General features: G+C 35.2%; 1 protein-coding gene, 1 long non-coding RNA gene and 1 pseudogene across 9 annotated transcripts; 2 read left to right on the top strand and 1 right to left on the bottom strand.

The window, feature by feature from the left end:
- The first annotated feature begins 953 nt into the window (after positions 1–953).
- On the top strand, positions 954–1,352 carry LOC118523025 (non-histone chromosomal protein HMG-14 pseudogene; annotated as a pseudogene).
- A 7,552-nt stretch (positions 1,353–8,904) lies between these two features.
- TMEM161B (transmembrane protein 161B) lies at positions 8,905–76,216 on the bottom strand. Of its 8 annotated transcripts, none has more exons than XM_078067079.1 (13): positions 76,067–76,212; positions 54,329–54,432; positions 45,180–45,244; positions 42,489–42,572; positions 40,202–40,299; positions 35,957–36,113; positions 18,976–19,127; positions 18,401–18,461; positions 17,752–17,892; positions 14,969–15,082; positions 12,693–12,867; positions 11,300–11,396; positions 8,905–10,181 (listed from the first exon to the last, which is right to left on the bottom strand). In XM_078067079.1, exons 6-13 carry the CDS (start codon positions 36,019–36,021, stop codon positions 9,907–9,909), a joined length of 1,080 nt encoding a protein of 359 aa, XP_077923205.1. In that variant the 5' UTR covers positions 36,022–36,113; positions 40,202–40,299; positions 42,489–42,572; positions 45,180–45,244; positions 54,329–54,432; positions 76,067–76,212; the 3' UTR covers positions 8,905–9,906. The 8 variants fall into 8 exon arrangements, with proteins under 8 accessions (XP_077923205.1, XP_077923206.1, XP_035928070.1 ...); XM_078067080.1 differs by lacking the exon at positions 76,067–76,212 and adding an exon at positions 49,693–49,720; XM_036072177.2 differs by lacking the exon at positions 45,180–45,244 and having other exon boundaries at positions 76,067–76,216.
- A 47-nt stretch (positions 76,217–76,263) lies between these two features.
- On the top strand, positions 76,264–78,620 carry LOC118523060 (uncharacterized). Its single transcript, XR_013445722.1, has 2 exons — positions 76,264–76,373; positions 76,623–78,620. It is a non-coding gene; the product is annotated as an uncharacterized LOC118523060 (long non-coding RNA).
- Positions 78,621–121,896: the final 43,276 nt, after the last annotated feature.

Here is a 121,896-nt window from a genome sequence, read left to right as displayed (position 1 = left end):
CTCTTTCTGATGTTTTTCTCATGATTATACATACTGGTGTTATTGGTTCTGGGGAGGAACCAGTGGAAAAGTGCCATTCTCATTACATCATATTAAAGGTACATCATATCATTAACATAATTTACTGACGTTAACCTTGATCACTTTGTTAGGATGAGGTTTATCAGGTTTCTTCACTGTAAAATTAGCTTTCCCCCCTCCTTTCCATCCGTACTGTACCCTTTGTAATGAAGTCACTATGCATGTATTACTATGATTACTATGTTGAGTCTTCCATTGAACATATACACTGATGTGTTTATTTATTCTACTATTGATGGACACCTGGGCTGTTTCCAGTCTAGGGCTATTATGAATAAAGCTGCTATGAATATTCTTAAGTCTTTCTGTGAATATATTTTTATTTCTCTTGGGTGAACATTTAAGGGTAGAATTGTTGGGTTGTCAGGCAGGTGTATTCTTAGTTTTATAAAAAAAAAAACTAGTAGAACTTTTAACAAAGTGACTGTATAATTTCCAGTGTGCCTGTAGCACAAAGTATGGGAGTTCCAGTTGCTTCATATCCTTGTCACCATTTAGTGGTGTCAGAAGCTTTTTTGTTTTTTGTTTTTTTAAGTAGGCTCCACGTCCAGTGTGGAGCCCAACGCGGGGCTTGAGCTCATGACCCTGAGATCAAGAACTGAGCTGAGATCAAGAGTTGGACGCTTAGCCAACTGAGCCACCCAGAGTTTTTAATTTTAGCCATTCCAGTAGGTATACAGCAGTATCTCATTGTGGTTTAAATTTGCATTCCCCTGATGACAAACGATATTGAGTGATACATATTTTAAAATACTATGTGGAGCAGCTTGCGCGGCGGGAGGAGCGGCAGCGGCCAGGCAGCCCAGCTTCGCAAAGGCTCTCAGCGCCCCGGGGCCCGTAGGCACACGGCATGCGCCCGCCCCGCCGCCACGATGCCCAGGAGGAAGGTCAGCTCCGCCGAGGGGGTGGCGAAGGAGGAGCCCGAGGAGGTCGGCGAGGTTGTCAGCTAAACCTGCTCCTGCAAAAGTGGAAACGAAGCCAAAAAAGGCAGCAGGAAAGGATAAATCTTCAGACAAAAAAGTGCAAACAAAGGGGAAAAGGGGAACAAAGGGAAAACAGGCTTTAGTGGCTAACCAAGAAACGAAAGAAGACTTACCTGCAGAAAACGGAGAAACTAAAAATGAGGAGAGTCCAGCCTCTGATGAAGCAGGAGAGAAAGAAGCCAAGTCTGATTAATACCATAAACCATGTCTTATCAGTGGTCCCTGTCGCCCTTCTTGTACAATACAGAGAAATATTTTTATCAACTATTTTGTAAACACAAGTTTTTTAGTAGCTCTAGAAACATTAAGAAGGGGGGAATCCCACCTCATCCCATTTTTTAAGTGTAAATGCTTTTTTTTTAAGAGGTGAAATCATTTGCTGGTTGTTTATTTTTTGGTACAACCAGGAAACAGTGGGATATTGAATGTGGGAGGCTTTGCTTGTCTTGGGTGTCAGCTCAACATTCCATAGATGGGGTAGTTTTTATATCCTATAATACCAAGCATACTAAATGGCAATTTGGAGTCAGTCGTGCATTTACTATGTCTTGAATATTTTAAATTACTTCTATTCCCATGTTGTTTTTGGTAGAATTGTTTCCTAAAGAAAACCACTCCTAGATCTTGGCTCTCCCGGTCAGAATTCTTGTGCACTCTGTAACATCTTGGTCGTGGTAGTCCAGTTTTCCTAATAACTCTGTGAATGTGCTGTGCAAGATTGAGAATTTGAATATGTAGTGTATATGATATTAAATTGTGAATTAATGGGACTTAACAATGTAACAGTGTATCAGCATTTGAAGATCTTGGTACTTGATATGCTGTTAAGGAAAATTTGCCTCCAAATTTTAAGCTGGAAGGTCACTGGAGTAACTTTTAGAAAAGAATCACAACTACATGGTTTTTTTAGATTTTCGGTATGTATGTTAAGAATTGTGTACAAATTGAAATGTCTGTACTGATCCTCAAAACAACCAATAAAAACTCAATTAAGAAAGAAAGAAAAAAATAATAAAAATACTATGTGAATGGAAGGCTGTCTCTGAACAGACTCTTCGTGGGGAACAGAAAGTCTCTAATAAAAAATTAAAACCCAGAATTTGGGGCCTGCTACTTCCAGCCACAGTGAAATTAATAGGGATCAGATGCACTCTATCTTACAGAACTATTCAAAGGGCAGCACAGGACCATAATCCCTGAAAGAAAAAAATTATGAGTGAACTCTGCTCCAGCTTACTGACTGAAGCACTCAAGCCACAGCACAGGGAAGAAGAACCAAACCCGAACCCACTGATCTCCCTGAGTTGAGAATCTAGTGAGGAAAAGGCAACTAAAAATCAGGGAAGAGTATCAGAAAGGAGAGTTGCAGAGGGGGAACTCTAGAGATTGGCAGAGAGTTCTTTCATGTCTTCAGCTGAGTTCTGATGAATGGATGCATTTGAGGAAATTACCCAATGTTGGGGGAAAGAACCACCAGAAAGGAACAGGCAGACAATCCTTGGGACTCAAATGGGTGGGGATAGTTCCTGTTCCCAGGAGTCAAAGTGGGTATTGGTAGAGTATTCAGAAGGGTGTTTCCCCAGTAGTGGGTAAAAATTAGCACCAACTTAAAGGCTGCTCTTATCTTAACAGCAAGCCTCAAAAGAAAACTGTCTCCTAGGTGTCCTAGGAACTTAGCTACATTCCAGAACAAAGCCCAGGAATATTTAAAGAAATACAAAAATATCCAATACCCAACAAGGCAAAATTCAGTGTTTGCCATCCAAAGATTTTCAGGAAGGCAAACAAATTAGAAAATATGAACCAAAATAAGAAAACTCTATCAACAGACACAAGTTCCAAAGTGAGATAGAAGATAAAATTAATTGGGGCACCTGGGTGGCTCACTCTGTTAAGCATCCAACTCTTAATCTCAGCTCAGGTCTTGATCTCAGGGTCATGAGTTCAAGCCCTGTACCGGGATCCACGCTGGGCGTGGGAACCTACGTGAAAAAAAATTACTAGACCAACACATTGAATCAATTATTATAAACTTATATTCTTTATGTTCAAGACAGTAAAGTGTAAACCTGTTAAGAAGAGACATGTAGGAAATATAAAAGACCCAAATTGAACTTCCAGAGATTAAAAAAAGGTCCGAGGTTAAAAATACACTGGATCAGTATAGATTAGAAACTACAAAAAAAATTAGATTAGAAACTACAAAAAAAAGTTAGTGAACTTCAAGACATAGCCATAAAAGCTATACAAAATAAACACAGAGAGGAAAAATCACCTAAACAAAACCAAACTGTGTCAATGAGTTGTGAAAAGAATTAAAAAAAAAAAAAGACAAACATGTTTATTGCTTTACAATCAGCAACAAATATAGCTTAATAATTATAAACATGGTACTTCTAAGTGGTACTCAAATGAAGTGACAAGACCAGAAAGTGCTCTTCCACTTAAAATGTGAAAACTAAACTCCACTCCTTCTGCCAAGAATTTAACACTCTCAAGTAAAATCAATACTTAAGAGGCAAAGGAAACTATTCTCAAATTTATTACATATGTCTGATCACATAATTGAAAAACCTTTTATGCATGATCTAGATAGTGCTAGTACTTAACATTTTATTGAACAGTCCTAACTTTTAAGAACTTAGCACTCTTTTCTTTCAACATATTCTTCTGCAAAAGAGCTGTCTAAAAAATTATAAAATCCAACAACGCATTGCAACTGCATTTCTACTTTTCTCAAGATGGAAAAATTAGTCTTTAACTTGACCTGAGATAAAAACCTAGTGATCTAAGAACCTCAACAAATTCAGTATAGGAAATTTAAGAAAATTATAAGAAGGATCATCATATTAAAACTGCTAGAGGTTGAGTACTTTATCATCTGCTTTGTGGTCAACTGTTAAGTGTCTATTTAAATTTCTTGCCCACTTCTTTATTTATTTATTTTTTTTTTTGTAGTTGTTTATATATCCTGAACACCAAATATTTTATCTCAACCTATGACATGTCTATTTTCTTAACAGGTTTTTTGATGAGAAATTTTTAATCTCTATGAAATCTATTTTATCATTAAAACAAATTTTATGATTATTGCTTACATACTAAGAAACTTTTGCCCACCCCTAAAATTACCAAACTGTTATGATTTTCTCTAAAAACTATATGGTTTTAGCTTTTACAAAGAGGTGTATGGTATCTCTCGAATTAAATTTTGTGTGTAGTTTGAGGTACTACATACTACAAATGGAAGGACTGAGGTTCATTTTCTAAAATGTGGATATCTCATTGTTCTAGTGCCAAGAGTTGAAATGACTCTGCTTTCTCCATTACTGTAAAATTTCACTACTAAATTAAAAAAGCTTTTAATGATTAAAGTTTGTTAAATAAAATTTTGGTTTATTCCTATAATTCAGTTTTTTTCTCTGATGTTGATATTCAGTTTCAACAGACTGTTCAGTTGCCAGACTATTAACTTTAGACATAAGCCACTTAACCAAAACTGGTACGTGGACTAGAAATTTAAACATGTGGAAAAAAGTTACATTTCATGCTCTGAGGAAATGTTAAAAATAGAAAAAGTAAATATACACATAAACACACAATCATAGTAATTCCTGTAACTTATCATTGCTCCTTATTTAAAGTAATTCTACTAACATAGTTTCATTTGTTTTAGTCTTTTGGAATTTTCTACTCATAAATATAAACTGTTTCACTAGAATTACAGAAAGAAAAATGCATTCCAAATAAAATAGATGTTAAAGCAAATTTTCATACAGCACTATTTAAAAAAATACATTCTTTCATTTTTAATACTTCAGCAGTGGGTACACTTGATTTACTCAAACTGTGTTAGAATATTTAAAATTTTGATAAGATGCTATTAATCAAATTTGTCCTCAGCCATGTTACCCTCTGCATAATTACCTTTGTGTAACAGATTATCTGACAGATTAAAGAACTGGTGGGTAAAATCTGTCTGCCAAATGGACACATCATATTGCTCTAGGGTCCTGCAATTCATTTGAAATCCTTTGAGTTTTTAAAAGTTCTACTGAAATAAAATGTAAACATGTTTGAATTAAGTTAAAAAGCACTTGACAGAAAAACTATAACCAGCGGACTCAGGAGATTATGTTTCTTACATGCTTTACTGTTCATTAGCAAACAAGCAGCATTTAAATTCAATGCCTATAATCCTTTATGTACAATACACCAATCTGAAAAGGGGAATATATAATACTGTCCATCTTTTCAAAAATTTCATTAGTGAGCTCACAAATAGCAAAGTCCAAACAATCTGGGTGTTTTGTCAACCAATGAACTACTAAGAAAACTGCTAATAAGAAAAAAGAAAAACAAACACTATGATAGGTCTTACTTCCTGCAAGTCATTACTCAGAAATTACTTTTTCAGTGAGCCTTTTTCTCTCCATGCTCTCCTTAAAATTTTAACTTTATCCCTACCCTGCAACTTCATATTCTTTCTCCCTTCCCTGATTCCTCCTCACCCTCCCCACTCATTAGATCTTATCACTATCTAACATATCCTACATGTGACTCATTCATTTTGCTTCATTCCCGCACAGAACTCTAAGCTCCTTGAGGGAAGGGATTTTGATGTTTTGTTCACTGCTGTATGTAGAGCAGTTTCTGGAATATTGTAGGTACTCAATAAAGATTTACTGAATAATTAAAGGAGTACAAAGCAAAATATTCCTGGAGAAAACACTCTTTGTGAGTGTTTTCAAGGAACGGTAAGTGAATGCCCTCTAACGTGATCTGTGACCATTCCTAAAGCCAAAAATTGCTATTCATTTTTCTCATGCTAACAAAAAGAGAAATCGATACCAGCTGTAGAAATATATAGCTATACATTTAATGTAAATTCCTTATTTTATTTTATTTTATGATAAAACTGAGGTCAATAGTGATAATTCAGTTCTATTTCATTCGTATAGGTTGAACGCCTAGTTAAGTGCAAAAAAATAGCTACCTGAAGGCAGTAATGGGATGTTTCCTGATTGTTAAATTAACATTCTTTCCACAAAATGACGCTGCTTCTTCATTTAAGACAATGAATAGTCTTTTGCCAAGTGGAAGAAAGGAGGGGAGTAACCACATATAAGGAGTTATAAGGGGGAAAAAAAGGAAAGAACAACAACGAACTAGAAAAATACACATTCTCTGAATCATTGAAGGTAAGCCCATCCAACATAATAGTTTGTAGCTAAATAAAGGAGTTCAATTTTAACAGAAGACAAACGTATGGACAGGCTGTATTTGGTTTTTCTTTTTTCTTAGGAAGAAAAAAAAGTAAAATGTTTACCATTTTATTTTATTTTATTTTTTTTAAGATTTTATTTATTTATTTGACAGAGAGAGACACAGCGAGAGAGGGAACACAAGCAGGGGGAGTGGGAGAGGGAGAAGCAGGCTTCCCGCTGAGCAGGGAGACCAATGCGGGGCTCAATTCCAAGACTCTGGGATCATGACCTGAGCTGAAGGCAGACGCTTAACGACTGAGCCACCCAGGCGCCCCAAAATGTTTACCATTTTAAAGGAGAGAAAGGTTGACATTAGCTTTGTGATCATCCTTAGCGTCCATGTCAGAGTTTTCATGGCATATAACCAGCTCAGCTATGAACCCAGGGTACAGACATAATGAGACAAGTAGGAGTTAAAAGATATTGTAGAAATATCTGAGATACTGGGTTCATGGTCTAGGATCATAAATGTGTTCAAATCTGATTCTTTAAGTCACCTAAAGGTCTGTGAAAATGCAGGATGATCCACATTCAAAAATCACTTAGTTTTGTTTTGGTGAATAGAGCCATATACCATGATAGACCATTTTCAATTATGAGATGGCTCAGAAAGTGTGTTTGAATTCAGAGAATGTTGAGACCCTATGCTTTTCAGTACTGAGAATTTAATCTTTCATTTGAAAGAATAAAATTTATCCAGTGAAGTTCCAAGTATAGATTTCATAATGAATTCTACTTATTGCTTCCTGGACCTATCAATTCCATTAATGGATGAATATCTGTTCTGAATCATAACTCAAGAAGAAATGTCACTATTTTACCAATGATATTTATATCAGAAACAATAAGACAATGAGCCCATTCTGCTTGGATGTGTTGGTCATTTATGCATAGCAATTGAAATTCTGGGGAAAATGCCAAAGATAATCAAAATGCATACGGATATTAAGATAAAATTATATGCTTTTCATTTCAGACATATCAATGGGGGTAGAAGGGAGAATACAGCTCTGATTTTTATAGTGCAATGGGCAGGGGGTGGGCGGGGAGGAATCAACAAATTGTCAAATGCAATTCCACAAATCATAAGGAAGCAAGATTATAAGGATTCCTAGTTAATTTAATAGAAATATAAAATAACTGACCTATGAAGCATTTCTATTGACTAGAGCCCAATATTAAAAAATATAAGAATTCTACTGGCCTAATTAAGAATATTAAAATATTATTAGGAATCATTTTGGATATATGTGTGTATACACACACACACACACACATATATATATACACATATTTATAAATTATGTTGTACACCTAAAACAAATACTTCAATTATATCTCTATTAAAAAAATGTTATTTGGTTTACATAAAGTATAAACCCTTTACACTCAGGAACAGAATTTGTGTACAGAGACAAGATGCTTAAATAAACCAGTAGTTATAACCATCACTCTCTTCAAATTTGTTTAGAAAGGCTAAAAGAACCTAAATCAAACCCATTACTTAAGTTAATGTGCAGTTTGCACAAGTTCACAGTATACTTAGGGAGAATTCAAGTCTAAAAAGAGTGAATCAAGAGTATTTTAGAAATGCATGTTACTTCATCCAATAATAAATTCTAAGCCTTCTCTCCACCCCACCCCACCCACCAGATTACTCCACAGTACAATCTTTGAAACTCAAAATAATAAATTATAGTTTTTAAAATGTTGCTCTTTAATAAAAATGGTTTTAAGTATCAGGTGAGGTTCTTTTCAAGTCCAACATGTGAGAACGTTCACATACAAAATAAATGTCATACTTTCCTATAATCTTGTTAAAAGATACTTATTTTAGTGGATGCTGCTATCTCAAGATGTATTTGGAATGTTTCTTTTGGAAATACACATGAACTATCATTAGGCTATATTAACAATTCATATCAGCCGAAGAGTTTTATCCAACTTAAGCACTTATTACTCATATTTAAACATGTCAGCTAATTCCAAAATATTTAATCTATACCAAAAGACAGGAACTTGTCTGTATTGCGATTATTCAAATGAATGTGAACCACAAGCCTCAAAAGTAAGTCCAAAAGACCTTCAAAATTGCTTTCAATAGTGACAATAGCACTGAAACAATAGCACTAATATACAGCCTCTCAAGAACATTCTATGGAAGAACGTTTATCTATAAATTCTACTACTTGTTTAGAAAAGAAAACAAACCTTATTTATCTCTTATATTCATTCACCTTAAAAACTGAAAACTCTTAATTTTGGGTTTTACATAAACAAAGCATCAAAAAAATTTTTACTTTTTTTCATTTCCTATGAATTTATCATTCAAATTACCTCAATTTCATTCTGTAAAAGAAAATATTAACATTTCTTATTCTAAACACTAATACTTAAAACAAATCCTATTTAACATGTGTTTAAATTATTCCTGTAGATTTGGTTAGTGGGAAAGGTTCTGATGTTTGAAAATGACAGAAAAAGAATTTTAATTTGGGAGAAATCACCCAAGTATTTTTAAAATTTTAACAGTCTCACACATAGGCAATGCAAATAAATTGCTTGATCTGATGAACTTTCAAAATGTATTTTAATCTCATTCCAAAAAGAAAGAAAATTTCTAGATACAAACACATCTCAATCACATTTAATATACATTCAGCAACTTAAAATATTATAAGGATCCAATATTTTCACCTTTTATAATCTCAATATATTATATATTTAATATATAATATATATACAATACATACAGGTAGTCAGCAGGATTAAAGTAATTTTTTTAAAGTCTGATCAATATTGATAAATATCTTTAGACTATTAAAAGAACTGTATTTAGGATCACAGAATAAAATAAAATATGGGAGTTCCAAGCCTATTAGCAAGATTGCAAATGTTCATATAGCCAATCATTTTAAAAGATCCCTCAAGTTGGATAGAATACATTTTAAAACAATACTCTTGCTACTCTCAAGCAGCAGTACTTGTAGATATTAAGCATGTACATCTCCATTAAATTTAAAATTACTATGCAGCTTTCTTTACTGTAATATACAGTAGCTATTTCTTCCTTTCTGTTGGATTTTGCTATTGTTGTTTGAAGAGTGACTAATATATTACCAACAGAAGTGACTCTAGCTCCTTTCCCTCCCCGAAAGCATGGCTCAGTCTGAAGATTGTTCTACAGGCAGCCACTAGGAATATTGACAGTACCTTTATACCATTAAGAGCAATCAATCAGTAACTGGAGTCATCTGAGAAGTTTCAAAGACTGCTAGAGGTTTCTGTAAACCAAGGTAATCAAAAGTATTACCCCTGTAGATAGCCCTCTCACATCAGTTAAAACAAGGAGTTAAAATTCCAATGCCACAGTATAGCAGTTAATAATCTACTCTGTAATTTTAAATATTATACCATTGATTCACCCTGAGAACACAGAGGAAGCATTTAAAACAAGATATTCTGATATTTTCTTTCCTTTGTATTTGCTTTCTTCTGGTTTCCAACAGCCCTTCAAGGGCACAAATATTTCAATTCAAAGTGTGACTTGGATATCCTTTTTTGTTAACTGAGATTCATGCCACAGTCAGATACTGGTGATAGAAAAGCCCAAAAAGGCTTGTAGAAAAGAGACAAGCAGCAATCCACCAGGTCAGAAAAGACAGAAGTCCTCGAAAAAGGAGAGGAGTGAAAATATTTTTTAAGCTGCTCAGTGCCACTGTTATTTGTGTAACAGTTACCTTCATCTTCCCATCAGATGGTAATTCAGAGTAAACAGAGTTGGAGGGTAGACTATTATCCACTGGTAAGGTAGAGATAGATTCTGGATAAATCCCCCAGGAATGATTACCTAGAAAATTCAAGACAAAAGTAAAGCTTGAAGACTAACTAATTCCAAGACCTCTAATTAAAAAAAAAAAAAAAAATCTTTAACTTATACTTGAAATTAAGAAAAAGAAGTTTAGTGGCATAACAGATTATTTCACGTTGAAAATAAAGTAAAATAACCTTTTGATTAGACTACAAGCTGGTCTTACCAGTAAAAGTACACTTAAAAGTCTAATTTACTTTTAATTAACTGCACTAAAATCTGGTAAAATAATAAAAATTTTTTTCCTTGTATAATACATTAATCAACTACCTCTACTGGAGTGACAGGGACAAACTCAGTAACTTCTTAGAAATCTTTTCTACCTCTAGAATATCAGAATAAATTTCTTTCTCAGAAACTATCTATGATTTCAATGTGAGAGACTATTAATAGCTTCCAGAAAGTTTTTCATCGTATATTTTCCTATGTTGGATAGGATATGAGTCACATAATTTATAATTGAGCTACTTCTTTATGTTCCATAGATTCCTAAAGGCCATTTACATCTATCATCAGCTCTATAGTATCTACGAAGCCCACCCAAATAATACTTTTAGTTCCTTTGGGCTTCTTAAACCCCCACACTGGCTGACCGCCTGATCTAAGCAAAGGGAAATAATCAATACAATAATGGATAGTTCTCGAATAATACCACACAGGAACTTGATAGTTTAGTGAACAGACTTATAGGAGAACTTTGTTCTTCCGCTGAGAAATCTTTATCCTATCAATATCTAAAGCAGAACTCACTAAAGGATCCTGGATTCATGTAAGTATACAACTACCTTATAAAAACTGAAATGTTAGGCACTAACAAAATCTTCCATCATCTCCTTACAACACAAAATAACTAAGTGCTCATTCAAGTTTCTCAGTAAATCTGGGAATTAATCTTTAGCAAACAATTCTTGTAAGTAAAGCACATTATAAAACTATACGAATCTGAAGATGATGAATCAACTTTTAAAAGTTTCCCGTGTCAAAATTTTAAAGAAAACAATTTTAAGAAGCATATTTCTTTGTAGGTAACAAAAAGCATTATTAATAATAGGCAGAAAGTAAAACAACACATTTCCCAGTTGCCAGGGCAAGCCTACCTAGTGTTTTCAAAAGCAGAGTTGTGTGAAGCAGCATTACCAGAGGTGCCACATACTGCAGGGCAATGACACAAAGGTAATAAAAGACTCGAGCCACCTGCAACCAACAACATTCTTAAGTGTCTAATACGGCTGACATATTATGAGTGAATTAAACTTTCATATAATTGTCAAAATGAATTGCTTAAGAGATAAGTAATCCCATCATGGGAAGGAAGCTAAACGCTATTAAGTTTGCACTTCATTATAAATGCCCCCAAACTGACTTCAGAAAGGCTCAGTTTAAAGATAAGTTTTTTTTGTTTGTTTTTTAAAGATTTTATTTATTTATTTGACAGAGAGAGACACAACGAGAGAGAGAACACAAGCAAGGGCAGTGGGAGAGGGAGAAGCAGGCTTCCCGTGGAGCAGGGAGCCCGATGCGGGGCTCGGTCCCAGGACCCTGGGATCATGACCTGAGTCGAAGGCAGACGCTTAATGACTGAGCCACCCAGGCACCCCTGAAGATAAGTTTTAAATGTGGAAATATTAAACTCCTTGAAAATAGTTCTTAAGTGGTTAATATAAATTGGAGAAAATAATCCCTTAAATTTAAATGGTATATTCACTTACATTTCAAATATAAAACAAAATGCTAGGATCTCTAGACAGACACCAAAAACATCAAGCTAAATAAAAATAACAGACTGAGTCATAAAACCCTCATAAATAAAAACATCAAGTCCCCATTCTATATAAACACATACCACTAAAATTTGAGGTAAAATTATCATAGAGAGAACGAAAATATGTAAAAAAAAAAAAAAAAAAACCAACTGTCTGAATCTTGATGAATACCCTGACTATGAAAGAAAGTGAAAAACAGAGCACTCAACACCAAATTTCTATAAAAAAAACCATGATCCGGTTATACAGATCCAGTTAACTATAATGGTGGATGGATTCCTAGCCCTTTCCTTCTCTGGAATTCCCATTAAGTTAAATATTTACATTTCATCTTTAAATACTTGGAATAATGTTACACGGAATTAATTTAGCCACTAGAACTAGTATTTCCTACCCCATAAGTCTTAAAGGCTAGACAGTAACATATTGTAATGTCTTCCAAATCAAATGGGGGTCCCATTTAGCAACAGTAGATATACCACAGCATTGCAACCCAAACTGTATGATACTTCAAGTACTAAGGCAGGAAGAGGACTTGAGACTCTTTCTTCCCTTAGCACCAAAATCAGATTGAGGTCTCTTCAGTATCTGTCAATTTAAGATTATGCCATATATTTAATGGCAAGAGTACTGTGGGATAAAATTACTATTAAGGTAAATTAAATGCTTTGTTTTCTTACAATACAGTGCTTGCTAGTCTTCGTTGTGACTACAGTACGAAACTTACCATTTTCTGTAGCTCAACTGTACTTATTCGCCCTGCTTCTTTCTTCATCTGATCCACACATTTCTGGGCTAAGTTTAAGTAAGCTTGCAGGTGACTGCGCATCATGGCCAACCGCAAAGCACACAGCAGGATTATTAACCAAAGTCGCAGAGTATCGAATGTAGCTTCTGTCATTCTACAGATCAAGAAGTTGACATGGTGCTCTCAAAGACCAAAATTAGCATGCTAGTTATGTGTGTCAGTGTTCACCACATAAAATATAGGATATCTACACTTAATTACAGTTGGAGATATAAAACAAAAGTATCCCACTTATACTACAGGCTTACCTATATATAATAATTTGACTTGCATAACAGACCTAGACAGATAAACATATCATGAAAGTATAGTAGTAACAGATATGTATCTACAAGAAAAATGCAGGAAGTACCTGGGATCCTCTTCGCTATCTACCCTCCTCCATGGAAAAAAAACTGGTTGTGAAATGAAGAGAAAAGATGGGTGCTCTTAAACTGGAGAATAAGAGAAAGAAGGAAACTACAGGAGACTGCCTGGGGAACTATCAAGTCAACAACCCATGCCTAAAGTTTTGTCTGATTATATAGATATTTGAACAGGATCTCTCACTCTGCTGACTTCCTGATTGGGATCATAGGAAAACCAGAAATTCTGATATATTATGGAGAAATCAGATGTCTCAGATTCCTCTCCAACAAGTCATTTAACCTATGTGCTCGAGCTGGCTCAGTTGTGAGCAATTCCTCAAGACTAAGATGAGGATTCCAGGTAGAAGGTATACTCTTATGATGTTTTTTTCAGTTGACTGGAGAGGGCTCCTTAAAGGACTTTAGAAAGAAGAGGTAATTTCTGATGTCCGGTGATTACCGTAACATAATAAAATTAAAAAAAAAAAAAAAAAGACCATGGTTTCTCCTTCGATAAAAGGTAACACTGTGAGTAATTTGAAAGTAACACCTATACCATGTTCCTTGTCTATTCTAAACTCTAGCACATATCAGGCGCTTAATATAGGATGGCTATAATGTGTGAAATTACTTTTAAAAACATTGTGAATCTGTCAAGTTAAAATTACCATTAAGACTTACTTGTGTGGGGGGAAAAAACATTACAACCTCAATGACTACTTCCCTAGTTCAATAAGATTAACTCAAAAAAAAAAAGTCATGGTCATCACTGATTACATACTCTAAGACAAATGTGTACCAGGATCTAAAAGAAATACATAATATAAAATGTATACTGTGGAGTCAATGACTTGTCAAGGTTTTCTACTTTAATTTTGATGAGGCAGAGCAGTGAAAGAAACATTGATTAAGCATTTACTTCCAGCTGGTTGCATTACATGCATTCTTTCATTTAATTCCAATGATAACTTTGTGAGGTAGATACTATTATCTTCATTTTCCAGATGGGGAAACAGAGGCTCAGTGAAGTTAAATAATCTCCTTCAAGTGACAGTTTCAGTGAAGATCAGAACTGGGGTTTGAACCAGCTTTGTCTGAATCTTTCTATTACTCTAACATAGTTCCACAAGGCTAATGAGTTAATATATCATAAGTACAGTTATCAGTACCTTTTAATAAATTGTTTCTGTGTTTCCTTACCATCTTCTTCTGTTAAAAGGGGAAATATGACCTAATATTAGATAACAATGTTAAGGCATTATTTTTAATGTGATAGGTATGATGATAATATTATGCTGGAAAATGTCATTTCTTAGAGGTACATACTCATGTACTTAAGGGTAAAAATGTTAGATCTCTACTTCACTTGAAAAACTACTTCATTAAAAAAACAAAACAAAAAAGGGTGAAGCAAATATGGAAAATATTAACAACTCTTATAGGGGCTAAATATGAGTTTCCATTTCTACTACTTATTTTATCCTCTGTAATTTTCACAGTTAAGGAAAAAAGAACTGAAGAAACTATCTTAAAAATAGGCCCAAAAAACAAAAATGTCAGATAACAACTGGACATTAAGTGAGAAGGCAGAAAAACTTACAAGTACACAAGATAACTGTTAATGTGGATTAATAATCATTCACATTCATTAATGAAGATCATAAAAAAGTTACATGATGATTTGTAGCTTCAGTTTTAGAACACATCTTTTAGCATTTCTATTAATGTTTTAAAAATACAGTATCCTAATATTATCATTAAAAAACTTAAAATACAGTATATACCATTTCGGAAAACAGTTTTGATTCTATAAGGAAACAAAATTAGCCCTCAAATACCCATACTTACAAAGGGACACTTTCTTTACCCAATGGTGGGTTCATAATGTAGTCTTTGGTGATTGGTTTTACCCAGAGCAGAACCATAAATAAAGGAGCCAAGAAGTTGATATGAAGTAATGTTCTGAAAGTATGTAAGAAATAAATATAAAAACCCAGGAACAAAATACACTAATAAACTACAGAAACTTGGAACTTACAAAATGAAGGTAGAAACTTATTTTCAGTATTCTGTATTAAGGTACCACTGTCATCGTTATTTTCTATTTATCATTATCACTTGACACTGATTTGAGCCCCTGCAAAACTACCTCATTATCTGAATTTCTCAAATGAGAACATTTAGATTCAGGAAAGTTAAATGACTTGCTCATGGCAATATTACAGGTTAAAGGCAGATGTAGCACTAAAATCTAAATCTGTTTGGTTCTATCCTAGTGTTCTTTAACTATCCCCTACTATATCCCTGATTTAATACACAGGTTAAAATATGTAAAAAAAATACTTGGAATAATGACTAACTTTATACAGTCAATGAATCCAATGGATTTTCAGTATAGAGGCATCATCTTTTGACACTTTTTCAATGCAAGCCAAAACAAAGTGCCTCCTTATTATTTACAAGTAAGAGTCAGTGATTAGCAAGGTCCATAATACTAGAAGGCATAATATAACACTGTTAGAATCATAAATGATTCATATATTTTTATTTCTTCACGCAGTATTATGAATTTCCCTATCCTATACATACCAAGAAAATTTACATCACTCCACAAAGGCAATATACCTAATACACCAAAAGGTTTTAGGTCTGAGTTATAATTTCATTGTTAATTATTGTCCCAAGTTTGTATCCTACAAAGACAGATGACTGTAAAGACTGTTCTTATTTCAGAAAAAAGACAAACTCTTCTATTTTATTACCATGTCCTGTTTTCAGGATCAACCACAGTGAAGGGCTAAACTGGAGGGTTTTAAATACACACACATGCATACACACACATTTCAAAATCTTCACTACAGTGAAAATGACAGTGATCTATGTGAGGAAAACAGGGCTGCGTCAGAACACTTGACAGGGTAAGGTGGAACTTTGGTTCTAAGCTCTGGCATTAAAACAAGTACTAGTGCCTGGCCATGGGGCTGAGGAGAATGCTGCTCTTTGTGCCAGTCATGCTATTCTCACACCAGAACAAGGTTGCCCACACTCCTGTATCATGGCAAGAGTGCTACAATACATCCAGGGGCTGCAATGAACTGAAAATAAAGCTCCAAACCCCAAAGGGGAAAAAATCTTAAAAAGAAGCTACATTTTACTGAAAAGGAAACTAAGATGTGCTCCCTCCCAATCCTAAACCACCACTAAATGCTTTAAATGTTTTTATAAAGTGATTCTTTCATCCCCCAGCCTGGGTAAACCACCGGTGTGGGGGAAGAAAGCAGCAGTATTAGGTATGCAGTGTTGCTAGGGAACACTCTAGTATCAAGGAGCAGCCCACAGCGGTTTCAGTAGCTGGTGAAGGGCTCCCCTCCACCCACCCTTTCAGCTTATTTAAATCCTAACACTGGGTTTAGTGGACTCTGAAGTGTGTGTGTAGAGAGGAGGGGGAGAACGAGGTTTTGTTTTAAAAGAAGCCATTAGAAAGATGGATGGATGTTGGGAGAAAGGCAGGATGTAGCCAAGAGCATGCTGAGTAAAAGGAGGGGAAAAAAGAGGGATGAAGAAGTGGGTACTGGGAGGTGAGAATAGGTAAACGCGTGCGCACATGGGCATGTACACATACATGCGCGCACACACACACACACACACACATAAAATATGCAGAAAAATGGAGGTTAAGGAAAAAACAAAAAAGATTCAAAATTAAAATAAAGGAAAATGACATAGGTAAGAGATAAGAATGTGAAAAGACTACAGAATCAGCATCATTAAATACAGGGTTTTAAGAGCAGAAATGTTAAGAAAAATTATCAGAGAAACTCAAAGATTATATATACATATATCAATGGAATATTCTCAACTTGGGCTTCTACTGTAAAACATAAAGACAAGATGGAAATTTGGGTCTGGATATGAATTGAAAGATATAAACCTGTCATTCTGCCAAGGTGTCTAACATCAACAAAAAACATCTATAACAACCATAAAGAATATAGTAAATGGGCTTTGAACTATATGTAGAGATTCAAATATGATTTCTCCATTTGAGAACTAAAATAGAAACTGGCAGTTAAAAGTAATCTATGATATTTAATACTGTACAGTATCAGCACTCCCCAAATAAAATAACGTATTATTTTAACAAGAGTCTCATAAACCGATCAGTAATTTAGGAAAAACATACATTTCTTATGTATACAGAGTTAACTTTCAAAACACTTTTAAATAAAAAATTAAATTATTTAATTAATATTTACATAAAATTTAAATATTTTAATGAAAATGTTCTAATTTAAGAGAATTACCATAGATCCTTAGTTCAGCTGTAGATGATACTACAGTATTATAAACACTGACTTCTGAGTTAAAAAGAATTAACATAAATACTGATATTTCCTTTTTTTAACAAGTAAAAAAGAAATTTAGTAATTGATGTATGTTTTTAATCACAGGACTCAAACTTTAGAAGTGAATAAAAGAAACCTGCTTATAGAAGAAGAAGTAGTGTGACATCAAATGGTTATTTATTAATTTTCAATACAATAATTTATTATTTCATTACAATAATATACCTTCATTAAGATGGAAAACATATATTTATCTGCATGTGCTTATGTACATTTTCCGCTTACTGTGTAATTTTTTCTGTTGCCAAATTCAGGGCATCCAGATGCATTTGAGCCAGTCGTAATCCAGGAAATGTCAAAAAAGCCCCAATGAGTGAACAGAAAATAGCCAGGAAAAATTTGAAAGTAAGTTTTGAAACAGGACCCCTAAATAAAATTTAAAAAAAAAAAAAAAAAAAAAGGTAGTAAGTTCTTTAACTTTCTAGGAATTTCCTTTCCTCTAATCAATTACTGTACAAACCACAATAATAGTAGTAACAAAAACTAAGTAAACTTTTACAAAAAGACTGCTCTTACTCAATTATCTATAATGGATTTTGGTGAACTGTAAACTAAATCAGGCATCTCTAGCCACACTGGTAACAACCCAACTGCATATTCAACATAGAATTTGATATACGACTCAGATATAAAGTTATTTAATCTCTCGTGGCAGAGGAATTAAATCAAATAAGAGCAAATCCAAATAAGAATTCCATCAAACATACTAACTTTATACATATGTAAAAATTATGAGTGAGGATATTTCTAAAAGTCCTACTTAAAGAACTCTTTTCAAGGATTAAAAACACAAAGCCACTTACAGTAAATGCTTTTTTACAAAAAAATGAAAAAATTTAAACTTAAGTGATACTTAGTATTTTTAAAAACTTACTGAGATTCTAAACCTTGCTTTTCAAGAAACTGCATCGCACTATCTGAAAAATTTGTAAACCCTGCAGGGAAAAAAAAATTATTCTTAATACAGAATCTTTCTTTGGAAATAAAATGTTAGGAAACAGAACATCTTAAATCTTGAAGTGACTAGCTTAGGCTCTTTCATGTGCTAATTAGTATGCCATAATGCAATAAAATTTGGTTATTAGCAGGAACAGTCTTTGAAAACATCCCTTTGATATCTGTACATTCCATAAGTGTGCATAAAATTTGCATCAAAATTTGCATCTTTATCTATGTGAGTAAACTTCAGCATTGCAGAAACTTAAACTTAACTAAGGAAAAAATGAGGGGGCAGCATTTTTAGAAGCAGCTAACAAAAAGTTTAGCTAAAACAAAAAAAAAAGGAAGATTAAGAATAATAAAGGTTAATTATTTAGAACATTACAGAATATACATCTCAAACCTAATTTTAAAAACATATCAAATATAAAACATAATTAAATAATGAAGTAAAAAATATTAACACTTGATAAAGCAAAACTGATTTTTAAACTTATATAAAATGATTACCTGTTTCAAGTCCAAATTCCAGATAGTTTTCTGTTACAATCAAGACTGCCATTGCTTTCACAAAGAAAAAAAATCCAAAGGTAACACAGACTGATCTTTCACCACCATCTTCTACTTTAAAATAGTGTGTAGTTAATGAAAATAGAACTTTGCTGCAGAAGAAAAAGTTCAGGAAAAACCACAAGTAACTGTGGGAGTTAAATAGAACCATCTTTATAGGACTTAAACTCCAATAAAATCTGACTACAACGTTTATTTTGAGTCTACAACATGCTTATCTACAAGGTGCCCTTTGGAAGGAAGTGAAAAACTAACGAAAATCTGATTAGTCTTCCAGGAAATAGGACATAAAAACAAAGCAAATTTTAGCGAAGTTTATAACATTTTTAAATTAATGAAAAGTGCACATATACATGTTAAGCTGTAACTAGGGAAAGAATGTATTTCTATTTTATCTGATTCAAATTTTACTAGGAGGTTGTTATAGTAATTTTATGAAACAGGTTCTCAGTGACATGAAAAGCCAAGGTAGAGGTTATTTTAGGGAACTACCTTTTCTTTGGCATGTTCTTCAAATAAATTATATTTAGAATTAAACACACACACGTCACAGAAATCATCTGTAAATCATCCAATAATTCAAAATTTGAGAATCACTAATAGCCACTGGTAAGCTGGTATCATTTCACAGATTACCATTAAACAAAAAAACCTAGAGAAAATAAGTTCCAGCTGAGTACTCAAAAACAACCAAAGGTTCAACATGCTCAATTATTTAAAAAAATAAATAAAATACTTTTATGTAAAAATATTAGATTATTTTATTTGAACTCCCCCACTCCTCCAAACAAGTGATCAAATAAATATCAAACCAGTGGATGATGCAAAGCTAGAACCCAGATTTCCATTATATCAAATCGTCTTGAAAGCATAAACCTGCCAAACAAAATAAGGTGCTTGGCAAAAAAAAAATCTAGAAAAGCAACTTTCACATCAACTATATGTCAAGCATGGAAAATAATAACAGCTGTCACTTAGTACTTGCAAGTGCTAGGCACTACCAATTAACTCATTTCATCCTCACATTAGCTAACTATCATCATTACTTTACAGATTTTAAAAAACTGTGGCACAGAAAAGAAACTTGCCCAAGAGCACATAGCTTAATTAGAGGAAGTAAGGATTTAAATCTAGGCAGTCTGGATCCAGAATGTTCACTTAACTTATTATACTGCCTCTTCTAAACTGTATACAGCACCTAAATTATGTGGTAGTTTAGCAGTAACACAAGAAACCTAAAAATAGAGTCGCCATGAAAGATGTGAATAGTTCAAACATTCTCATGATCAGAAGACTCCTTCTTGAACAGTTGGGAAAGGGTAAGAACTCTCTCATCCTTTCTGCTTAAAAAGCTGTCCTTTTTTGCCCTACTTAAAAATGGTTAATAAACTTATTACCCATTCTTTTATTTTTTTGGATACTACCTAGAATATTGGATATAAATGCTTCCCAGCTGCTTCCCAGCTGCTCTTAGTTAAGGTCCCCTAGCCTAAAGTAAGACAACTTAAAGGTAATAAAGACAGATGACTTTTTGGCCTTTTTTCAAATGGAACTTGAAATAAATCTCTACTGGAATGTAAAGTCCATTATATCAAGGATTCTTGTCTCTTGTTCAGTGCCAAGAAAAATGCCTGGCACATAGTAGGTACTCAAACAATCAGTGAATGAATTCTGCCATAGAAATGTTTTTACATGGCAGTTTAGGTAAGCTGAAATAGTATTAATTCTATGCTTCAAGGGTAAATAGATCTTTGAAAAAGGATATAAAAAACAACACTGTTTGCCTGGGACAATATATTCAAAGTAAAAAAAAAAAAAAAACCTCAATGTAGAAAAAGTTTTAGTCTACAGATCTGTCTTTATTATTGGTAATAACAAAAATATAAATTATTTACCACCCATGGTTATAAATGTAAAGGACTGCCTGGGTTTTATAAAGGCTATGGTTTTGTTTTCTTAAGGCTTATTTAGCGGATAGTTTCCCCTTTAAAATGTAAAAAAAAAAAAAAAAAGTACAGGAATAGCTCATCTTTACCCACTTATTCCAGAGCAACCAGGCCCCCAGAACAGTATGTGATGGAAAGTATTTTATTAACACCCTTTACTCAGCTCATTTTTCAGTGAGTATCATCCCCTTCCTGCCTTTCACTGTTCTCATCTCTTCTCATCTCATGTTATTTCCACTCCAGCTAATCTCCTTTTCATATAAATCTCTTCTTTTTCTTAAATACCATGATGCAAGATAAATACTTTCTCTAATCTGTTTTCCTAATTACTTATTAGTAATAGTGCTATTTTCTTTGGAGAACTATGGTCTTGTATGCTATGTTACCGACAAAATGAACTTTCATGGGCTAATATTGCCAGGGGAAATGCCATTTATAGCATTATTTCTCTAAAAAAGTATTACTTTACTTCTAAGCATTTTAGAACAATCTACAAATTAGTTTGGAGATACTACCTACAAATCGCTGTACTAGAAACTGATTTCAACTTTTTAATGTATTTCTTCATAGACTGTAATATTTTTATGCTAGTCTATAAATAAAATACCCAATTTGCTTCTAAGGTAAGACAAAACCAGATAATGAAAAGCTAGATGATAACCCCTGAACTTTTTTAATAAAAGACTTCTGCATGTTTTCATATTTACTATAGTGAATACCTGCTTTAGAATATATATAACCAGAATACACATATAGAACTTCAGCATACAACTTCTGAAGTCATTTACCAGGTATTTTAAATGTCTTCTTATATCCACCATAACTCAGGTTAAATATATTACTGGTTAAGTATTTGAACAAATTACTTCTTTAATGTAAAAAAATAAGACTAATAAACAAGCAAACACCATTAGTTTGCAATTATTACCTCCAGCAAATATACAGCACTCTATCACAAAGTTATCTTGCTCAATTTAAGTCTGTAGTACTCTGGTTATAGAACAATAGAGAAATCTGAAACTCTACTGAAGTAAAAAAGCTAACCCACACAATAATAGATGTCAGTTTCTATGATACTGAGCACTAAGGGGGAAAGGGGAAGCTAAATTATTTTCATAAATCCTCAAGTCTTATAAATCTGCAAAACTGACAATCTCTGCAATTTACAGTAAGAATTTCAAGAGTGATATTTACACTGCAGTTCTTATTTCGCAGTGTGGTATTTTGTGATATTCCATGTGTTATCCCTTCACAATTCTAAAATCAGACAACATTATTGTACAAGTTTTCCCTAAACATGTTTGTCAATCTTTTTCCTACCTTGGCTAACAGCTACTAAATATTTATAAGCAATAAGAGTGTATCGCATCATTGCAGAAGTTGGCATGATTTTGTAATATTCAGCTTAAGTAAGACTGTCAAATTGATAGGATGTCAATTTCAATTAAAATGATTAATGAGGGTTTAGCACTATTTTTCTCCATTTCTCTAAGAATATCTTCATTTTAGAGTTTTTGCATTTATGTTCTCACATCAAAGACAAACACTAGTGGTCTACAGTTGCTTAAAGTATAAAGACTTTCTAAGGGAAAAAAAAAATAGTAAGACTATATACCCAACATAGGGCCCTGACAGAAATCAAGAGTCTCCAGCGAGGGGAAATAAAGGCAGGATCTGCCCCACCATCAACGCAGACCTGTTCCATTAACCTGGGTGAAAATATATTGTTTGTAATGAAAGATGCTTCTGAGAGGAGCTATGTGTGCATACAGAAAAAAGCTACAAAGCATTAACCTAAACCACCTTGCATAATCAAAGCTTGTCGGACAGTTTTCTAATTAACAAAAGTAACAAACACATTGTAGCTTAAATTTACATTATGATTTAGTTTTTAGTAGTTCAATTACTGAAAACTATAAAATTAAGACTTCTCTGCTTAAAACTTCCTAACTTCTCAGAGAAGTACTACACATGTAAGATCCTATTATACAATTATTTTTAAAATAATGCAATTATAAAAGCATAACCTCATTATATCTATGATTAAGTGATATTAATCACTTTATTAAGAGCCGAACCCAGGTTAAAGTGTGATTATGAAAGCAAATAACAACAACCAAAAAATCTGACTTTTTCAATAAATAGGACTACTGAAGCTTTTCCCCATGCAAATCATTGTTTTTTTTATAATGAAGTAGAGAATCTCTCTCTGAGTACCAAGTTTTCTAAGCAAGCAAGTTAGGAACAATTTTACAAGTCTTTTAAACTTCATCTTAACTTTCAGCATTCAAGGAGTGATACACAAAAACAGTTTAAGAGTGATGATGAAATTCTAGAATACAGATGCTCCAATTTTTCCCTCTAAGATATTCTGAATCCTGTGTTCCTTACTCATTTAACTCTTCTCCAAAACTTGAAAATAAAAGAAACAACATTGGTGGTTCATTTTACTAGTATCAAACACTATAGGTCCATCTCTTTCTTGGCATTATAACGAAGAGTTTACACACTGGGAAAAAATAAGGAAAATGGAGTAAGATTAAAAAACAAATACAACCTTCCCCTCCCCGCCAAATCACAACGTAACTGCTTTTGAGATCTAGCTATGATCTCTCTCACTGCCTGAGGGCCCTAAGCCCAGGCTGGAAAAACACTGCTTCATTTTTACTGAAAACGGATACGAGAATCTAGAGACAATTTCCAACTCCTTCACTTACAATGAAAAGCAAAACAACATCTTAGCCAAAAGTGATATCAAACGACCAAAATGAAATTTCTCAAATATTACACCCACCGCAATACTTTGTTACCACAGAATAATTAAATTACAAAATATGTCAACACTAAAGGAAAGAAAATAACAAAATTAGATGTAATCTAATCCAGGCAGGAAGCATAATCTTCCTTATATCACTACTACCTTAATATATTAACCACCAATACCTAAAATGTTATAACCTCTACATCCTCAATTCATATTGAATACTGGATGAATCTTAAAACCAAGTATCTATTGAATCCCATATTAGAACAAAACCTTCCCATAACCCACAGTGTAAAATACACATACAATATTCTGAAATGTAACATTATGATCTGGCTACACCCATATCTTCAAGCTTTCATTCATCAGTCCCCAAGCCTCTACTTAAATCAGAATGGTGTGTTAACATTTCCTAAAGGTAACAGCTATACTGTCTTAGAGACCACAACCTGATATCTGAACTACCTTATTCCCCTCCCTCTACCTACTCAAAGACTCAAGCTCCACATCCTTTATAAAGCTTACCATTAACTCTCCGGCCCAGACATTCTCTCCCTCTTCTGAACTCACAGCAATCACTACTCTAATTCACCTGGTATGTATATCATATGCTATCTTTTTAATTTCTTTTTTTGAAGTAGGCGCCATACCCACCGTGGAGCCCAACGCAGGGCTTGAACTCATGACTCTGAGCTCAAGATCTCAGCTAAGAGTTGGATGCTTAAGCGACTGAGCCAGCCAGGCGTGCCTATCATATGCTATCTTGAACTATAGTGTAACATAGATGGAAAGAAAGCATTCTCTAGATCTAGGCTGCCTGCCTGAATCTTGGTTCTACTCTTATTAGGTGATCCTCCATGTAAAAGTTAATTAACCTGTCTCCAATTTCTTCCTTTGTAAAAAGCAACTAATACATCTACCACCTCAGAGGGCTGTTTTGAACATTAAAGATTTCTTTGTAGTTTTTAGCAATAACGATGTTTTATACATAATGGAATAAAATAATGGACTTCCAATACCAAAAATTAGTATGAGAATGTCTACAAGGACAAAGAGATTATACAATGTTAAAAAAAATTAAGTTAATTTTCTTTCATATACAATTCCCAGTTATACTTAAATCTTCTAACCTTTTCCATGAAAATCTAATCTAGGAGGTACAATATTCTACAAAACACAGCAGTGTCATGTTAGGCTGAAAACAGAGATATAAGCTGACCTCTCTAAATAGAAATTGGATGCCCAACTCTCCACTCCCTGTGCAGCCAGGTTACAAAGTTCACTGTGACTCCAGCAGAAGATGAAGATTTAGGCTCTGAAGAAACTGATTCTGAAGTACAGAATTTAGATTAAGGCAACTGTATTGAAATCAGAACAAATGAAAGCCTACATACTCAAAGGTGTTCTCACCTTCAAAACCTGTGCAGCAGGCTCACACCCTCAGGCAAGGAGATTAGACTCTCTTCTAGAGAAACCAACAGGCCCCAAAGAAAAGTCCAATAGATAATGACATTACGGTCTACCCAGAACAAAACTAGCTTCAGCATTACCGAGTTTTAATCTCCAGGAAGGCTAACCAAGCCCTATGTTCATACAGTTTCCAACTCACTTGTAGCGTCTGATGCTTAAACATGAAAGAAAAGCCAGGAATCTACAGACATTAAAGCAGGGATCAGAAAACTTTGTTAAGGTACAGATAGTAAATATTTTAGGCTTTGTGGACCATCAACAGTCTGTAGCATATTCTTCTGTCGGCTCTTTAATCTTTTTAAACTACCCTTTAAAAATGCTAAAAACCATTCTCAGCTCAAGAGCTATACAAAAACAGGATGCAACTCAGATGCAGCAGGCCAGTTTATCAATCTCTGTATTAGAGCACAGCATCTTATGTAAAAGAGAAAAAAATAGCATTGGGGAAAAAGTAACTTGGAGAAACGAAAGATGATACAGGCAGGATAAACATTTTTTACATATATTCTTATACATAGATATCTACATATACCTATATTTCATAAAGCTATTTCATTAGGCTAAACAAAAATCAATAGAACAGGCAAAATAATTTTTTTAAGATTTTATTTATTTGAGAGAGAGAGAGAGTGAGCGAGAGAGAGAGCGAGCACGAGCCAGGGGAAGGGCAGAGAAGCAACTCCCCACTGAGCAGGGAGCTGGACGTGAGACTCGATCCGAGGACTCCGGGATCATGACCTGAGCCGAAGGCAGATGCTTAACTGACTGAGCCACCCAGGCACCCTAGGCAAAAGAGATTTTTAAAAAATAGGTTTGAAAGATAAAGTTGAGGCAAAGTTCCATCAAGCATAAAGGGTGACAAAATGAGAGGATCAATCTAGGAGGTACAGTATCTGACTAACAAAAGTAGGGGACAGAAAGAGAACAGGGGGTGGGGAGATTACAAAAGAGAAGAAGTTATCAAAGACAACATAAAAGATATTTCCAAATTCAGTTTCCAAAGTAAAATAGCCTACCAGAAGCCCAGCACAAAGAATGAAAAAAAGATTTCCAACAGGGTACGTGATCATGAATCTTCAGAAACCAGACAAAGAAAGAGAATATTGTAAAAACTTCCTGAGAAGAAAAATAAAACAAATTATATGCAAAAGATTACATATCATGGCACTGTACTTCTAACAGTAAAGTCTGTTGAGAACAATGAAGCAACATCTTCAGAATTATGAAGAAAAATATTGATGACCTGGAATTCTGTATCCAGGTTAATGAGAGTACAGAATTAAGACACTTTCCAGACTGTAGTCTAAAACTGGTGACCATGAATGTACACTTCAGCAGAAAGCTCCACCAAAACATTTGAACAAACCAAGAAAGAGAAAAACACTGAATTCTGGAAATGGTAAATTAAACTTGGGAGAAAGGCAAAGAGAATTCCAAGATGACAACAAAAATAAGTCCCAGAATGATGGCTGTCTAGCAGGCCTGAGGGCAATCCCTCCAGCTAAAAGCTAGAGAAGGGAAGTCTCCAGGAAGGGTAAAAAGGTGGGGGAACTAATACAAGTTATAAGCAACCTTGTGGAAAACAATACGGAGAAGCTAGTGGAATTAATAATAAATACAAAGAAAAAAGAAGTAAATTTTTAAAAAGTAATGAAAAAAATTACAAAAGAAGCTATAATACCTTATAATGCTTACATATGAGTAGTATTTACATACGTGTAATAATCACTGAATATTGACACTTTTCAGTAAAAACGTAAAGTAATTAAGAACCTAAAGGAGAGGAAGCAGAGGTTGGCATAATTTAAGAAAGGAAAATCCTCACCTATCAGAACTGTTGAATTAACAGAAGTATAAGCATTATATTTAGAAACACAAAGATTTTTACAAGCCAAAATAACCAGCTAAAACATGAACAGAAGTGGCAAAGGGGATCAGGAAGCAGACTTGGTTTTCAAGACAACATGTTAAGTACTTTTGTCTATATAACCTATGTGTATATATTGTTTGACAAAAGTTGACATTTTAAGAAATTCAATCTAGGTTTTAATAAAGTCTTGATCTACAACATACCCCCAACTCCAGAAAAAAGGTACATTATGTCCTGGAGTTTAACAGAACCTAAACAACTATGAATTCACAGCATAAAACACATATGTATGTTTTACTACCTTTTCGATCTCATGCACTGAAATTATTTCAACGTCCTATTAAAATATAGTGAAGTGTTAATGGTAATTAATACTAACCAACTGTTAGAAATGCTTCAATGCTATGAAACACTATCATCATAAAACTGTATGATTTCAATACAATTTAAACATCCACTGGCAAAAACCTGATGTATACACAACCCAGAAGAGAACAGAACAAATATTTAACTTATTTTAGAAGTAAAGAAGTAAACAAGCAGCTTTTCCAAGAGCTCTATTCTCCCTCCAAAAGAAAAATATCTGAGTATTTTCCAGCAATAACACATGTGCCTAAAACTTTATTCCTGGACAAAAGAATTAGCAAAGAGTTGCTGAACGAACTGAAGTCTATCATGGGATTTTATTTTGTAGAATCTTCACCATGTTTCAACTCAAAACTCAACTGCTTGTTTTACCAAACTTTTGAAGCAATGTGTATTTTATTCAATTAATATATAATAAGCCCAAACTTATTAAATCATATAAAGTAGTAAACTAAAGAAAAACTTCCTAAGAAGACAGACTTTCGTTAGCATTTGACATATCAGAATATAAACTTGGCTTATTTTTTAAGAGACAGGAGAAATAACTACACTGTGGTACCCTCTTTAGAGTTCCTGACAACCATGGTAACTTTTATTTTGAGATCACTTGCACAGACTGTCTATACTAGCTAAGATAGTAAAGTTTTTTGTTGAGCTACTTACCAAATTTCTCTAATACCTATATATAACAAAATATTTTGAATTAAGGAAAAAAAGTTCCTTTTAAGCTCTAATCCCATGATATGCTTATTAGCCATAAGTTATTCATATAGAAAAATACATAATAGACTATACCTGAAATACTATAGGAATGGCTTTCAAAATGAATTTCTCTTAGTTCCTTTAAATCTGTTCTTTCTTCATAAATTGTCCACAATTTCCAAGTAAGTATGATATACTTACTTTTATCCTTTCATATATAATACAACTTGATAATGTAAATAACATTATTATACCAAAAAAATTAGGCTTCTATATTTACAGACATGCATAGCAAAAAACACTAGGTAAAGATAGACATTTCCTGATTTATAATTTAATGGAAATAATGGTCAAGTGCTTTATGAGTAAACTCTTCCACTACCTTTATCTTGCTATTATCTTCATAGATCATTCTGTATATTAGACTTTCATAAAGAATATTAGTAAATATTCAAAATTGCATATGCAAAACTACTGATGCAAATAGTCATTTTCTTTTAATAATTTTTTTTCTTTTTAACCCCTCAGTCCCAGCTGAATGAACCACATACTTTAAAAGCTAACTTATTTTACTTTATAAAATCTCAACCTTTGAAATAAAAAGAATGTTAGGGATGGGATAAACTTTTTTCTGCCACATGGCTGACATTTTTAAAGTGCTAATTTAGTGTCAACATTTTTTGCAACTGGAATTAAGCAACTATACATGCAAATACCAAACTTTCAATAGGTAAGAAAAATCAAGGACAAGTGGAAAGATTTAATCAGTAGGAAATATTTTAAATATATTTATCTTCAAGCTGGAGAAAGAGCTTTTAAATGATGAATAGGCTTAATTTTTAGATCTAAAATGGCAAATTTCTCTCAGATCTAGGTTAACAACTTAAAGAACATCTACTTACCAAGACACTGTTTCAATTTAGTTTGTACTTACATTGTTTTAATTCTCATATTAAGAAATTCTCATATTCTCATATTAAGAAAATGTCTTCTATACCCTAACATCTTGAAATTATTCAAAGATTTATCAATAGAAATAGAAAGAGATCACATTATGAGAATAAGTATTTTGTTGCCAATACACAAATCTAATGGACATTATCCTAAGAATAAACACGAAGGTTTTCACAGAAGTTTCTCAAAATTCTTTCAAAAAATTTATATTATCTTTTTAAAATATAACATGTTTCCACTCAACTAAGTCATTTTCATGTAAACTGAAAGTTTTCTACTCCATCAGATTATAGTCTTGTTTTTGTGACCACTAACAAGTTTTTTTCTATTCAAATGGCTAACCCTCCTACATCTATTTTTATATAAGAAAAAGCAACCAAAATACTGAAAACACATTGTACTTTGCATTGTCACTGCAAAGAAGCCTAAAAATTATACCAAGAATCTGCTACAGTACATACACTGAAAACAAGTACATTAATCCTTATGACCTATCAAGTAAAATCCTTTTAAAAAGAATTGATCCTGTCTTCCAACTTAAAAAATAAAACAACCAACTTGGATAATTTAAACTAAAATATTTTTTCATATTTTCTTAGAGAAGAAGATTCAATTACTTTAAAGAGAAAAGAAACAGAACCTAAATTTCTCTCAGAATTAAGCAAAAAAACTATTACACATGTTTAAAATTTGTCCCACAAGAGCTTACAGCCAGCCTCAACCTAGCCAGCCTAGCCTAACCTTTCCTTGTGAAAGGAAATAATAGTCATGGATTTTTGAGAGCATATAAAACATAGGTTTTATTTAACAATATGAGCAAGCAAACAAAAAACTATTAACTAATCATCTGGATTAAAACAAAGCAAAACAATGAAGATTATCCTTAAATTTTTAGGTGTAGAAGGAAAATTATCACTTCTTAGCTAAAAGGGAAAAAAAAGTCTCAATTATAGATTAATAAACCAGAAATACTGGTTTTATGTCCCAAAATAAGTTCTCTTTGTAACTCTAGGTTTCCGACCTGAAAGGCAAATAAAGTGGCAACACTGGTATCACAGAAGATCTCCAAAAGTTGTAAAAGAAACAATCTTTGACAACACCATGCTATGTACAAATTTTTAACCAAGTAATCTGGCTTAGGTTCAATAGCTTTTACTCTGTTCCTTTCTCCCCAGGAGACTTGATAGCTTATGCAGTTCACTTCAGGGTTTAGTGTTTCATTTTTCTTATTGATATAAAGCAGAACATTTTATAAAAACGAATACAGTAATTTAGAATCCTTTAAGGAATTTAGAAAAGGTGACCAAGTTGTGCTGGTTTGCTATAGTTGTCTATTTCCTACAGCAAACAAATGCAGCATTTAATTTGCACACCTTAATTTACAAAACTACATACAGAACTCAATATTTAACACAGAAAACCTTAGAATTTATTTCCATTTAAACCATTCCCAACTTTTGGCATTGTATGAAATCTGCATGTCTGGCAACCAAGGCAAATTAAAATTTTAAAACATAGCCTTAAAACATAATAGGGTTTTGTACCTTAAACTATCCACATTGTAATATACAAGCAGTGTGGAAATGTGACTAATGATCCAGTCCTTTAACCAAATATAATAGGACTACTGAGAAGCTTTATCATTCTTTGTAGAACAGCTTTCTTCTCACTCAAATTCACGTAATTGACTCAATATTACTCTGTGATACAGCTTATTCATAAGAAAAGGTTCTTTGGGAAAAAAAATCCATAGATTGTAGAGTATTTTAATTTTTAGAAGTTTTACTTTCACCAAAGGATAACTGAATTTTTTGTAAGCATCATTTTTACCTTTTGCTTTTCCTTTATTCATAAATGAAAATGATATACTTCATATTATAAAATCAGTAGACATTTCTCCAGTGACTCTAAGACTTCATGCCATCATGCAGGAAAGACAATTAATACAACTGTTCCATCCTCACTCTAAGGCTTTCTTTACCCTTTATCTTCCCCATACCATGTAACTCAGCATAAATGGACATGGAACACACACACTTGATCAAAGAGGTGGTTAGAATTACAAATAGGCAAGGGAGTAAAGCTGAGAATGAGGATGGGTTTAGGAGTGAGGCCAAAAGATGTGATAGCTGAGATCCATGTACAACTCTGTTGAAACAGAAAGCAGAGCTGATGACAAGAGACAGCCCAGTTTTAGGTACCAGGGTTGAAGATTTCAGCATCACACATTTAAAAAAAACTCATTCCTGGGCTTTTAGAACTTCCAAGATTCTGTATAAGTTATAATTGTGGTCCTACATGAGTATGTCAAATAAAACTGATGGGGAGAAAAAAACAAAATGACCATGTAATGAAACAGTTTTCTTCTTCATTTTTAAGTGAGCCAGTTGTTTAAGTTATACATGTCTAAATTTGGGACCACTTTAACAAAGGACATTTTATCAGTAACAACTGCAGAGAATTTCTGAATCAACTGATGTATGTGTGACTCTGGAATTAAGTGGAGCTATTGTCCTATGTAATCAATGGAGACATGTGTTTGACTAATAAGTAGGCTACATACAATAAGGAAATAAAGAGAAGCTAGACAGAGGTCACTGCAGTTATACACTGTTCATACGGTGTGAAAGGCAAACCAGATGTTATAACTAAGATAAAAGACAGGCTATAAACAGACTCCTCCCTGATGTTAAATCTGGATAGCTGGCAGTGAATTCTGGTTTCCTGCATACCACTGAAGGCAGTAGGTCATTTTCTCACATGCTACAAGTCTGAAGGAAAATCACATACCTAAACATACACACAATTCTCCTTTCCTCCTTCTTCCCTATCCCCTTTGTGGAGGGTTAAAGTTGGCAGAAAATAGCTTGGATTCTGAAGCCCTTCAGCACTTTCTGTCTTCTCTAGGATGGCGCGAGACAGCCAGCTACCAGATTCCCGCAGAGATGCTATTGTCTGGAGCATTTCACGAGTGCACTACTTAAAACTAAGCAGAGCCAGTTCAGTGCTGAAGACTGTGTGGGACCTTTGCTCTTGCATTATTAGGCATTACTGAATGAAATGAAAGATGAAATTTATTCACATAAACAATAATCTGAGTAGCTCTTAAGAGGTACATTTTTCTAATTTCTCTGGTAAATAGGTATTAAGGGTTGAGGAACATTAAATAAAACTGGGTATCAAGTATGCATTTCCACATAAATACCACAAATACCATTTTAATATCCTACCACCAACCATGATGAAAATGAGGAATATTCCTAAATAAGCAGTATTTCAGTGAATATGAGAACTCAAAGTATGAAAAAAATAACACGGCATGTAGTCAGCTAGTGCTAATTATCAAGTTAAGATACGTTTAGTGTGTTTATGTAACTCGACGCTTACGGCTGGGTCTTTATTCTGACTGCATAGTATTTTTACATATTTAACACTATAGAATTAAAAAGTAATATTCTAATTGCTTATCAACTTAATCTTTTTTTTTTTTAAAGATTTTATTTATTTATTTGACAGAGAGAGAGAGAGAGGAGAGAAAGCAGGAACACAAGCAGGGGGAGTTGGAGAGGGAGAAGCAGGCTTCCTGCCGAGCAGGGAGCCCAATGCAGGGCTCGATCCCAGGACCCTGGGATTGTGACCTGAGCCGAAGGCAGACGCTTAACGACTGAGCCACGCAGGCGCCCCAACTTAATCCCCTCTTGAAATGAGCACAGCACAAGATATCTGGGGATGTTTCTCAACTGACACATATGATCAGTATTTCTATCCAGCAGAATATACACCTGGTGAAGATGTCAACTCTTAAAGACTTTGTTCTGGCCCCTCTGGTCTACATTATACCTAAATCAATCCAAAAGAGTCAACAAGGAGCATAGTGATGTTGAATGTCAAATCATATCATATATTTCAAACAGTATCCATTTATAGTTTTAAAAGACAGTTCAGCAGTCTCTAGTTGAATATAAAAGATGTAGGATATGCATTTATTCTGCTTACTCCCAAAATCTGACTAAATAAACCATATAGCAAAGAAACTAAAAGCCATCAAAAACAAAGAAGAGGAGGAAATGAGTTTCTAGAAAAGCAATGTCAACAAAAGTTTGGAAGACTTACAGATGGACAAGAAATAACTGATTTAGGCTTCTGCTTTCTCTGTTACACTGGGTCAACAAAGGGAGAAACCCAGTAAAAAGAAAGCCAACTCATTCATAAGCTCTGGAAAAGTCAGGAAATGGAGATAGCGAGGACCTTTGAAGGAAGGATTGCAGGATGAATGAAAACAGGATGACAGGTTGAATGACTATATTAGCAGTAATCAGACTTGTCAGATCTTGTCTTGCCTAATCATACAGATTAGGTGATGGGCCTTCCCCAACTCTGGCGGAACCCAGAAGAAATACTATCTGAAGATATTAAATCAGCGAAGACTGGGCTTGGGAGTACCATGCAAAACTTAGGTGACAATGAAGACCTGAAAACAAGAAGCACAGGGGGGCCACAGACATGCATTTAAATTAATGCCTATACATTAAATGATGGATATCTGAGCCTTCTTCCCCAGTCAGTACCCATAACACTGGCTGTCAGACTTACACCTCAAAGATGAGAGAATGGACAATGCTTGGAGAAAATGACAGATCCAACAACCTGCAGATACTGTATCAAGAGGTCCCCCCAGGACAATGTAAGGTCCCCACTCAGTCATCCGCAAAAAAGGCCACCAATCAACAAGTTCCAGCCACTTGTACAAAGCTTCTAATTTTTAAATGCCTCCTTCTTGAATATAATCAAAGATCATGTGACATTTAAGAACAATCTCTAACATGACAATGACTAAAAAGGTGGGGGGGAGGCGGATACTCAGAAAATAAACAACATAAGGCATAAATTAAAACTTAAAAGATACTAATATCCTTAGAACTAAAAAGATATTACACAACTATGACACAAGAATGTTATGGAAATAGAACATCCAAAGTCTTAAAAATTTTCTAAAAAGTTGATATAAAAAAATTCAACAAAAGGGTTAAGAGAAAATTAAGAGAAAAATCAAGAAAATAAAATAAAATAAATGGAAAATGGGAGATAATTTTAAAGAACCATTCAAAGGAAGAACAAGTCATTATGAAGAGTCCCTGAAAAGACGACAGAAAACAGACTTTTATCATAGAGTCAATATAAAACTTCTGGATTAAAAAAAAGCAGATGGAGTACATCCACTGACTTCTGGTCTCTCCCTAATCCCCACCAAAATGGCAGTATAAAGGAATTTTTTTTAAGTACATAAATACAATGAATGAGAAGAAAAAAAGCAGTAAAATTCCTCTAAAAAATGACATTACTATATTTAGAAGACAAGGTGAATGGGAAATGATTAGTGATAGATGACAAGCCAGGCAGATGTGCCAAGTCCTCATTTACAGAGTGAAATGGCAACAGTTAACAGTTAAAGTCTAAAACTAAAATCAAGCAGGAGCTTTGTACCCACATGGAAATATGCATGTAAACATCAAACAAAAAGGAGCTATCTCTGGAGAGGTAGAAATGGAGGAGGAAATGTTTAATTTTAATAAAAGTAAGGGGAAAAACAGCCTAGTAAAAAAGGATGAGTCCCCAGATTTAAAAAGCTAAACCTAGAGGGCGCCTGGGTGGCTCAGTTGGTTAAGCGACTGCCTTCGGCTCAGGTCATGATCCTGGAGTCCCTGGATCGAGTCCCGCATCGGGCTCCCTGCTCGGCAGGGAGCCTGCTTCTCCCTCTGACCCTCCCCCCTCTCATGTGCTCTCTCTCTCATTCTCTCTGTCTCAAATAAATAAATAAAATCTTTAAAAAAAAAAAAAAAAAAAAAAGCTAAACCTAGAAATTTAACCCAAATAATGATGAAAACTTCAGAATACCAAAAGAGAAAAAGCATCGAGAGGGTGTATGTGAGGGGAAAGGGACGCATATGCCAAGAGCAAGAAGGCATCTAGTTTCTCAAGAACCTTCAAAACTCCCAGGAAAAACTATTTCTTTCTTAGAATTTGTCCTGAGCCAAACCATCAACTGAGTATGAGGAAAAAATCATTTCAGGCATGCAAGATTTCAAAAATAAAAACTGTAGCACCCCTTTCCAGGATACTGTAGAATGCACTCTGCCAAAGGACAGTAAACCAAATAACAGCAGATGATGTGATCCAGAAAGAAGCACAGAGAATTCTTAGGAAGACAGTGAAGAAAATCCCAGGTTAACAGCTATGCAGTAAGTTTACAGAATTGAGAGCTCCAGGAGGATATTTCCAAGGGAAAACAAAATAGAAATGATGTATTTGAACTACTGAGGTTTAGAATTCTGTAAAAAAGTTTAGCGTCTATATACAAGAATAAAAAATTGTTCAAGGAAGTTGGTAAAACATATAATGCTTAGCTATAAATAATATTTTCATAGGTATCACTAAAACTGATTTGGTAAAACAGTTGTTTCCTTACTATTTTGGGAGAAGTGAAAGGAAGGAAAAGGAACGGGGAGAAAGGTGCAATAATCTAAAATTAAAGAAACACCATTATCACATAATATTTAAACATATGGAAGAAAATCGCAGAATACCTAAAAGAGGGTAAGGTGGCGCCTCTGTGACATGAAATTCACGTAAGAGAGCAAAGGCAAGGAACTGGCATCTTTTCTTGTATTTCACTTTTTAAACTATTTACCTCCACTTGGAAAGTTTTTTCTATTAAATAAAACAGATTTCAACAAAGAAAAATTCTCTAATTATCTAAATTTCTTTTCAAATCAGAGATGAGATCTAATTGTATTAGCTACAAACGGAACACAACCTTATAAATTAGTATTAATGACGTTTGAAGGATACATTGCAAAAGATAAAACAAGCAGGCACCAGACTAAGCTGATATTCATTTCCTGTGTAGGCTTCATAAAATTGTAGTAGACTTCAGTTACTAGATACACAACTGTAGCAGCCACTGTGAAATCCACCAGCCACTGGTATTCTGGAAAATAATGCAATGCTGAAAAATAAAGGTCAAAAAAAAAAAAGTTTACTTAAACTTTCATAAATAAATAGCTCAGGAGGATTTATCTATAGTTAACTTTAACCATGCTAAGCTTTATTCATTTGTTGATACGCAATGTAAGGTTTGATGAATCTAAAAATGCAGGAAACAGATTGAGAATGTTGACACTCAAAATTAAATTTTAATACGTCATAAATTAAGTAATTTTTTAGAACCTGGAATGTTACCAAGTATTATTTAAAGTGTTGTTAAAAATATATGATTGCAAAATGAGTTGGTATTTTCTCAGCTGATTTAGCTGTTTTTTACAGAAATTAAATTTTTTTTTTTTTTTTAAGAAAGCAGGAGTAGGGGGAGGAACAAAGGGAGAGGGAGATAATCTCCAGTAGACTCTGCACCGAGTGCAGAGCCTGATGCGGGGCTCAATCCTACCACCCTGAGATCATGACCTGAGCTGAAACCAAGAGTTGGACGCTTAACCAACTGAGCCAGCCAGGTACCCCTCAAGATTTTTTTTTTTAATATATTTTAATTTTTAAAAAACATTTTATTTATTTATTTGAGAGAGAATGAGCAGGGGGGAGGGGCAGAGGGAGAGGAAGAAGCAGACTCCCCACTGAGCAGGGAGCAGACAGGAGGTCGATCCCAGGACCCTGGGATCATGACCTGAGCCGAAGCCAGACACTTAACTGACTGATCCACACAGATGCCCCTCAAGACTTTTTTTTTTTAAGGTTCTAAAGAACGATACTTTAACTTGAGGATATAACTTGGTATACAAAGATAAGTTTACTTTTATTTTTCATTTCTGTGAAGTAAGAGAGTTAAGCTTTGCTACGGTTATTAACTGCATGCACTAACAGAGGATTAATAATTTTGTGAGTTAATGCAGACTAAAATAGCATATAAGTATACTTTCTATTCTTGCTTGTGTTCCTTCAAGAAAAGCTGATGAAATGCCTGTCAATTTTCCATAAAACCATACCCCTTTCAACAAAAAGTTTATATTAAAATGAGCATTCTCTGATAGTAAATATGATTCTATCTCTCTTTTCATCTCAGATATTCTGGTTTACTACTGCCTGAGTACAGTCCAAAGTATCACCATCATTTTGTAGAAGACCTCCTAAAAATGTGGGAATAAGTCACATACATAAACATCAATTCCTATGTTCCCACTGGTACATAATAAAATGATCTACATTGCTATGGAAAAATTTTAGTTGTAAAATGTAATATCTGAGGATATTTTAAAATCATGCATTCATAGAAAAAGTATTTTGAAAATACCACTCAAAGTAAGACTTATTTAAAATATTAAAACAAACCAAATAAACTTACATATCTATAAGACAGCAAAAATTCCAAATCCTTTCATGACTGGGTAAATTTTTAATTTGCTTCAAGTTATTTTAACTGTGTTAGGTTTTTTTTTTCTTTTTTCCTGATAAATATAATAGCTTATAAATATCAGTCTGAAAGATTTACCCTCAAGTAGTCGAAGGATTCTTACTCTCTAGTCACCTCACTTCTCCTCTAAAAATCACCCTTTTCAATGACTTTCCAGAAGGTGACAGAGAAATGGGTAGTACAGACAATATCCATTTGGGTAGACAAATATCCATTTATCTAAAGGCTTTCAATTTTTATTAATAACTGAAGCTCCAATTCTCCATGCTGCCCACAGTCAGAGGCTTCCTGCAGGGAATCCACTCACAGCAAACAGCCAAGTGACATTTCAAATATTTTTATGTGCTTTAAGAGGTTCTTGTAATAGATAGCTAATACAAATTAAGACAGACTTTCAAGATACTTATTGGGATACCAATAATAGATATACATTCAACCTAAGTACAAATTATACATAATCTTGGCTACATATTTAACCCAAGTATTATATTCTTTTTGTATTCAATAATATAATTACCTATGTGTCTTTTATTAGGCTATTGGAAACAAAAGAAAACTTACAGCTCATCAAGCCTAATGGTTTGCCTTAAGCTCATGAGTGTATGTTAAATTCAGGGAGAAAACCCTCTTCTTTTACCTAAACACACGCACACAGCATGCATTCAGAAATGATTACATAAACATAAATAAAACAACTCCCCATTATTCTGCTCTTGAAATTATGTGGCCAATTGTTAAACTAGTACCATTTGCAATTAGTTTCAAAACTGTACTAATGAAACAAAATATTGAATAAGCTATGTGATAAGGCCTTAATTTTAATCTTTTTAAGTTCATTAAAATAGCCTAGTTCTAACTGGCTTTACCACATTTGGTGAATAAGCCACACCAAGTTATTTAACTATATGAGTTCAATGAGTTTAAGGCAAAAAAAGATCAATAACAGTTACATACCTCATAGAACTGGAAGAAGGTTAATAAAAGTAAAGCACTTACAATAATGCCTGATAAATACTCAAATTTAAGCTACTATTAAAGTTAATAAGCTGGTAATTATTCATTTAACGTTATTAGTAAAAATGACAAAAATCTACTAGAAATCAGGGAGACTATGTATATATTCTTATATTTACATGTCTGTGAACATTTTATACAAGTAAGCACACATAAAAGACTAATAAAACCAATGTGACAACCAGTCAAAAAGTCAAAGTGCTTTTAAATGTTTTAGATTTTGCACGAAAAATAGTTAAAAAGAAAAAAAGAGGATAACATAACCAGTCATAACAGTCTTAATGATACTGATTTATACTGTTCCTCGTTGACATTTTTGGGTTCTAGGCCACCCTTTATATATATATATATATATATATATATATATATATATATATAAAATACACACACACGTAAAAATCTTTGTAAATATAGAATCAACTTTCAAATATCTTGAAGCCATTTTGTATCACTACATAATTCTATATGAGATGCTACGTGAATCTACTAAGATTTTCCACGGGTAGTTATGATTTAACCCAAGAAGGGCCAAATTACATATGATATTTATACATTACCAAAATTACTTTAATTTTTTAAAAAGATTTTATTCATTTATTTGACAGAGAGAGAGAGAAAGAGAGAGAGCACAAGGAGGGGGAGCAGCAGAGGGAGAGGGAGGAGCAGGCTCCCCGAGGAACAGGGAGCCCAATGCAGGACCCGATCCCAGGACCCTGGGATCATGACCTGAGCCGAAGGCAGACGCTTAACTGACTGAGCCACCCAGGCATCCCCAAAATTATTTTTTTTTTAATATGTTATTTTTATTCCTCACTTTTCATGTAAACCATTAGTTTTCAAACCTGGTCCAAAGTCAGAACCACTAAGAGCATTTTAAAAAATACAAATTCCCAGAACCCATTCTAGATTTACTGGATCTCCAGGGGTACATATGAAGAATCTTTCTTTCTAAAAGAGCTGCTCAAGGGATTCTGATGGGCAGTCAGGTTTGAAAACCAGTGTTTAATATAATATCACTTTAGATGCCATTCTCTTATAGGATTCAAATAATTTCACGTACTTTAAATATAAAATCATTACAGTTATTATACAATTATAATCATTGATATACAGGGGGGGAAACCCACGTAACTTATCAGAAATATCCCATGGGTAAAAGTAAATCTTAAATAAGTTTTCTGATTCCTAATCCAGTTCATTGCTCTAAAGCCACTTCCCTGTCTACTAAGCATGAGCATAAAGTTCAATCACTGTTAAGTACAGGTAATTAAAAACAAATACACAAAAGCATTTCTGCAAGCCACATCATAAAAGGAGCAGAATGGCACTTCTGGCAAGAAGTCTAGAATTCGAAATAATGAAAAGTGACTGTGATCTCGACATGAAACAGAAAGTGTGTAACAAACATGTAAGTCAGCCTTTCTGAAAAATGGGAAAAATAATTCTTAGTACAGGTTAGGTGAACAGAAAAAGAAATTCAATTCAAATGAAGTCATTTTGAGCTTCTAAGTTCTGAAAAAGGTTTCATATTCCACAAAATGGACTTAATGATTAAAAATCAAACAAAAAATTTAGCCACAATAGGTAAAATGAAAGTACTTTCACTAGCATAGTATAAAACTAAGATTTACAGAACACTTTACAAGCATTTCCCTTACCTAAAGTATCCACTTCTGTAACTGACTTTGTTTCTAGATGGAGGTCAATATCCTTTGGAATGGTCAACGGCTTACTTTCAATGTGACCATTATATTTCCTATAAAAATCAGACAAGTGACACAAAAAGCAAGTTACCTATACTGTTATCCAAGTGCTTGTATCAACTAATCACAAATGGGGTTTTAAATTTCACAAAGGAAGGAGAATTTCTAATATTTCATCAAAAAAGAGGTAAAACAGTCAAAAGTTACAAAAGTAGTTTTTAAAGGGAAGACTACAAAATGTGGATATAAATTATTATGTGAATATGCAGATTACCAGGGGAAGATTTACCTAAATTAGTGGCAAAATCTTCATTACTAGCTTAACATTTCACCCTATTTCTCCTACTCTCTCTCCTGTAGATTTTAAGACAACTAACATCTTTTCATTTAGGTACAACAGTAAAAGCAAATAAAAAATTAAAGAAATACCATTATCACATATTTAAACATATGGAAGAAAACCTCAGAATACCTAAGAGAGGATAAAGTGGCTCCTCTGTGACATGAAATTCATATAAAAAAGCAAAGGCAAGGAACTGGCATCCTTTCTTGTATTTCACTTTGAAACAATTTAACTATTTCTTTAGGTACAAGAATAAAAGCAAATTAAACCAAAATGCATCTCTCTCTGAAATTATACATGTCCACACATATGTATAAAGAGACCTGTAGCTATAAACAAGTCAGAGTTGAAGAAATATATTAAGATTTATGTGCATAAGAAATTCAGTTATGTGAAAGGCTAATTTGGAGCTGCTTTTACTGAATCACAAATGGGGGAAATAGAAGAATTCTTTAGGTGCACATTTATCATTCCCAAATTTAATTTTTAAAGACACTCACACATATATAGAAAGTAATAAATTAAGTTTCAACAGCATTAATTACAATACCAAGAAACAATTTCCATTTATTCTGGAAAAACTTCAGGAAAAATACCAATTCATGTCAATAAATCAAATATTAATTATTGCTACCAGGAATAAGACAGTGCCATTTTGGCATCATTTTGTACATGTAAAGCCTTTTCAAAATAAAACAGAGAAGGAGGGCTTACACTCAATATTCCAATGATCTTTAAGGTGTATTTGCAATGATAAGTGTAAAAGAGAATGGTTAGCGAGATCAGAAGTCTTTTTAAAATTTCCAATTTCATGCCAAATAATCATTATGTTTAAAAAAAACTTTAGCACCTACAAATGCATTAGCTCAGGTTAATATCTTTTTTTTTTTTTAAAGATTTTATTTATTTATTTGAGAGAGAGAGTGAGAGAGAGAAAGAGCACAAGAGGGGGAGCGGGAGAGGGAGAGGGAGAAGCAGACTCCCTGCTGAGCAGGTAGCCCGATGCGGGACTCGATCCCGGGACTCCAGGATCATGACCTGAGCCGAAGGCAGTCACTTAACCAACTGAGCCACCCAGGCGCCCCAGGTTAATATCATTTTTATGATACACATGAGAAATCTGGTGACAATTTGTTGTCACTGACATTTTGTAATATATTAGAATCATAGTTTCAGGTCCTAAGAAGTCCTCCCCAGCTGAGGACACTAAGGCCCATATAGAGAGGCTAATTATCATGTACTTTACTTGAGAATTCAATTTAAATAGAGATATAAAATTTTAAAGCTGGAAAGATCCTTCAAAATTACTATGTTTGGTTCTTCCATTTCATAGATAAGACTGCTGTGGTCCATTCAGTGAGGTTTATTAGCAGGCAGTTTTCTTCATAAACTTTAAATGCGAATATAATATATAGCAACTGAATGGGACCTACGAAGTTATACTGGCTACCCTTTTTATTTGAAAAATGAAGAAAAGAGGTCAAAAGCAGGTAAATTTGCCCAATTTCATAATACTGAATAACAGTAAATTCTGGAAAAGAACTCAAATCAACAGATAAATGAGTTATAGGGTAAAATGATGGGCTCTGGTTTTCTCCCCAGACAACCCCCAGCAAGTTTTAATATGATGGCTATATTGTTTTCATAATTTAAACACAAAGAATAAAATTAACCATTCTTAAATAAAATAATCATTTCTGTGCTCATATATTATATTACTAAATACAGGATTTTCTTAAAGGGCAATTCAAAATTATTTTAGATCATGGGTTTTAATCTCCCAATTTACCAAACGCGCATAGCATTATCAGTAAATGTTCCTTTAACGAACGTACAAAATATATTTACATAAATTGTCTCAAATACTTAACACTTTATAAGCTCAACAATGTAACTTACCTATCTTTTCTGCTTTTGCCTTTTTGCTGCTTCCCTGCAAGAATTCTTAATTCTTCTTCTGTAGGATGTTGATACCATCTCAAACTAAGAAAAAAGAATCCTTTTAAATAAAGGAATTAAAATCACCAGAATTATTCATTTATTGTACAAATATTTATTTAGTTTCCTATTCGTGAAGAGACTGAAGGGAAATATCAGGTGAAAAACTCTAATCTGAATTAAGATACTACTGCTTATGCCTTAAAAGGGTTTCGATTCAAATCCAGCACTTACCAAGCACTTACTAGATGCCAGACCCTGCAATGCTGTTTATAGGTGTATTTCTTATAACTGACAATTATTAATACATATTAAGGCTATATAGGCCTACGATTAAAAGTAAATGGACTGAATTCTGCAGGCAAGCTGGCAGGAAGCACGTTAGAATTCTCCACCCATCCTTCATTTACACAGAAGAAATTGACAGTTGTCTTAAAGAGTCCTTTGAATGTCCCTAAAACTACAAGTAGTCTTTGCTTTGCTTTCCTATCCTCCCCTCCTTTAATTTAGTTGGAGAATTCTAAAACTTTATATATATAAAAATAAGAGTAAATCGTATTTACAAAACCCTTTAAGTTAGGGCTCCAATAACTGGGTGTATTCACCTCCACCACACCATCAAAAGACCCAAACAAATCACTTATTCCCTCCCAAGCACCCACCTGCTCATTCTCAATTCCCTGTCTCACCTGAATTTCCTATCTACCAACTACCTAAACTTGATATTCAAGTTTAATCTTCAATGCACCCTCTCCACATATCATTAATTCTGTTCTTTAACTGGAGTCCTTGTCTTCCCTGGACACTCTGCTAAATGCATTCTGATCCCAACTTTAGTTATCTTTCCATAGTGCAAATCTTATCAAGGTAAATGCCTGTTTAAATCCTTTCCAAGAGTCTTCACAAGGTAAAGCAGTGAGGAGGCAGCTAGGCAAAGACTTTCATCAAGGCCCTGTTTTTATAGAGGAGAAACATACACCTAGTATTGCTAAACCTTCCAATTTTTCAATTACAAAAAAAAATCTAAATTTTTAAAGTAAAATATCTCAATTAAAAAAATGTTAGCAACTGATTTGCTGTTTTTAAAACCACTGAAGAATTGGCAATTTGCATAATGACTGGGTATCTGATGATGTTATAAAATTACTGTTAAAAACTTTTAGCTGTAAAAATAGGATTATAGTTATTTTTATAAAAGCTCACATACTTTAAAGATATACACAGAAGTATCTATGAATGAAGTAATATTTGCTACAAAATATGTTGGGGGGAGGAGAGATGAAGGGGAACACAGATGAAACATGTTGACCACCAGGTGTTAATTGTGATACATACATAGGAGATCATTATATTCATTATATATTCACTGTATTATTCTGACTACTCTTTGTATATGTTTGAAATTTTCCATTAAAGTTATAACACACACTATAAGGCCCAAATGTGCATAGAATTTGTGACCTGTTTCCACAGACTTTCATGATCTGAATATTATCTACTTTACCAGACTCACCTTCAACAACTACCTTTTTGAACATGACATTCTAACTAAATGACATTTGATTCCACAAATTGTTCATCCCTTGATGTTTCTGCATATATTCTTCTCTCTGCTTATAAACATCTATGCCCCTATCTGGCAAACATCTAATTTACCTTTTATTATTTATAAGGCAAGTTGCCCTGTGGTGTAAAAAAGGAATGTATCTGGTCATTGTCCCCAGTTCTTGGCAAAGAGTTTTAAAAGCCTTTTGAATTTCCTGAGTGATAGGGGGTTTCTTTGTTATGTTAACAAGGGGACTCCTGGTGGACCTCCAGATAGCTTCAGAATGGTAGATGGTCACCAGAAATATCAACCATGTGATTAGAGTTGGGATTTTTAGCCACCTGATCTGCAGGAAGGAGATGGGGGCTAGAGATTAAGTTCAATCGTTTGTCCAGTTATTTAAAATCATACCTATGTAATGAAACTCCATAATATCTCTCAACAATGGAGCTCAGAGGAGCATCCTGGCTGGCCAAAACACTAATGTGCTTGGAGGGTGACATGCCCTGACTCCACAGAGAGGTCATGGAAACTGCACTTCCTCCCAAACCTATTCCTCTACCATCTTTATAATAAAACTGTAATCATAAGTATAGCACTTTCCTGAGTTCTAGTTGTTCTAGCAAATTACTGAACATGAGGGGTGTCACAGAAATGCCCCAATTTGTAGCCAGTAGCCAGTTTTCAAAAGTATGGGTGGCCTGGGGATTCCAAGAACTTGCAGCTGGCATCTGGAAGCCTAGGCATTCTTACAGAGAACTTTGTCTTTAACCCACGGAGTCTATGTTAACTCCAGGCAGTGTCAAAATTAAATTGCAGTTGGTATCAGACTAGTTGGATTAAAATGAAATACTCCCCTAACTGAAAGGTTCTTGGGAGTGAAGATTTTATGGCTTGTTTTTGTATACTTCAAAACTAGTACAGTTACTGGCATATAGTAAGTGCTCAAAAAGGATCACTGAACCAAAATGAATTCAGTTCTCCTCATAGTTGAAAGGTTTTAAAATAAAATATATATCCCAACCAAAAAGTCTCTAAACTGTAATTAAACATGGGTGAGGAGGCACTTCCTGAAATTTCGATTTAAGTCCAGAATTTTAACTTACAGTCGATTCTTGTTATTCGCGGTAGTTATGTTCTATAAAGTCGCCGCGAACACTGAACATTGCTCCTAGGGGAAATACAGGGTTAGGTTCCTGCGAGCCTCTGGTCACAACATTTTCATCAACCAATCAATACAAAACCTTGTTTTATGTGTGTTTATGTTTACAGACACCTGATTTAACATATACTGTTGATTCATTAAACATTTAATTCACAGCCAACAGCACTATATAACCCAGGCCTAAACAAAGCTTACTTAATAACTGTAATCTTAAGTATAGTATTTTCCTGAGTTCTGTATTTCTAGCAAATTTTCTCCGTTGTAAGGCATATCATGGCCTTCTTATGCTTAGGAACACTAGACATCCCTTCAGCACTATGCTTGGAGGCCATTTTAAACAGTAAAATCAACAAAAAGCTAAAATGTGAACAACATGATGCTAAATAGACCATGAAAAGCACACTCGTTTACAATATGAAAGGTGAAACGAGGCCTCAGCTGGGAACATGGGCATTGGGCCACTAAAATTTTTTGCCACTCTGGATATGTCTTTGGATGACCTTGAAAGCACCCCAAGTATGAATTTGGGGGTTACAAATGAACTTCAGCAAGTACATAAATCACAAATACAGAGTGCATGAATGATGAGGATTGAGTGCATAACATTTAGAAGAACACTTAAGCAATAACTCAATTATAAAGACTAAAACTAGTCGTTTTGCTCTGAGAAATTACTAATTATTGCTAATAAGTGAAAGAATGCTTAATATAGGAAAATTTAAGTTACTTTTAGAACACTATAATGACAAAATATTTTAAGATTCTTACATTTTCTAGGTTTTTCTTTTTAAATATACTCGAACTTGTTTAATCTCATTTTTGTGAACCCATTTTTCTAAAATGGATTGCACTTATAATTATACTTTTTATTGGGCAACTCAGGTCATCTACATCAGTAATAATTATTGGTCAAAGCTGGAACCTAAGGACGGTGGATGCTCTTAGGGCCACTTCTAGTCTGTTACTCATGCACCATCCATCCATCCATTCATTCATCACACACTTATGGAGTTCCCTAGGGCCAAGTACTCTGCTAGGCAATCGAGATATAATCACATACAATAAAGCCCAAGTCCCTGCTTTCTTGATGCTTATATTCTAGTTGGGGCTGAATTTAACCAATTAAAAAATGACAAATTACAAATTGGATACTACACAAAAGAACCAAACAAATGGTGAAAATGAGGGAGACAAGCCTTAGGCTGTAGGTGAGGAAAACCCATCTGAGAGGACATTAACCTACCATACCCATGGAGGGGAAGAGCATTCCAGGCAGGGAAGAGCATGTCCAAAAGCACAAAGGCGTGAAAGAACACAGAACACTGCAGTAACCAAAAGGCCAAAGAGGCAGTTGCACCATATGCAAAGAGAAACTTTTGAGGGAGGCTGAAGAGATAAAAAGTTAACAGATCACGCAAAGTCTCCTGGGTCACAGTATGGAGTTTAGATTTTATGCTCAAAACAGGAGAGAGAAATAACTTGTTTTGCCTTTTAAGATCTCTTTTCCTGCTTTGTGAATTAGAAGCAGGCAAGAAAAGGAGATATATTTTGGACGTTGAGTCAACAGGTCTTGCTGATGGATTAAATGAAGGAAGTAGAAAAAAAAAGAATGAAGGGTATGTACCCTTCTGATTTGAGGAAGATAGTAGTACATTTTCTGAGATGGAGTAGAACAGGAAGAATCAAGAATTTAAACATGCTGAGTTTTTAAGTACCTATGAAATATCAAGTGAAAACATCAAGAGGACAACTGTATATTAGAATCTAGAGCTCAGAGATAACCTGGGGTCATTACATAACTGTGGTATTTATGGAATCAATAAGATCACCTAAGGAGAAAATAAAACATGGTAGAAGGCTAAATAGTTAATAAGGAAGTGAAAAGTAGGGGCACCTGGGTGGCTCAATGGATTAAGCGGCTGCCTTCGGCTCAGGTCATGATCCCAGGGTCCTGAGAGTGAGCCCTGTGTCGGGTTCCCGGCTCAGTGGAGAGCCTGCTTCTCCCTCTCCCTCTGCCCACCCCCCACTTGTGCCCTCTCTATCCTCAAATAAATAAAATCTTAAAAAAAAAAAGGAAGTGAAAAGTAGAGTTCATGAAGACAATTCATGTGACAAATGTTACTACAACAGAGAACAGGGAAATAGGCCAAAACTAAGAAATGGACATGGGAGGGGCTTTGTTTTTTAAGGCAGAAGGGAGGCAGGGCTGTGACTCTATTTATTGTTGCTGTTACTTTTCATAAGAGATCTTTAAAAATAAAAAGTATCTGTATGTGTGTGCGTGCTAACAGGAATAATCCAAAGGAAGTGAAGCAATTAATGACAAGGAAGAAAGGAAGAATAGGTGAAAGAGAGAAAGAGATACAGAGCACAAATGCAGGAACCGAGCCCTGACAGGACACCTCCTCCTCAGGCCAAAATTAGAATTTATAAACATTTTTTTAAAAAAATAGAGATGGGTTGCACATGTAACTAGGGTTGTGGGTTTGGTGGTGAGAAAATGATTGCGGGGCTCTGGTTTCAAGAGCTGAGGCTGAGGCAGTCATGCCCAGTATTTGAGGAGAAAGGATTTGAGTTGAAAGCTGCCTGAGAAGTGGAGCAGACAAAGACTGCCAGGCAGCATGGAGCAGCTGAGGTCTGAAAGTTCAAAGTAAAACTTCGAAGGACAGTTGCACAGTTTTCCTTAACAGACAGTGCTTCATACATAGTTGGATTCCATACCATGTGGTTCCCATGTACTAGATACTTTAAGCTGTGGTCTCAGTTTTTAGCTTTTTCTTTTGCTACTAGTTGGTATGTCTATCTTAGCAAAATAACTTGCAATCTGCTTGTAACTGCTGAACCATGCCTTTCTAATATGGGCTTGGAAGACATGTAAAAGCTAATTAGCTTCAGATTCTATGCAGCAGTTAATAAGAATGGTTACAAAAATACAATTAGAGAAAAATGTTTTGTGTTAATGTTATAAAATTGCACATACAATATCATCACAACCATGACAGGAACATATGATAAGAAAAGATTAAAAGGAAATACAACAAAATGTACACAGTGATTATCTTTAGCTGATGAGAAAACAGTCCATTACCTCTTATTTTTCCTTCTTATCAATTTATTATCTTTTTCTGTATCACAGGCATATATTATGTTTGAAATAGGGGAAAAAAACCTTTAAAATAAAAAGTATTAATAGGATCTCACTAAAAAACTGAACTTCTTACATTTAAGTTAAATGCATTAATCTCAGTGTATTTTATAACATTTACGTTGGCTGTTCAGTGACTTTTCTCACCTATGTTCAAATTGTCAGCAGTGTCTCAGATAATAAAGCCAACCTGGTATTCCACTTCACTAAATCACTGAAATAATTTTTTACTAATTGTCTTATATAAACCTCTTACATAAAATACCATCAGACTATAACTTTTCTTACTAAAGTTCAATAGCACTGAAAAAATAGGTATCAGAAAATATAGAATGTATTGACCTAAATTCTTCAAAAAAAAAAATTAAACAGCAATGTCATTTAAAGCAAACCACCTTAAAATTTTCCAAAAGTATAAATTTCAGAAATTTAAAATGGAAATCTAAACATGAACAAATAGAGAAAAGTTTAGTACTGAAAAAAAGGTTTTAATACATAAATAATTACACAAAACTCTTATTTCAAAATACAGGTCACTATAGATACTTTCTTTTTTTTATTATTTTATTTTTATTTTTTACTTTTTTATTATATTCAGTTAGCCAGCATTAGTTTTTGATGTAGTGTTCAACGAACTATACTTTCAGTCTTCATTCTAAATCTCAATAATTTTAACAAGTGAAAAAAAAATGAGAGAAAACTAATACCACTTAAAACCTAGAAAACCTTTCAGCACAAGTAGCTAAGATATCATTACACATATACATTCTCTTGTTATTTACTGGAAATTTTAATAGAACAGCATGGCATTCTGGAACTGAAAGTTAAGAGGCAAGGAGAGCAAGGACTGAGGCATTCCGTAAGGGTGGTAGCTGACAGTTTAAACCTTTCCCTTGGGTCTTAGGTCCCACCTACTGTGCATTTGAATAGTAGGTTTCTCTCACCAAAGGGAACTTGCAGATACTTGGATCAGGCAACATGCAAAAGAGAACAGGCAAAAAGAATTACAGCAATTGAATATGAAGGTGTTGTTACACGCTCTTTACCCAATATAGGATGAGAGAAAATCAAAATAAATCCAACCAGAACATGTTTTCAATGAGGAACATATGGTAAGAAGAAGCAGACCAAAGTTGAGAGCCTCGGGAAATAAAGGGGCAGAGAAGAGTGCAGAAAGTTTAAGCTAAACAATCAAGGAAATGTAAAGCAGGTCAGCAAGGAAGCTAGTATGAAAAAAAAAAAGCAAAATCTTATGTCCTCATGCAAAACCCACTATTCAAATGTACAAAGAATGTAACCTATCACTTACCTCTCCATGAAAAGAGGGGCCAAGCAAACTTCAAAACAAAAAGGAACTTTAATTACAATAGTAAGTAGAGAATAATTTGGCTACTATAAAGTGGTATGCTGGACATGATACAGAACACCTCTGTATGGTCTGAGCAACTGTTAGAAGTGTATGTTAGGGAAGGGGCGCCTGGGTGGCTCAGTCGTTAAGCATCTGCCTTCGGCTCAGGTCATGATCCCAGGGTCCTGGGATGGAGCCCCACATCGGGCTCCCTGCTCCGCAGGAAGCCTGCTTCTCCCTCTCCCACTCCCCCTGCTTGTGTTCCCTCTCACTGTGTCTCTCTCTGTCAAATAAATAAAATCTTAAAAAAAATAAAAAATTTAAAAAAAGAAGTGTATATTAGGGAAAGCAGTTCATACTAAAGGTACAAAGAAACCAACTTCCCATGGTTTTTCCTCCCTTTGGGGAGAGAGGGAGGAATTGAGCAGTGAGAGCACTAGACTCTTCACAGTTGAGTTTTTCAAGGTTAGTAATACATGCTCACAGGTTACAGGAAGAAGAGATTTTGTTACCTAAGTTCTTGTTAAAGCAGAATCCCTCGACAAAACCTGATAGTCACATAAAAAGGCATGTAAAAAAAGGAGAATAACATTTTTGAGAAGAAAAATATTTTTCTATTAAAGAAAACTGGAAGAATGGAGTACAAAATATTTATAATTTAGTAATGTGGAATAAATTTAATTTCAATAGTGAGGTGAGAAGTATAATTTGAACAGATGATATTTCTTAAACTCTACTTCACACTTAGCACATTTATGGTAATCAAAATCAATGCTGAGGTGCCTTTTCATTCAGAATAAAAGGTGGCTATGTAGTCGCAGAAAAGCCAGAAGAATACAATAAGCAAAGACAAACATACACTAACTATATATAACCAGAACGACAGCTTATACAAGGCTAAGTACCACTAGGAATAAAAGGTAGAAAAAAAAAAATCTTAAATAAATTATTCTGTTAACTGCCAAAAGAAGTCACAGTAATTGTCACCACCACCAAATTCCAAACTCTGTTCAAGTATGCCAGTTCCAGGACAACATCTGGAGTTGATGAGCAGCCATACATTAAATAAATACTATACTGTGAACTGAACTTCAGGATAAGAAGCCTAGATCTGTTTCATTTTTCAGTACGTGAATATGAGTAAAGTTAAAACTTGTTTTCTCATCTATAAACATATCACCTACAGCAGAGAAGGACCAGACACTCACCAATCTTGTTTTTACTTCCTAGGTACAATGAAAACTACATTCCCAGATTCCCCTGCACTTTGGCCTGAAGAGTCACAGGGCCCCAGCCTATGGAATGTGGGCAGAACTGATAGGTCTATTTCTAAGCTTGGCCCCTTGAATCACCTGAAAGATCCATAGCCTACTCCCTTTAGCTGCCAAGTGACACAGCATCTATAACACAAGATTCCAAGGCAGCAGGAGGAATACAAGAGCCAACAAGTCCAAAGAAGCGTAGACTCCCTAAGTCACCACTTCAAGGGCAGCTGAATCCTTAAAATATCATTTTGTGAAGAATCTACCTGGAGAGCTACCCAATCCCTTCCTGACTCTCCCATCTGACCCTGATTCCCACCTGGGGAACTGGAATGAGAAACTAAGCTCAGACACTGAGATTTCTGAGGCCTTAACATACCACAAACCCATATCCTCTGCTACCTAGTTCAGTGTATGGATCCAAACAGGATAACAGAAATAAAAATTTTTATCAGTATTAAGTTTTATAATAGTGTAAAAGCAGTATTAATGGAATTAAACCAGGGTAACGAAAAAAAACTAGAGCTATACAACACTAACAGCAATATATATTATTTAACAAGAGCTAGGAAACTAATTTATATTAAAAATCAACAGGCTGCTAATATAAAAGCAAAACTGTTGATTCCTTCAAGGTATGACTTCTTCAAGTAAATGGCAGGAGGCTTACTCATTAAGTAAACATAAAAAAAATCCGACGGCACTTTAAACCTTCCATTCCAAAAAGACAGAAATTGATGAGAGATATGGACATAAATTTATATGACACAAAAAGACAAGCCATAACTGTTAAGAAAAATATGAATATTTATTTACAATATGAAGATATGATACTGGTGGGACAAATATTAGGACGATAGATACAGAACCTAAAAACATGTCTCTTCTGTCATACTCATGATTAATCTATCATGGAATCTACACATCTATTCACTTGAATAGTTCTAATCAATAGTTCCATTCAATATAGTCACTCCCAAGCCATGAGCCTCACCCCTTAAATTCCTTTAAACATTTTATAGATGATAAAGAATGCCCTCAGATCTTTCTCTTTCTTAAACTCAATAGCATCATAAGATTTAAAATGCAAACAGTCATTTCTGATCAAAATTTTTACATGAGCAATTTTGAAGGCATTTTACATTTTATCAATATTAAAACAGTATAATTTCGTATCATAAAAGGATGATATAACAATAATTATGCCAAAAGGATAAAATCAATGATCTGATTCAACAGTTAGGCAACAACATTTAGCAATTTGACTTCATGACCTAACAATTTCAGGATTAATATTAAAGAAAGATAGATGATCTTAAAAACAAAACAATACAGGAAAAGAAATGAATTATAGCAGAAAAGTTAACTATTACTAGAAAATTCTGATTGCTATCCTTGGAACCTGATTTGGAATTAGAAACAGCATTAATTAACACTAAAGTTAACCTGTTTACAAAAGCAAATCAGGGTCACAAGAAATTAACTTCGTGTTTATTTTTACCTCCCCCTCAAATTAGTAGTATTTATGAAAGTCTTGTCAAAAAAGCAGAGATTTTAATTATAATACATAATTCTAATATTAACAAAGAGAAAAGAATTAGGTTTTCGATCTCTGAAGTTTAGCTTTTACTGGTGAATGTAAGTTTTATAGAAACAAACGGAAAGCAGATTATGTAAGAACATGGAAATTGCTTATACCCTTACTCTTCCAGAGTAAGAGATCTGGAAGTCTCACTGGAGACTCATCATAGTCTATAAACACAGAATTCTCAGTAGAAAACAAGTTACCTTAACATATTTTTTATCTAATTTATTACTTCAGATTCCATTTATTTAGAATGAATGATAATTTCCCTACCTGATGTTTATCCTTTCATGATCTATGGAAAGGGGCTTGATAAGCAAAAAAGTAAACAAGACTACATAGGGCATAAGACTACACAGTTAAAAACTAGTTGCAGATGACTAATTTTTTTCTCTTATAAATACTCTTGATAGAGGTTTTCAACTTCACTAAAACTTTAGTCATTATTTACTTTGCTAATAAAATATGTTTTTAGGGGTGCCTGGGTGGCTCAGCCGTTAAGCATCTGCCTTCGGCTCAGGTCATGATCCCAGGGTCCTGCGATCGAGCCCTGCATCAGGCTCCCTGCTCCGCGGGAAGCCTGCTTCTCCCTCTCCCACTCCCCCTGCTTGTGTTCCCTCTCTTGCCATCTCTCTGTGTCAAATAAATAAAATCTTTAAAAACAAAACAAAACATGTTTTTAAACAGCTGTTCTCTCATATTCCATACATGTATGTGTGTGCATGTGTGTCTGTGTATCAGTGGTCAAAAATATTTTTAAGCAATCCAAATATTTTTCTATATTTAAACAATATGAAAAAAGTATGAAGCATAAAGAATATTAAACTAGAAAATAAATTCTAATGGAAATTTAGCTTTGTGGATAGAAGGGCCTTGAACTAATAATAAAGGCTTATTATTCATCTTGCAGTGTATAAAATCATTAGGAGGATAAGAGCTATCCATTGTTTTCTAAGTCCAAAAGGTCTAAACAAAAGAAAATGGACCTACAAATCAGTAAACAGAATTTGGTTATTTACTGGAGATGAATAATTAGAATAAAACTATAGACATGGTATCAAATCTACAACTTACCTTTCATAATTGCACAGGATTTTGCCAAGTATTTCTATATGCAATTTTCCTGCATTTGTGTCATATCCCCTAAATTCAACTTCTTTACTTTCGATTTTATTATTTTACTGTAAAAATATCAGCAAGGAAACTTAGCTCCTTTGTGGAAGGATTAGGAATAGTAGTAAGCTTATAGTGTAGTAGACAAATTAAAACCATAGAAAGTAACTTTGCCCCCTCCTTGTCAAGTTAAAGTTTAAAATTCTTTGCAGTAAAACAAAGAACCCCTAATTCTCATAATAAACTCTCAACTGAGTCACCAATAATAGAACATATACTCTCATTTTTTCCAGCAACGGTGAAAATATTTAAACACTTCAATTTATAGTCTCATACCCTTGTTGACCAACCTTTTAAGAAGGTAACTACAGAAAAGTTATTTGGTATTTTCATTGGCCATGGACAAAAGGGGACAGGAAGGAGGGAGTAGTGAATTCTTGACCATGATCCAATTACCTTTATACTAAAAAAATAAACTACTAATATCTCAAGTAAGAAAAATAAGGAAGCTAGATTTTTCTCATAACTTTCTTTTTGTCATGTTTTTAAAAAATAGGAATTCATACTTAAACTTCTGGGAAATCAATCAGCCTGAGATTTGAAAGTGCCAGACACAATCAGCCTATCTTTGCCTTACCTGCCATTACAGAGTAGCCATCGAGCAAGAGAATAGTGAGGTATAATCTTCTGCATGACACTGGCCATCACCATGGTAACGACCAGCTGTATACCTATCACACCCTGTATAAAACAAACAAGTTTAACAATGAATGAATTTAGATTTGAGGACACTGGTGGAAAACTTTCTATGCATTCTGAAAATTATACCTGAAAAAAAATGAGTTTACTATTAAAATACATATTATTCTGGCATTTAAGCATTTCAAGACCACATGTTTAAACTTAAAACATTTGATCTCACAATCCTCTACAAATTACCCGAGGGTAACATCCATTTTAATAAAAGTTAAATGAGTTAGCATGCACATTTAAAATCAATTCCCAAGAAACGTTCTCCATTATTTAAGGGTATCAAAATGAAGTGAAAAGTAGTGATCTTTTTCATCTTTCTCCAAACTTACTCTATTCAACACATTTAAAACATTAGTTTGGCAAGCTTTAAAACTATGCCCTACCTTTTACTTCTAAGTTGGTACTGATAATTAAATGATTAAATGAATGATTAAAGAACATTAACTATATTAAGTGTGATGACAGAACTGGCCTGAAAGTCATTAGGAAAAAAAAAAATTGGGGTGCCTGGGTGGCTCAGTCGTTAAGCGTCTGCCTTCGGCTCAGGTCATGATCCCGGGGTCCTGGGATGGAGCCCCGCATCGGGCTCCCTGCTCCGTGGGAAGCCTGCTTCTCCCTCTACCAGTCCCTCTGCTTGTGTTCCCTCTCTCGCTGTGTCTCTCTCTGTCAAATAAATAAAATCTTTAAAAAAAAAAAAAAAATTAACTCATGATGTCATCACCAACTTCCAGTGGGTAGGCCTTCAACAATGTCCAAAAACCTCCTAGTTTACTCTCATTATTCCCTCCCTGTTCTCTATGATAACTAATTCAAAACCTTCTCCCATCTCCTCACACCTCCAACCTCCCTCAAACTTCTAACTCTCCACTCAGTAGAGGACATCTTGTACTTCACAAAGAAAATATACAGCATCAGGGTGCCTGGGTGGCTCAATCAGCTAAGCGTCTGACTCTTGATTTCAGCTCAAGTCATGATCTCAGGGTTGTGAGATCGAGCCCCACGTGGGGCTCCCTGCTCAGCAGCGAGTCTGCCTGAGATTCTCTCTCCCCCTCTGGCCCTCCCCCACTCTCAAATAAATCTTAAAAAAAAAAAAAAGAAAAGAAAAGAAACACCATCAAATGAGAACTCTCACTTGCTACCAACAAGCTCACAATCATTTGTATCTGCACCCATCTTTTCCTGCACCCTCTAGAAATAACGGAACATCTTCTACACAAATCCCTGCATCTGTGCTTCAGAGTCCATCCTCTCTTGATTTTCAGGAACCTCAACCACTGAATAGTTTACTTACTATATTTTCTTTAATCTCTTCTGTATCTGAATCCTTCCTACCAGCTTTGTAGCATTTTTAAGTCTCTCTCATCTTTCTGAAATAAAACAGTAATTTTCCCTCATTCCATAGCCCTCCTCCTTCATATTCATAGCTACTTGTCAAAAGACTTGTTTTCACTATTTCTATGTTCTTATGCCCCCACACAGTTCCCATTTGACTTGTGCTTCAGCCCATTCCACTGAAACATCTACCATCAAGATCACTTCATCTTGCCAAATAACCTTTCCTTATCTTAAATCACAGCAATATCCCACAAGGTCTACCACATGCCTTGCTTTACTCACACCATGACGATCAATTCTTCATACTCCTCTTTGCTAGCTCTTCCCTCTATCCAAGCAGTCCAAAAATAAAGTTGAATTCCTACCTCAAACCTAATATACAAAAAAAGTACATAAAAAAATATAAAAGTGTTTAAAAAGTAGTAGTATAGAGTACAGGTTTAAGATTCCAGACCCACACTGTCTGGGAAAGAATCAGCCATCTACTAGTTGCATGACTTTTCACAGGTTATTTAAACATTTTGTACCTCTATTACCTCTCCTATAAAATAAAGCTACTAATTCAACCTACCTAACTTGGTTAGGAATTATGCCTGATACAGAGCAAGTTCAATATGTATTAGTACTATTTGTTGTTATTGTCATTGTTATTACTACTATTGTAAGATAACTTTTTTAAGTTTTTACTTTAAGATAAGTTTTTAAATTTCAAGACAGAGAAGAAGTTTCAAAAAAGACGTCTCCTAAGTGATAAAAGACCAAAAAATAAGTAGAAAAAAATCAAATTTCATTGATTATAACAAACTGTTGAACTGACTGTTCATCACTGTAACAAATGTACTACTCTGGAGTGAACTGGTGATGGGGGGGGGAGGAGGCGGTGGGGGGGAGGCGCGGGTTGAGCATGTACAAGGAAAGGGTATACAGGAACTTTCTTGTGCTTTCCATTAATTTTGTTGTGAACCTAAAACGGCTCTAAAAAATAAACTTCATTAATTAAAAAAAAATCAAATTTCTGTAATAGAGAATATAAATAATGTCAAATGACAAGCTGGGAAAAGGCATTTGTAACTCACATCATAAAGGGATAATTTCCTTATATTATAAATAGCAAGAGTTCTTATAAATCAACAACAGTAGTCTCCCCCTCCCCCTCCCACCCACCCCCCATTCTGCAGGAGATATGTTCCAAGACCCCCTGTGAATATCTAAAACCTTGGATAGTATCAAATCCTATATATACAATGTTTTTTATTTCCTTTGAGCTTTTTCTTTTTTAAAAAAATTTAAACTCAATTAATTAACATATAATGTATTATTGGTTTCAGAGGTAGAGGTCAGTGATTCACCAGTCTTATGTGATTTAACACCCAGTGCTCATCACATCACATGCCCTCCTTAAAGTCCATCACCCAGTTTCCCCATCCCCCCACCTCCCTCCCCTCCAGCAACCCTCAGTTTGTTTCCTATGGTTAAGAGTCTGTTATGGTTTGTCTCCCTCTCTGATTTCATCTTGTTTTATTTTTCCCTCTCTTCCCCTATGATCCTCAGTTTTGTTTCTTAAATTCCACAATGAGTGAGATCATATGATAACTGTCTTTCTCTGATTGACTTATTTCGCTTAGCATAATACCCTCTAGTTCCATCCAGTTGCAAATGGTAAGATTTCATTTTTTTGATGGTTGAGTAGTATTCCACTGTATATACTATGGGCTCTTTCCATAGTTTGGCTATTGTGGACATTGCTGCTATAAACATTGGGGTGCAGGTGCCTCTTCAGATCACTACATTTGTATCTTTGGGGTAAACACCTCATAGTGCAAATGCTGGGTTGTAGGGTAGCTCTATTTTTTAACTTTTTCAGGAACCTCCTTACTGTTTTCCAGAGTGGCTACACTAGCTTGCATTCCCACCAACAGTGTAAGAGGATTCCCCTTTCTCCACATCCTCGCCAACATCTGTTGTTTCCTGACTTGTAAATTTTAGCTATTATGACTGGTGTGAGGTGGTATCTCATTGTGGTTTTGATTTGAATTTCCCTGATTCTGAGTGATTAAGCATTTTCTCATACACAATGTTTTTTTTTCTATACATACATACCTACAACAGAGTTTAATTTATAAATTAGGCTCAGTAAGAGACTAACAATTGTTAATAACAAAATAGAAGAATTAAAACAACATACCGTAATAAAAGTTAAATCAATGTGTTCTCTCTCTCAGAAGTTATCTTACTATACTATCCTCATCCTTCTTGTGATGATGTGAAATGATAAAATGCCTATGTGATTAGATGAAGTGAGATGAATGTCATAGGCACCGTGACATAGTATTAGGTTACTACTGACCTTCTGATGGTATGTCAGAAGGAGAATCATCTGCTTCCAGACCACGGTTGACCACAGGTAACTGAAACCATGGAAGTGAAACCACAGATAGTGGGGAGGGAGGAGGGTAACCACTGTACTGAAAGACCAAATGCCTAATTTAAAAATGAGTAAAAAATATGAACAGACAGTTCTCCAAAAAAAGAAAGTAAAATATGGCTCTTAAACAGGACTGCTTTTAAAATGCTTTTGAAACCTGTCTCAACCCTGGTTTTACTGTGGATATTTTACTGCCTTATATTCTACCAGTTGGGTTAAAGTTCAGACCACTTTTGTATTCACCTAACATCAAAGGTTACATTTTTACCTTTCTACTTTCACATTTCCTATCACTTGAATTTACTATCCTATTTTCTGTGTAGTTTGTGATAGAAGTTCTGCAATCTCCATACAATGAATACCATTACAAAGAACTCTTTCAGGCAGAACAAGACCAAGAAATATATTAACAAGTATGTCAGAAGGTTGGCTTATTTGAGATTATAGACTTAAAAGCAGAAGATAAGTTTTTAGTCAGGGAAAGTTTTGTGGACAAAGTGAATCTCAATTTGGTCTTTAAAGCAGTAAGTGATAGTATCACAGAATCTTCAAGTCATCTAGTACAATCTCTCACAAACATATACACCAATTTATTAGAGTGTAAGCTCCTTAATACCAGAAATCATATCTTAGTCATATCTAATAAATGTTACAGGTATTAAACGGCATTTCAGAAAGACCGATACAGAAAATATATATGATGGAATGTGATGAACTGGGGAAGAGAGATATTTTGCTCAACTCTCTCCTCTTACTCCAAATCACTGAGCATATCACTGGTAGACACAGTATTGAAGATATAAATCACGTGAAAGTAAAAAACAAAAATCAGCAAACTGGATTAAAATTAGGACTATCAACTAGGTTTCTGCAATGACCCAGAAGAGAAATAATGACGCTTTAAATTGCAGTGGTATTGGGCGCCTGGGGTGGCTCAGTCGGTTAAGCATCTGCCTTCAGCTCAGGTCATGATCCCAAGGTCCTGGGATTGAGCCCCAGCAGGGAGCCTGCTTCTCCCTCTCCCTCTTCCTGCCACTCCCCCTGCTTGTGCTCGCCTCTCTCTCTGTCAAGTAACAAAATCTTTTTTAAAAAATAATAAAATAAATTACAGTGGTATCTTTGGTACTCAGAAGAGAAAAGCATTCAGAGGCTTATCAAATATGGAGGCAAAGGAGGAATTAATGACAACAACCCCAAAAAAGGCAAACACCAATCTCAACGTAGTAGTTAATGTTTGACTAAAAAACTGTTCAAAGCAAAAATGTAACCTCATACCATTCCTTTATTATGCCACTTCCACCTTTTTAAACAAAGTTAGAAACATTTTCTCAAAGCCTCATCTATATACTGTGCTAAACACATTATTATATGTCTTCTTCCGACTTTCTAAGAGAAGACAATAAATCTTTTCTAGAATGTATCTAATCTTTTAGAGAGGTAAAATTATGTGGAAACTATTTCACCAAAGTTATCCCTTTTCGTATATACTGACCATAGATTTTCAAAATGACAATCATTTTACAGAATTATATATTATCAATTTAATAGACTACGAATACTAAATTTAGACCAACTTTTGAGACATTACTATGAAATTAGCAATTACAGTGTACATTCCAGGGATTAACATATTAAAATATAAAAAGTATTCATTAACTAAGAGACACAACAATTTGAAATTTAAAAACCATTCTAACAACCTGTCTTCACTGCCCAACTTAGAACCTACGAATGCCTAAGTTTATACAAAAGCAGAAATTTTGAATTGTCTAACTTTAAAATTTCCTGAATATTTCCCTTTTTTTTTTAATTTTTAAGGATTTTATTTATTTGACAGAGAGAGAGAGGCAGTGCACGCACAAGCAGGGGGAGTGGCAGCAGAGGGAGAGGGAGAAACAGGCTCCCCACGGAGCAGGGAGCCTGGTATGGGGCTTGATCCCAGGACCCTGGGATCATGACCTGAGCCAAAGACAGCCACTTAACCGACTGAGTCACCCAGGTGCCCCAAATATTTCTCATTTTTAATTAAAGAGAATGATTAAATAAATTTGACCATAAACAACCATATATTTCACAACAGGAAACTGTTAAACTGTGCAGAGATGTAGCGAGGCTACAAAGTCCATCATGGCTGAAGACTCAAACATAACCATATGGATCATTGACTCAAGCAGCCTTAATGCTTTTATTAATGTATCAAAACAATAACTTGACCAAAGAGATGGTTTCTGTCTAGATTCATTGCCCCAGGCCCTGATTCTCTTGATAACTATAACTGAGAAAAGTCATTTATGAAATAGCTCATAAGCACCCAAGAAGGGTGAAACACTAGGGCAACTTAGGTTTCAACCTTTCCATATCTATTAACCTGAGGCCATGAAGAGCAAGATAAAGTTATTTGCCTTTAAGTCTCTAGAAGAATAATCATTTCAGTTTTTGTCAGTAATCATTTCTGGGTAGGTTAAAAAAGTTCTTACCAAGGAAGATTAAACAATCCTCCAAGAAATAAAATATATCAGATATCAACATTTTATCTTACTTGTCAATATTGAAAATAAAACTACCAAAACTTAAATATAAGTGCTACAATTTTAAAATTCAAACTTGGAATACCTTGTCAGACTCAGTGGAGTTGACATTTTGTTTTGTTTCATTAAACTAGCTCTCCTGCTGACAGACTGAAACAAAGCACACACTGTTTACCATTAGGAGGCATATTTGCATATATACTTGGGACTCAGACCAGCCCAAATGATTTCAAGTATAATCTCCCTGAATAAGTTAGAAGGGCGAAAAAGGAAAGAGGATAGTACCTGTACAGGCTGCTTTTAGACAACAGGCTTGAGCAATGGAAAAGGGTCCAGAGAGACCACCAAGCTGAATGAGAACAGGCTCATTAAGCACCCACCTCAAAACAACTGCAAGCCCTAACTGACCAATTACAACCAAGCACAGTTCCTAAGATTCCCAAAAAAGGGGAAAATTCCGTATGTCCTCATACTTCCTTACTTTGCCCTAAAAATGCTGCCCCTCACAACAGCCTAGTCGCAGACAGTCTCCGCTCTGCTGTCTCGCCCACTGGTGAATTCTTTTACGGTCTGTGCTGCCGGCCCCCATCCAATCTGGACACCGGACCATCCGATCAGAGCGCCCCCATTACCTAATGACCTTCCTATTTTTTGTCTCTTGACTGTTTACGTTTTAGGGATAGCTAAACGTGTTGAGATAGACTTCTTAACGACGCTCAAATAATTTAAAGGTTTAAGTTTTATTTCAACCTAGATTTACATAAAACTTAGAATTCACACTTTGAGCACTTAAACCATCTCTGAACAATTTACAACAAAGATCAAAGTTATAGATTTATCCAAAACTCAGACCCTTAATTTCCAACCTAATGTTTTTTCCACTAAATCAATTCAGTGCATTCAATTAACATTTGATGAGCAACAAAGTACACGTGCTAATCATTGGATCACTCAAACGCAATATGGAGAAATAACACAGTCCCTGCCACCAATGAGCAGCCAGGGAACTAGGAGAGTAAATGGGACCATTATGATATAAAGTGATGAGAGGATAGGCAGAAGATTCTGAGAACACAGCAAAATGAGAGAGAGAGAGAGAGAGAGAAAATTATTGAGGAAAAAGCTGTGAAAGGACATTTTGGAAAAAGGTAAAGCCTAAGTCAAGACCCAATGAACCCAGTCTGGTGAGCCATCAAAACGAAAGGGGTTTAGAATATAATCTGAAGGCTACAGGAAACCCATGAAAAGTAGTATCAAATCAGTATTTAAGAAAAATCGCTCTGAATAGCATGTAAAGAATGGATGAGGGCTAACCCAGCAGCATCAAGACAGTTAAGCTCAAGCATGACAGGAAGAGCTATGCTAAACGTAGTAGCAGTACATAATGTCTTTTACTTTGGTGCTAAGAACTATATATCATGTGACAAATGAGTTAGGGTCTCACTCAAACAATGCTAAAATCATGTAAGCCCAACTCATGTCACTATAGAAATTATTTATATCTATATATAGTAAAAGCAAACAAAAATTTAAGTTACAAGTACAGGCTGTCTGCCTAACATACATCCAGTATCTTGCTGGCTGTTATCAGGAATCTTGCTGGCTGTTATCAGGAACTTGGCAAAGTAATTTTGTGTTTCACTGACTATTATATCCCAAATACTTAGCGCAGCGACATTTAGAATAGTTCAAGGCACATAATAGGGCATTTGGTATTTGTTGAACGACTGAATGAAAGGCATCACTACAAAAGAATCAGTCTTAACAGAACTTAAAATCCAAGATTATCATACTAGGTAACAACAAATATATTAAGGCAATATTGCAGCATAAAATTGCATAGTACTATGAACAAAACTTATAAAAATTGAAAAAACTGAATATGAAAGTTTCAAGTAGATGAAACCTAACATGAAAACTGAAATCAGAGGTGAAGAATAAAAGGGAATTCCAGGCTAAATGACAAATAGGAACATAGAGTAACCATGGGATAGCGAAAATCCTAGCTCAACCAAAAACTTTGGTATCATATGGCAAAGAACTGTGAGAAATAAGATGAAAACAAAATTTTACATTGTTGAGTCTTTATAACCAAGAGGACAAATTTAGCTGAGGTGTTTAAAAAGATCACCTTGGAACACTTTTAAGCAGAGGTATGAGGATGAAATACTGCAAGTAACATATATGAAAAATGAGATATAGCAATATATTAATCAATGAAAGAGAAAACCTAAGACTAAGGTAGAAGCAGTTGAAACTGGGGGAAAAAAAGATAAAAGTATGTAAGAAGGAAACCAATTAGATTAACTTTGAGTGTGACTGAACATGAAAGAAAACGGTAGAATAAAAATGAGGAATATCTCAAAGATTATTTCAGGATGTTTTAGTCAGAGTGACTGGTAGAATCCTACAGCCACTGGGCAGGAAAACTGTAGACTGAAGGAAACTCAAGAAGTGGACTAACAAGCCTTAGGTAGGTCTCCCAAGGACAGCAACTTGGCTACATCCTCAGCTTTTCAGAACACAAAAAATACATGCTTTGCTGGTACAATCAATCTATATGAAACTGACAATAATCAAGTTGTAACAATTTTATCAACTAATTTACAATGAAACAAACTATCAAGTGGATCAGATGGTCAAGTTCATTAAGTGTTCCACTGGATTACTGTCTTAATGATCCTTTGGAGGTCAAATTTTAAGTAGGCTGCTTGGTGAGTCGTAAATAAATAAAAAAATAAAAATAAATTATTTTTTAAGATTTTATTTATTTACTTTGAGAGTGAGCCCATAATAGCTAGCAGAGGAAGGGGCATAGGGGGAGGCACAGCAGGGAGGGAGAGAGAGAATCCCAAGCAGACTGCACTGAGCACAAAGCCCCAGGATCAATCCCATGACCCCGAGATCATGACCTGAGCCGAAATCAAAAGTCGAAATCAGAAGAGACACTCAACCAACTGAGCCACCAGGCTCCTCAAGGAAGGTAATGATTTAGATCAAAGGGTAGCACTGAGGGATAGCTCCTTCAGGCAGTGCTAAAGTTAAAAAAAAAAAAAAGGGAAGAAGAAAAAAAGGGAAGAAGAAGCTACAGAATAGCTAGAGTGTGAAATACTCTCAACCCTAAACAGTTCTAGATAAATACATTCAATTCTGGCTATTGAAACTTCTAGATTTTCAACCGATAAAACTGCATTCCAATTGACACACTCTTTCCTTAGATAAAAACCTATCTAAAAATTATTCTATCTTTTGATATGTAAATACCACTGCTTTAGCTACAATCTAATCTGCCTTAGGTTTTAGACAAATCTAAGTTCAAGGTGAGGAAACAACTCGTACCTTTCATCATGTAATTTTATCAAACTCTTTAAGTGTTAACCACCCCTAACTGCCACCTACAAATTATATGTGATAAGTGGTATGGTAGAGGTAAATGCGGTGTTATGGGAGCCCTCCAAGAAAGGCAGTGATTAAATCTAAACGGGAGAACTGGGAAAGACTGGTTCACAGAGGTGACATCTGAACTAGTCTTACAAGGTTAAAGAAGTATCCCACTCTCACAGAAGAGTAAAAAAAAGTTCAGACAGATATACCCACCTGTACAAAGAGAGTAAATGGCATGATCCAAAATAATGAGCAATTCCACATGCTGTAGACTTTGATATGGATTGCACACAATGGACTTTTCTGCAGGTACTTAGAAATAAGTCCAAGATCTTAAGACTGGAATGAAACAAATCAAATATATTTTGGGAAGGTAACTGCCACTATGGTGGAAAATTAAAGTGAAAAGTTAAAAGTAACTGGAAGCAAAGAGGTAAATTAGAAGTCCTTTGAAATAGTCCAACCAACACCATAAGAGCCTAAACTAAAACAGCTTCAAAAACAAGAGCAAAACCAGGGGTGCCTGGCTGGCTCAGTCAGTGGAGTGTGCAACTCCTACACACACGTTGTTGTGAGTTTAAGCCCCACATTATGCATTGAGCTTACTTAAAAAAAAAAAAAAAACCAAAACCAAAAAATTGTTTTAGAGAAAAAAGGGAATTAGGTGTACCATTAGTAATTATCTCTGCAAAGACAGTATCATCCACTGATAAGGATAAAACTTAAGTGATTATGTAGAGATAAAATGAAAATAATGAACACAATTATTCTTTGGAGAAAATAAGCAATAAGAGGAAAAGCTGATGGATACTAGAATGACGGACATACAAAAATATATTAAAAAATATATCTTCATAATGGGGAAAATATACATGCTTAAGGCAAAAGGGAAGGAACCAATGTTGGGGGGGTGCTGAATATTCTAGAAAGAAGTTTGTGGGAATTTAATCACTTAAGAATCAGAAATAGATGAGACTAAAGGTGTAAGCTGAAAAAAACTTTGAGACCTTGTCCTACTGAAGAGAAGCACAAATAGGTATAGAGATGTATTAAATTTAAAAACCGAGTGGACCAAGTTTGAGAGACCTTGAAGAATAACCACATCAAGGTCAGGATCTTGGCAATGTGACTAAGAAGACGTCTAGAAACTCAGGAAGAAAGGTCTGATAAACTTATACATGTGGATGACCGACAGACCCAAGCTGGTTTTTTAAAAAATGATTACTTCCAGGAGGGTCTTTAATAGGATTGAGGGCTGTCTAGATTTAATTGAGATGGGAAATCCTTCCATATAATACCAAAGCAGGTAACAGCAGCATAAAACAATCATGAACAGGCAAAGAAAATCTTGCCCATACACCATTTCTAGAATCTTAGGGTTCATTATGTGGTCTACCCTGGCCTTTATCTGGTTTTATAATATAGCTCCAGCCCTTACAGACAGTAAACAGGTCTGAAAATAAGAAAAGGAAAACTTTGCTAAATAAATAAAATGAAAATAACAAAAGGTTTTGAGAGAACACAAGCTAAAGATCACGTATTGATTTAATATAAATTTATTAACTGAATTATATGAATCAGATATTTGACTGTTTTGACCTACAAAAAACAGCAATTTCATATACTTCGAAATAACACTACCAAAAGAAGTATATAAATGAGAAGGTAAAATAAGAAAACTGTAAAACACAATTATCAACAGCTCTGATTTGAATTCAAGCACATAGGTTTTCAAATTTAATTGCTTATAGAATTTGTTTGGTGTGCCAGCGTCACATTTCACAGCACAAAATGTTTTTAATTCTTTAAAGTAAAAAATATGAGCAGAAATTTTTGCCATTTGCCAACTCAGAATAAGAAATTTAATGTACTTTAAGGTCAAAAATCAAAAGCCCTCAATAAAATGCCTTGGTACATCCTAAATATCTTAATTAGACAAACATGGTAGGAGAATGCATCAATTTGACCTAACTATATTCAAAAACAACTGCTCCAGATTTCCTGCTTAAGATGATGATATAAAACCATTCCTTGGAATTTCAATAAATATAGAAATAAACTTAAGACATTTTCTTTGATATAAATTGATAAGGCAAAGTGGAAGACCAACAACAAACAGGACAAGAATACTTTTTCACAAGAATAGAGGGCATTTTAATGAAATATAACTCATTAACTATTTCAACTATTAGTGCTGAAATTAACAGTTGTTTATTTTAAAAGATAATTTTCCAGTTACAGTAGGTTGAGTGAATTATGCAATATCTCATATAAAGCAATACCACGCAGTAATTAAAATACTGATGAAGAATGAACTATTTTTAAAGACGTTAACAAGCCACTTCACCTCTTTCTACATGTGCATGTTTCATTATAGTACTGATAAGTAACAAATAAAAGGTTCAATGGAAGAAGGCATCCTTAAATCTGGTATTTTTCCTTAACTGTATTTTTTGACATTACAGAAAATATCCCTACAGATCTATATCCAAAGCTCTTAGTCAAAACTAATAAATTTATATTTGACATTTATAAATCATCTACTTCAGACCAATTCCTACCTACTCTTCAACATTCACTTCACTTATAAAATCTTCCTTGTTAAAAAACATATGCACAACTCCAAAGCTGCCTTTATCATGCTCAACCGTGACCAACAATTTGAGAAAATTTTATTCATCTCATTTCTACAGCCCTAAACCCACTCCCCAGAGAGTGCCTAACATGGCAGGCTTTCAAGATATGTTGAATATTACCTTTTAGATGAAATAGAAGGATAAAGTATAAATTTGCCCACTGTCCTTCACTGTAAAGTTCCTAATATGTGCTAAGCACTGAACTTTAACATAAAGAAAAGTATTCACTTTAAGATCAACAGACAACATACTATACCTCAGAGAAAGATATTTATCTATTTCTTCAAGATAATCCTCTCAATTTAACACAATAGGTACATGTTAGAAATTCTTTTAAACAAACTAAAATTTACAACTTTGTTAAGTACACTAATAAAGATTCATCAAACAAATTTAAAATAAAAATTTCAGCTTAACTCTAAATTTTAAGCCATATACAAAAGCCAAGAAAATTTAATGTGCACTCCTAATGGTAACTATTAGAAAGATGCACTTACTGTAAATATTTTAATGTACTGAATAATTAAACATACTAGAATCAAAGTAGTTCTCTGTCACTAATAGCAGTTAGACAAGCCCTCTCTGGGACTCATTCCTTATTTACAAAATGACAAGAGTTGGCAAATGATCTCCAAAATCTTCAAAGATTTTATTGTTGATGACTGCAATATTTTAATTAAATACACAATGGATTGTTGGCAGTCACGTATTTACCATTTCTAAACCACTTTCAAAGCCTGTGAGGTGTAGTTACTGCTGATAGGACTATCTTCTTCATAAGGATTAAATGAGCTAACATTTATAGAAGAAGTCAAAGTAAATCAGAGCTCCAAGTTGATGTGAAAGAGTAAACCTAGTCCACTGCCCAGCATTCTCCCCTCAATAGTGGTGTGCAGGAATTTCTCTCAGAGATCTGTGAATACCAATAGTCGTACAGTTTTAATTTGTTTTGTTTTTTAAGTTTATCTCAGATACTTAGCCAATTCTCTCTTATTAAATGATTCATTTTATGATCTGCCATTTTCTTTTATCAAGAGAACTATGAAGACCTTAAATACTTCTGCTACAATTGAGAAGCTCTCTATCAAAACCAAGAATAAGCACTCAATAAATATTAGTTAAAATCAAGTTAGAAAATAGTGTGAGTCTTAAAGAACTAACGTTTCAGTTATAGTTATGATTTAACATTATAATGAATGTTACCCAAGTTCTCGTCTGTCCCTCCTGATTAGAAAACACATTTAGTTTGCAACTAATTCTAATTCTAGTTAGCATTTGACCTACCCAACCAACTAAGCTGTCTCGTAATAAATGATACAGTGAGGCTTCTTTGTCCTAATGTTAATTAGTCTAACAGGGGAAGGGAGGGGAGAGACAGTAAGCATGAATTTAAACATAATTTAACTATTAATAAAAGCAGAACTTTTCAGGAAAAAAGTCATGGCTTCTCTTTTGAGAAAGACTGTATTCAGAAACAAATGATTCTAGTCATAAACACTCATACTTGAATACATAAATGCTTTTAGTCAATCATTTATACTGATCATAAAAATGACCAAAATCTTCTGAAATGATAAAAATATTTAATAAACATTCAACTTAGTGGAATTCTGATGGAGCAGAATCCTCCAATGTGACTTTTTCTCTTTAGGAAAAAAAGGCAGGAAAGTGTGGCATTGCTTTTCTAAGTAGATCATTGTATTTGGGCAAACAGTGGCAATCAAAAGTTAAAAGATAACAAAAATCAGCTAAGCCCTACGTAAAGGGCAGACATAGATAACTACATAAAAAAATAAGCAATCAGATTAGTATTTCAAAAGCCTTCTACTACTTATCACAAAGATAAAAAGTATTACGTTTATTTTAAAAAGTAAAGCAGCCATAGCCTTGATAGGCTTATAATGCCTTGTGACATCAACTGATGGCAGTCTATAATCATATATTTATAATACAGGGCACAACTTATTGAAGTTCCTTCTTCATAAGTAATTTCTGGTGAAGAAAAGTCTCCCTTTTCTCTCCAATGTCGCTTAGTATTTTCCATCTGACCTTTTCTTCACAATCCAAACCTCTCTACTTCAAAGAATTTATTGCAAAGACTCATCAATATCATCTAGAGCTTCTACTTCTTTCCCTAAAAGATCTTTATGATAAATAGTTTATGGTCAGCAGGAAGTAACATAGGAACGTACTTTTAAAACTCTCCTAGCAGTAAAAACCTTTATCATGTGTGCGAACATATGGAAGGGAAAGCAAGGTAGCCTACAATACAAGTATGTTCTTTTTTGCAACTCAGGGAAAATACTAAGTTCTAGTTGCAAACAGGTAGTCCAAGTGAAAAGAAAAGGAGCAAGCCAATCCTTAGAGCCCTCAGAAAAAGAAATGGGCTAACTGTGAGACAGGCCTGCAACAAGTGTGACATACTAAATACTTAAAACGATATGAAATTTCAATTCATCACCAGTTCTCTAATTACTCCTCACCTGATCAGTGTTACTAGAAGTTCATCCCCAAGTGCAATGGAAACTAATAGTGCATGAGAGGGAGTGCCTTAACTGGATGCAGTTAAGGTGGAGGGAATATGAAGGACTGAATCCTTATGACTGCAGCAGTGTCAGATATGTTTGGCACCTGAGTCAGGCTAAATGGTCAGTGCTATGCAGGTCAGTAACAATTTCTCTAATACTATATAGGATGTACTATTAGTTATTAACTAGGTTGGGAAAGATTTTCTAGAAATAAAAGAACACAATATTTCTATAGGAAAATGTTTTAGAAATTAATCCTCTCATAAGTTAAAACCTATCAAATATAAACAATAAGACTGGCACAAGAGTACAATGGCCAAACCACCCAGGTTAAAGTCAAATTCCACCACCACTAGCTGTATGATTTTGGAAGAGTTACTCCAATCTTGCTATGCCTCCATTTCTAAACCTGTAGAATAGAGGTTTAAAAAAAAAAGTAGGTAAAAAGTGGAGGTTAAAAAAAAAGTCCAAGATTAAATACTTCATGAAGATTTAAATAAGTTAATTTAAGTAGAGTAGGTAAATACTAACACCTAAATAAATGTCACTATTACTGTTATTGAGGAAAAGTAAAATTCAATTTCTTATCCACCTAACAAACTTCTACTTACCCTTAAAAGACTTAATCCTTTAATCCTTTGTGAAACTCTTCTTTAACTCCAAACTGAATATACCCTCCTTTGTCCCTTAATGTACATTCAACTAAATGTATATCAACAATATTCAGTTTCACATATTTAGAATCACAGAACCTTGAGTAACACCACAGAGGACATCTAGTTCTAGTTCAAGCACACTTTCCATGCCATGTATTTATTGTACTTTCTCCAGTCATTTTTAAAAATACGTATGTATGGGAGCGCCTGGGTGGCTCAGTCAGTTAAGTGCCTGCCTTTGGCTCGGGTTGCAATTCCAGGGTCCTGAGATCGAGCCCCGCATCATACTCCCTGCTCGGTGCAGAGTTCGCTTCTCCCTCTCCCTCTAACCCTCACCCCTGCTTGTGCTCTCATGCACTCTCTCGCTCTGTCAAATGCATAAAGTAAAAAAATCTTAAAAAAAATACATGTGCATGAGCAGATTGGTTTTTCATACTACCTAAAGATTTTTTAAAAATAAAACTTTATAATCAGACATTAAGATCCTGAGTCTCAATATCAAAGTATCAAAAGCTGAAATGATTTCAGGTTTTTCTAAATCTTTTGTTTATGGGCAAAACACAAAAGATATTTTAATCTACTTTAACAATGGAATTATTAAGTCTGTTTTATATAACTGAAAGACATGAATGTAAAATCAGGATATTTTGAGTGAATGAGTTGTATTCTCTCGAGAACTATAGTTAAAAGACTAAAAATAGGTGCCATAGGGGCACCTGGGTGGCTCAGATGGTTAAGCATCCGACTCTTGATTTTGGCTCAGGTCATGATCTCAGGGTCCTAAGATCCCCGGGGCGACCTCCACACTCAGCATGGAGTCTGCTTGAGATTCGCTCTCTTCCTCTGCCCCTCCCGCCCCTACTCTCTCTTGCTCTCTCTCTAAAATAATCTTTAAAATAAATAAATAAATAAATAAAAATAGATAGCATAAATCAATCTATTAAGTATCACCTACTACTATAGAGGTTTTTGTTTTTAAAAAAGAAACATACTTTCCTGTTCACTATTCGTAAAAATTATTAATATTTAACTTTATTGAAAGAATTACAGAGCTACAGACAATATAAGCTTTGTGCCCAATATTACAGTATTTTTTTAGGGTACAGTTCATAAATATGTACTCATAGATACCAGGCATATATGCTAAATATATAGTCATATTTGTTCCAATGTCACCTTTTTTTTTTTTTTTTTTTTTTATTTGACACAGACAGAGAGAGAGAGCTAGAGAGGGAACACAAGCAGGTGGATTAGGAGAGGGAGAAGCAGGTTCCTGGCCAAGCAGGGAGCCAGATGCGGCTCATGACCTGAGCCAAAGGCAGGTGCTTAACGACTGAGCCACCCAGGCGCCCCCCAATGTCACCTCTTCATTGAGGCTTTCCCTGAATGCCCTATCTAAAATAACCACCCTAATCATCTTCTATCCCTTACCCTACTTTATCTTTCTTTGTTGCATTTATCATGACCTACATATATTATGTCTCATTTGATTATCATCAGAATCTCCCAGTAAAACATAAGCTCCACAAGGGCAGGACTGTCTGTGTAATAAACAGTTATATCCCTGTTGCCAAGAATACAGACATACAGATAGTGCTTAATAAATAATGAATGACTGATTAATACTTTTGAGATAAGAGCATGATTTTTAAATGTTTGGTGAAACAAAAAGTATTATCATTCCAATTAAAACCAAGAGAATGTTCATTTTACCAGAACTTCAAAGATTTTTTTTTTCCTAACTCAAGGGCAGGTGGTACATAAAGAGCAGAAAGACAATTTACAGACAAGTTTATTTCTTCAAAGTTTCTTTGCAGTAAGTTGTGTTCATGCTTGACTTAGTAACATGGGCAAAACCACAGCACAATATTAAGAAAATAAAAAATACTCTTAGAAATGAACCCTTTCAAATATCTTCTGATTTTCTAAAATCAACTAAATTTGTTTTATGCTTTTACTCCAGAGCAAACTAAATTATTAAAAAGTAGACCATAGTCCACAGTATAAGCTAGTCTTTAAGAATTAATCTTGATCTACCAAATGCTAACCAAGAGAACAGTCTCTACTTTTTTTTTTTTTAAGAGAGGAAGTGAGAAAAGGGTGGGGAGAGGGAGAGGGAGATTCTTAGATCTTAAGATTGATGTGGGGCTAGATCTCACAACCATGAGATCATGACCTGAGCCAAAATCAAGAGTCGGATGCTTAACCAACAGAGCCACCCAGGCACCCTGAACAGTCTCTACTATTATTTGGGCTAAGCCTCTTTAGGAAAGAAGCAGTAAAGAAGAGAAGTCACAGAAAAAGTCAGAGAACTGAGAAGAAACACACATCTCTGCCCCTGTATGGCTAATGGATAAAACCTGAGAATTTATCCCTCAAGCTACATGTTCATTCACCAAGAAAAACCACATTCTGGGTCATAAAACACACCTTAACAAATTTAAAAGAACAGAAACCATACAATGTCTGCCCTCAGATCACAATGGAATTAAACTGGAAATCAGTAACAGAAAGATAACTGGAAAATCACAAAACATGTCAAGACTAAACAATACATTTTTAAATAACACAAGGGTCAAAAAGGAAAAAAAATCAAGACAAATTCAAAATATTTTTAATTAAATGAAAACACAACTAATCAAAATTTATGGGATGCAGCAAAAGCAGTGCTTAAACGAAAATTTATAGCATTGAATGCAAATATTAGAAAAGAAGATCTAAAATCAAACACCTAAAGTTCCACCTTAGGAAACCAAAAAAAGAGCAGATTAAATCCAAACTAAGCAGAAGCAAAAGAAATATTATAGCAGAAATCAATAAAACTGGAAAGAAATCAATACAGAGAATCAATGAAACCGAAAACTGGTTCTCTGAGAAATTCAATAAAATCTATAAGCCCCTATCCAGGCTAACTGAGGAAAAAAAGAGAGCACACAAATTACTAATATCAGAAATGAAAGAGGGGACATCACTACAGACCCCGTGGACATTAAAAGAATAAAGAAGCACTATGAATGACTCTATGCCCACAGATTTGATTTTATTTTACTTTTTAAAGATTTTATTTATTTGAGAGAGAAAGAGCATGCGTGTAAGCATGAGGCAGGGGGAAGAGGCAGAGGGAGAGAGAGAAGCAGAATCCCTGCTGAACAGAGAGCCCAACCACTCCAGAATGGAGAGTGAAGCCGTGGGACACCTTGATTTTACTTCTGTTTTATTTATTTTAAAGATTTTGTTTATTTATTAATTTCTTTGAGAGAAAGAAAGAGTGCCTTTGGCTCAGGTCATGATCTCGGGGTCCTGGGATTGAATCCCACATCAGGCTCCTTGCTTCTCCCTCTCCCTCTGCCTAATGCTCCCCCTGCTTGTGCTTTCTGTCAAATAAATAAAATCTTAAAAAAAAAAAAAGAAAAATCAAAAGGATAGAGAAAAAGTGGAAATCAGACTAAATTTTATTTAATCAGAAACATGTACCTATTCTGAAAAATGTCCTGAAGTCATAGAATCAGAAATGTGAGAGTCAGAAGGTGTTTTAATCTCCACCAAGCCCCACTTCTCTTATCTAAGAGGAAACTGGAACCCTTACCAAGTTGAGTGAGTCTGTCAAATTCATATAACAAATAATGGGCAGAATCTGGGTCTTCTGAGTTCAAGTACTACATGCCTTGCATATCATTAGGCCCAAGCAGGGCAAAGGTTCTTTTTTTTTTTTTTTAAGATTTTATTTATTTATTTGACAGAGAGAGACACAGCGAGAGAGGAAACACAAGCTGAGGGAGTGGGAGAGGGAGAAGCAGGCTTTCTGCTGAGCAGGGAGCCCAATGCGGGGCTCCATCCCAGGACCCTGGGATCTTGACCTGAGCCATAGGCAAGCACTTGACTGAGCCACCCAGGCACCCCAGTCCAAAGGTTCTTAATTTAACCAAGCTGTATTCAAAATAAATTCAACCCCTCACTTCATTTAATGGCTAAACCCTTTCTTTTTTTTGAGGTATTCCAAGCACTGACCAAACTTGCATATACAGACATCAATTTCATGACTGGGAACACTAAAGTGGAGTTAACACAGAAATGTAAGCAATACCAGAATGGAGTCAACTACCTGGCTGGTAGTTGCTGACATTCTCCAGGTGACATTCTCTTAAGTGACATTTTGAGAAACAGCATTAGTTTTCCTTAACCTAAAACAAAATTACAATTTTGAGATAGCAGGAGATGGGTTCTTATAGTATTACAGAATACTGGGAATAAATTCACACTGGGCTTGTGACTATTTTAAGGATTTTTATTATACCTTTCTTCAACTTTTCAGACCAAGAAGTCAAAAACAGAGCTTAAATTTAAGAAGTGGAGATCTGAGTTTTAGTCCAGACTATGCCAAACTACTGTTACCTTAGATAAACCAGTGCTTATTTCTAGACCTCAGATTCTTCCTTATGTAAAATAGGGAGGGTTGGGGGGTGGAGGTGGTTAGGCTAATTATTGTCTTTCGCTCCTTCTCATTCGTCTATTCCCTGTCTTTGTCTAATTTCACTGATCCAAAGGGAAAAAGAAAAAACCTCTTTATGAATACAAAGTGTTATTATTCACTGAGGTTAAACACACACACACACACACACACTGCCCAAGAGTCATAGGTTACGTTAGCTGGTAGAGTGCACCAGAAACCACATTATTTTGAAGTTCTTTTCTTTCACATTAAGTTTCTAAAAGTCATTCAAAAGTCCAACATCAAACACAATAGCTGAACAATGTCAACATTTGGTCCTGAAAAAGCATGGTACACTGAGGCTAAATTCCAAGACAGACTGCCCTCTGGATGAGAATCTGAAATCTTTTATATCATCAAATAATTGACAATGTTGAACCTTACCAGACCCCTGTGATCTTGGAAAACAGCAAAGGTTAAGAAATAGCCCCCATGCCCTTCTGTGTTCTGGAAAGGGCTTACTGCAATGAACCACGGGTCCCCATAGGACTTAGATAAGACTCTAAGATGCCCCACTTGTTTACCTATGACAAGGTCAAAGCCTACAAATTCCCTTTGCTTCATAAATGACTGGATGAATGGCATGTCCCCACAGATCAACTGGAACAAAATATTTGTTACTCAAATTCTGGGTAAGATCCTCTTTCCCCAGGTTCCCGAATTTTGGCCCACCCTTGTCTGAAGCAGCATAAACTTCTCTGGCCTGAGGGTAAAACAATCTGATCTACTGCTCAGTGGTACTTCCCTTTCATCTCACTTCCCCACACTTGGTTCTCTCTAGGATTGCTTTATTCCTCCCTAATAAAAAGAAAAACATTTTGCTTAACTTTTTAGACTCTTGCTTATCTTACGGTTAGGGCATTCTTCTTATTTCCCCAAGCCCTTGCAATATTCCTTTCCAATAAAATCTCTCCTTACTAAGTCTGAATTTTTCATTTGACACCCTTCCCAATTTCAAATGGGCTGAGTTTTGGGGCGCCTGGGTGGCTCAGTTGGTTAAGCGGCTGCCTTCGGCTCAGGTCATGGTCCCAGGGTCCTGGGATCGAGACCCACGTCAGGTTCCCTGCTCAGTGGAGAGTCTGCTTCTCCCTCTCCCCCTGCCTGCTGCTCTGTCTACTTGTGCTCTCTATCTCTGTCAAATAAATAAATACTTAAAAAACAAACAAATGGGCTGAGTTTGAAAGATAAGCTGACTTTGCCCTTTCTCTTGGTGACAGGCGCTGATCCTCTACAAAGGGATCCGTTGTGTCCACCTGGAAAAGCTGACGGGATTTCTAAGATCTTAAGTTCTTGGCTACTACCAAGCAGCTGAGAAAAAGGGAGGGACGGAGATGATCAACCCGGAAAGGTCAACTCTGGGACCACCTGGCGCCACACGCCGTACACAGTGAATGGGCCACGAACATTCCGGCTACCTACTCCATACTCCTGGACAGATTTCGCTGTTGGGCAGGGCAGACGCCGCTTCCTCAGGGGCCCAGGAGCTCCGGGACAGGTGAGGAGTCCTGCCCCCGTGGTTCATCCCATTGCTCTCGCCCGCTTCATCCGCAGCTAGGCACCCGACTGGCTACCTTCACAGGACTAACCTGCTGGCCCCTAATTTCCCACTGTTGTTACTCCAGCCTTCACAGGAAGACTCACCATGGCGCCAAGGACAGGTCGTGGGCCGGACGCCCTGGAGTCCCCGGGACCGTCCTGGACCTTCCCTCCCCACCCTGCAGCCAGGAGCCTCTTAAACAACGCGAGGGAGAGTTTTCCGGCTCTGACGGAAGTTCTGCCCGCGCGGGACAGGAAGTCCCTCCCCTCTCTTGAACGCCGGCGACCCCACGCCACGCAGAGGTGAGGATACGCAGGACGTCCTCTAATGCCACTTCCGTGGGTGCTAGGTTAGAAGCTGGGGGCGGTGCTGACCTTGAGAGCGCGCGAGGGAGGCGCAGGCGCAGCACAGGTAGGTGGGCGGGCGGCGCGAGGTTGCAGCGCCTGTGAGGATCCGGAGGTAGGTTGTGTAGTTCGGGCCGGAGGGCGTCCTCTCACTGGGAGGTGATGGAAGCGCAAGTTGATGAACGGGGTGGGAGCCAACCCCAGAGGATTAAGTGAGGGAGAAAAACCACAGGCCGTGCTCGTGCAGGGACAACAGTAGTTGCTTCAGCTGAGCCACGCCTTTTTTTTTTTTTTTTTTTACTTTTTCCTTTTCCAGGCTGACCGTCCTTGGAGACTTGCCGGATCTCCACAGACCTGTCTGTCCCTCTGTCGTCTTTTTTACCTGCTTTAGTGCATACTAAAGCTCTCCCTTCCTCAAGGCGGTGGAATTTGATCCTGAGACGTTTCTTCACTATTCATATATATACCAGTGGAAACCAGAAGAACATCTACCAAGATCAGAGAAACGAAGAGGAGAATTCTGCCTGTTGGAAAATATTCCAATATGGACGGTTTCCTTTTATTTAAAAAAAAAAAAAAAAATATATATATATATATATATATATATATATATATATATATATATATCATCAGCTGGAAAAAAGTGAAACTCCCATGTACCTCTTAAATTTGTGTTGTTTTTGGTTTTTTTCCCCCAAAATTTGTACCCTTCAACTCTGTGCCTTTTTATTTGGTCACAGTACTGGAGGCAGGATTGAAATGGATATACAGAACACCTTTAACCCAGAAATTAGTCTCACAATTTGGGGATCCTTGCTTAAGACGTGACTGTATCTACAATTTCATTTATAGGATCTCTTTTTGCCACTGTCTAGTTTTGTCATAAAGCTGGAATTGGGGAGCTAAACTAGGAAGCTTCACAAGAGGTTAAGTTTGGGCAGGCAGGGGTGGCTATGGATGTTGTTTTACCCTCCTTCTCAAAGTATTTGGAGAGCATGATATCCAATCTATAAATGGTCGGAAGACCCTTGGAGTCACTCCTTAGCAATCCAGAAGCAGCATGCACAGGGCAATTGCTTTATATTAAAAAGGGGGCTAGAGACTGAATGTTTGAGTTGTTTTTAACTTTAAATTTTCTTTTGGGGGGAGATGAGTAATGTGGCAGACAAGATAGAGGAATTACAAGTACTAACATTGGAAACAGCTGGAGGTGGGTGGGGCTGGGAAATAGTTTGTGAAACAGACCTGCTGAGAATCAATCCAGAACTTCCCTGAGGGTTCTACCTCTGCTGTATAGGGACAACACTGTAAATAGACAAGACCCAGGGCATCTGCAGATGCTAAGTGTGGTAGAGAAGGACTGGAGTCGTTCTGCTTGTGTATCTGTGGGAAGCAGCTGCTATCCTTGAGGAAGAGAAGGTGGAGAAGGAAACTGGCTATCAGTCTGTCAGTGACAACACATTCTATGAAGTCTTACTCTTTAATTTCTGACACTTTGGTTCTTACATCCGTCCTAAACCTGGCAGCCTCATTGAGGTTCACAAAGCATCTCCTCCTATGTGACAGTAAGACTGGAATTATTATCAGGATGGAACCCATTCCTGCCAGAGTAAAACCACGAAAGGAAATCACAGTATTCTGCTTATCATTTTTAATAGATCATGGAGTTCTATGTTCCTTATTTGGTATTTGACAAGTTGATAAATAACCCTTGGTTAATATCCTTTAATATTCCAATTTCTATTACAATGTGAAAAATCTGTTACAAGTAACGTTTTTTTAAAGACTAAAACACATACAATGTATGTTTGAAGGCAGCATCTCCCTTTTTTATCCCACAGAATTGCAATATTTTGTATTGTTTTCATGTGTTGAAGTTGAGAGATTTGCCTGTTTCCATTCCTTAAAGTAGATGAGAGTCTTTGACAGAGATTCAAAGAAAGGGGAAAATTATGAAAGGGAATAAAATATGTGCATAATGGAGATTAGGAAGAAATTCAGTAGTTTTGCAAGGGAATTAGGAGTCCAATCTTTGATAAAAGTCTTGGTTGCTTATTAGGGCTTTGTTTTGAGTTGCAATGTTCTGAGTGAGAACTGTTCTCAAATACGTTAGAACACCAGCAAAAGGTTATGTCTTCTTTCAACACCCACACTGACCTGGAACATTTTCAACCATTAACACTGTTAATTAATTAATCACTGTTTCAAAGGCCAGCTCCATATTCTTTGCAAAATGTTTTCCTGATTAACTCCCCTTCTGAGAAATTTCAATTACTTTTTCTTTTCTTTAATAAATATGATTATTATGTGTTTATATGGTGCCTTTGTAATTTCTCCCCAATATATATTGTTTTCCTAATTAGACACAAATGCCTGGAAAGCTGGGACCTTCTTTTTGTTTTGACCACCTCCTTCTCCTTAAGAAATACCATTTAAATGAATGTTGTGGACAAAATCACTTCGGTTACATTGCTCTTAAAATGCTTTATGGACAAAAATGTTAGTTGTAGCAATACTTATAATGGTAAAAAATTAGAAACAATCGTTAGCAATTAGAGATTGGTCAAATTCTATCATGTATACTTAATTGGAATATTATTTAGCTACTTTTAAAAAGTAATTAGTCTTTCTAATGGAAAAAGTTTATTTTCCAAGTTAAAAGAGCAGTCTACAAAATTGTGACCAGCATGATTGCTTTGATGTGAAAAAAAAATCCTAAACATAGAACAAAGAGTAAAAAAGGAAGTAACCAAATATTATCAATCACCATTCCTAGAATTACCTTCTAAACCTTTCTGTAAGGGTGTAATTTTAAAAAATTTATTTCCTTTTATTTAAGAATGGATGAAAGGAGCTTCTTTTCTTTCTTTCCCAAAATTATGCTTTGTAACTTCTCTATAATTCTCATCTTCCTAATTTGGGAAAAACAAAACAGACATGCTCTTCAGAAGTATATTGCAACCCTTTAATAATTCAGTAACCTTCCTCTGAAACTTTCCATTATTTACATGTTACCATAGTTAAAGCTAGGACCATACCACATACCTAATTAATTAGAATAACTACTGCAAATTTTACACAAATTACACAATGCACATTTTCAAGGATCACTAACATACATAAATGGGATCCTGGTATCATTTGATACCTTTTGCTACTAGAAAAGTCTTTAAACAACCACCACCAAGAACAATAAACAAACAAAATCATAAGAAAATACCTGTTTAAAACCTAAATTAACTTTTTTCATTCATTAAATATTAAGTATGTACTGTGTCCCAGTCACTGTTCTAGACTTGGAGAAACAATGGTAAATAAAGCAGACATAGTCCTTACTATGAGGGAATTTACTTTTTAGTGGTAATAGACCATAAATAAAAATATAAGATAGTAATAGTCTTAGTCAGGAAATTAAAATAGATGACTGTTTTAGATTAGGTGACTAAGGAAAGCTCCTAAGAAAGTGCCATTTAAGCTCCTATTTGACAGGAAAATCCAGCTTTGCAAAAATTGGGGAAATCATGCTTGCAGAGGGGACAATAACACAAAACCTTAAGGCGTGAACTAATTTGGAATATTTCAGGAACCAAAGAAGCTTACCTGTTGGAGCATGGTGACTAAGAAAAGAGTAAGTTTAGAGGGGTATGAAAGAGCTAAGTTATATTGGCATTGAAAGCCAGGAAGGGATTTGGATTTTATTCTGAGTGTGATGAGAAAGGCATTTTAACCTGAGGAGTGGGATGAAATAATATATATATTTTTAAATCTACTCTGATAATATTTTTTTAATTGAAGTATTTAATCTACTTACATGTAACACAGTTACTAATATGGTTGGATTTGAATCTATTAAGATATTATTTGCTCTTTATTTGTCCTATCTCTCCTATGTTGCTTTTGTCCTTTTTTGCATTCTTTTAGATTAATTTTTACTTTATTTCTCCCACCCCATCAGCTTGAGAGTTAAATATTCTTTTAGTAGTTTGTATTGTACCTCTTCCTGGATGATACAACAACCTAAGAACACATCAACTTCATTTACCACCCCACTTCATGTTATATACATAATGTATACTTAATCTCTTACTTAATGTCTTAAATTCCTCAAGACATCATTTTTATACAATTACTGTGCATTTATCTTTATTCAACCATTTACCTTTGTCTCTTGTGCTTTATGAATCCTTGAGTTTCTGAGCTTCTGTCATGCTTTAGTATTTCCTTTTGTAAATGTCTGCTGGTGATAAATTCAGTTTTTGTATCCTGAAACTATTTATTTCACCCTCATTTTCAAAGAACATGTTTACTGAATGAGCAGCTATTTTATCATTTTGAAGATACATTCATTGCTTCTGGCTTCCATAATTTTTTTGAGAAATAATTTCAGTTTTATTTTTGTCCCTATAAAAGTAATCTTTTTGGCTCTGGCTGCTTTTAAGATGCTTGTCTTAAATTTGAAGCAGTTTTATTATGATCTAACTAAATGCTTTGGGTTTTCTTGGTTTTCTTTTTGAGGTTTGTAATGCTTGTTGAATCTGGGTATGATGTTCTTATTCTGTTTTGGAAAATTCCCAGCTCTTAGATACTGCTTCTCCTCCATTCTTCCCCTTTCTCTCCTTCTGATACTCCACTTAAATGTATGTTAGATCATTTTACATTATCCCTTAGGTATCCGTTCATTTGTCTCTCATGGTTCATTCTGGATAATTCTTACCTTTCTTTGACTTTACTGTTTCCTTTTGAATAGTCTCTAATCTCCTGTTAAATCTATCTGTTGAATCATTTATTTCAGTTATTTTTTAGTTGTTGTGAATTTGGGCATTTCTGTTTGTTTTTTTGTTTGTTTGTTTTTTTTAAGATTTTATTTATTTATTTGACAGAGAGAGACACAGCAAGAGAGGGAACACAAGCAGCGGGAGCGGGAGAGGGAGAACCAGGCTTCCCGCTGAGCAGGGAGCCGGATGCGGGGCTCAATCCCAGGACCCTGGGACCATGACCTGAGCTGAAGGCAGACGTTTAACGACTGAGCCACCCAGGCGCCCCTGTTTGTTTCTATTTTAATGGCTTCCAGTTGTCTAACAGTTATCTATTTCAGTCTGATCTTTTATTTTCTCAAACACATTAATCATTTTAAAACCTGTGTCTAGTAACTATGGGGTCTGCTATTATGTGAAGCTCCTTTGTTTCTTGTTGTGGTTGTTTATCGTATTGTCTCATTTAGTTATATGTCTCATATATATTTTTTCAGTTTAATTATTTATTTAAGTACTCGACACTCAACGTGGGGCTCAAACTCACGAGCCCAAGAACAGGAATCACATGCTCTTCTGATTGAGCCAGCCAGGTGCCTCTGTTAGTTGTATTTTTTATTTTGTATTACTTATGTTACTTTTATTTATTTATGTTTATTTTTATTTATAACATTTTGTTATGTTGTTATTTTTGATTGAATGCCAGAACTAGTATGGGAAGAAATTATACTTTGAGATCTAAAATGATATTTTCGGCAGAAAGGATTTATGTTTCTTGGCAGGGGTTTTGGGCACTAGTAAGCTAAAATCACTTTAATCGAGTCAGTGATTGAGATGATTGGACTCTGAGCAGGTCTACTTCTAATTCATACTTTTTCCCAGGGTATAGAACTTTGGGATCTCAACTTGAAGCCTGTAGAGTTTACCAGAGCAGGCCCTGAACTCCCAATTTTCATCTTTTTAACTCCATGATTTAGTCAGAAGCTCTATTCAAGCTTCTTGGGTATCTTCTCAGGAATCAGCAGATACCTCAGAGGAAAAGCTATCATGAATGCTGGATTCAACAACTCTTTTTTTCTTCTGGATTTTCCACTGCCTCATTAGCTCTCTAATGTTGTCAGATGTTTGTTTTATATTATGTCCAGCTTTTCTAGTTGTTTACAGAAGAAGGACTATTCTAAATTACCAAGTCCATCATTACAAAAAGTAGATAAATATTTTAAGTCCATATGAACCATTTATGAAATTTAATCATAAAAAATCTTTTAAATTTTAAAAGAATTGGTATTATTAGATCACATTTTCTAATCACAGTATAATTATTTTTACAGAAATCTAGGAAACCTCATATATTTGGAAAATAAACTCATTCCTATATAAGCTGGATCAAATTCAAATAGGATTCTCAATGAAAAATAGAAAATGCACATTCAGAACTGATCAATGACAGAAATACTACATATTGACACCTATAGAATGTAGCTAAAACAGTACTTACAAAGAAATTGAAAAATTTAAATACTAAATTAAGGAAGACTAAAAATTATAGATCTAATAATCTGTCCTAAACCTGAGGGATTAGGAAAAGAGTAATGGAAATAAAATTAATGAATAAAACAAAAAGCAAATATTCAATACAGAGAGGCAACGAAGTCAGAAGTTTTACCTTTTAATAATAATATTGACAAATCTTTGACAAGATTACCCAAGAAAGAAAGCAAACACAAAGAATATTAGAAATGAAAATGGGGACATTATTACAAATGCTGTAGAGATTGAGGAGATATCATAATGGGAAAATATAATTGAACTAGATGGTTCCCAGAAAAATGTAACTTTTCAAAAATTATTCAAGAAGAAATAGAAAATATGGTCTGATTACTACGTAAGAGATTGAATCAGTAGAAATTTTTCAAAAAAGAAAACATATTGCCCAGAAAAAGACTTGGAAAAATTAACATAGACATGGATAAAACCTTCTGCCAAATTAGAAGAAAACCTACAACAAACATATTTAACAATGAAATTTTTGGAACAGTTCCTTAGAATCAGGAACAAGTACCATATTGGAGATCCCAGCCAACATTGTATGACAGTAAAAGCAAATAAAAAGATAAAAAGATTGAAAATGAAGAAACAATTTACATATAAATTTTAAAATAAGACTTTATAATGATTCTGGATATAATATTAATATCCAAAAGTGAATTGCATTTCTCTCCAGCAGAAATGAACTGTTAGAAAATGATTTTTTTTAAAGATACCATTCACCATATTATTTTGAAAATATGAATTACATAGGAGTAAATTTATGATTTTAAATTTTTTTCCTTCAAGGGAAAAAAAATCACAAAATATTATTAAAAGACATCAAAGAATGTCTAATAAGAAAAATATACCATGTTCAAGTATTTAGAGACTCTAGAGTTAAGATGGCAAATCTCCCCTACAATGAAAGCAATTGCATTAAAAATCCCAGCTGAGTTTTTCTAGAAACTTGATAAGCTAATTCTGAAGTTTCTATGAAAGCACAAAGGATCAAGAATTTCAAGATACTCCAGGAGCAGATTTAAGATGGAGAGAGTTAACTTGTCAGATAGCAAGAATTATAAAATTATACTAGTTAGGTGTTCATAAAAGCCAAAAGGTAAAACAACACAAATGTCTATCAGCTTACCAAAAGAGAAACAAAATGTGGTATATCCATACAGTGGAATATTATTTGGCTATAGAAAAGAAATGAAGTACTGATACCTGCTATAACATGGATGAAGCTTGTAAATAATATGCTAAGTGAAAGAAGCCAATCACAAAAGACCACATTATATGATTGCATTCATATGACATTTCTGTAATAGGCAATCTATAGAGACAGTACATTAGTAATTGATTAGGGATAGTGAGGTTTAAGGAAATGGGAGCACAAGGTAGTAATAGCTAAAGGAAATGGGGTTTCTTTTTGAGGTGATGAAAATGTTCTAAAATTAACTATGGTGATTGTTGCACATATCTGTATATATCCTAAAAAGCATCCCATCTTAATACTTTAAATGGGTGAACTATATGCTATGTGAATTATATCTCAATAAATCTATTAAAACTACAGTAATTAGGATAATATGACACTGTCTTAGGGATGGAAAAAATTACTTATACTGGAATACAACTCTAGAAAGAGATGTACTCTTATAAGGAACCTTGATTTGAGACAGAGATGGCATTGCAGGCCAGCAGGAAAAGCAAGAACAATTCAATAAATGGTGCCAGATATCTATATGGAAGAAAATGAAATTGGAACTCCTTATTTAACATCATGCAGAAAAATCAGTTCAAGGTGAATTAAAATTTAAATGTGAAAGGAAAACCTATTAAACCTTCAGAAGATAAGATAGCAAGATTATCTTTATGATCTTATGGTAGGGAAATGCAAACTCAATAAAGAAAAAAGAATTATATTCAAATGCATTAAAAACCTCTGTTTAAAAGACACTATAAGCTCGTGGAGTAGCAGTTGATTTCAGTTAAGCACAGGAAATGTAGAAGATGAGCCTGGAACATTTTGTTTTGCAAGATAGCAAGTAAGCTATCCTAGAATCATGTCAAATGGATTTAGGAGATAACTGAAAAGCATCCCACTGGCCAAAGATGGGACAATTTTACTGTCAATAAGGACATAGAGGTTTACAGAAATTCTGATATCCCCCTGAGCACAGGTTGGAACATATCAAAGCAGTGGATTGGAACACATCAAGTTATCAAATGTCTTTAAATCCATGATTTCATAATGATAGAAAAACTAACAAAAACATCTACTTGTTTGACACTGGGGGACGCTCTGAAATCAATCCATTATTTCAAAAACCAATAAAAAAAGTATGTATTATAAAATTAATCAAGCATTTGTCCTGCCTTTTTGATGTGCCAGTTACCACAGGTAACCACATAATAAATGAGGTTAAGTGTCTCTATATACATGTATTAATGACGATAGAAGGATGGAATTAGAGAGTTGCCATTTTGAGATTCCTAATGAATAAATAGATTTATTCATTGTACATCAACAGCTACTAACATGATGAAAAAGGAAGCTTTATATGCCTCTTGATGGAAAAACACATCACCACCTACTAAAAAAATCTTGACAAAAAAAATTGAACGTAGGACTGGGAAATAGAGAACATGTTAAACACCATGACTATACAATCAGGAAAATCCAATCTATGGAAAATCATGGGACAAATTAACTTTGTATGCAGGAAAGAGAGAGGATAGAGAAAATGACAGATTAAGAGACTTATTTAAAAGACATATAGGGGTGCTTGGGTGGCACAGTTGGTTGAGCCACCGACTCTTGATTTCAGCTCAAGTTGTGGTCTCAGAGGTGTGAGATCAAAACCCACATCAGGCTCCGCGCTCAGTGAGGAGTCTGCTTGAGACTCTCTCTCTCTCCCTCTGCCCCCTCCCACTTTGTCCTCACACATGCGCTCTCTTTCTCTCTCAAATAAATAAATGAATCTTTTTTAAAAAATAAATAAATAAAAGACATATAAAGTGGTGCCTGACTGGCTCAGTCAGGAAAGCACATGACTCTTAAATCCCAGGGTCATGAGTCAAGCCCCATGTTGGGCATGGAGCATACTTAAAAGTAAAACAAAATAAAAAGACATATAAAGTGGGGCGTTTGGCTGGCTCAGCTGGTAGAGCATATGATTTTTTATCTCAGGGTCATGAGTTTAAGCCGCACGTTGGGCACAGAGCTTACTTAAAATAAATAATTTAAAAATAAAATAAAATAAGACATATAAAGCAATATGTGAACTTCCATTAGTTATCTACTGCTGTACAACAAATTACCCCAAGACTTAATAGCTTAAAACTGAAAATACTTATGTCTTATAGTTTCTAAGGGTCAGGAATTCAGGAATGGCTTAGCTAGGTGTTCTGGCCCAGAGTTTCTCATGAGTTTGCAGTCAAGCTGTTGGCTGAGCTGCAGTGTTCTGAAGGCTTGACTGGTGATGGAAGATCCACTCCCAAGATGGCTCACTCACAGGGCTGCCTAAGGGTCCTCACAACATGGCACCTGGCTTTTCCCAGAGCAAGTGATCCAAGAAAGAGACAGAAGAAGTCAAAGCCACTCAAAATGATGTACCATTACTTCTCCCATATTCTATTAATCCCACAGACGATCCCTGATGCAGTGTGGAAGGGAACTACCACAATCTGGGCTCCAAAGATTCATTCTTCCAATATTCAAAATACACTCATCTTGTCCCCAAATCCCTTAAAACTCTCATTCCATTACAGCACTAGCTCAAATCCTAGAAATATAAATCAAGTTCAGGAGTGGATGAGGCTTTTCAGGTATACTTCCTTAAGCACAGCTCCTTAAATAGAGTTCCTCTTGATCTGAAGACCTGTAAACTAAAGACACAAAATATCTGTCTCCACACATGTAATGTAAAATGGATAGGATAACTATCTCCTATACTATAGACACGTGTATTCAAAGGGAGGGAAATGAGCACACAGGTTGACAGAAATAACAAAATCCACCTGGGAACAGGTTGGCAGTTCCTTGATAAGGATTCAAGGCCTGAAAGTAATTTTCTATGACTCTTCACTCGCACTTCATGGTCTCTTGGACCCACTCACTGAGTTATCCTTCTTTGTCCATGTTTACAGCACTATGGTTGTCTGCTTGCTTTCTGCCTATAGAAAGTTGGATGTCCAAAAACCTCATTTCATTTGGTATTCTGTTCCTTTCAGTACAGGCTGGAAAACAGCCTGGCAATATAATTCTCTTTTAAAAGTCTCTTTTAAGGATGCCTGGGTGGCTCAGTCAGTTAAGCGTATGCTTTCAGCTCAGGTCATGATCCCAGGGTCCTGGGATCGAGACCCACATTGGACTCCCTGCTCAGTGAGGAGCCTGCTTCTCCCTCTGCCTGCAGCTCCCCCTGTTTGTGCTCTCTCTGTCTCTCTCTCTCTCTGATAATAAGTAAAATCTTAAAAAAAAATAAAAAGTCTCTTTTAAAAAAGTATATTCTGGGGCACCTGGGTGGCTCAGTGGGTTGGGCGGCTGCCTTCGGCTCAGGTCATGATCCCCGGGTCCTGGGATCAAGCCCCGCATCGGGCTCCCTGCTCAGTGGGAAGCCTGCTTCTCCCTTTCCCACTGCCCCTGCTTGTGTTCCCTCTCTCGCTGTCTCTCTCTCTCTGTCAAATAAATAATAAAATAAAATAAATAAAAAAAGAATTTTTTATTTATTCATTTGAGACAGAGACATACAGAGAGACAGAGTGCAGGAGCAGTGGGGAGAGGCAGAGGAAGAGGGAGAAGCAGACTCCCTGCTGAGCAGGGAGCTGACATGGGGCTCAATCTCAGGACCTGGAGATCATGACCTGAGCAGAAGGCAGACGCTTAACCATCTGAGCCACCCAGGAGTCCCTGATTCAAACAGACTTAAAGAAATTTTGTGATAATTAGAGATTTGAATGCTTACTGAATATTTGATGATATTTTGGAATTATAAATTATTTATTATGTTCTAATAGTAATTTTTAAAGGCCCTTTATCTTTTAAAGATACATATTGAAATATTTAGAGATATAATGATATAATGTGTGGGATATACTTTAAAATAATAAGAAATGGGGAAAGTGGGTGGTTGTATAAATGAAGCAAGATTGGTTATGAATTGATAATAGTTGAAGCTGGATAATAGGTAAATGGGAGCTCATTATTCTATTCTGCATACTTTCATATATGTTTTAATATTTTCTGTAAAAAAAGCCAAAAAAAAAAAAGACACCATAAGGAAAGTAGAAGACAAGCCATAAACTGGGAGAAAATCATTACAACCCTTATTACTAACAAAAGGATTAGAATTCACATTGTGTAAAAAACTACTACAATTTAATTTAAAAAAAAAAAGATAATGCTCTATACCACACCACACTACTCCAAACAGACAATTCATAGAGGAAGAAACCTGAAGAAATTCTCAAACATAAGGAAATGCAATTTCACACCTACCACATAAGCAAAAATTTAAAAGTCTGACAATATCCCAGAACACATACTTTGCTATTTAGAGTATAAATTTATATAATCAATTTGGAAAACCATTTGGCATTATATAGTAACCTTGAAGAGGTATATCCTCTATGGTCCAGGAGCAGTGTTCCAGGATATATAAGAAAGAAAATTCTTGGGGCGCCTGGGTGGCTCAGTCATTGAGCATCTGCCTTCAGCTCAGGTCATGATCCCAGGGTCCTGGGATTGAGCCCCGCATCGGGCTCCCTGCTCAGCAGGAAGCCTGCTTCTCCCTCTCCCACTCCCCCTGCTTGCGTTCCCTCTCTCGCTGTGTCTCTCTCTGTCAAATAAATAAATAAAATATTTTTAAAAAAAAGAAAGAAAATTCTTAACAGTATTATTTATAACAATAAAAACTAGAAACAGTCCAACTGTCCATCAACAGTAGAATGATTAAATACACTGTGTATACTCATACAGTAGAATACAACAGTGGAAAAATGAGTTACAAATCCGTGGACATGGATGAATCTCTAACAATGTTGAGCAAAAAAGAAATTCACAGAAGAATATTACATTAGGATTCTACTTCTATAAATTAAAGAAGCAATAAAAGTAAACGATATGTTGTTTAAGAGTACAAACATAAGACATAAATCTATAAATTAAAGTGAATGAATGATAACCACAAAATCAAAATAGTGATTTTTCTCTAGCTGTAGAAGGAAGGGAATGGAATAAGGAAAGGCACACAAGAACATAAAAGTAGTGTGATTTTACATTTTGGTTTAGCCAAAACAGTCCTGGTTTACCTATTTTCCTGGTGTTATAATTAATAGCACTTTCACTCTCAAATGTGCTCTGGTTTAGGAAATAAATTATACGTTCATCCTATCTAAAGCAACTTTTTTCCTTTTAATCTGGGTAGAAGGCATATTGATGTTCATTGTATCATTCTTCCTTATATCACGCATATATTTCACAAATATTCATTTGAAACTAGCCAATATTTACTAATATAATTTTAAATTTTAGAGAGTGACTACATAGTGAAAAAAAATCTGTATACAGGATAAATGTAAATAGGATTTGAATGAAACCTTATCATCTGGGTGGATATAAAATAAATAACATACTGTGTGCCTGGCATCATGTTTAGGTCTTTATAGATATTACTTCATTTTCACAGCAAGACTTTTAGGTAAGTATTATCTCCATCTTACACATGAAGAATCTCAGGCACAAAGAGTATATATAGCTTAGCCAAAGTCATACTGTAAGTGACAGAGCAGAATTTGAACCCAAGCACTGTGAGACCAAACTCCATGCTCTTAACCACAATACCAGAGTCCATAAAAGATATTCTTAATCTTTTTTGTGTCATGGATCCCTTTGGCAGTCTGGTGAAGTCTATAAAGCCCTTTTTAGAATTGTGTTTTTAAATGCATAATATATGCATAGAATCATTAATGGAACAAATTATATTAAAATACAATAATCAAGATATTCAACAAAAAGTGTGCTATATATGTGCTTCTTCATTAATGCACCAAATAACAAAATCTAGCAGAGGATCTAATAATGTCTAAAATTTAAAAGTAGTAAACACCAAAAAAAAAAAAAAAAAAAAAAAACCAAAACACCAAACTACGATAGTAATGTGATGGGAATATATCTGTGATTTTTATTGGTGAAAATGTCACCAGTACTTCTAATAACACTGTCATTGATTGTATATGTTACAATTGAAAGAAATGCTAACTTTCTCTTAGAGGGTAGCAACAATTAAGGTATAATATTTTCCCATTGAAATTCATAGCCCTCTGTGTTAAAACTAGTTCATAGACTTTCTGACATATATTTCACTTCAGAAAGGTCATTTTCCCCTACCCCACCTTGCAGTTTCTGGTTTGGGATTATATTAAAAATGAGATGCACAAAAAGTCAGTTCATTAAAAATAATATATATATTTCTCCATGTGGTGAACTTGAGTGGGGGATGAGAAACAAGAATGTGTTAGAATAACCAGGTATATATGGGAAGCTTGGAAGTGCTTTAGAATGTTTTATTGGAGAGGTTTAAAACTGGTTCCAAATATATACTGCCACATGTAATTATTTATAAAAGAATTCATTATTGATACCACAGTGCCCTATAATATACTATTTGTCAATAGGTGTAGCAATGCACCAATCAAAAAAGAAAATTCAAATACTGCACACCTTTTAAAAGTTTCATTGAGCTAAAAGCAAAACATTTGACAAGTTTTTGATTTGTCTTTCTCATGATTTGATGTCCCAGCAGAGCAACTGGAGAACCTAATTCTGACCAACAAGGAGGAATTGCTTGGCTAATTGGAAGTGACAGAAACCTTGGGAGAAAGCAACCACATACCAAGGATAATTATAAGAAGGTAACATGGCCCAAAAGAATAGTGTCAAGGAAACTGAAACCCCCAAATGAGGTGAGACTTGCAAAAAAATGCTAAGAAAGGACAAAGAACGGGCTTTTTAAAATTCTATTCAGAGCCAGAAGATGATCAAGGAAGGGAAAAGCCTACTTTGCAGCTTCTGGTGTAAGGTTAGAGCTGACAGAGAAAGCAGAACTCCCTAAATATTATTTTGCTTCATTCTCTACAAAGGAAACATGAGAAGAAGGTTGATGTAGTAGAAAGAATTATGTGTGTTTGTGGGGTCAGGGAAATCCGAGTTTAATTCTGTTTCAACACTTTGTAGTTATATAACCCTACATCTCCTTTTCCCCTTTTCCCCCCATTTTCTGTAAAACGGAGACAACCATATCTTTTTCATAGCATTGTTCTGAGTAACAGAAGTAACACATTCAAAACGTTAAGCTAGGCTCACAGTAGTGACAATAAATAGCAATTTATTAATATTCAAAAGAGTAGTATAAATATGAGCAGGAAGCAATACTCTTCCCAAATTGGGGAAGAAATTCTAAAAAAGTACCTAACAGCTCCAATTTATATTATGTCATCTGATATGAACAGGGCTTATTGCAGGCTTTGGAGCAGAATGCTAGTAGGGGAGCACAAATGAGGCCTGAGAACAACTATCTCCATCATTGAGGAATTATGGGAAACAATAGGTGCTAGAACACGAAACATGGACAAATGTCTGCCTTCAAGGTAAGAAGTGGAAATTTAAAACCTGGAATTATTTGCTTTTTGACTCAGTGATATTCCTTCCATTGGTGTAGTATTCATTTGCCCAGGGAAGGGAGAATTCCAAAAGAAAGCCACTAAAACAAAGAAATAGACTGAATTTCCCAAAGAAGTGCTTAAAGTGAAGACACAAGTCTTGAAAACTAAGGTGATGATGAAAGAAGAGTCCTCTTGGATTTCTTCAAAGCTTCAAGAGGTATAGCTTGAAAGAAGAAGGAAAAAATTGTATCCTTAGGCAAGATGTAGTGAGCTGAATGGTGGCACCCGAAAAAGATGTCCATGTCCCACATCTGTGGAAACTGTGAATGTCACCTTTTTTTGGGAAAAGGGTCTTTTGCAGATGTAATTAAGTTAAAAGTCTTGAGATGAGGATATCAATTGCCCTGGATTATCTCAGGCTGTAAATTCAATGACAAGTATCTTTATGTGACAGAGAAGATACAGAGAAGAGGAGGCAGTGTGACCACAGAGCTTAAGATTGGACTAATGTGGCCACAAGTGAAGGAATGGTGACAGCTAGTAGAAGCTGGAAGAGGCAAAAAATTAGGTTTTATCCTAGATCTTTCAGAAGAAGTGCAGCCCTGCTAACATCTTGATTTGAGACTTCTGGCCTCAGAACTGTAAAATAATAAATTTTTGTTGTGTTAAGCCACCAATCTATGGTAATTTGTTACGGCAGCCCTATAAAGTTAGTGCACAGAGTTTTAAAAGAATCCAGTAACATCTTTAAGTAGCTTAGGTTTTCTTGGGTTGGAAGGAATGCACAGGGGGTGGGGGTGGTGGTTGTGAAATGGATGGTGTAGGGTGGAGAAAGTCTGAGGGACTCACTCCATGGAGGGAATATGTGAACCAGACTGGCGTTAGCAAAATACAGATCATACAGTCTCTGCTTGGACAGAGATTGTCAGGGTTTGAAAGAGACTTGACAGGGTTACCCTATGCATTGCCAAAACCAGGAAGCCAAGGCCAGTTTCCCCAAAGAGTATTTTATGTCATCAGAGAGAGCTTCTGTTTGATTGACAAATGTTTTCCATTCCCCCCCCCCCCCCGATCTGTAGCAGTACTGGTAGCTGTCTCTGCCAATACTTTACTCAATCCTGTCCAAACTACTCTTGGAAAAAGTACTTTTTCAATATTACCTGGCATCACAAACCTTCAGAAATAGAAACAATTATGGACAACTAAAGGGGTTCCAATGATAAAGAATGGAGTCATAATTAAAATTCATAAAATTTGGGGAGTCTGTAACCATAAATGCAGAATCCAACCAACTAATAGGGATTTTTAAGTTTATTCACTCATTTAGATGTCACAAATTTATGGAACATCTACTCTGTATAAATGTCTATGTTAGGCTTTAGAAAGATGATTAAAGTATTGCCCTTGGATTGCAGCAGTTTAAAATCTGGTGAGTGAAACAGACTTATAAAGAAATAAACTATATCACAACATAAGTGCTCATTGTAAAGCCTCATATTTAGTAAAAATTTTTTAAAAATTAACTACATACAACTGCTTGGGATGGACTGACCCTAGCATGTGTAAAACACCTTCAGGAGCTTAATAAACTGAAAAAAATTTTTTTTTCAAGAATATGACAGTGTGCTGATATTCTTATTCTAGCTCATAAATTTTCAAAAAATTAACAAGGGCTTAAGCACCCAAAGGAGGAAATACAAATAGCCAATAAAGATATAAAAACAAATTTTAAAAATGCATTCTCAACTACAAGCAAATCGAGACAACAAATTTCAAGAAAATAAATAATAGTATTCTATGTTTGCAAAGATGTGGTGAAATGGACACTTACCTACCACTGGAGTAAATATAAAATGGTAAGTTTTTGGAAAGTTATTGTATACAAGTCATACTATGCAATGCAGCTATTTTTTTCTAGGAAACTGCTTTAAGAAATAACCTAAAACATATACATAAAAGGATACATAAGGAAGTCCATAACAGATTATGTATATTAGCAAAAAAATTTAAGATGAATGATTTAAAAGATATGTACAGCCTATTTGATGGGATGTCATAATCATAATCAGTATTATGTGTCTTAAAAAGAGAATTTCTGCTATATTTTATATTATATTATACTATATTAAACCAGAAGGCTAAGGATCATGACTTTTCACTGTAAACTCTCTTGAACGTTTTGAATTTTGTGCCATGTGCATGTAACACATCCAAAAAAAAATGCAATTTTAAAAATAAATTATTTGGCTTAAATTTTTTTAATAATCACACTAAGTGAAAGGTAAGGAAATTTCATTACTCCCTGCAATGAATATGTATAATTGGAAAATGTATACACTCTGTGTTACTAGAAATATTTTGTTCAGTATTTTGCACTGTAAGAAATCTGGAACCAGTTTACATACAAGCAAGAAGAATGATAAAGGACCTCATGTAAGACATGGCTAGAGGAAAATGTAAATGTTTAGCCTAGAGAGCGTGATGGCTGTCTTCAAGTATCTGAAGTATGCAGAAAAGGGACCACACTTCCTCAGGAAATTCTCAGAGGATGAAACTAGACCCAGTGGCAGGAGCAATAATAAGCCATTTTAGTTCAATGTCAAAATATTTACAGACTTGTTCACTTGTTTATAGACCATTTCAGCCCAATGTCAAGAAACTTTGTAACAGAACTGGCCAAAAAAAAAAAAAAAAAGAGAGAGAGAGTGAGTTCACAGTCAGTTGAAGGATTCAAGCATAAATTGTCACTTACTTGATTGGACATTATAGAAGAGATTCAAGCATCAGAAGTGTGGTTTTTGTATGATTCCTGCTGTGTGAGAAATCATTTAACCTCTCTGATACACCATTCTCTGTAAAATGGGGAAGTTCAACTGAAATGCCTTCAGTGCCTTTTGAGTTTTAAATTGTTTGAGTCTCCATTGGTGTAATTACATTTTGTCTGTCTTTTCCAGATTTACATAATATCGGCCTTTTATCACTTGAAATACATCACACCACACTTGTGAGAATTAATTGAATATTTGTAAAAATGCAAAACACCATGTAAGACATCATTACAGTCCAATATCATTGGCCATTGGGAAAATGCAAATTAACACCAAAATGAGATACCACCACACACCTGTTAGAATGGCCAGCTAAAATTAAAAATATTTATGATACCAAGTATTGACAAGATGTGGAGCAACTGTATCTCTTTGCTGGTGGAAATGTAAAATAATACAGTTACTCTAGAAAACAGTTTGGCAGTTTCTCACAAGTTAAACATACATTTACCATAAGACCCAGTAATCTAACTACTGGGTATTTATTCTAGAGAAATGAAATTGTAAGTTTGCACAAAAATCTATGTATAGATTTTCATATCAACTCTATGTGACAGCCCAAAACTGGAAACCACTCAGATGTCCTCTGATGGGTAAATGAGTACACTGTGGTACATCTATATCATGGAATACTATTCAGCAATAAAAAGGAACAAACTATCAACACACACAAAACAACTTACATGTATCTCAAGGCCATTATACTGACTGAAAAAAAGCCAATATCAAAAGAATATATATGATATAATTCCATTTCTACAACATCCTCAAAATGGCAAAATTATAGTGATGTAGAACACATCAGTGGTGCCAGGGGTTAGAGTTGGAGGGAAGGTGTGACTATAAAGGGATAGCAGGAGGGAGTTACTTCGGGGGAATGGGATAGTTTTGTATCCTAATTGTGGTGATCACTACATTAATCTAGTACATGTGATAAATTTTATAGAACTAGACAAACACACAGATATCTATGTTTATCTTCAAGTTTCTGGAAAGCAAGGAAATTTGTATCTACATTCACTTTTTGTTTTCATTGACTTTTTTATGTTTAGCTGTCTTGTAATCAATACTGTGAAATGTTTCTCATATGAAACATTTTTCGTGTTGAAGAATGCCATAGCAAAAAGGGTGTGAGGTGTACTTACTTGATAGTAATTTTACTCCTTTTCTTTAAAGGAGTAAATGGTCAATGTGAAAGTAAATTCAGGTAAAGCCCATTTTTATTTATATTTTATTCTTGTTTTTAAATTTTACAATCACATTTTCAAAGAAGCCTCTGGAAAAGATTTTTACATAAATTTTCACAGCTCACTCAATTGTGATATACTTTTTTACTATTTATCTTATGACTAAAGAGACTATCCATACCTTGCCAGGGTCTATTTTAGCTGCTGATTTTTTTTATACTTAACTAAATTTATTTCCATTCAAATTTCCTGATAAACACAGGAGCTTAAAATTAATTCCTGTGCTAGGATAAAATCTATACATAGAGTCTGTCTCAAGAGTGAAATTTTCTTATAAGATGACCCTTATGGATACTAAAATATTAGCCTCTCTTAGATAGTATCTAAGACTGTCCTTGTGACTGACACTACCAATGGTCACCAATATTTTCCATTCTCTTCCCTTTTCTGGATATGTAAAATGTTATATTTCTTAGTTCTATTGATAGACAATGGCCAGAGCTGCTGTGTCACTTCCAGTGCATGATTCACCATGCTGTCTATCCTGGCACAAAGAATGAAGCATCAAAATGAGATGGAGATATCAGAAGAAGAAAGTGATCTTGAACGTTGAGCTACTACACGAGGGGCTGCCATGGCGAAATTCCTAGACTCTTAGCAGATTAGCCTGAGTAAGAACTTTTATGTGATAAGCCCCTGAGATTTTGTTATAGTTTATTACTACAGTATTACCTAGCCTGTCCTGCCAAATAAATTCTGCATAGTAACCTTGCCTGTGTTAAAAGGTTTCAAAAAACAAAACAAACAAAAAGTTTTCATGGCCTTTTGTGCTTTCTATATATCAGATAAATAATTATATGTAAGTTGCCAGCTTTTCTAATAAGAATATATTTAATATGATAAACATTTCAATTGATAACTTATGCTGCTAGCCTCTACCACCAATTTTAGATCTCAAATGTCTAATCTAAATAATACTTTTAAGTACATATATATGTGTATATATATGTGTGTGTGTGTATATATATATATATATATATATATATATATATTGAACATACACCTTGTGTTAATCATTACCAACCAATAAAAAAGGGATACATTTGTTTTTTTGTTTTGAAGATTTTATTTGTAAGTGATCTCTACACCCAATGTGGGGCTCAAACCTAAAACCCTGAGATCAAGAGTCACACATTCTACTAACTGAGCCAGCCAGGCACCCCCCAGGATATGTCTGTTAATGCAGATGTTTAATTCACTAAGTAACAATTGATACTTCTAGTCATGTTTCCTGGGTAGCAGAACCTGAGATAGAGATTTGCATGCAGGAAAATTTGCATGAGGTAGAGGGCCTGGGCCTTTTTATACTCATCAATGGCCATTCATTGGATAAAGACTGCCCCCAGGGAGTAGGTATGACCTTGGGTAAGGCAATTCATGGACAGAGCTGACATCTTGAGCCAACAGCACTCCCAGCAGTTGGATAAACAAGTCCTTTAGTCCTGAAGAGGAATCTCGTATCAGTGGAATCTGCCTCAGTATCCAGTACACCTGTTAATCATAGAGGCATGTATCTATCTGAAATTTTTAGATGATCACTACCACCATCATCATCATCATCATCATTATCACATTTACCGACAACTTTACTATGTGCCAGGCACTTGTCCTAAGTGTTTGAAATTATTAACTCATGTAATTCTCAAAGTAACTCTATAATATACTTTCAAATGATTCATCTTCAAAAATAAAAGTCAATATAAGTGCTTTCTACAACATCCCATAGTGCCAGAAATGATTTGCTAATGATCATTTAGTAATTTCCACTGTAAGTTACTTTATCTAGTATAAGCAGCCCCATTCAGTAACTCATTGGCCATATAGTTACTTTTTTCATGGGTTGCACTCTCTAAATTATAGAATGTATTATGATGTCTAATTTACTTTAAAATAATTGAACATAGACAATGTGATATTATTTGTGAATGTATATGTGTGTTAACTTAGGCTACATCATAAGTGCTGTTGTTTGCCATCATTGGGAACTCACACTCCCAGGTATGGTCAGCTAATATTTAGTCCAAAAGGCCACAATCCAGAGGAAGCTATGACACACATTTTAGTCATACTTATCTTGAACACCAGAATTTTACTAATTAACATAATGAATATTAGCAGTGGGTTTTCATTGATGAAATTGAAGTTGGTCTAGGTATGTGAATTGGCTAATATATTTTAGACATTCCACTTTTTCAGAATAGGCAATCAAAATCTAACAAGCACCATAATCTGTATCCTTAGGAAAGGCACCAAGATTTGATCCCTGAAACATCCTGTATCCAGCTCTTGATTCAATGGATTCTGGCCACTTGAAAGGATTCTAAGTATTGCTGCATCTACCTTAAGTGAACCTTTCATGTATGTTGTAGTCATATGTGGTAGCCAGTCTTCAAATTGGCCCTCATTGACCTTAATACGAATAATCCTTACTATTCAACCTTTTGTGTAGTTCCCTCCCACACTGAATAGAGGTAACCTCTGTAACCAATAAGATATTCTGTAAATGAAGATACATGACTTCCAAAGCTAAGTCTTCTTCTTTTTTTGGCTCTGGAAATGCTTTATTAAATTTCCAAAGAGAAAAACATAGTAACTCATGTAAAAGATCTTAACCACTGCTTTGAAAAAACACATTTTAACCCATAATTTAAGATTTTTCAATATGATTGGTTCAAGATTATTTTCTAGCAAGATAATCAAAATATTCCAATCAGAAAAAACACTTTAAAGGTATTTTTTTCAGTTTAATTTAAATAGATTTACAAGCATAAATCTTATCCATAATTAAGAGAATTGCCTAATTTACTCAGTAGGCTATAAGTGTATCATATGTAAAACAGAATGTAGGTTACAATTGGGAGTATATACCTAAATGACATCATAAGGTTTTTTTTTTTAGAGTTTCTTTTCTTTTTCTTTTTTAAAAATTTAAATTCAATTAATTAACATATAATGTAGTATTAGTTTTACAAGTAGAGTTCATTCATCAGTCTTATATAATACCTAGTGCTCATTACATCACCTGCCCTCCTTAATGTCCATCACCCAGTTACCCCATCCCCTCAGCCCCCTTGTTCCAAAGCTAAGTCTTAAAAGACATTGCAATTCTGGGGCGCCTGGCTGGCTCAGTCATTAAACGTCTGCCTTCCGCTCAGGTCACGATCCCAGGGTCCTGGTATCAAGCTCCGCATCAGGCTCCCTGCTTCGCGGGAAGCCTGCTTCTCCCTCTCCCACTCCCCCTGCTTGTGTTCCCTCTCTCAGTATGTCTCTCTCTGTCAAATAAATAAAATCTTTAAAAAAAAAAAAAGACATTGCAATTCTGCCTTGTCCTCTTGGATTATCTATTTCGGAGGAAGACAACCACCATGTTGTGAAGCCGTTCAAGCAACCTAATGGAGATGCATATGGGGAAGTCCGCAGGTCTCCTGCCAATAGCCCACACTAACTTGCCAGGCATGTGAGTCAGCCATCTTACAAGTAGGTCTTCCAGGCCCAGTCAAGTCTTCAGGTGATAACAGCACCAGCCAACTTTTTGACTCATGAGAAACCCTGAACCAAAACAACCCAGCCAAATTGACTTAGCCTTGATCTATAGAAACTATGAGATAATAAATATTTATTGTTGTGTTAAGTCACTAAATTTGCGGGTCCTTTATTATGGAGCAACAGATAACTGCAACACGACAGTACATAAAAGGATGGAGAGCTGAAACTTAACTGAGCTTACAGAAGAGACTGTATGAACTGTTGTATAAAAGCCTCCTTACTAATAACTGTTTATTTTCAAAATGTTTATTTATATGCCAGAATTTGGTCTGAGACTTGCTTTTTTTTTTTTTTTTTAAGATTTTATTTATTTATTTGACAGAGAGAGAGTTAGTGAAAGCAGGAACACAAGCAGGGGGAGAGGGAGAGGGAGAAACAGGCTTCCCGCAGAGCAGGGAGCCTGATGCGGGGCTCGATCCCAGGACCCTGGGATCATGACCTGAGCCGAAGGCAGACACTTAATGACTGAGCCACCCAGGCACCCCCTGAGACTTGCTTTTAACTTAGTATCAAGGTGTGTCGAAGTACCGCACACACTTATCTCAAAAATTGGTGGGTACTTTTTTCTGTGAAAAAGAACAAAATAGGGGCACCTGGCTGGCTCAGTCAGTGGAGCATGTGGCTCTTGATCTCAGGATTGCGAGTTCGGGTTCCATATTGGTCATGGAGCCTACTTAAAAAAGAGAGAGAGAGAGAGAGAACAGAATAGTTGTGTGTGACCAAATTGGCTTAGATCATTTTGCTAGAGAGTCCTATTGATTTTTCTGCCTACCATAGCCAACCCTAACATGATTCTATCCACTTTTCTTTATCACCACCATCAATCCAGTCCAGGCTACCTTCATCTCTCACCTGGGCCACTACAATAATCTTCCTACTCATTTATTCATATCCATTATCCACTGGTCCTCTTCTACTCCACTGTCAATATTAAAGTCAGAATGATCCTTTTAAAACACAAATCTATTCATGTAATTCTACCACCATCCCTGCCCCAGTTTAACATCTTTCAATGCCAGGTCTGGACTTACCAATCTTTCAAGTCTTGTCTTGCCCTCTTCTCTCTCTTACCCACTGTGATCCCATCTCATTGGTTTTTCTTCAATTACTAGAACTCTTCTTGTTCCTCCTCACCATAGAGGATTTGTATGTGGTCTTCCCTCTGCCTTGAAATCTCTTCCTTTTCTTTTTTGTCTAATTTAAGTCTACCCATCCTTCATATCTAGTGCATATATCGGTTCTGCAGCAAAACTTTTCCCAATCTCCCTAACCCTTATAGCATCATACACATCTCCTTTGTACACCAGTCACCTTGCAATTTTACATTTGTTTGTATAATTGTTTGATTAATGTTTGTGTTTATTTCTAGACCTTATGTTCTATAAGAACAGGTACCATATCCGCTTAAACTCATTCATGTATGCCCTGGAGCCTACCACAGTGCTGAGAATATAATACAAATTTGATAAGTATTTGATTAAAGACTGAATAACTGATTAGCTAATTGAATGAATTCGGATAGTTATGAATGTTGCTTCAGAGCCAGACCACCTAGATTCAAATCTGACAGTTCCTAACTAGGCTTATGTTAGAAACAATTTTGCCTTAGATTTATCCTCTGTAAATTGGGAATAATAATTACTTTATAGTGTTTTGCAAGGATTAAATGAGTTAGTATACATTAAGGGCTTAAAGCCATTCCTTTCATGGTAAGTACTACATATGGTAGCTGCAATTATTATTATCATTAATATATTTAATCATTTTGTCCTGCTAGTCCCTTAGGCCACAGCCACTAGTTCCTTGGATAACTTCATTCTTTTTGTATAGATACCCAATTTCAAATGTCTATGTAAAAACAAGAAGCTATGTCAAAGACACAAATCAAAGGCAGAGTTTATAAATTTTTTTGCATTATCAAGTTTTAAATAAGGTGTGAGGAGACTAATGTTAACTCCCATATCACAGGTGTTTATTTATTAATTTACTATTTATTAAAAAAATGTATATTTACTATTTATAAAAAAAGACCAAGAAAGAATAGTTTGAATTAAATGAGAACCTCAAAGAGTTCTATACCCTTTACTAGGGCACAGTTAACACACTTAAAAGAAATGAGCCCACAATGTTTTTCTGAGTTTTTGCATTGTTTACTTACTTCAAATAATGACAAGTTATTAACAGTATATATATATATATATATATATGGATATGTTTGTGTGTGTGTGTGTAATACATAACACACACATACCACTGATCACTCTGGATTATGGACCTCCCATACTCTGAGGCACTGACTTTAAAATGTTAAAGCTGCAGGTCTGTAACTTTTAAACACCATATGTTTATAAACTATTGAAATGATATCTCTTTTTGACAGTGGAAGCATTTTGCATGCTCAGTACAAAGGCAGCAATGGTTGGACCTTGGTTAGCTGCTGATGCTTTGTACAGAAGTTGTGAATGCTGGTCTTTTATTATATTCAGGGCCCTATCTACAAACAGGTCCATTGTAAGCTGCCATAAACCAAAGGGTCGATTTAGATAAGTGTTGCCAATGATGCATTCTGTTCTTTGTTTACTACCAACCATGAAAAAGAACACTTTGCACTTTCGGAAAAACTGAGATCACCTAGTCCTTACAGCTTAGGTTGTTTTAGTCTGGTAAGGAAAAAAAAAAAAAAACCAAAACTTTTTTCAACTTCAACTCATTGACAGTTCCTCCTGGCTTTTTGAGGAAATGCCTCTGAAAGAAAATAGATTAAATTTACATGGGACTAACAGCAGATCAGATACTATACTTTATAGTCTGTTGAAAACAGATCTAGCCTTCCTGGAAAAGAGGTCATTTATAGTTATAAGGAGCAGAAGAAAGGTTAGAGGGAAGATTACTAGCCTGAAAAAAAACAACCTCCATCCCTTTACCAGTTTGTTAGACCTTAAAATTCCACCATTAGAAATGTATTTGTTTGGTGCGCCTGGGTGGCTCAGTCGTTAAGCGTCTGCCTTTGGCTCAGGTCGTGGTCCTGGGGCCCTGGGATTGCTCCATGAGAGGCCTGCTTCTCCCTCTCCCACTCCCCCTGCTTGTGTTCCCTCTCTCGCTGTATCTCTCTGTCAAATAAATAAAATCTTTAAAAAAAAAAAGAAATGTATTTGTTTGTATTTTAAAAGATAATTCCTTGAAGCAGTTACCTGTGGAAAAAAGTGAATTCTCTATCAATTCCTTTTCCTGAAAGTGAATTTTGAAAGTACTAGGATCAAGAGGAAACTAGCTCCTGAAAGCTCTGATTTGACTGTAGGAGTGCTGTGGAGAGAAAAGGCTGGAAGAGCACAGACTACATTTGAAGAGAGACTAGAGGGAAATCTCTGGCCACAGAAAACAGTGATTTAAATGTGTGAAGACTATAAGGAGAAAGAGAAAAAGAAGTGGGCTTTTTTGTTTTCATTTGCTTCTCTGGGCAACTACAATAGAAAAAAAAAATATGAGGGGCACCTGAGTAACTCAGTCGGTTAAGTGTCTGCCTTTGGCTCAGGTCATGATCCCAGGGTCCTGGGATGGAGCCCTGCATCAGGCTCCTTGCACAGCGGGAAGCCTGCTTCTCCCTCTCCCTCTGCAGCTCACCCCTGCTTGTGCGCTCTCTCTCTCTCTCTGACAAATAAATAAGTTTTTAAAAAAAGAAAAAAATATGTTACTAGATAATGAGATAGAATGAAAGTAATGCTCAGATAAAATAGGAGGGTTATTCCACTGTCATGCCAAGAGTGTGAGAGCAACCTCACTTCCATAATATCCTGGTCATTTTTTTCTGACCATAATCATGCTAAATTTATTACCTCCTTATAGGGTGATTAGTATACACAGAGCGCCTTGAGGGTAATACAAAATTTTAAGTTTTCTGTCTTTAAGGAGCTATTCCACATGCCCTCTCTCCTAATAACATCAATTTACCTGTTAAGCTGACTATGATAGATTGAGAATCCCTCTATGAATAAGTGAGGAAACACAGGTCCCTTTGTCTTATAAAAAGGAACCAAGGAGCATGCAGAAAGTAAAGGCAGGATGAGTGAATAAGAAAGGAGGGTGTACAGATTTATACGCTTAACTATTCTTATGTGCCGGATATTTGCTAATTGAACTATAAAGGAAAAGCTATCACCTTGTGATGAGCAAAGGAATTTTGTGGCATAATAATTTGCTAGCGGGTGTAGGGGAGATAGAAATGGTAGGAGCAGAGGGGCTGTACCCCGATTTACAACTCACCAGCAATGTACAAGAGTCATAGTATCTGATTTTGAAAACTTTCATGTATAGTGGTATCTGATTATGGTTTTAATTTGTATTTCCCTAAAAAATAATGATATTGCAACATTTTTCACCTGCTTATTGACCATTTAGATATCTACATTTTTAAAAAGATTTTATTTATTTATTTGAGAGAGAGTGCGCCAAGCAGTGGGGAGAGGCAGAGGGAGAGAGAGAAGCTGAGCAGGGAGCCCGACAATGTGTGTGGGGGGAGGGGCTTGGGGCTCAATCCCAAGACCCTGGGATCATGACCTGAGCCGAAGGCAGACGCTTAACTGACTGAGCCACCCAAGTGCCCCTGGATATCTTCATTTTTGAAGTGATTGTTCAAGTCTTGCATATTTTTCAAAACATTGAGTTGTCTTTCTTTTGCTGATTTTGGATATAAGTCCTTTGTCAGTAGTTGTTTTACATTTTTCTTCAACTCTGTGGATTGTTCTCTCATTTTATTAAAGGTGTCTTTTGATAAACAAAGGGTCTTCATTTTAATGAAGTCTATTTTATCAGTCTCTTCCTCTATGGTTAGTGCTTTTTCTATTTAAGAAAACATTGCCTACCTTAAGGTCATGAAGCTATTCTCCTATATTTTCTTTTAGAAGTTTCTTTGTTTTACCCTTCACATTAGATTTTTATCCATTTTGAGTTAATTTTATATATAATGTGAGGAAGGGGTCAGGGTTCATATTTTTCATATAGGTCACCAATTGATCCAGAATCATTTATTCAAAAGATCATCCTTTCCACCACTGACTTGCACCTTTGTCATAAATCACATTTTTGCATAATTGCAAAGCACATAATTGCATATGGGTGATGACCTCCCCCAAATATTCTATTGAACCTGTTAATTATTTGAGTGAACAATACGATTGTTTGATTGGTGAACAATTTTTTAACTGGTAAAAAAAATTTTTTTAAATCCAAATAAATGAAGAAACTAAGTTTAAAAGGGCCCAAAAAAGCATATGGTGAAAAGTAGAAGTAAATGTACCTTCTACCCTGCTCACCAGTACCGCATTTCTTTCTCCACAAGCAGTCATCATGTCAGTGCCCAGATATACCAAACATATCTACTTAATTCCTAGAGTCCTGAAAAAAGAAATCCCTTTATCCCAAAGTCTACCCCCTGATTCTAATGTAATGACTTCTCTATGTGATTCTGATAGTAAGTTTTTAAGTGGGGGACACCTGGGTGGCTCAGTCAGTTAAGCATCTGCCTTTGGCTCAGGTCATGATCCCAGGGTCCTGGGATCAAGTCCTGCATCGGGCTCCTTGCTCAGTGGGGAGCCTGCTTCTCCCTCTGCTTGCTGCTCCCCCTGCTTGTGCTCTCTCTCTCTGAGAAATAAATAAATTTAAAATCTTTAAAAAAAAAGTTTCTAGGTGGTTCTGATATTATATTCCAACATAATTTTAAAGTCCATTTTCCTTCACTCTTTTAAAAAGCATATAGCTGGAGTTTTGAAAGCCCCATTAGACAAGGGCTTTATTTTATTAGCAGGATTTAACTTATTTATATTTATTGTGATTATTTTTTTTTTAAGATTTTATTTATTTACTTGACAGAGAGAGAGCACAAGTAGGCACAGTGGTAGACAGAAGAAGAGGGAGAAGCAGGCTCCCCACTGAGCAGAGAGTCCAACATGGGGCTCCATCCCAGGACGCTGGGATCATGACCTGAGCCAAAGGCAGACGCTTAACTGACTGAGCCACCCAGGCACCCCTGTGATTATATTTCTTCCTGCCATTTTATTTTATATTATTTACTACCTTTTTTTTCTTTCTTATCTTCTGTGGAATTAATCAAGCTTGCATTCTCGTTTTATTTTTATTTATTTATTTTTTTTAATTTTATTATGTTATGTTAATCACCATACATTACATCATTAGTTTTTGATATAGTGTTCCACGATTCATTGTGCATTCTCATTTTAGCAGTTTAGAAATTATATATCTTCTTTTATTCTACTCCTAGATATTTAAATTTTAACCCCCATTATATATATATGTATACATATATATATATATGTATACATATATATATATATATTTTTTTTTTTTTCCCTCCTAAAGTCTAGAATTAAGGAGCATCTGTATCCTGCCCTTGATCAATTTCACATCTTTCTCCTTCAGTTTGTCCTACAACTTAAACAGGGCAGATCCAGTTTTTGTACAGCCTGTAGCTTATAAAATTTTGAGATTCCTCTTTAAAACAATTTGAAGTTCTAAAATTAAAAGTTGGATAAGAAAGTGAATAGGATGAGAAAAGAAATCAGAACAAATTATAAAATTTTAAGTTTTACAAATTTATAAATCTTCAACTTTTTTTTAGGTAATCTCTATACCCATTGTGAGGCTCAAATTCATGACCCCAAGATCAACATGCTCTATGAACTAAGCCAGCAAGGCACCCCACAAATTTTTTTAAAGATTTTATTTATTTATTTTGAGAGAGAGAGAGAGAGAGAGAGAGTGGGATGCCCAAGTGGGGGAGGGGCAGAGGCAGAGGGAGAGAGAAACTCAAGCAAACTCTATGCTGAGCATGGAGCCTGAGGCTGGGCTCGATCTCACGACCCTGACTGAGATCATGACCTGAGCCGCAATCAAGAGTTGGACACTTAACAGACTGAGCCACCCAGGAACCCCTCATATTTATAAATCTTAAATAAAGATAGTTCTATGAACATAACAGAATTCAGAAAAGTCATATAATAGTTTTATTAATTGCCTAGAATTTCTAGAGTACTTTTTCCCCTATATTTTCTTTCTTTATAATTTTGCATTTCTGATTATTGGAAGACTAATCCACAAATTATCTTCTAGCTATGTATATATCAAGCTTATTCCCCTACCACCACCTCCACCCCCATCTATATAACCTGTAGTGCTGGGTAGATGGGACATACTCACATCATGATACAACTCTAGGCTCTACAGTTTTCCTGGAGTCAGGACAGTGAGAAGGAAAATTCCTAAGACCCTTCCTACATGGGGGCGTGCTAGTAAGAAAAGTTAACTTCACAAATTGACCATGAACTACCCAAATACATTCCCCTAAATACAAATTAAATAATTTCCTCAACTCAACTGTCCCCTTGCCAAATTCCCAAAGTATCCAGGACTATCCAATGCCACCTGTCTTGAGAAGTATAGCAGAGCATACAGAGAGAAAATAAAGTGGTCAATGATTATTTTAACAAATAAAATATTTTAAAATTTCCAACTCTTTTATATTTTAAAGAAGTTTCTTAAAAAGATAGGCATATATATATTAATACACACATATATACTTATGTATGCAGCAGGTATCATCATAACAACTGAGAAGAAATTTAAAAACTGGTTGCCTCTGGGGAAAGGGAAGATGGCAGGTGAAGGAAAAGGAGATTTTCCCTTTCACTGTCTACATTCTTGTAACTTTGTTTTTCTTTTCTTTATTTAGAGAGAGAGAGCACGTGAGCGGGGGGAGGGGCAGAGGGAGAGGGAGAGAGAGAATCTTAAGCAGACTCCATGCCCAGCACAGAGCCCGACACAGGGCTGGATCTCATCACCCTGAGATCATGACCTGAGTTGAAATCAAGCATCAGACGCTTAACCGACTGAGCTACCCAGACGCCGCTTGTTTTTCTTTTCTATGTACATTTATTATTCATTCAACTTATGAAACAAAAAATAATAAGTCTGTCTTTTAAAATCCAGAAGGAAAACACAAACTATTAAACCATGTAGTGAACTCTCCTTATACCTGTTGCTGATACTGCTATGGTCTGAATGTTTGTCTCCCCCACAAATTCGTATATTGAAATCCTAGCTGCCCCCCCCCCCCCCGCAAATTAGGAGCTAGGTCTTTGGGGAGGTGCCTAGGTCATGAGGGTGGAGTCCTCATGAATGAAATTGGTGTTCTTATAAAAGATGCCATGGGATTCCTTGCCCCTTCTACCTTGTGAGGGCACAGTGAGAAGGCATTGGCTCTGAATCAGGAAGAGAATCTTCACCAGAATGCAACCAACCTGGTGTCTTGATGTTGGACTCCCTAGCCCCTAGAACTGTAAGAAACTTCTGTTATTTATAGGACACTTAGTCTGTGGTACTTTGTTATAGCAGCCCAAATAAACTAAGATACTTTTTTTTTTTACTGTTATAGGCTCAAACGTTTAATGTTTTCTCTGTTTAAAATTATATTGCAGTGCTTTTAAAATAGCTACCATTTATTTTATTTGGGAAGTGCTCCCTCCTGCTACCTTTTCTAAGAGTTTATATATGACTGGTGTTATTTCTTCTTTAAACGTTTGATAGGATTCACCAATGAAATTATCTAAGCCTAGAGCTTTCTTTGTGGGAGGGTTTTTCATAAAAAAAATTCAATTTCTTTAATTGAAGAGCTATTCAGAGTTCCTTCTTCATTTTTTTTGTTATTAGAATAAGTTATATTTTAAAGAATTTGCCTATGTCATCTAAATTGTTATATTTGTTGGCAAAAAGATATTCATATATTTCCTTACTATCCATTTACTGTCTTTAAAATCTGTAGTGACACACCTTTTATTCTTGACACTGATAACTTGTGTTTTCTCTTTATCTTCTCTTGATCAGTCTAGCTAGATGTTTATCACTTTTGTTAATCCTTTCAAAGAGCTTTTTGGGTTTTGGTTTGCTGCTTTTCTGGAGTTTTTAACCAATTTATATTTAATGTAACTATTATTCTGGTGGTGTTTAATTTTATGATCTTCTTGCTTTCTGTTTGTCCCAACAGCTTTTTTTGTTCCTCTGTATCTACTTATTCACAAATTTTAGGCTAATTGAATATTAGTTCTTTAAGGCAGTAAGACAGCAGGTTTCTATCTAGTTTTTAGTCACATGGCCAAAAAACCCCACAGAAACAGGAAATTCACTTAGTGTCATTAATTCTATCAATTAATGTTTCCACTCCCTTCCAACTTTTTACTGCTTTTGGTCATATTCCCATCCCTTCAGATAATTGTTTTTTATATTTTCTCCATATGTATTATTGTTATCCCCAGTTTGCTTAATAGGAGATATTCTCCCTTTGCCACGGGTAGAACCTAATTTTTAAAGCTCTTATCAACTCTGTTACAATGCCCTTCACTTATACAGTGTCTGATGAATCTAGGGGTTGAAATAATTCACTAGTAGATCTGTATTTCTTTAATGGATCACTGTTAGACCTGAAATCTAACTATTGGAGGAATCATAAAAAGAAGTTTGCTCAATGATTTCTATGTGTGTGTGTGAAGTATTTAAAATGTTGGTAAGAAAATGAATAAACAATATCTTAAGTGTTTACCTTCGAATGGTTGGATTATAAGGTGATTTTTTTCTCCTTCAGGATCTTTAGAATTGTCCAAATTTCTATAACTGACTTACTCTATAATTGGAATGAAGGATATTAATTCTTTTTGAATAAGGGAATAAGAGGACACTAATATCTGCTGATCACCTACCATGAGCTGGGTAGTGAACTAGGCACTCTTCCATTTTACACTTCTTTGATATTTTTTTAAACCATAAGAAAATATCTTTAAAACTAACTGTTAAGGTGTGCAGTTTAGAGGATTATTTATTTCCCATCCTAATGATGTCCTTTGGTGTCTTTTTCATTAGGAGTCTTTCTGTGTCCTCCTTAGGTTAAGATTAGTAGATGAGTTCTAGAAACTCATCAATATCTGGGATGTAGTAATAGTTGAGAAAAACCAATGCTCCTTCATTATAACCAGGCATAAATTTGACCTCTTGTAACCTTGGAAAGAGACAATTTCCCCTTTGTTTTCCTGATATTCTTGAGGTACCTTAACTGTGTAGGATTTTGTCTTTTCTTCTAAGGAGCAATAACATTTTTCATCCAGCCTCATTTAATTTACCAGTTTTAATTATTAATTCTCACTCTTTCAGAATGATTAAGTAAAAAGAGAATATTCTGTAGTAGAGCGAGACTGAGCAAAGTATAGTCTACAACAAGCACGGGATTGGAGGCCAAGCAAACTCTTCAGCCCTCATTTCCTAAGGACCAAAAGCAGCTTCTGTGTTCTTGCCCTAGGGCTTACCCTCAGTGCTTTCTAGGTAAAACTGCCTTGGCTTCCCTCTCCTAATCAGGGAAAAGGTGGTTGGATTGAGTCATGTCTCACCTGAAGTATTTTGGCCCCTTATCTGAACCAGTCATTACGGGCGCCTGGGTGGCTCAGTTGGTTAAGCGACTGCCTTCGGCTCAGGTCATGATCCTGGAGTCCTGGGATCGAGTCCCGCATCAGGCTCCCTGCTCAGCAGAGAGTCTGCTTCTCCCTCTGACCCTCCTCCCTCTCATGCTCTCTCTCCCATTCTCTCTCTCTCAAATAAATAAATAAAATCTTTAAAAAAAAAAATTAAAAAATTAAAAAAAAAAAAAAAAAAATGAACCAGTCATTACATCTTGAGGCCTTTGTAACTAGGACTGCTGTAATGATCTGACAAAAGACCTATTCCTTCAACATGACCAGTCATTAACTCTCCCAGACGAGATGTGACGTGCCACGGCCCTCAGACAGTTCATGCAGCAGGAGTCCCTTCTTGACAAATATAATCCCTTTTCACCTTTGTTCATGACAATTTTATTTCTTTCACAGTGTCAAACTACCAATTTTTCCAAGTCAGCACTCCCTAGTTGGACCAGGGATCTTTTTTCACTTAAAAGGGAGGTACTACTATCTTTTCACTTTTGATTGTATCTTACTTTATTTTTTTTTTATTTTTTATTTTTTTAGATTTTATTATTTATTTGACAGGGAGAGAGACAGTGAGAGAGGGAACACAAGCAGGGGGAGTGGGAGAGGGAGAAGCAGGCCTCCCACGAAGCAGGGAGCCCGATGCAGGGCTCGATCCCAGGACCCTGGGATCATGACCTGAGCCGAAGGCAGATGCTCAACGACTGAGCCACTCAGGCGCCCCGATTGTATCTTACTTTAATTGGTCTTTCTTAGAATAGTAATTTTGAGCATATATATATATATATATATATAGTAGCAAAGCTTGACTCTAACACCTATAAATGTTTTCTTTCTGCAGATTTTACAGTTTGAGGTAAAAAAAGGCCTGTTTTAATCATAGGCACTACTTTATGTTCAGTATGTACAATAAAGACTTATTCCACAGATGTGATGTCACAATGAATCTGGTGTTAGGGATATTTGCCTGAAAGCAAAAGCAAAGCAGGACACTTGGTATCTAGTCTTCAATTCTTAACTTTACTTAAGTAACTTTGCCTACCCAGGAAATTCTAAAATAAATTATCTTGTAAAAATGGGATCATTGGTTCAAAATACCTCTATCCTTTTCCCTCCAGTGGTTAAACTTACACAAAACTATAAAACTGATACCACAATTGAGAAGAAGCATTTCTCTCTGAAGACTGTAATTTCCCCTGGAGAGTCTCATTAGCTAGAAGCAGATATAAGTATCTGAAACACAATGCAAAATTCTGAACATAAGTAAAATGGGACATGGTTCTTTATCAATTGACTTAAAAGGAAACTAGGCAAACGATACAGGGCTACACAGGAAAACTATGCTGATAGACCAAGAAAAATAGACAACAAAGAACATAATGGCCTCCTAGCAGCAGTCTGAGGTGACAGCCTAAAGAATGGTCAAAGAAAGGCATTCCAAGTTCAGGAACTGGCTGAATGGCATCAGGGAAAGTGGACTATGCCAGATCTGGAATAGGGTATGGAATCTTGCATTGGGCTCAGATTTCCTCCAGAGAAGCCTTCTCTGTGGTATAGAATAGCAAAGTTCAATGAGACAGCATTTATCAAGTGTTAGTTTAAGATGAAAAAGAAAGAGAAGAAAAACAAAGAAATATAGACAAGAGTAGTAACTTCAATATCTGATTTAAGAAAGAACTCTTGTGCCGTCTTGAAGAGAGACAGTCACACTGAATCAAACACAGTAAGATCATCTGCACAGTAAGAGTGCTGAATGGATGAGCTATGTGCAGAACTGAAAGAGATCAAGTGCTGAGGTCTGAGTGATGGGTGGTCCCTAGACTGGTAAGGCTAGGATGAGAAAGACAATCTCCTGTGGGAGAAGAAGAAGAATCATTGGGGTACCTGAGTGGTTCAGTCCATTGGGCATCTGTCTTCAGCTCAGGTCATAATCCCAGAGTCCTGGGATTGAGTCCTTCAGCAGGCTCCCTGCTCAGTAGGGAGCCTGCTTCTCCCTCTGTCTGGTGCCCCCCTGCTTATGTACTCCCTCTCTCTCTGACAGATAAATAATAAAATCTTAAAAAAAAAAAAAAAGAATAAGGACTGTTGGACAAAGAGGAGTAAACTCATGAATAACATTTAAAAATGATCTTTAGGTAACTTTCAGCTTTTCAGTTATAGAGCAAACCCACATTTTGAGGCTGCAATTACTCTTCTTCTTTTAGAAGTATAGTTAGATGGGCACTACTTCCCCAATATATATAATTTTTAAAAATAATGGCCTGGATTATAAACAAGAAAGCTAGTTATTACCATGTAACAATTTTATGTAATGGGGTATAACTGCTTTCTAATTGTTCCATGTTCTCTCATTTTTTTATTTCTTTATCTCTTAATTAGATTTTGAGTACCTCAAGGGCCCGATAAATACCATGCACTGCTTAAAAGCTTAAACTCTGAAGGTTGAAGGTTGATAGAGCTAGTGAGATTCCTAGCCCTTGAGAAAATGATGAACCTCTCTAGGCTTCAGTTTCTTCCTGTGTAAAATGGGAATAATAAGAATGCCTTCCTCATAGGGTTGTACTAAGTAATAACTAAAGTGAATGAAAGAACATAAATAAAATGTTTCCATTTTGTGACAAACAGCGCAGCATTTAAGTTTGCTAATGTTGAAATAAAACATGTCTACTGTCTTTTCTTCTGTCATATACCTTTAGCTCTGTGCTGGAAGGCATTCTATTTGTTTGTTATCACCTTTTGTGGAAAGTCCAGGACTGACAAGTCACTAAATTTGAGGTTATGTTTGGGATAGTATGACAGAAACTAAAGATTGGAAAACTCGATAATCCCTCAGGGCAGCTGAAACTGAGGCACAATCAGGAGGAGCCCATGTGACTACTCAACAGGGAGAGGCATGCCACAGGCAACAAGATGCAATGGAAGCAGTAAACAAGCGATGGTTTCTAAGGGACAGGAACTCCAAGTGAAAGCAGCAAATTATTTATATATATATATATATATATATATTTAATTTCAACACATTCATAGAGAACATGAGCATGGTAAAGACAAGTTACTATGTTGAACAAATGAAAATATTTACATAACCTGAAATAATTGCAAATGCAAAGCTAAGGAGAATTGCACTGGATTACAATTTGTAAAGAAACTACTAGACTCAGCCACTGCACTTCCTCACTGTTCTCAGTGCTTCCAGAACCTCTGCACCTCCCTCCCTTCTGCCACTTCCTCCAATCCAATCTGTATAAACAATGTAAAAGCAATGGCAGTTTTTAAGTTTAACTGTGATTAGTAGAGCTGATTCATATAGTAAACTGAGAAGAGCCATTTAAGAAAAAAGAAAAGCATATTCTACAATTAAAGACACATATCATCCAGCTTATCTGTATATACGTATTTATATATAACATACATAAATATAGATATAATATACATAAATATAGTCACTAGGCAATCACCACAAAGTATTTAAGGTAAGTTATATACATTATCAAAATCTGTCATGTATCATATTTCTATTTAATGCATCCAAATGCCCTAATGATTACTGAATGGAAGCAAACTGGTAAGCTGCAAGTGATGTCTAGAAAATTGGTCACTGAGATTGTGTTAGAAATCTTCCAGGAATAGAAGCAAACAGAAAACAAGTAAGTATAATTGTTTCCATAGTTGTAGTCAATATTAAATTAAAATGTACCACACAGATTTTTTAACTGTTGATTTAAAATTTCTTGGTTTTAAATGTGAAGAATGCCTCCTCTAAAGTATTCCTAAAATAAAACAGAATACTTAATAAATAACTGTGATAGAGCTCTGACCTTATTTTATTTGTCTGGGTCATAAATGAAGGTCATTTGGCATCTTCAGAAGTACTGAATTTATACACATAAAAAAAGTTACATTTATCTTTTCTTATGTGACTTCAGAAAGTAAACAAACTGGTGGTTTTATTAAGCATTTATTAACCTTATAACCATGCCTCAGACTTAATGTTAAATATATTGCTGTGTGTCCTAAAAAATATTTCTTCAGTGGGGAGGAAATACGCTATTTCTTGAAAGACAGAAGAAACACAGAACTAAGAAAAATGCATGTTCAGGGGCGCCTGGGTGGCTCAGTCATTAAGCGTCTGCCTTCGGCTCAGGTCATGATCCCAGGGTCCTGGGATCGAGCCCCACGTCGGGCTCCCTGCTTGGCGGGGAGCCTGCTTCTCCCTCTCCCTTTGCTGCTGCTCCCCTACTTGTGCTCTCTGTCAAATAAATAAATAAAATCTTTAAAAAAAAGAAGAAAGAAAAATGCATGTTCACTTGCCATAAAGCTTAAGCAGCAGTTTCTATTTAGAGAGAGAAGAAAAATAAAACATTTTTCTTTCCCAGAGTTTTAAAAAAATTAGTTACTTGGGCCTAACAATGAGAAGCACAACCGAAAATAGCAGAGATTTGGTTGCTTGATGTTGTTGCTATGAGACTGAATTCAACCCAGCATGTGTGAGACCTTGCTCTGGCCCCTCGGCTCTACTGTACTTCAAGGCACATGGAAGTATGCAGTGTAGACAGTTCTGGTGCCCTGTGATTGAGGACTACAATGCCAGGATACAGAGATTGCCCAGAATTTGGTAAGCAGTAAAGAACAACTAGAGATTAAGAGATAAGGGGTGGAGGAAGATTATAGTTAAAAACAAATTCTTAAGGAAAGAACTCAGTAATTTACCTCATGTAAAGATCTGATAACTAAAAAAATTTGAAATGAAGATTTCAAAATACAGACTCTAACTCAGGCATGGACTAATAATCACATCATGTATAACTAGACTTTAAAAATGGGATCCTAACAGATATGTCAGAGATTCTTTAGGTGCAAGTAAAATCTTATGTAGCAGTGAGTGCGGGTGGTGGTAAGTCTGATCAATGGTTTTCAAACATTTTTTAACAGTGAGTACTTAAATTTAAAAATAAAAAAGAAGCAACCATTTACAACATTTCGTTTAGACCAATGAATGCAGAACTGCTCTGGTTGACTTGGGGATGGGCATGGGAGATAGGGGCACTCAACACATCTCAGTATGGGCCTGAGGCTTCTCTGCACAATTTCAGGGCACTACCCAACGAAAGTAAAGAGGACCAGACGACTTCTCCAGGTCCTCTACATCCCTTGATCAATGATAAAACAGCCCGGCCTTTATAAAGATACATCCTTAGATTTTTGCAAATCTCCAAATTAATATCACTAAAGTATATACTTATCCCTACCTTCCCCAATATGGCATAATTTAATCAGAGTAACCACACATGCACTGCATAAAAAACTACAAAAACATTCTGAAATGACAGGCTGGGTAATTCCCAGGCTCACTTGTTACCTATATGACTTGTTCCCACACATCAACCTTGCAAAATAATCTAACTGTTCAGATAGAGCCTTTTGCATCATCTTTTATATAATACCATTTTTTGGTTTAATGTTGGATTTAGTGTGTCAGTCCAAAGTGTGCATAAGCATAACAGAAACTAAATACAACCCACAATCTCATTCTCAACATTAGAAATTATTGTGGTAATATAGTAAATGATTTTGTGAAGTTCATGTTTCAATTCTATATATACTCTTAAGGCATGATGAAATTCTTGAATCAATGAAATATCAGAATTGAGGAAATTAAGGATGTCCATGATAAAAACGCACAGAGATAAATAAGCATAAATAAAGACTTTCTCTAAGGAATTCAAAATGCTTCACAGATGATTCTTTGTCATTCATGTTAATGAAGGGCAGATGATCTTCATTTTAGTTAATGGCTTTAATTTTCTACCCTGCCAAATTTTTTACTGACCCCACTGCTAAATAATTTAAGCCTAACATCCTCTTTCTCCCTTTACATCATCCTTTAAAGGGAGAGCTAATGAATAATAAAAACACAAAATTGGACAACAGATCTAGAAAGGACAAAAAAGAAATTCTGAATGGTTCATAACTTGTATAATAAATAGGTGACTACCCTATTTAATCTTGTAATTCTCTTGTGAGCTAGAATGGGAAGATGCAATTTGCTAATAAGGAAACAGGCAAAGAGAATATATTCACTATGCTAATTCCAAATGATTTATCCAATGTCACCCTGAGCTAAGGTTCAGCATAGAATTGAGTGATTATTGAGATAATCTAAATAGGGCATTGGATTACTAAAGAAGCACATGGATCTCCTTCTCAGAAAATATAAAAATAAGATTGGTACTCATGTTGGCTTTGGATAGAAATAATTTTGTCAAAAGACACAATTATTAACTCTGGGGAAAATAACTCCTTTTCAAATAACATTAGGTATTTCAATTCAAATGAAAAATTTTCATTGTTTTTCCTAGTAGACTTAGGACACTGGGTTGTGCTGGATAGGTGCTGAAGGGCAGCAACACACACATTTTACCTTCAAGGGACTTTAAATCTAGGAGAGGTTATAAAATATATCTCAATAGTTATAAAATGCTCACAGCAATGTTAGTGCTACAAAAAGAGGAGAGAGTGATTATATGTAGCTTGATGCCCGATAAAAGGGAGGGTAGTAGGTAGGGGTAGAGATAAAACTAGACTGGGCAAAAATTGGTAACTACTGAAGCTGTATAATGGGTGCATGAAGGTTCATTACAGTATTTTGTCCATTTAATTTTTTTCATAATAAAAAGTCTCTTAAATAAAAAAGGCTTCATGAATGAAGTGGCATTTAAGATAGACCTTGACAAAAGGGCACTATTTTGATAAACCAAGAAGTGAGGGTAGAAACAGCAAGATCCTGACATGTAGTTGAAAAGCCTGGGACTATTTAGATTCAAATCTGTACTACTTAGAACATAAAGTAGTGTGATACAACTAAAGTAGTGTGATACAACTAAATGTGATACAACTAAAAATTATTTGTATTATTACTGTTTTGATGACTGAATATTAAATTGTGATGATTAAAATTATTACTGCAGTTAATAGCCATTGGTGACTTGAGCATGATTTGATTAAATCTCTGATTACAGGGGAAAGAGAAAGACTGGAATGAAGCAGATCTGAGTCCAAATTCCAATTAGGAGGACAGTACAAAGTTCAGAAGAGGTAATCTAGAAAAGAATGGTGACACTAGACATGGAAAAGAAAGACTAGGGAACAGGGAGAATACTGGAACAATTGCTTGAAGTGTGAGGAGAGAGAAAGAGGACAGAGAAAGTCAAAGATAAATTCAAGATTTTGTTTCCAGTCTGGGCACACAGAAGCAGGGGTGGTAGGATCTAGATTAGTGAAGAAGGCAAAGTAGGTTTTGGCTATGACAGTCAAGAAGGAGAGCGTCTACGTAGAGGTGACCAAAAGACAGGAAAGTATTGTCACTCTATAAAAGAGAGGAATGGGAAAAGAAAGCAACTTGGGACTTACTCACATGGAACTAATCAGTGAAGCGCAAAATTGCTGAGCAGGTGGGTGAGTAAAAAGAAAAAAGATAAGAGGGCTGAGAACAAAAACTTGGGGGGTTAAGGGCTTGGTTTGGGGTGAGACAAGAAAAACAGTGAAGACAGAAGAGAACATGGATAGAAATAATACTGCTAACACCTTGTATTTACTCAATATTGGCTAACAATAAACGATGCCAAATTTAAGTGGTTTCAAACAATACAATTTTTTCTCTCACTCAAGCAAGAGCCCAACATGGATTCCTGCTTAGGCGGCTCTTCTATCAGCAGCAGTGAAGGGATTCAGAGTCCTCCAAGTCCTTTTAGTCTATACTGTTCAGTCAAAGGATGGAAAAAGCAAATGGAAAATCACGGGAGGGAGGTTTTCTGGGTCAGCCCTGGAAGTGATGTGTATCACTACTGCTCACGTATCAAAATTCAGTCATCCTGCTGCACCAAAATGTAAGGTCTAACTAGTCAGAATCTGTCACACCTTATGTTTGTATCACACAATTTTTAGAGGACTTTCTTATACTTTACTATATAGTACAGTTTCATGGAAGGCAGTAAAGCACAGTGGTTGAAAGCATGAGCTCTAGAGTTAAAAATCACTTGGATTTGTTTCTTGGCTTCAGGGTTTGAAGCACAGGTGTCACCTAGGATAAATTAAATCACCTCCCTGAGCCTCATCTGTAAAATGGTGATAATAACAAAAGCCAACCACAGGACTGTTAGCAAGATTAAGTGAGTTTAAATGTAAAGTGTTTAAATAGTGCCTGGCATGTGTCTGGCATGTAGTAAGTACTCAGTGAGGATTAGCCATTATGATCATATTAGAACTATCATATTAGGACTGTAGCAATTTAGTGACAGAGCGGGCATTAAATAACGTGAAATGTAGACAGACAGTAGCAGAGGCCAGAGGAGGAAAAAGCCATCGATTTGTCCACTAAGCTATATGAATAATTACAGAAAATTCTGCTTTGTTACAGTTGCTTAGCACCAACCAAGAGGTGAAAGAGGCAACATTCCCAAATCACAGCAAATTTCAGTTTATATGTTTAGAACTCCAAAATAAACGACCTCTGAGCAAATCAGATGGCACCGCAGTCAAGGTAAATCCTAGAAGGTTCGGATGGGGTCTTTTTCCAAAGCTCTCATATTGAGGTAAGTAATCCATGCCTTGGAGAAAGAGTGCTTATCAATTTGAGATTGACTTTCTCTCCTTCCCTCTCTCAGGGTAAAATCTTTTAGTAGGTCACAGCCAGAGGATCCGCGCGAGCTCATTTCACCTGAGCAAGTACTCGACTGTACTTTATGTATATATAGTGTAAGCATGAATATTGCCCATGGGTATTTATTTTTGGAAGGTTCACTTCCTTTTCTATCTTTTGTTGCTTTGTCCTCATGCCTGTCAAATATCTTTTCAAAGCTTTGTCACTTTTGTGGTTTCTTGGTAAATGTCCAAATATCCTTTCTATAAAAAATCCTTTTTCATTCTTTTTTTTAATGTTATGTTAATCACCATACATTACATCATTAGTTTTTGATGTAGTGTTCCATGATTCATTGTTTTCATATAACATATAAAAAATCCTTTTAAAATTAAACCTTTCGGGGGCACTTGGGCGGCTCAGTTGGTTAAGCGTGTGACTCTTGGTTTCGGCTTAGGTCATGATCTTGGGGTCCTGAGATCAAGCCCCACAATGGGCTCCGCTGTCAGTGCAGGGTCTGCTTGTCCGTCTCCCTCTGCTCCTTCCCCCACTCGTGCTTTCTCTCCCTCTCTCTATCTCTAAAATAAATAAATAAAATCTTTAAAAATAAAAAAAATAAAAATTAAATTAAACCTTTTGCTCTGACATAATTGCAGACTGGCATGCAGTTGTAAGTAATAATACAGAGATCCAGGGTACACTTTACCCATCATTTCCCCCAGTGGTAACATAGTACTAGTACAGGATAATACGGCATCACAACCAGAATATTGACATTGATACAGTCCAGATACAGAACATTTCCATCAAAACAAGGATCCCTCTTTTGCCCTTTTATAACTGCCCTCATCTTCCACTCACTCCCACCCCTTCCTTGAACCCTAGTAACCACTAATCGGTTTTCCATTTTATAATTTTGTCATTTCAAGAATATTATGTAATAAATGAAATCATATAGTGTGTAGCCTTTTGTCATTTGCTTTTTTTTTTTCACTCAGCATAATTCTCTGATGATATTATTCCAGGGTGTTTTGTGTATCAAGCCTTTTCTCTTTTTTATTGCTGAGTAGTATTCCATGGTATGGGTGTATTGGTTTGTTCTACCATAAACCTGCTGAAGAATATCTGGGTTGCTTCCAGTTTTAAATATCCAGAAAACTGTATGCAAAAAATACATATCAACTATCCCTCCAACCTAATATCTAAGACAATGGATCCAAGAACAACCAAGTAGTCAATGGGGAAAGACTGAACTGGATAGATTTTTTTTCCTAATGCATAAAGGTATAGAGAAAAAAAAAAAAACAATATGAAGCCTATGAAAATATTGTGATGTCAAATTCAAGTATTTCACTTTTATGATATGAATAGATACCTCAGTTTCAAAGAACATTTACCATGAGAAATTTTAGAGAGCTTTTCTCTGTATCCCCCAAAATCCAGAAAAATTTAGATTCTATAGATCAAGAACTAAAAGATGAGATAACAGACTTGGATGAAAGGGAGCTGGCTAAAAACCAAATGAAGTGAATTATAGACAGATCAGAAAGAAACAAAAAGAAAAGTCATCTGCAAAAGTGGAAACACTGTCATAAGTAATAAATTACAGATGTAGAAAAGTATTTTGGCAATTAGGATGATACACTTGGATAATTCTATTATAATAAAAAAAGAAAAAAATGAAATTTTGAAAGAGAAGATCATAGAAAGAGAATGCAGAAAACAGAGAGTTGACTAATGAAAGCAAAGTGAAACTTTAGACTGCGCAGAAGAAAGTTTCTAGTCTGAGGAAAGACTGGTCTATATAGACGGAACAGGCTCATCTGTAGGTGTCAAAATTAATGAAAAGACATCACTACTATTTAAATATACCTCCAGGACTGTAGGGAATTACAAGCAAAAGAAACGATCCTAGAGACATTAGGGAAAAACAAAACAAAACAAAACAAAACAAACCAGTTCCTATCCTAGAATAAGAATTGAACTTGTCTTAGACAACTTATAACAAACGAAATAGCATCTCAATAAATAGAAGAAAATAGAGCAACATCTATAGTTCTGAGGGAAAACAAGATTGAGACTCAAGAATTTCAACCCAAACCAAATTTGTCATTTATGTTTGAAAGCAGCAGAAATAAGTCTTAGGTATGGAAGGCCATAGAACACGCGCCATTCATCTATCCTTAAATAAACTGTGAAGACCTATTTCAGGTAAATGAGAAAGAAAGCAAATAGAAAACTCAATGATGCATTATAAATTAATTAGTTAGAAACAATTTAGACAATGAAATGTAGAATTGAATTAATAAAATGATTTTTTTGAATGATTTCAAAACAAGAGGCAAAGATCACTTTAAAAAGACACAGTATAAAAATATTTAACGATAATCTGGATGTTGGATGCAGGGGGTACTAATTCTTTTGTACTACATATTTTGTTTTATTTTATTTGGTACATTAGTCATTAAAGAAACATGGATTTATTTATGTAATATGATGGTAATCTTTAGTAGAATGATAAAAACAGATATTACCAACATCACTAGGATAAGTAGTTAAATTTCAGTTTTCTTACAGCAAAACTAGAAATCAGTAGAATTATCAAAGAAGCATAAAACAAAAATGACACATTTTAAAATGCATGAAGATGTCAGCTATGACAATAACTATCAGTGGGTTAAAATTTTCAAATAAAATACATAAATATTGGGGCACCTGGCTGGCTCAGCATTAAGCGTCTGTCTTTGGCTCAGGTCATGATCCCAGGGTTCTGAGATCGAGTCCCACATCGGGCTCCCTGCTCCGTGGGAAGCCTGCTTCTCCCTCTCCCACTCCCTCTGCTTGTGTTCCCTCTCTCGCTGTGTCTCTCTCTGTCAAATAAATAAATAAAATCTTTAAAAAAATACATAAATATTCTCAGACTATGTCAAAATACAAAGTCACTTATGTGTTCTTTACTAAAAGACACATTGTCAAACAAAATAAGAATATTTTAAAGTATGATAGTTAAACGATTTCAAAGTAAAAAAAAAATAAAAGGATAAAGGAGAAAAGCACATGTATATTATTGATGATGGTCAGAGTAGAACCCAAGGCAAGGAAAGAGCACTAAACAGGACAAAGATGATGATTATTTTATTTTTATAAAGGTAACTTTAAAACAGAGATAAGTGATTATGTATATAACATATCAAAATATATAAAACAAAATTATAAAAGTAATGGACATTAACAATTCTATTAGTATTTGATATGTTAAGTTGGTAAAACATTAGTAAGTTTATATGGTATCCCAACAGCATAATTTTTAAGGCCTAATTGTTAGATATAAATTTTTTTTTTTTTTTTAAAGATTTTATTTATTTTCTTGACAGAGAGAGACACAGCGAGAGCAGGAACACAAGCAGGGGGAGTGGGAGAGGGAGAAGCAGGCTTCCCGCAGAGCGGGGAGCCCGATGTGGGACTCGATCCCAGGACCCTGGGATCATGACCTGAGCCGAAGGCAGACGCTTAACGACTGAGCCACCCAGGCGCCCTAGATATAAATATTTTTAACTTGGTACCCCATGAATAGAGGATAAATTATCTTTCAAGAATCTAGAGCACTCTGGGGACACCTGGGTGGCCCAGTCAGCTAAGCATCTGCCTTTGGCTCAGGTCACGATGCCAGGGTCCTGGCATTGAGTCCTGCATTGGGCTTCTTGCTCAGCAGGGAGCCTGCTTCTCCCTCTGCCTGCCACTCCCCCTGCTTGTGCTCTCTCTCTCTCTCAAATGAATAAATAAAATCTTAAAAAAAAAAAAGAATCTAGAGTACTCTGTACAAACTGATCATAAATTAGACCACAGAGAAAACACTGACAATTTTAAAAAGT

Source organism: Halichoerus grypus, chromosome 2, assembly GCF_964656455.1.
Source record: "Halichoerus grypus chromosome 2, mHalGry1.hap1.1, whole genome shotgun sequence".
In the NCBI taxonomy this organism is placed as follows: domain Eukaryota; kingdom Metazoa; phylum Chordata; class Mammalia; order Carnivora; family Phocidae; genus Halichoerus; species Halichoerus grypus.
Note: the sequence above shows the minus strand (reverse complement) of the source record. Positions and strands in the feature narration are given on the sequence as shown.

Bases quoted from the DNA above. Each gene is read 5' to 3' on its own strand.
- TMEM161B (XM_036072177.2), bottom strand. The intron at 15,083-17,751 runs GTAAGCGGAAAA...ACATACTTTCAG, and splicing joins GCAACAGAAAAAATTACACA to AACATTACTTCATATCAACT. The intron at 11,397-12,692 runs GTAAGTTTCGTA...TGTTGGTTGCAG, and splicing joins CAGTTGAGCTACAGAAAATG to GTGGCTCGAGTCTTTTATTA.